General features: G+C 38.8%; 1 pseudogene; it reads right to left on the bottom strand.

Annotated features, from left to right (window-relative positions):
• Positions 1 to 28926: 28926 nt before the first annotated feature.
• LOC113928497 lies at positions 28927 to 29525 on the bottom strand (annotated as a pseudogene).
• Between the last annotated feature and the right edge of the window lie 114654 nt (positions 29526 to 144179).

Here is a 144179-nt window from a genome sequence, read left to right as displayed (position 1 = left end):
GAATTCTAAGAAGGCGACATCTGAACAGAGGCCTGAAGGAAAGAACCAACCAGCCACTTGATATGGGGACGGAGGGATGCAGACACCAGTAAGAACAGAGGTTTTATGATGGAATAGACTTATCATGATCAAGGAAGAAAAGAAAGGATGAGCTGATTGTGGCACTGCAAACGAAAGGAAGGTTGGTAGAAGGCGAGGTCAGAAAAGGAGCAGGAGTTTGATCACCAAACCTCATAGTCCCCCTGAAGATCCTGGGAAATCATAGTGGGAAGTGGTTTAAGGTGGGGAGTAACTACTCTGGCTGAGATTTTGAAAATCCCACAATGGTTGATGAGTAGAGAATGTGTTTCAGAGGAGCAAAAGTAGAACCAGTCAGGTTATAGGGGGAAAAAGTCAAGAGAAGACAGTGGCTTGGAGAAAGGAGGTTACAGTGGGGATGGAGGGATCCCATCATATGCTGTAGGTTCCACACTAACCACTGCTCAAGCAACAAGATCTCATAAAATGTCTGGATACGTACAACCCCTTCTGGAAGGACAAAGTCAAAATGGTGGATAGGTTTGGTCAATTCCATCAAAAGGGGATACATGGCTGCCTATGTTTCAAAGGCACACTTCACGGATTACTGGTTCAAGATGTTATTTAAAAAAAGATGCAGAGAGGATTGTTCTGTGGCCAAATAAGTGTGGGGAACAGACCCAGTAGATTCCCATTTAGAGATTCACAGTGCACGTTAACTTTTTCTGAGAGGTCTAGCAGTAAAGAGCTACTTCCTCTTCCCCACACTTCCTAAAATCCTTTGATCAAGAAACCCTGCTTTCTTTTCTGCCTTCCTCCCAGAACACCCACTAGTAAGCTGAGGGACACGGTTTTGAGCAAGCCAATGCAGTGGAATAGAGACATTATGCTTTACTGCGATCACTGACTTCATTTCATATGCTATTGGACCCCCCACTTTTCCTGCTGGAACCTCGGTGTCCTCATCAGTAAAAATAGGAGGTCAAAATCATTGGTCACTAACGTCACTTTCTTTTATTCAGCTGTTTTGTGTAAAGTTGTTTTTCCTGTAAATCCTCAAAGGGTAGTTGCTTTAGATAAAGCTGCCAACTCAGTTTAAATGAGCGTTTGGCTGTACTGCTTCAACCCACCCTTATCTCCCTGAGCTGATCATGACTGGCTTTCTTTATACCGTGTTGAGCATTTTTTTTTTTAATCATCTTCACTTGCAAAGAAGGCATTTAATAACTGGATCAGAACTGCTGCTAGCCCAAAGTCTGAATCTCCTAGGAGAAGAGTTACAACACTGTGAAGGTGGGTCAGACCTAATGGATTTACAGTACAGCTGGTAATAGTTAGATGTTATAGGCAACTGTGCAGGGTGGGATGGAACAGACATTGATACTCAGACTGTGTCTTGTAAGCCCATTGCTTCAAATCTCAAGGGATGCATTTCCTAGCAAAAAGAGCAGAGTATTGGGGCGCCTGGGTGGCTCAGTCGTTAAGCATCTGCCTTCGGCTCAGGTCATGATCCCAGGGTCCTGGGATCAAGCCCCGCATCGGCTCCCTGCTTGGCAGGAAGCCTGCTTCTCCCTCTCCCACTCCCCCTGCTTGTGTTCCCTCTCTTGCTGTGTCTCTCTCTGTCAAGTAAATAAATAAAATGCTAAAAAAAAAAGAGGGGGCACCTGGGTGGCTCAGTCGTTAAGCGTCTGCCTTCGGCTCAGGTCACGATCCCAGGGTCCTGTGATCGAGCCCCGCATCGGGCTCCCTGCTCCGTGGAGAGCCTGCTTCTCCCTCTCCCACTCCCCCTGCTTGTGTTTCCTCTCTCGCTGTGTCTCTGTCAAATCATTAAAAAAAAAAAAAAAAAAAAAAAAAAGTATTGAGAAAACATTCTTTTGTTCAAAAAATTTTCTGTACTCTGGAAACAAAACATAAGGCATGTTTTTGTATGTTGAAGGCTGCATTAGCTCTTTTACCAAAAGATCCATCCAGCCTTCTGTCCTTCATTTTTTTTCTTTTGTATTTAGAGGATGAGTCACCAGCCTATTTCTTGGGACCTTGAATGTCCATTAGCTGTGCCTTTGGGAACCATAAGCAAGCCTGAGAAATAAGCAGGCAGAACAGAGGAAGACTGTCAGGAGTCTGGTGGAGGGAATGGGGTTACAAAGCTATGGAATCATGGCGGTAGGAGAGAGGAAGAGAATGAGAAAGGATAAGAAAGGTTGTTGGAGAAGTACACTAGATTTGGAGAAGGAAAGACAGAGGAAGCTTTTTCAAATTGCTGTTACTTTTTTGGTTCAAAGAGACATAAGGGCAGCTAAGCCAAATCCATTGGGGTCTCTCTCCCTTTCTTTGTTATGGTAGCAATAGAATAAAACATATTAAACAATCTATCCCTAAATAGGTTTTGGTGTCAATTCTAATGTATGTGGAGTGGGGTGGGGGATGAGGTTCCCTATATCAACAAGCAATTCTTGGGACACCACCAGCCTGTCCTCCAATTCAACTCAATTCTGACACTACCCAGAGAGAGTATCAGATCCCACAGGTTAAAGATTCAGTCCCACACGATGTCACACACACACCCCCCCCAACTCCCAAACCCTCAGATTTGATTGCCAGCCTAGGGTATTACCTATGCTTCTGACTGACCTGCTACACGTTAGAGGTTCCCATGATCTCCTCCTTGGACTTCAGATGTCAATCACAAGTTGAGGTTGTTACCTGTACATCCAACTGACTATAAATCAGAGGTTTCCAAGACCCCTTCCCCAGGTTCAATTAATTTGCTAAGCTGCTCACAGAACTCAAACATTTTAGTTACTAGGTCACCGGTTGGTTATAAAAGGCTATAACTCTGAAACAGCCAGAGAAAAGAGATGGATAAGGTAGGGCATGGAGAGGGGTGCCTGGGTGGTTCAGTCGTTAAGCGTCTGCCTTCAGCTCAGGTCATGATCCCAGGGTCCTGAGATCGAGCCCCGCATCGGGCTCCCTGCTCGGCGGGAAGCCTGCTTCTCCCTCTCCCACTCCCCCTGCTCGTGTTCCTGCTCTCGCTGTCTCTCTCTCTCTCTGTCAAATAAATAAAATCTTTTTTTTTTTTTTTTTAAAGGTAGGGCATGAAGAAAGAGTGCTGAGCTTCCATGCTCTCTGCAGGCACGTCACTCTCCCAGCACCTCCACAGGTTCACCAACAAACCCTGTCCTTTGGGTTTTTATGGAGGCTTCATTATGTAGTCATAATCAATTAAACTATTGGCCGTTGGTGACTGATTCACCCTCCATCCCTGCCCCACTCCCGGAGGTGGGGGTGGGTATGAAAATTTCCACAGGGTTCGTTCTCCTGGCAGCCCGCTCCTACCTTAGTTATTTAAGGCTTTCCGAAAGTCATTCCTTAAGGTAACAGATGACACCTTTATCTTTCCTATCACAGGAAATTGCAAGGTTTTATTTTTTTCTCATTTTTAAAAAATTCAATTAACATATAATGTATTGTTGGTTTCAGAGGTAGGGGTCAGTGATTCAGTCTTTATAATACCCAGTGCTCATCACATCATGTGCCCTCCTTAATGTCCATCACCCTGTTACCCCATGCCCCCTACACCCCCCTCCCCTCCAGCAACCCTCAGTTTGTTTCCTATGGTTAAGAGTCTCTTATGGTTTGTCTCCCTCTCTGATTTCATCTTGCTTTATTTTTTCTTCTCTTCCCCCTGCTTTGTTTCTTAAATTCCACATATGAGTGAGATCATATGACAATTGCCTTTTAAGAAGCTTTTTGCCAGGAACAGAGAATTTTGTCTTTGGCAGCTCTGTGTCTGAGGTTTTCCTCAGATCCCAGTAATCTGATTTGGGAAAGGTGGTAGATGTGGCAAGAGAAGCAGACTGTGTATAGTGAATCGGGGAGAGAAAACCGACCAGGGATAGAAGAAACTAATTTGTTGGGTATGCAAGGATGGGGACAGAAGAATATAGTCATGAAGGAGCTTAATTTGGCAAGAGTTTCAGAGGTTGAGAGTGAGCTGGGTCAGAAAAGAGGCTTTGGAGTATGAATGGGTATAGGAAAAATAGAGTGTGAAGAAGGGGCAAGAAGATTTGAAGAAGGGGAAAGAAGATTTCCAGGGAATGTAAATTGGAACTCTTTGTATGATGTTATTGAGGTAACACCAGTAAAGATGGCGGTCACTTGTAATTGCCTCTGATCCCTGTCTACTGCCTATGACAGACAGATCAAGGACTAGATGACATGCAGCCATGGTTGATGCCGAGGATGGAAAGGAGGGGAAGAGCTGAGAGGGGTAAGTGGGATGATCCATACACAGAAGTAAGTGCATAACAAAGGAAGGGAAGTGTTTCCTATTTTCACCAAAGACTCAAAATTCTAAGTAAGAAAATTTAGATTAAATTGCAATGCACTTCTTGATTGTACAAGTGTACTATGAAATTTTTTTTTTTTGATATTCACATAATTTGACAAACCTGATTCCTGGCATTTTTAAGAAAATGTTGACTGTGGTATCTTTCTGGCTTACCAAGAGAACACCTCTTCTCTGAAGAAGAATACATTGAACAGATTTCCTGGTCTGAGCATTTGTGATTTGATGATTCAGTACCTCTGAAATGAATTTTAAAATAGTCAACACCAATTCTGAATGCTTATCCTAACACACTATTTTCACTGGCTTTGCCCTCTTGAGATTTATTTTCCATCAGTGTTCTTTACATCCCTTTTGGCTTACTTCCGCATTCAGAGAGGCTGGGTAGAATGAAATCACCATCCTATTTCTATTTGTGTAGATGTTCAGCAGGGTTTTGCGGTGCCAGCAATAATCACCCCAGAATTCTGTGGTGGTCAGTGTACCAGTTACACTGACAAAGTTGAGTGTTAAAAGCATTGGCATAAGGAATTGTACTGCACATGTGTTCCATAGAACATGGAGCATGCAAGATACTGTTTGGCAAAAGAGTTTCACAGTCAAATCAGTTTGCGCACTTCAAGCACTGCTGGTTTAAGATAAAAGCCATTCGGTTAAGAGGGAAGGAACTAGATATCTAGTATTAGGCGTGCACTTAACATTTTGTGTTACCTTGACAAGCCACTGAAACTCTGCAGGAGTAGAGGATGGGGGTTACACTCTCTGTCTTCCCCACGCAATAGGGTTATGACCTATCATTTAGTTGTGGTCTGTAGGCTGAAGCCTCGGCTCTATGGTCAGAGAGTTTATGTTAGAATTCTAGCTCTACTTCCTAAAGCTGTGTGATGAGGCCAAGTTACTAAATTTGCCTGAGCTTTAGTTTATCCTTAGGTGTGAATAATAGTATATTTATCTCGCAGGGCTGTTAGGCATAGGTGAGCTAGCCAATCTGGAAAAGGTAATTATCATCATCGTACCACTTAAATAATTCCTAGGCCAATCGTAATGAGTAGCAATACGATCATTAGTAACAATGATGATAATTGTGAAACTTAGTTTTTGAAAAAAGGTAGTAACAGTCCCAGGAACAGCAGTAATAACTCTTGTTGATTGAGCACTGAGGTTTTTTCTGGCACTATTCTAAGAACTTCGAGGATTTTTATGAGAAGTATAAGTTAGGTATCTAATTATACCTGTTTTTACGGAGAAGGATGCTGTGGTTCGGGAGGCTGAACCTGCTCAGTCTTGTAGTCTGTAAATGGTAGAGCCATTGTGCTCCTGTCCAGTGCCAGAAGATTTTTTTTTTTTTCTCAAGTAATCTTCACATCCAACGTGGGGCTCAGACTCCCAACCCCAAGATCAAGAGTCGCATATTCTACTGACTGAGCCAGGCAGGCGCCCCAGCGCTGGAGGATTTTCACCTAAGTTTTCTCCCAAGTTAAATGACCTTTTCACCTGCCCCTTGGTGCTGTTCGCCTCTCTGTTCTCTAGCTCTGTGAGGGCTTTAAGAGGAAAAAAGTGTGATTCTTCACTTCACAGTTCACCAGCAATCATTACGAGTGGAAATTAAAGAAGTACAGATGGGATAAGCCCTGGAGGCACTTAGATTTCCTCCTGGTTTTTCTTTCTCAATGGCAATTATTATTTAAATGTATAATTGTGATGGAAAGTGTAGTGCTGTATATTGGATATAAAAAGAGAATTTTTATATGCTGATTATTGATTTCAAAAAAATAAAAAGTGGATAGCACTGAGTTCTCAGAGGGATTATTGCACAGTGGATCCGCGAAGGCAGGAGCTGAACTCTCTGTATTGGGTTGGACCTATAGCGCTGGTTCTGGAAATGTTGGAAGAGGGGGCCTTGCAGATCTTGGAAGAAAAATGGGCAAGATTGCCATCTAGTGGACTCTGACCTAACTTCAGCTCCAAAAAAGTCAGGTGTGTTTAGTGAAACCTGTCCAAAACAAGTAACATGAATGGGTACTTGGATTGAGTATGTAATGGAGAAATGTAAACTGAGTCAGACCAGTACTCAAGCTGAATTCTGAGTTGGTCAATAGAAGACCAAAATGCATGTTAGAGGGTCAGATGCATAGGATATTAGCACTAAAGAGAACCTAAGATTAACATCTTCAACCTCTTGTTTTGCAGCCCAAGAAAGGGCAGTAACTTGCTTAGGGTCACATGAGCATGAGGACTTGTACTCAAGGCTTCATAAATCCATGTTCCGGGCTCGGACTTTTATATTGTGTAGAGAGCAGGGCACTGTCCTTCATAACATAAACAAAACGGGAATCCATCCCAAATTGAATAAATCCAGCTAGCCATCATAGATTCATATTTATAAAAGAAGACGGGTGTTATAAGCAGGAAATTGTTTGAACTCTTTTTGGAAACCTCTCTGCACACCATGGAAGCCTGACTTACGTAACATAAATGGAAAAGAACAGTATTTTACTCAGGGTTCAAAAGCATTTCTCTGTGTCTGCTATTTAGGGATTTGCTAAATACGCATAACTGAAGAGTATGTTAGTGGACTGTTATGATAAAAGTTTGTGGACTTTAATTCTATTTCCATTCAGCTACCAGCGTTTGACTTTTGTGCCCATGTTTCCCATAGAAAGAAATTAAGGCGAAAGGAAGGACCAAGAGTTTTACCACTTGTAAATGTCAGTTGAGATATTTCCGAGGGAGGAGGGGAGTAACTCCTATTCTGAGTCATGGCTGTGCCCCATCCGGCTGTGTTATCTGCAGTTTTTCTTTGTTCATCTCTGAAGTAGAGATCGTGATAATGTGCCCCTCAGCTCAGGGTCCTTGTGAGATTTAAGAGAGAGGAAGCGTAATAAAATACTCTCTAGGGATTCCTCATCTCTTTCTCCCCCTCTCTTCCTTCTTCCCTCCTCTGTGGAAAGTTGTCATATTTTTCTTCAGGTTTCCTAGCCTTTTCTCCTTAAATTCCAAACCAAACCTGCAGAAATCCTGAAAGACTAGTTCACTGGATATCCAAATATACTTCCAGTCAACTCAGCAGTTGTTAATATTTGAAAGTTACATCCATCGTGTCCTCTGCTTCTCAACTCTTCTGTATGCATCACCTAAAAACGGCATTTTCTGGTATAACCATCCTACCATGAACGCCACTAAGAAAGTTAATAATTCTGTAGTGTTCTCTAACATTCTTTTTTTGAGTTTCTTTAAATTTTATTATGTTAGTCATCATACATTACATCATTACTTTTTTAAAAATTTTATTTTATTATGTTAATCACCATACATTACATTAGTTTTTGATGTAGTGTTCCATGATTCATTGTTTGCGTATAGTACCCAGTGCTCCACGCAGAACGTGCCCTCTTTAATACCCATCACCAGGCTAACCCATCCCCCAACCCCCTCCCCTCTAGAACCCTCACTTTGTTTCTCAGAGTCCATCATCTCTAATGGTTCGTCTCCCCCTCTGATTTCCCCCTCTTCATTTTTCCCTTCCTCCTATCTTCGCTCTTTTTTTTTTTCTTTAACATATAACGTATTATTTGTTTCAGAGGTACAGGTCTGTGATTCAACAGTCTTACACAATTCACAGCGCTCACCATAGCGCATAGCCTTCCCAGTGCCCATCACCCAACTACCCTATCTCTCCCACCCCCACCACTCCAGCAAACCCTCAGTTTGTTTCCTGAGATTAAGAATTCCTCATATCAGTGAGGTCGTATGATACATGTCTTTCTCTGATTGACTTATTTCACTCAGCGTAATACCCTCTAGTTCCATCCATGTCGTTGCAAATGGTAAGATTTCGTTTTTTTGATGGCTGCATAATATTCCATTGTCTATACATCCCACATCTTCTTTATCCATTCATCTGTTGATGGACATCTTGGCTCTTCCCATAGTTTGGCGATTGTGGACATTGCTGCTATAAATATTGGGGTGCGTGTACCCCTTCGGATGCCTACATTTGTATCTTTGTGGTAAATACCCAGTAGTGCAATTGCTGAATCATAGGGTAGCTCTATTTTCAACTGCTTGAGGAACCTCCATACTGTTTTCCAGAGTGGCTGCACCAGCTTGCATTCCCACCAACAGTGTAGGAGGGTTCCCCTTTCTCCGCATCCCCGCCAACATCTGTCGTTTCCTGACTTGTTAATTTTAGCCATTCTGGCTGGTGTGAGGTGGTATCACATTGACGTTTTGATTTGGATTTCCCTGATGCCGAGTGATGTTGAGCACTTTTTCATGTGTCTGTTGGCCATTTGGATGTCTTCTTTGGAAAAATATCTGTTCATGTCTTCTGCCCATTTCTAGAGTGGATCATTTGTTCCTTGGGTGTTGAGTTTGATAACTTTTTGGAGATTTTGGATACTAGCCCTTTATCTGATATGTCATTTGGAAATATCTTCTGCCATTCTGTCAGTTGTCTTTTGGTTTTGTTGACTGTTTCCTTTGCTATGCAAAAGCTTCTTATCTTGACGAAGTCCCAATAGTTGATTTTTGGCCTTGCTTCCCTTGCCTTTGGCAATGTTTCTAGGAAGAAGCTGCTGTGGCTGAGGTTGAAGAGGTTGCTGCCTGTGCTCACCTTTAGGATTTTGATGGACTCCCGTTGCACATTGAGGTCTTTCAACCGTTTGAGTCTATTTCTGTGTGTGGTGTAAGGAAATGGTCCAGTTTCATTCTTCTGCATGTGGCTGTCCAATTTTCCCAACACCATTTGTTGGAGAGACCGTCTTTTTTTCATTGGACATTCTTTCCTGCTTTGTCAAAGATGAGTTGATTGTAGAGTTGAGGGTCCATTTCTGGGCTCTCTTTTCTGTTCCATTGATCTATGTGTCTGTTTTTGTGCCAGTACCATACTGTCTTGATGATAGCTTTGTAATAGAACTTGAAGTCCAGAATTGTGATGCCACCAGCTTTGCTTTTGTTTTTCAACATTCCTCTGGCTATTCGGGGTCTTTTCTGGTTCCATACAAATTTTAGGATTATTTGTTCCATTTCTTTGGAAAAAGTGGATGGTATTTTGATGGGGATTGCATTGAATGTGTAGATTGCTCTAGGTAGCATTGACATCTTCACAATGTTTGTTCTTCCGATCCATGAGTATGGAATGTTTTTCCATTTCTTTGTATCTTCCTCAATTTCTTTCATGAGTATTTTATAGTTTTCTCAGTAAAGATCCTTTGCCTCTTTGGTTAGATTTATTCCTAGGTATCTTATGGTTTTGGGTGCAATTGTAAATGGGATCGACTCCTTGATTTGTCTCTCTTCTGTCTTGTTGGTGTATAGGAATGCCACTGATTTCTGTGCATTGATTTTATATCCTGCCACTTTACTGAATTCCTGTATGAATTCTAGCAGTTTTGGGGTGGAGTCTTTCGGGTTTTCCACATAAAGTATCATATCATCTGCAAAGGGTGAGAGTTTGACTTCTTCTTTGCTGGTTCGGATGCCTTTTATTTCTTTTTGTTGTCTGATTGCCGTGGCTAGGACTTCTAATACTATGTTGAATAGCAATGGTGATGGTGGACATCCCTGCCATGTTCCTGACCTTGGGGGGAAAGCTTTCAGTTTTTCCCCAGTGAGAATGATATTCGCTGTGGGTTTTTCATAGATGGCTTTTATGTTATGGAGGTATGTGCCCTCTATCTCTATACTCTGAAGAATTTTGATCAAGAAAGGCTGCTGTACTTTGTCAAATGCTTTTTCTGCATCTATTGAGAGGATCATACGGTTCTTGTTCATTCTTTTATTAATGTATCACATTGATTGATTTGCGGATGTTGAACCAACCTTGCAGCCCAGGGATAAATCCCACTTGGTCATGGTGAATAATCATTTTAATGTACTATTGTATCCTATTGGCTAGTATTTTGGTGCGAATTTTTGCATCCATGTTCATCAAGGATATTGGTCTGTAATTCTCCTTTTTGATGGGGTCTTTGTCTGGTTTTGGGATCAAGGTAATGGTGGCCTCCTAAAATGAGTTTGGAAGTTTTCCTTCCATTTCTATTTTTTGGAACAGTTTCAGAAGAATAGGTATTAATTCTTCTTGAAATGTTTGGTAGAATTCCCCTGGGAAGCCATCTGGCCCTGGGCTTCTGTTTGTTGGGAGATTTTTGATGACTGCTTCAATGTCCTTGCTGGTTATAGGTCTGTTCAGGTTTTCTATTTCTTCCTGGTTCAGTTTTGGTAGTTGATACATCTCTAGGAATGCACCCATTTCTTCCAGGTTATCTAATTTGCTGGCATAGAGTTGCTCATAATATGTTCTTATAATTGTTTGTATTTCTTTGGTGTTGTTGGTGATCTCTCCTCTTTCATTCATGATTTTATTTATTTGGGTCCTTTTTCTTTTCTTTTTGATAAGTCTGGCCAGGGGTTATCAATCTTGTTAATTCTTTCAAAGAACCAGCTCCTAGTTTTGTTGATCTGTTCTACTGTTCTTTTGGTTTCTATTTCATTGATTTCTGCTCTGATCTTTATTATTTCTCTTCTCCTGTTGGGTTTAGGCTTTATTTGCTGTTCTTTCTCCAGCTCCTTTAGGTGTAGGGTTAGGTTGTGTATTTGAGACCTTTCTTGTTTCTTGAGAAAGGCTTGTATTGCTATATACTTTCCTCTTAGGACCGCCTTTGCGGCATCCTAAAGATTTTGAAAAGTTGTGTTTTCATTTTCATTTGTTTCCATGATTTTTTAAAATTCTTCTTTAATTTCCTGGTTGACCTATTCATTCTTTAGTAGGATGCTCTTTAGCCTCCATGTATTTGAGTTCTTTCTGACTTTCCTCTTCTGACTGAGTTATAGGTTTCAAAGCATTGTGGTCTGAAAATATGCAGGGAATGATCCCAATCTTTTGGTACCAGTTGCGACCTGATTTGTGTCCTAGGATGTGATCTATTCTGGAGAATGTTCCCTGGGCACTAGAGAAGAATGTGTATTCTGTTGCTTTGGGATGGAATGTTCTGAATATATCTGTGAAGTCCATTTGGTCCAGTGTGTCATTTAAAGTGTTATTTCCTTGTTGATCTTTTGCTTAGATGATCTGTCCATTTCAGTGAGGGGGGTGTTAAAGTCCCCTCCTATTATTGTATTGTTGTTGGTGTGTTTCTTTGATTTTGTTATTAACTGGCCTATATAATTGGCTGCTCCCATATTAGGGGCATAGATATTTACAATTGTTAGATCTTCTTGTTGGTTAGACCCTTTAAGTAGGATATAGTATCCTTCCTCATCTCTTATTATAGTCTTTGGTTTAAAATCTAATATGTCTGATAAAAGGATTGCCAGCTCAGCTTTCTTTTGGTGCCCATTAGCATGGTAAATGGTTTTCATCCCCTCACTTTCAATCTGGAGGTGTCTTTGGGTCTAAAATGAGTCTCTTGCAGACAGCATATCCATGGGTCTTGTTTTTTTTATCCAGTCTGATAGCCTATGTCTTTTGATTGAGGCATTTAGCCCATTTACATTCAGGGTAACTATTGAAAGATATGAATTTAGTGCCATTCTATTGCCTGCAAGGTGACTGTTACTGTATATTGTCTGTTCCTTTCTGGTTTTTGTTACTTTTAGGCTCTCTCTTTGCTTAGTGGACCCCTCTCAATATTTCTTGTAGGGCTGGTTTCGTGTTTGCAAGTTCCTTTAGTTTTTGTATGTCCTGGAAGCTTTTCATCTCTCCTTTTATTTTCAGTGACAGCCTAGCTGGATATAGTATTCTTGGCTGCATATTTTTCTCATTTAGTGCTCTAAATATATCATGCCAGTACTTTCTGGCCTGCCAGGTCTCTGTGGATAGGTCTGCTGCCAATCTAATGTTTCTACCATTGTAGCTTACAGACCTCTTGTCCTGAGCTGCTTTCAGGATTTTCTCTTTGTCTCTGAGACTCGTAAGTTTTACTATTAGATGTCGGGGTGTGACCTATTTTTATTAATTTTGAGACGGGTTCTCTGTGTCTCCTGGATTTTAATTCCTGATTCCTTCCCCAAATTAGGGAAGTTCTCTGCTATAATTTGCTCCAATATACCTTCTGCCCGCCTCTCTTTTCTTCTTCTGGGATCCCAGTTATTCTAATATTGTTTTGTCTTATGGTATCACTTATCTCTCAAATTCTGCCGTCGTGATCCAGTAGTTGTTTATGTCTCTTTTTCTCAGGTTCTTTATTCTCTATCCATCATTTGGTCTTCTATATCACTAATTCTCTCTTCTGCCTCATTTATCCTGGCAGTTAGAGCCTCCATTTTTGATTGCACCTCATTAATAGCCTTTTTGATTTTGACTTGGTTAGATTTTAGTTCTTTTATTTCTCCAGAAAGGGTTTCTCTAGTATCTTCCATACTTTTTGAAGATCAGCAAGTATCTTTATAATCGTCATTCTGAACTCTAATTCTGACATCTTACTATTGTCATATTGATTAGGTCCCTGGCAGTTGGTACTGCCTCTTGTTCTTTTTTTTTTTTTTGAGGTGAGTTTTTCCATCTTGACATTTTGTCCAGAGGAGAGCAGATGGATGAGAGAACAAAATGCTAACAGGGTAACAACGACCCCAGAAAAATATACACTAAACAAATGAGAAGAGACCTGAAACCAGGGAAAAAGAAAGGGAAAACAAGAAAAAAGAAAAAGGAAAAGAAAAAAAAAAGAATATGATCAAATATGATCAGGCTGCTGAGTAGATCAGTGCCACACACTAGATTTTGGGCGTATTTTGGTCTGTTAGAAGAAACTGCCTCCCAAAATTTTAAAGAAAAACTTATATATGTACAAAAATAAGGGCAAATATGATGAAGGGATGGAATATGACTGTAAAGATGAAAATTATAAAAGATTTTATAAAAGGAATTGATAAGTTGGTTGAAAAGAAAAAGAAGAGAAATTAAAAAACAAAAAAAGGGAGAAAATGTGATCAGACAGGACACTAGAACAAACCCAGACAGTAGAGATTTAGGGTATATTTTGGTCTGTTAGATGAAACTGTATCCCAAAATCTTAAATAGAGAACAACTTATATATATATACAAAAAATAAAGTTAGGTACAATGAAGGGATAGAATATGACTCTAAAAATGAAAAATAAAGATTTTTTTAATAAAGGGATTGATAAGATGTTGGTTGAAAAAGGGAAAAAGAAAAATTCAAAAAAGAAAAAAGAAAATTAAAAAAATTAACTTTGAAAGACTAAAGAATCATGGGAAAAAAGCCATGAATTGTATGTGCAGTATTCCCCTAGAGCTGGAGTTCTCCCGTTCTCCTTGATCGGTAAACTTGGTCTTGGCTGGCGGTTCTTGCTGATCTTCTGGGGGAGGGGCCTGTTGCTGTGGTTCCGAAATATCTTTGCCGGAGGTGGAATTGCCCCGCCCTTGCCGGTCCGGGCTAAGTAATCTGCTCGGGTTTGCTCTCGGGAGCTTTTGTTCTCTGCAAGCTCTCAGCACAGCTTTGGAGGACAAGAGTGAAAATGGGGGCCTCCCAATCTCTGCCCCGGAGGAGCCGAGAACTCGGGGCCCCGCTCCTCAGTGCGCCCCCAGAGAAAAGCAGTCAGTCACTCCCATCTCCCCAGTCTCCGGCCGCACTCTGTGCTCACCTGGCCTGTGACCGAGCGTTTCTATCTCTGGCACCCAAACCCGTGTGGAGTCTCCAAACTCAGCAGATCCCTGCGGTGCGCTCCCGCGCCGCTCCTCCCCGGGAAGGGAGGGGATTCTCCCTGGATCTGCCGCTTGTTGGGTCCCTGCTGGAGAAGCAGTGGCCCGACTGTGCCGCGGATCACGGTTTATGGCAACCCCAAGGTGAGAGCCCGCTCCTCAGCTCCGTCTCTGCAGCCGGCTTCCCCGCTCCAATACTTGGGAGCTCTGCTGCACTCAGGCACCCCCGGTCTTTCTGTGACCCCAAGGGTCCTGAGACCACACTGTCCCGCGAGGTTTTGACCCCCTGCTTAGCCACTGGAGCGACGTCCCTCAGTGGAGCTGACTTCTAAAAGGTCCGATTTTGTACTCCGCGGCTCTAGCACTTGCCAGAAGCGGCCGAAGGAGGCCCCCTCCCCCGCCGTCTATCCTCCCGAATATCACCTTGGATTCACTTCTCCGCACATCCTACCTCCCAGAAAGTGGTCTCTTTTCTATTCAGGGAGTTGCTGCTATTCTTTTCTTTGATCTCCTGTTGAGTTCGTAGGTGTTCAGAATGGTTTGATCCCTATCTAGCTGAATTCCTGGGACCAGACGAAATTTAGGTCTCTTATCCTCGGCCATCTTGCTCCACCTCTCTTGTCTAATATTCTTTATATTCAAATTTAATTGTCCTGTGCGTGTTTTTTACATCATCATTTTTCAATCCAGGATCCAGCCAAGGTTACATTTGACTGTTAGTTAGTTTCTTGTCTAGAACAGTACCCCTAAAAACTAAATGTTTTATATTTCAGGATTTTGACTTTTTGAAGATCTTAGGAAGCAGATTATAACTCTTAGTGATACCAACTGTGATCACTTGATTAAAATGGTAACTGCTAGGTATCTCTCGTAAAGGTGTATTTTTCTGTTTTTAGTAAGTATTTGGAGGATAATACTTTAGGGCTGTGTGAACATTCTGCCCCCAGATAAATTTCGACCCAAGGGTATTATGCATCCATTAGGGAACTGTAGCTGAATCATTGCTAGATTGAAAGTTTAAAAATGGTAATTTTCCTCCTATTTTTTTTGCTACAGTGATTATCTGGCAGTCTTTGAAAAAGAAGAACTTTCTTTTTTTCCCCTCTTCTTTCTCTAAGGTGCTATTATAGACCCAAGGTGGTGGTTGTTTTTTTTTAATCCATTGCCATCATTTTCCTTAAAGTTTAAGTTGTGCAAATTTGTTCAATGATAGATCGTTGGGGCCAGACCCTCTGTTCTTTCGTGTGCTTGACTATTTGCTTTCTGGTACAAGCTGTTGGAGGCTCCTCTTGTATTTTTCCTAACCCACCCCAGAATTAGGAATTAGCACTTCAAGGAACAGAGAATATTTAGAATCTGAGACCTGAATGCTAGATGAAACACTAGACAAATGTTTTTAAAACCCTGGTGTTAGTATAAAAATAAGATTTAGAGAAAAATGCACCTGGCTTTGCATATTTTGTCAAATGACCCCTCTGCTTGGTTAAATCCTCCTTCAACTTCAACTTCTCATATTTTCTGAGGAAACCATAATGTTCCAGGTCCCTCAGGATTAGGATCATTTTCCCCTAACATATCTGCCTTTGGAGCCCTAGACTTTCCTAATACTCAGCACATGTACAAATATTCAAAGTATATCTTGTCTGAAAGGGATATCTGAGAGTTCCCAGATAGCCCTCCCCTGCCCCCCGCGCCAAACATGGACAGCCTTCCTCTCCTGCTATCAACATCTGCCCCCATAGTGATACATTTGTTATAATGTGACACATTATGATTTACATATTTTTGTCACCCAGCGGTTCACTCATAGTGTCACAGATTCTGTGGGCTTTGACAAATGTATGACCTCTATTTACCGTTATAGTATACAGAATAGTTTCACTGTCCTAAGAATCCTCTGTGCTCTGCCTAGACATCCTTCCCTCTTCCGTAATCCCTGGCTGGCAACCACCAACGTTTTTTTCTGTCTCCATAATTTTATCTTTTTTGGAATGTCCTATATTGGCCATCATCCAGTGTATAGCCTTTTCAGATTGACTTCTTTCTCTCAATAATATGCATTTAATTTTCCTCCATGTTTTTTTCATTGGCTTGATTGCTTATTTCTTGCCAAATAATATTCCATTATGTGTTGTTACCACAGTTTATCACTTACCAAAGGACATCTTGGTGGCTTCCAAGCTGCTTTAAACATCCATGTGCAGGTTTTTGTGTGCATACAAATTTTCAACTCATTTGTGTGAGAACCAAGGAGCAGGGTTGCTGAAATTTATGGTGTGAGTAGGTTTAATTTTATTAAAAACAGTGGAGCATTTTTGGTTTGTATTAAATTGCATACATATGTCCTCACAGTTGCCGCCTCTGTGTCCTCTATATGGTACCACAGCTAATAGTTTGGGTGCTATTGTTACTTCTACGTCTTTTTATTGCCTTACAAATTTTCCCCACCCATTTCTCCAAGATCAGTGTAGTGATGTGGGTGCCATCTAGTGGACATAGAGAAAATGTGTTTTCATAGAACAACCACCACTGCAAAAAGATTCATGCAAAAATCAATCAATCAAAATCCCTTTTGTATTGTGCTACATAATAAAAACATTTCAATGTTTTGGACCTGGAACAAGTGTTTGGACTACAGTGGAGTCCCACACTTGTAGAAGTATGGTAGGAAATTAGCAGAATTAGGCAGCAAGTTAATACTCTCAATTTCTAAATTTATTCACCAAAATGACTCGGGATCTTCATGCATATACAGAGCTTTTGGAGAGAGGGGCATGGAGTGGAGGAGGGAATTAAAGGATAAAAAAAAATGGCCATTGTCTCTAGGTCTCCTAATCTTTTTGTAGGATAAGAGTAATTAGAAACGTACCAGATACGATGAGTCAATATTAAAATGTAAATTGCCGATGGGAGGAGAGGAAAACCCAGAGGGCAGACCGCTCAGGGTAAATGTCACTGAAAAACAATGCATGGTCACAAGTCTTGAAATATGAAGAAGCTATGGTTAGGTAACAGGAGAGCATCATGAAAAGAGGATAAATTCAGGGCAATAGAAAAAAAAAGGTTTGAATTACAGAGATCCATGCAGAATGTCTATACCTGTTTGTTCTAATTCACTGGGACTTAGGAGGCAGGGGGTAAGTGAAATAATGGAACTATCTCTAGGAGACTCTAATGAAGAGTAATGGAGATAATAAAAGATAAAGCCAACACTAAAAATGATGATTGGAAGAGCTAACGCTTGCTGATGTCTCATGTGGAATCACTGTCCTAATTACTTTTACATATATTATCTCATTTCAACTTCATAACAATCCGATGAGGTGTAGGTATTACAATCATCCTTGTTTTAATTTGAGGAAACTCAGACCCCCCAATTTTTTTTTATAACTTTGACTAAATTACAAAGCTAGAAAGTGGAGGAGCCTGGATTCAAGCCCAGAAGTAAGATTTCAGAGGCTGTATGTGATCTCTTGAATTCTGCTAAATTGAGTGAAACAAATGGGATGAACAGATTGAGGAACCTGAATTATGGACCTGTTCTCTTCTTGACATACCTTGGGCAAATCCCATTCTGTTCCTGGGCATGAGTTTCTTCACCTGTTTAGTGAGACTTTCACACCATATTACCTCTAAGGTATCTCTGGGTTCTAAAATATGTTGGTTATATTTAGGACGCTCAATGTTTTGTTCTGATGATTGAATAATACTAAAACATCTAAAGTTACAGAATTCTGCTACTTGAGACTTTGTTAAAATATAGGGGCAAGGTAATATACTCCTGATTGATCACATTGTGTTTATGTGTGTGTGTGTTGGGTGTTATTTCTCCTCTCTCATTTGTGATTTTGAGTTCTTCTTTTTTTCTTGATGAGTCTGGCTAGAGGTTTACTGACTTTTTTTTTCTTTTTCAAAGAACCAGCTCCTGGTTTCATTGATTTGTTGTATTTTTTTTTTTTTTTTAGTTTCTATATCATTTATTTCTGCTCTAATCATTATCATTTCCATCCTTCTGCTTTGTTTGAGTGTTGTTTTTCTTTTTCTAGCCACACTTCTTTTCTGACTTCAATTGCCTATTCTGGGAGTGCCTGGGTGGCTCAGTTGGTTAAGCTTCGGACTCTCTGATTTCAGCTCAGGGTTGTGAGATGAAGCCCCGCCTCCGGGCTCTGCACTGGGATTGGAGCCTGCTTAAGATTCTCTCTCTCTCTCTCTCCCCCTCAGTACCCCCCCCCCCCCCGCAATAAATAGCCTATTCTGTAAGGCAGGTGTTAAGATCGTCCAATGTGGACAACTCTATTACTATTGTCAGCATGAGGGAAATAAAACCTACTCTGGCTTAAAATACTATAGGAGAGTCAGCTCAGTGAAAAGGGAAGCAGTGGGAGACTAGTCATCCTTGACTTGCACCCCCCCAACTTGCATCTGTTGAGTCCTATTGATAGAACTCACAAAGCTCTCTTGAGTCTGTCTAAAGCTCCACTGAATTTACACAAAGTTGCTTTGAATCTTTTCAGAGCACTCATTCCCACCACCTTTATCCTAACCCAGGACATCATCATTATTCCTGAGAACTCTCTAATGGCTCCCTTATAATCTCCCTGCCTCTGGCATGGCCTTCTTCCAATCCATTTTTCACACTGTGGGTTGAGTAATCCTTCTCATGTAATTCTGCTGACACCCGTCCAGTAGCTTTTCTGTGCACTTGGGATATCTTCCCAGAATTCTCACTTCACATGGTTTAGGAGGTATTTCCTGTTTAAGATATTGCTTGCCTTCCAGCCTCCCGGCTGCATTGCTCCCTCTCTTGAATTTTTAAAGCTTAGACTTCAAGTGTCCTTGACATTCATCCTTACAGTATGGGCAGTCTTGGCATTCAGTAGTACATTAATCCTAGCACCTACTGTACCATGATGCAGTCACCTTTATTGCCTGTAGGACTGTAAGGACCATGAAGGCAAGAATCCCATCTGCCTGTTCATGCTTCTATTTCCCATTTGAGGGCAGTGCTTACATTAAAAGAGCAAATGCCTAGTGAATGAATGAATACATGAATGAACGAACACACGGAAAATCAACATTTGAATACCTAGGAGATTTACTGAAGGCCACGGTTAAATGGGGACTAAGGATCACATAACCTAAACCCCATGTAGAGCCTGCCTGCTTTTGTGTACCGTGTAAAAATGGCACTCACCATCTGCTAGTCATAGGTGAGATAAACCCCAGAGGTGTAAGAGACCTCTGTCTCTGCGCTCCACTGAGCTCTCTGACCCAGAGACTCTCCACTGTGCTGCTGAGCAACATCACCTAGACACATGAGGCCCTTCTGTTCCCCCGGACTCTGAAGTTTCCTTGATTGTCCTTCCCTCTGGTCTGTGGTCCCCTGTGTGGTAGCCTCTGGAAGGTGTCCTGCTTTGAGGGACTCCTCCCCACTCCCATCCCTGCCCCTTTCCATGCAAACTTGTTAAAGCCTTATTCAAATAAAGCTCCTTGTGTGCTGCTGCTGTCTCATGCCCATCTATCTCCTTGATCAGCTGCGAAATCCCTTGAACTCATGACAGTCGTTATAGTGATGTTGGGTTTTATCTTAAGGGTAATGGGAAGTAATTGAATGGGAAGTAGTCAGAGGGGTGACATGATCTAACATTGTAAAAGATTCAACAATTGGAGAGGACCAAGAGGGGAACACCACCAGTGAAGAGGCTGCTGTTTTAATCTGGGGGAGAGGAGATGGAGATGGGATTAGGGTAGCAGTAGTGGAGGTAGGGAGAAGGGAATGAAAGCAAATAAATGTTGCAGGTAGAGTCAGTATACTTCCTGATGGGTTAGAAGTGGGAAAATAAGGAATCAAAAGTCAATATTTGAGAAACTAGATGGATGTCAGGGCCATTTATAAAGATGCACAGAATGGGGAGGAACAGATCTGTGGATTAAAGGGGAAGTAAATTCAAAGTTCAGTTATTGATATATTAACCTTAGATAATGAATAGTGATTTTTCCCCCCTCCCTGTTTCTGGAATCTTGTGGGATCTACTTTCTATCAGCGGTGTCCTAAAATGTCATCATGTTATGATGCCTTGGAATGAGTCTATTTTCATTTTTGGTTCTGGGATTTTGATGGGTGCCCTTGATCTGTAACAACATGGCCTTTGAGTCTAAGACTTTTTTTGAAAAAATTTAATGCCTTACTTCCCTAAATGTACCGTGTTCTTTCTTTCTAGAATTTCTATTATTTGGATGTTGGAATGCATGGACTGTTGATCTAATTTTAAATCTATCTATCTTTGTCTTTTTGCTCTACTTTCTAGTTTCCCCAACTTTATTTTCTAACCCTTTTGTGAGACTTAAATTTCTGCTAAACTTTTTTTCTTTTTTTTTTTTCTCTTAAGTAGGCTCTGCACCCAATGTGGGGCTCAAACTCGTGACCCTGAGATCAAGAGTTGCATGCTCTACTAACTGAGCCAGCCAGATGCCCCATTGCTAAATTTTTTAATGTGTAAGAGCTCTGTTTGGTTTTTCAGAATCATACCCCTTTTTGCATCCTATAATGTTTTATTGATGAAATATTTGCTGTAATTTCTGAAGGTATGTTGGGATATCATTAAGATGTTATTTAAACTTTTCTTCTTGGCTGTCAGCTGTATTTTACATTTGGGGCTTGTTATTTTCTAGAATAATTTTCTAGATGTTTGGGACCTTTGTTCTTATTTAAGAGTGGGGCACTTGAAATCTAGTAGAAGCGTTGAGCATGACGTTCATTCTGGTCAACAGTGAGCTTTACTGGGGGGTAATCTGAAAGGACCCTTTTTCTGGGGTAGGAGGATTCCCTGAAATGTGAATATCTTTAGGTCTTTCCTCTAATTAGATTCCTCAGAGGAAATTCTTTTAATGTCCTGCCTGAAACGGTAGGCCAGACTGCTAGTTTTCTGAGAGCCAAAGAAGGGGCAGGGGGAAGCCAGGGCTCAACGTTCAGTAGTAACTTCACAACCTAGAGAAGAAACATCTGAAAAGGAAAGAGAAAAAGAATCTAGTGCCCCTCATTCACAACGAAAAGGTGGTCTGCCTACAACTAGATCTAATTTGGTTCCACAAAGGTAAATAAAACTCACTTTACCATAAAGATGAAAGTGTTAGTTGGAAATTGCTTGCTACTGAGTTGAGACACATTTTTGTGTCTTAAAAATTGACTGATATTTTACCTAAAGGTGACAAGAATAGTCTTGGAGTCTATAAGAATTTTCACTCAGGGACAGAGAAGGGTCACCACTTGAGCAGGATAAAAGAGGAAATGCATCTTTATGATAACTCTTCATGGTTCCCACTGACTTCAATATATAGTAATTACATATCTAATTACAAATCTAAAGTTAATCAGCATATTAAACTTCTCTATTAAAATTACAAGGACCTTAGGTCTTTGTAATTTTAGGTCTATCTCTGATCACTCCCGTTCCAGTTTACATATAATTTTTGTGTAATATTTATAGGTGTTCTTCATTTTATTGTGCTTCACAGATACTGTGCTTTATACAGATGGAAGATTTGTGGTAATCCTTGTTGAGAAAGTCTCTAGGGATCATTTTTTCAACAGCATTTCCTCACTTCATGTCTCTGGGTCACATGTTGGTAATTCTTGGAATATTTCAAAAGTTGTCATTATTATATTCATTATGGCAATCTGTGAGCAGTGATTACAACTCACTGAAAATGCAGATGATGGTTAAAATTTTTTAACAATAAAGTATTTTTGCATTATGGTCTGTACAATGCTATTGCACACTTAATAGATTACAATATAATATAAGCATAAATTTTATATGCATTGGGAAACCAAACAATCATTTGACTTGCTTTATTGCAGTGTTCTAGAACTGAACCTGCAATAGCTCCAAGGTATGCCTATACTCAATTTTTAAAGCCTACAATTTGGTATTATTTTTACATTTACCAAATTCTTTTTTTTAATCTCAGAACTTCTTTCTAGGTCATCTTTCAATTTTATGTAATCATGAAATCCTTTAAAAATTTCTTTTTTAAGGTTTTGCTGGTGGCAAGCTCTTAAAAGGTATTTGTCTGGAAACATGTTTAAGTAGTTTTATTGGGTGTTTGATATTTTGAGATTGACATTTGCTCTCTGACTTTGATTTTTGCCATTAAGAACCTGATTTCAGGTTGCTACTCGTTGCAGGGAGTCCGTCTCTTCTCTCGGGCTGATTTTAAATCCTTCTCTTTAATATTTCACAGTCAGACTACAATATGCCCAGGTGTGCATTTCTTGTTGCCTTTCACGGTCAATACACATTGGTCTATAATCTTCCTGCTTTTGAGATCTAAATGGCATATAACATTATATAAATTTCTGGTGTGTGACATAATGACTCACTATTTGTATATATTGCAAAATGACACCACAATAAGTCTACTTAACATCTGTCACCACCCAGTTAAGATCTTTTTCTTGTGATGACTTTTAAGATCTCTATTAGCAACTTTCAAATATACAATAAAGTGTTATTAACTGTAGTCACCATGGTGTACATTATATCCCATGACTTAGTTATAACTGGAAGTTTGTACCTTTGACCCCCTTCACTCATTTTGCACCCACCCCCACCCCTGCCTCTGGCAACCACCAATCTGTTTTATGTTATCTATGGGTGCAGTTTTTTTTTTTTTAAATTCTGCATTTAAGAGCGATCATATGGTATTTGTCTTTTCTCCTGTCTGATTTATTTCACTTAGCATAATGCCTTCAAGGTCCATCTTGTTGCAAAAGGCAACATTTCCTTCCTTTTTTATGGCTGAATAACATTTCTGTGTGTGTGTGTGTGTGTGTGTGTGTGTGTGTGCACGCATGCACGTGCGCATGCCACCTTTTCTTTATCCATTCTTCCATTGATATACTTAGGTTGCTTTCATATCTTGGCTATTATAGATAATGCTGCAATGAATATGGTAGTGCGTATATATTTTTGACTTAGCATTTTCATCTCCTTTGGATAAATATCCAGAAATGGAATTGCCGGATCATATGGTAGTTCTATTTTTAATTTTGTGAGGCACCTCCATGCTGCTTTCCATAGTGGCTGCACACATTTACATTCCCAACCACGGTGCACAAAGATTCCCTTCTCTCCACAACCTCACCAACACTTGCTATCTTTTTTCTTTTTATAATAGGCACTCCTACAGGTGTGAGGTGATACCTCACTGTGGTTTTGATTTGCATGTCCCTGATGGTTAGTGATACTAAACACCTTTCCACGTGTCTGTTGGCCATCTGGATGTCTTCTTTGGATGGTGCTTAGTCTTTCTGTTTGCACTGTGGTAGCACTGCTTTTAACTGTGCCTGGTGTTTATGAAACTTCTGTTTACCTTTCCAAAGAATTAGCCTTTAATTCTGTCCTAATAGGAGGAGGCAATGAACACTTGCCTGAATTTGTGGAATAAGAAAAGGGATTTAACCGCCAAAGGAAACAAGTGCTGGGGCTTGTATCCTGCCTGAGAAAGGGAACAAGGTCTAGGTGTAACTGGAGTCCCCTTTGGTAACAGTTTACAAAGGCATGCATCCTTGGATGTAAATACACAACCCTTAGTAGACATGGAAGTATGGAGTCCATTTAAAAAGGATGCTGCCCAAGAGGATAGCCTGGCAGGACAAGGAAGCCCAGCATTAAGAGGGGCATGTTTCTCAGAGTGGAAGCTGAAAGGGAGGCTGGGAGCAGCACCCCTCCCCGAGAGGAGCTGTGGTTGGAAGGGCCAGCACACGAAGGAACAACCCCAGGAAGCATCCTCCCCACCCTCAACTATATTTTCCTTATCCCCTCTCCTCCTTGTTCTTCTGGCTTGATTCACTCCGTTAAATATATTGTAAATATCATTTTAGCGAGGCTTCAGGAGGAAACAAAATCGAATGTTTTCACAGAAGTTCTTAAATGTTTTTTCTTAGTATTTAAATTGTATTTTATGTAGTATTTGGATTTTACTTAATGTAATATTTAATGTGCATTGTGGTGCATAATATAACCAAAATTCTGTGATCCTACCTCGAACCTAAGAAATGGAACCATACCCTTTGTTCTAATATTTCTGTGTGGGATCTCTTGGCATCTTCTTCCCACTCTATTCAGAGAAACTTCCTCCTAAATTTGGGTTTCCTCGTTCATTTTTATTTCACCTCTTACTTTGAAAAGTAAGCATATTAAGATTTATTTTTTCTCACTATTGATAATTCCATTATTTGAAGTTCTCTGGGGTCTATATCTGCTGACTCTTATTTGTGGCTTCCTGTTTCCTCCTGTGTTTATTTCTGTTTTTGTTTGTTCTCTTTTAATGATCTCATTTAGGGTTGAACTTGATCATGAAACACTGCAGGACCCGAGTTAGGGATGTTTTGCACCATACTCTGCTTGTGTTTGATTCTGCTGGACCCCAGGGGTGCTGCCAAGCAGAGATTCCTTTATTAAGTTTTCTCTGGCTAGACAGGTGTTATCTGTTTCAACTCCAGATGCAGGTGAGAGCAGGCTTAGATTTAAACTTCTCAAGGAATACTCTATGTGGAGACATTTGCATCCAGGATTTCTGCAAAGTTCTCTTTGATGTTGGGTAGATTTTTCCAGCATGTAGTCCGTCTTTGAGATTCCTTGTTTAATGTGGGAGTTCAATTTCAGCTCCAGTACTTTACAAGAGTTTCCCACTTCCCCTTTCTGCAGTGAACACACCAATTATAAGAAAACAAAACAGCCTTATTGCTGATAAGGAGAAAGTTTGAGTGGTCTAGACAGATCAAACCAGCTACACCATTTCCTTAAGCCATAGCCTAACCCAGAGCAGGCCCTAACTCTCTTCAATTCTATGAAGGCTGACAGAGGTGAAGAAGCTGCGGCAGTAGAGTCTGAAGCTAGTAGAGGTTGATAGATGAGGTTTAAGGGAAGAAGCTGTCTCTGTAACATCCAAGTGCAAGGTGCAGCAGCAAATGCTGTTGTGGAAGCTGCAGCAAGTCCTCCAGAAGATCTAGCTAAGATCATTAATGAGGGTGGTTACACTAAACAACAGATTGTTAATGTAGACAAAACAGCCTAGTATTGGACAAGGATGCCATCTAGGATTTTCATAGGCGAAATCAATGCCTGGCCTCAGAGTTACAAAGGATGTGCTGACACTCTTGTTATGGGCTTATGCAGCTGATGACTTCGAGTTGAGGGCAATCTCATTTATACTCTGCAAATCCCGGACCCCTTAAGAATTATGCTAAATCTACTCTGCCTGTGCTCTATAAATGAAACAAAACCTGGATAACAGCACATCTGTTTACAACATGGCTTACTGACTATTTTAAGCCAACTCTTGAGACCTATTGCTCAGAAAAAAAGATTCCTTTCAAAATATTGCTGCTCACTGACAATGTACCTGGTCACCAAGGGCTCTGATGGAGATGTACAGCGAGATGAATGTTTCTTTTTTTTAATGCCTGCTAACACAACATCCATTCTGCAGCCCATGAATCAAGGAGTCATTTTGACTTTCAAGTCTTATTATTTAAGAAATACATTTCATAAGGCTATAGCTGCCATGGATAGTGATTCCTCTGATGGATCTGGGCAAAATCAATTGAACTTTCTTGATGAATGGGAAAAGGTAAAAATATGCACATCAAACAAGGGTTTGGAACTCCTTGGTTGATTCCAACCCTCATGGATGACTTTGAGGGGTCAAGACTTCAGTGGAGAAGTGGTGGAAATAGCAAGAGAACCAGAATGAGAGGTGGAGCCTGGGGCTGTGACCGAATTGTTGCAGTCTCCTGATAAAACTGGAATGGATGAGGAATTGCTTCTTAGGGATGAGCAAAAGTTCTTTCTTGAGATGGAAACTACTCTTGGTAAAGATGCCATGAAGATTGTTGAAATGACCACAAAGGATTTGGAATATCACATAAATGGAGTTGATAAAACAGTGGAAGGGATGGACTCTAATTTTGGAAGAAGTTCTGCTGTGAGTAAAATGCTGTCAAACAGCATCACATGCTACGGAGAAGTCATTCATGAAAGGACGACTTGTTTCTTATGGCAAACTTCATGGTTGTCTTATTTTAAGAAATTGGCACAGCCACCCCAGCCTTTAGCAACGCACCCCCTCATCAGTTAGCAGCCACATGTCGAGGCAGGGCCTTCTACCAGCAAAAGGATTAGGACTCACTGGAAGTTCAGATGATGGTTAGCAATCTTTAGCAATAAAGTATTTAATTAAGGTATATACATTCTTCTTTTTCAGGTATGCTATTGCACACTTAATAGACTATACTGTAAACATAACTCTTATATGCATGGGGAAACCAAAAAGTTCACTTGACTCACTTTATTGTGATACTCAATTCATGGCAGTGGTCAGGAACCAAACCTGCAGTATCTCTGAGGTATCCTGTACTTGAAGTTTTGTAATATAAACGCTGTTAGAAGAGAGGCTTGCATTTCTCTATTATTCAGTTACATTTTGTGAGTTGTCAGTATTACTACTGCTGCTGTTTTTCCTGTTTGGCTTTTGATTTTTATTTATTGCTAGTTGTATTGCAAAGATTAGAAAATAGTCAATATTCTTCCTGCTTTATACTTTTTTAAAAAAGTTTTTCTTTGTGCCATATTAGGCAGTTTTTTTAAAGTTATATTTTGCCATATTAGGCATTTTTTTAAAAAAGTTATATTGAGAGGAGTGTGTTCTCTCTGTGATATACTTACTTTATTGTTAAGGTCCCCTAAATAACTATAATAATTATGTTTACCCACCTGAAATGTCAGCTTTCATAAGAGATTGTTACTTTCCCACCGTTTTTGTAAATTTCTCCTTCCTTGTCTTCAGATGTTACTTTATATGTGTCAGTATTTTATCTTTCAGTGCTAAAAGGTTGACTGAGAACAATCTTTTTTGTACATCGTAATCTTTATCCACACTTTAATGATGTAAATAGCATGTTCACCACTTTAATCTCAAATGTTTGTTATATTTTGGTTTAGCTTTTTAACTTCAGACTTCATTTAAATGTTATAGTTTATAATCACCATATTTTTATTCAGAATAATTTCCATCATGTAGGTTTCTGCCTTTAGGCAATACATTTAGTTTTGCACATTTTGGGATTGTATAGAAATGGAATGATATTCATTTATTCAACACCTTCTCTATGCCAGGTACTTGAGAGACTGAATATACAAGTGGACAATGGCCAGACCATATATAAATATAGAATTCTGACTCACAACCTACAGCTGTCTGCCCAGAAAATCAATCCTCTTGTCTCCGTTAACCATCCAGGAAGCCAGTCTTCTACAAGTTAAACTTGGAAGTCAGACTTCTGTCTTCTATAACATTAGTTCAAAATGGCCGGGACTTGATTAATAACTGACCATTCCCTAATATATGCCTCCTCTTCCAACTCAGAACCAACCAGTAAAAAGTCCAAAATGCTCCCCTGACCAGTCACATACATGCCCTACTTCTAGTAAGCCCACCTTTAGCTTCCCATTGACAACAGTGTCCAATTAGGACACACCTGAAGTCTTCCCTTTTTCCATTATAAAGCTTTCCCACTGCTCTGCCTGGGAAATGCAGCAGTGATGGCTGACTACCTTGCTACAGCAAGCTCACAATACATAGCCTTTGCTTGTTCTCATTGGTTTGGTTTTCATGTATTTCCATTTCCTGTTGTACCATGAGTACTAGATCAAAGAAAAAGAGAAAAGGCTGTCTTCCTGGAACTTACGTTCTAGTGGGGCAGCAATGGTAAGACACAGTAAAACATGGTAAGTTATAGAGAATATGTGAGGGTTATAGTGCCATACAAAAGAGCAGGGGAAGGGACATCGGGGCTTGGGGGCGGAGTTTGTGATTTCAAATAGAGCTGTCAGGGAAGGTTCTACTGAGAAGGTGACATTTGAGCAAAGACTGGAAGATGCTAAAGGAGTAAATCATATAGATGTAATGCCATGGGAGAAAGCCTTCCAGGCAGAAGGAACCTCAAAGCAAAGGCTCTGAGGCAAGAGTACGCATGGCAGGAAAGAAAAAAGCAGGAACTTGGGGGTGAACAAAGAGAGGGAGGGAAAGAGGAGGTGATAGGTCAGAGGCCTCAGGGGGCAGATCATGGAAAGCTTTGCAGGTCATCAGAAGGACCTTGGCTTCTATATCAAGTAAGCTGAGAAAGAGGAGTGCAGGGTCTGACTTAGGTTTTAAAGAGACACCTTGGCTGTTGTGTTGAGAAAAATTAGGGTGACCTCATAACCTGGCTTGTGCAAGACCGTCTTAGTTTATGCCTGTTGTCCTGGTGCCTTTCCCATTCAAAATGCCCTGATTGAGATGATGAAACACAGGATCACCCTGAGAGCAGACTACAAGGATGAAAGTAAAGACAGTAGAAAGCTGTCCACGGAGCCAATGGATTTCTAAATAGTCAGATGTGGCACATGGTAGACAGGGGGGTGGGGTAGGGGATTGGGGAATGAAGTCAAAGATAACTCTGTTTTTTCCAAGTAATTAGGAAATGCAGTTTCATTAACTTAGGTGGAGAAACGGGGACCTAGTTTTTAGAAGAAGATGGCAGTTTGGTTTCAGAAATTCCACTTTCCAGTGGTCTGTTAGATAATCCCATGGAGATGTAAAGCAGGCACTTGAACGAGCTTGGAGTTGAAGGGAGAAGGGCAGGGTAAGTGCACAAATGTGTATTCTCCACACGTTGGGGACAATGCTCCATCAATACAGAGTTCCCTGTCCAAACAATACAGCAGAACTCTGCCAACTGCTCGTGTAAACTGAGAAGTCTGGGCTTAGGTTACCTTTCTTCCAGTAACCACTTCTTCTGTATTCTATTTTTGTGGGTTGTTTTGTTTTGTTTTTGTTGGTACTTGTTTTATTACAAGAGGGACAATAGGAGGAGGGAGGATTTATTTGCCTTTCTGGGCCTGATTTTCCTCAGCTAGAACTCCTGCTCTCTGCCCTCTGGCACATAGCTCACCCACACTGGCCTGGCCTTGAAGCTATGCGTGCAAGAATCTTGCTCTGCTGGAACTGCTCCTCCAGAAGATGCTGATTTGGGCATTCTTTGCCTTTTTTATCCCATTTTTTCTGAATTGCCTTGGATCATTTTGTGTTTAAAATCTCTTCATCTTCAGGACTCAGTTTGGCCCCCTTGTTGCAGCCCGAGGGCAGTGCATAGTGGGACCCGAACCACTGTTGGGACAGTGTGCTTCACCAGGGGCTTAGTGGGACCCGTTGGTTATTGGATGGTTGTAGACCACCTCAGTAATCCTTGTTTTGTGTGTACAACACTTGGATCCCCTGGATAAGTCCCCGTGTCCAGCCTCAAGGCATGCTACTTCTTGTTGCTCCCCTGATACAGAGTGTGTATGTGACAGGGGCCACTTCGGGGTTGGCAACGGCGCACCCCAGCTCCTACTCCCTCTTCTCGTGCTGGGGCTGACGCTTGTGCCGGTTGTCCCGAAAGACGCCCATTACTCACTGCTGGCTGGGAAGGAGATGCTTTTAATTTTGAAGTATAATAACTCCGAATAGATTTGGGACAATATTTCTTAATTTTTCCCAGAAACCTGGAAACTCACTGGACCGTCAGATCAACTCCTGCTTCGTTTCTGAATTATTTTCTTCCAGTATATATTTGAATAATCTTTTTTTCTATTGCGATTATTTTCTCTTCAGGAAAGCAATGATTAATACAGTCGTCCTCTATGGTCTCTCTCCAGGTACTACTATACTTTAACTATTTTCATCTTAGTCAATTTTTTTTTTTTAAACTTAAGCATTGTGATTTTTTTTTTTTTTCTCAAGCCTACCCTCATGCCACCGACCCTAGTATTGTGCTTTGGGTAACTCCTAGTCCTTTCATAGAGTTCATGTGATGTTAACATTCTTTTGCTCCACTAGTTGCCTTTCTGTTGTGTGTTACAGATTTATTTCCTGTTTCAGAGCATTCATGTTTTGTTTAATTTTCTCGACAAGGAAAAGCAGTTGTAATATACTATTTTCTTCACTATCTCTTGTGTTCCATGCCCCTTCCGTTCTCTCAGAGGTTTTGTGCTGGGTTGTTTCTCTTGCTTACTCATCTTTCAAAGTGGGCAATTCTATTTGAGTCCAAGACTGTAAATTCGGTTTATTGAATGAACGGGATGGGGTAAGGCTCAAATGGAAAACTACTTTATTCTTTCTCACTGCCTCTGTCACCCTGTACAATGTGAAACCTCTTTTCTATAGCTCTGACAGTACTTTGGGTTTCATAGCTTTTGCTGTCACATTCAATAATAATAAACAGTCTCATTTTCCAGGCACAAAAATATCTGTTCAGTCTGATATCACAGCCTCAGTATTGCTTCCAGTTTTAGACTTTACACTCTGCACACCCTTCTCCCCCCCCCGCCCCCCGCACCCCGGTTTGAGCCTGACTTGGTCTCGGATGCCTCCAGTGGAGAAGTTGGGAATGGCAGGTTAGCTTGGCCACTTAATTTGCATTTCACGCTTCGTTCTCCACTTGACCGATTGCTCCTGCTCCCATCTGACCACAGATAGGGCAGTCGGAAAAGGAAAAGGACTGTAAAATCATGGCAGACAAGGCTGCTGGTCCAATGTTGATGTTCTCAGTTATGGTGGATGATCCAATGGGGGGCTTTCTTGTGTCTCCTCTTCTTTCCCCGTGGCATCCTGGGCCAGAATGTGCAGTTTGTGACTTTCTGATGCTGGTGCTTTCTCAGCTTCTGCATCCAGCAGTATGAAGCAATACATGTACAAAAATACTTGGCATGGCATATGTTAGCTATTATTGCTGCTCTTGCAAGTATGAGTGATACTACTGTTATAATTTTTTAGGAGCGTACTTTTTAACCTTTTAATTTTGGTTCATTTTGTTAAGTATTAGTGTAAAAGAGGTGGTATTTAAATGGGAGATCATAACTACTAACTTGGCACTTAAAATTTAGGGGAAATTTTATATATTGTAGATGATACTCTTTTATAGAAAGAAAAGTAGAGCTTGAGTTTAATGCCAGTATTAAAATATAGATATAAAAATATGTAAAAACATATATGTTAAAACAGTTATACAGTAACTGAGGCTCAAAGGGGGAATGAGCCTTGCCTATTCTCTAAGAGCTAATAGCAAGGACTGGAATATGAGATTTCAACTTCTATCTCTAAACTTGGGCTTTGGTACCAGGAGTCTCTCTTCCTGAAGGAGGGTGCTCCACATCTTTGTGACTTACTGAGTATAGAGGGATTTCTGCTCATCTGATCTCATGTGATTCTTCCTGTTATCTTGGTAGGTAGCCCAGTTCTGACATATGCTTTGATGGGTAATGCACTTTTCCCTTAGGGAATGAACCTGACCTGTAAGAAGCCGTGAATATTTGTGAACCTTTTTAAAAAATAGCCACCAGATGTCACTCTAGACTGCCTTTTGTCAAATGAGACTACCGTATCCATTGTTCTCAAATTTGTTTAAGGGAAAAAATGAGATCAGATACATGGCATGCATCCTAATGTTTCAAGTCAGACGGAATTTTCTAGGGCTATCTTAAGACCTACAGCCAACCATGAGACCCTTATGCAGAGGGATGCCATGGACCCTGTTCTCCTGGAATTATAATTTAGTGGGGTAGGCAGAGTCAGACATGCAAGAAATAAAGATCTGTTACCCTGACTCCTCTGCATGCAAATGGTGTTGACCCAGACAGGAGAAGACAGAGTGAGTGAAGGACAAACTGACAACTTTGTAGGGGAGAGAGTTGCAAGTCTTCAAGGATATCTTCAATTAAGGTCAATAAAGTATAGGACTTGGGAGAGGCCACCTGGTGAGTTGTGAAGTGTTGGGAGGGAAGGTGGGCTTGAAAGCATAGTAGTGTGAATGAGCCAGGCAGCTTGGCCTGTGGGGAGGACTGAGATGACAGTAAGCCATGCTGGAAGGGGTAAGTATGAGGAGAGGGGGATCCAAGGCTAGCAGGGTCTCCCGGCGTTCAGGAGTCCGGGCTCCAGAGCCAGGCTGCCTTGGTCCGCATCCTAGCTCTGGCACAAACTAGTTGTTGGCACATGGTTTAGAGCTATTTACCCTTGCTGTGCCTCAGTTACCTTATTTATTAAGTGAGCAGACAATAGAATACCTCACTCAATGGGTCGTGGAAAGATTAAATGACTGAATATTCTTCAAGCATTTAGAAGAGTAGCCAGCATGTGATAAGTGCTACATTAAGCATATGTTACATCAATAAGGTTCTGCATAGAACTAGGCCAAAGGAGTGAAAATAAGATTAGTGATTGAACACAGACCTGGGATGTTCCCAGTTCAGCACCTGTTCATTGAGCACTGCATCCCAGTCATTGGGATGGGCTCTGCATAACACTTAAAGCTGTAATAGTGTTGATGATAACTTCTATGTATTGAACTGTAACTAGGTGCTAGCAACTAACTTAAGTATTTGAAATGCGTTACTTGATTTAATCTTCCCTAAAACTTACGAGGCAGGTATTATTACTACCCTTATTTTATAGGTTAGGGAAACAAGACTGAGAAGTAATAATGTTCAAGGTCGCAGAAACAGTAAATGTCAAGCCTGGGATATAAACCCAGAGCCTGATCATTTAACCACTACTCTGAATACCTAAGAGGCGTTGAAGAATATTATCAAATCATGCTATTTTAGAGCCAAGATGGACTTTCCTGACACTGTAGTTCAACTCTCCCAACATATGGGTGAGGAAACTGAGTCCCCTAGATACTAAGGCATTTAAGGTCATTTGATTGAGGATTGACAGTATATGAACTTACATTTTCTGTTCCCAGTTCAGTTCTGATAATAAGAGGTTTTGAAAATACATAGATAAAGCATCAATCCAGTACATTATTTTTATTTTTATTCAAAGAGACTGTGTTATACAATGTCTCCTTCTGTAGGGCAACAAATGAGAATACTGTGTTTTCTTTTTGCAAAATGGCTATCTAACAGCAATTTGAAATATTTTTTTCTGTTATGGATGTAGATTAAACTGTCCCTCGAGTCAATTCACTGTTCTGGTCTCCTTGAGCACAAATAGGCTGTTCCTTGTTTAGAACACTCCTTTTTGTATGATAATCTGTTTTGTCATGTGTCTCCCCAGTTACAAGGCCTGTTGCTAACGGCAGAACCAAGGGGAGGCTCAGGGATGTCATCTTTCCACAATTTCTTTGAACCCCGCCAAATTTTGCCCTTCAACAAACTATCAATCTGGCAGTGATTTTGCTATGCACACTCAAAATCGAGGTAAGTCATTGAGCTCTCCCCAAGTCCCCATTCATCCTGTCATCCTAATTGGCTCTAATTTCTAGTGTATAGAAATTCTGTAGCTGCCATTGACAGCCCTTTGAGGCTTGTGACAGGGTCTTCTGGTTCATGTCTGTTCCTACCAAAGTGCCTGTTGTGAAGCCGACTCTCAATGCACTCCCCAAGAAGCAATCCTTTGCTACATGAAGGGAGAAAAATATCGACCTAAGGCTGTTTGTCATTGTTTTATTTGTCTGTTTTGGGCTGGCATTTTTATTTTGCTCCTGGGTTTGTGTAAACTCTGGTTACGTTACAGAGATCGCTGTTTTTTTAGGGCTTCGTTAAAGAACAGGAGCAAAGGGTAAAGAGGGAACCTGCCTGGGGAGTGTAGCATTTAATCCAAATGTGCGTTGGGGAGTGGGCACAGTTTCACAAATTGTATTCCTTGGGTTACTTGTTCAATTATGCTACTAACTGTGCACTAAGGTTTGAGGAGTAATATACAGTCATTTCTTAGTGTCAAGAGGCTCATTCACATAACAAAGGCACCAAGAAATTCGGTAGTGTAAAACAGAACAAATTAAGTATGCTTGAACTATATTTTCCAAACTTCCTGAAAGTATAGGGCACCACCTACTCCCTGACCTCTTACAGGGAAACTGCTTTAAGGAACCCTGAAAAATGATAGTTTCATCGAAAGAGCCTAAGTTTGGATATGTGGAAAAATTATTTAGCTGCAGTCAAACCTGCTTGAAATATGACCCAGGGACTGTAAGTTCCTAAACTACTTCTGACTAGAGTGTACTACATAAGGAGCTTGTACTGAATATCAGTCAATTACATCACCAAGCACTGCTGGGTTCAGCTAAGGAACCCATATGTGTGATTTCATAGTCTATTTTAAGTCTGACACTTACAGTCGTATAAGCTTGGGTGAATGTAGGTAAATCCCTTGACCCTCTTGATCTTAATTTCACTTACTCTCAAATTATTGACTGGAAAATAAACTCTGTGTCCTATAATTTTAAACCTGGTAATTTTCCCGAGCCCAGAGTTTTGGAACAAAATTGAGTACTTCTAAACCCCTGACATAATCTAGGAGAACCATAAGGATTTGAGCTGCGTATTCATTTCCAACTAGCAAGATGGAGATGTTTAAAATTCTTATTCTGTCCTAATTGAATTACCAGTAGTACTGACCTATAGTTTCTCCCCTATTGGTCTTGTTCAAAGTCCGTAGATATTCAAGAGAGATACAGAGAGATCATTAAGTTCAGCAATAATGCCTAGTATTTAAATTGTGATTGCAGTAATGGTGTATCTGTTTCTCACATGATGAACAGATTTTGTCAGAATTTTTTGGCACAGTTATAATGTGAGGTACAGAATGACGATAGCTGGAAGATTGATGAGGATTTGAAAAGCAGCATGGTACTCCAGAAGGAGTGTGCAATTTTGAGTCATGCACACCTGAGTTTAAATTCTATCCCTATTATGTATGATCTCTGTGACCTTGGACACTGTCATTAGCCTTTATGGACATTCATTTTCTTACCTACAAGCCTAAAGTAGCTGTTAGTTTCTTAGTTTTTTAAAAAAATAAGGAAAGATATGAGTGAGAAAGAGAATATAAAATTAGAACAGAAGAAGGGTTTAAGGAGAGACCAGTGAACATCATAAAAATGACAACTCCCCAAGTACTGGTTTCAATGCAAAGATAGAGCCCACCAGCATTGCTCAGATAATTCAATAGAAGATGAACAAAGCTAGAGGTTTGAGGAGTTTGGAAGCTGTGTGTATAGGCCCAGCAGAGAGTCGGCAGTGTTGTTTGGGAGGGAATAAAGAGAATGTCAGCTTCATAGGATTGAAAATGGCAACATGAACATGTTCTACTCTAGCAGAGGATCAAGACAGATCAGAGTGGGGAGCTCATTAAGAGAGGTCTAAGTGACCTGGAAGGAGGTTGGAATAATGCTCAGCAGGGTGACAAGGCTAAAGGTGTCAGGTGAGTCAGGATAATACTTCTCACCAGACTTGTCACCCTGCATGGTGAATTTGAGTTCCCTTAATCCTAAGTGAAATAGATAGACCTTTAGGGGCCTGCAATTAACAAAAGATCTCTGAATGTTATATAGTGATTTCTCCGGACTGAAAAGTCATATTTATGTAGCACTTCTCAATATCCAAGCACTTTTACATGTATTATTTCAGTGGGGCTTTCCCACAGCTAATAGGTCTCGGAGAGGCCAAATGATTAGCATAAGGATGCGTAGCTGATACTTGGAAGGAGGATTGATATAAAAATTTTTAAATCATGTAACTTAGCATTTCCCAGAATAATACAGTATCTTTCCTTGAAAGTGAAAGTTATCAATATCTATCCATCCTGCTCACTTGTACAAACTGGAAGAAAATAATGGGAGAGAAGTTTCCCTGGAAAGGTCAGTAAAGGTGTAGCTGTGGATGCTTAAGGATTATTTCTCACAATAAGCCAATTTGTTGCAATTTAGCTCTAAAATAATGGCCAAGTGCCAATACAATTAGATATTTGAGAGTATTTACACAAAGTTGTACAAGTTGAAAAATACAACTGCAGGCCTTTATTAGTTGTGGGTGGTTTAGGTCAGAGAGGATAAGTAGATTGCAATCAAGCTACCACTTTCCCTTTCCATGACAGTGATAGACATCAATAATTGATCATAATATCCTTTCCCACTGGATCCATAGGAGACTTCATAGTTCTTCTCAATTTGGTGTTCCTGGCAGGAACTGTTAATTGTTCAGAATTGGCTTATTTGCCATTCCTGCTTTAGGCACAGACCTGCCCATATGTAAAACCCTATTGTCTTTTCTAGGTAATATCCAAAAATAGCGTTTCATTCCCTTTATATGGCTGAGGTCTATTAACAAGATAGTCTGCATTATTCCAATCTGTACAAAATTAGGAAACATTCCAAAGAACAAGATATTTGTACAGGAATTGACAACTGGTACTTTGTTCTACATCTTTGAGGATATTGTCATTTCTGTTTGGTGGGAAGACAAAGTGGCCCTCCAGTATAATGATAGAGAGTGAATTTCCCTCTTTAAAAACATTATTGTTGTACACTTACCTCCTGCAGTTCTAAAATTTAATTTTATTCCAGGGACCCAGAGAAGTTAATCCTTTCTTTTAGGAAGGAGATTGTTGCTAGTTCAGAAACCAGTTCTTTGACTCATAAAGTGTAAAACAGTGCTTTAAATTGGAGCCTCACTTCTGCACCATAATTGAGCCCATGGCACTCCATGTAATAAAGCAACGTAAGAGTGTAGAGTTGTTTTGCAGCTAGGGATGCATGAGTCACTCAGAGTTTTCTCAAAGTATATTTGCTTATATTTTCACCTCTATTTCCCTTCTTACCTCTCATCTCCCAGTTTTCATTTATTATAGTTTTTGTGGGGGCAGGGGACTATTGATGGTAAATGTATCTACTAGAGAAGTTCCTCCAAGTGATTCTGAAATCTCACCCCCTTCCCCACCCCAAATGAGAACTTCTGATATAGTGAAAAGATCATCTAAATTTTGAGAGACGTTGTTAGATTTGATTCTTGGTCCTACCACTTTCCCTAAGTAGACTTGGTTATTACTCAGATCTTATTTGGTTGTAAATGACAGAAGCCCAGGTCAAACTGGCTTGAGCAAAAAGAGAGAAGTTTTTAGCTGATGTGCTTAAAATGTTCAGGGTTGATTCTGGCTGGCTTCAGGTATAGCTGAATCAGGCATCTAAGCAATATCATAAGGACCATAGATTTCTCCTTCTCTTTGGCTCTTCTTTCCTCCGTATTGGTGTTCTTAGATTCTGTGTGGTGACCCTCAGTCACTTTAGGATTACTTCACTCTGATAATTCAACAAACCTCCAAAGAGGGAGAAAATTTCTTTCCACAGTAAATTCTCCAAAGGCCTTAGCCCCACTTTTGGTTTTACTTGTCTCCTGTGATCATTTCTGAACCAGTCTGTATAGCCAGTGAGATTGGAACAACCTAAGTAGCTTACTTCTGGGCACAGAAGTTACTGCCTTGTACTTATCTTTGTAGTTGTTATGGTTGTCTGTGGCTGACATCTATTTTATGCTGTTCTAGATGTTAAATCTTTTGTATATTTTCCCTGTTCTTGGATTACAGGCTCATTATTAGAGTTGAGAATGGGTGTGCTTTCTCCTGAACCTCATAATCTGGAATTAGTAAAGTGATTGGTTCCCCGTAGGAAAGTTACACCAGAAGAAAAATAAATGAATAATCATTTTCTAGGAAATGACATCACTGTTTTAGGCTACAGTTCCCCACATGTAATATAGGAAATATAAATCATTCGATCTTACGAGCTTCCTAATTATTTTAATTTTCTGTGAAAAGGAACTATACTTAGTATCTTTTTTTAGTACCTATTAAATATTTTATATTAAACATACTTATCTCAAAATATATATGTGTATATATATATATGTCCATGTGTGCATATATTGCTCACTTTGCATATAATGGAACTGAGACGCCGAGAAGTCACAGGAGTCCCACTAACAAATGTGACAGAGCCAGTTCTATGTTTTCTAATGGACAGCTTTTTATTTTTTTACTGGACTATGCTAAAATATTCATGTCTTACCCTTGGCATATTAATGCTTTAAAAGGATTTTACAATGTATGAGAATCTCTTTAGAAATAAAAAGCTATAACTCAAAGGTGTGTGTCTCAAATGCTGGAATTTTAAGAATTATTATCAGAAGTAAGCAGGGGGATCATAACATTGAGGAGAACAAACACTGAAGCAAAGACAGGGTCTGTGCCATCACTTGAGGAGGGAATAATTAGTTTAAAAAGCCCTATATGCCTTGACTCACTTTCTGTCTGTCTTGCCACGCTCTTGTTTTTGGCATCATTTCATGAATGGCCTCTTCACCCCATACTTACCAAGATCTTCATTCTAACTTATTATCTGAATAATAAAAATGTGCCACTTTTTTAGAACATGGCCTCTGCTACCTTCCTAGCCATCGTCCTTGCAATGACAGGTTAACAGGAGTGAAAATTTAGATTGGGGTGGAGTTTCTGATCACTTTGAAACCCTACTATATCAAGTTCTGTGTATTCCACAGGAAGTTCATTTGTTGTTGTTGTTTTCAGTTCCTGGGGCTAAGACTTTCTCTTCCCAACTTGCAAAGGTTTCACAAAGATACTCTTAGCTAAGAATTTGAAATCCAAAGCATGGGCCCAACACAAGACACTATCATTCATGTGAAAATCACTTATTGGGTGCTTATTCTGTGTAAGTTTGGGTGATATATAAAGACGAATTGCTGTCCTATAGAGATAAGACCCAGGCATAAATCATTACAGTACAAGATAGATGGTAATGTGTGTCACAGGCGAGCAATAGAAGATTTGCTGTGCAAGGTGAGAGGATAAATTACTGTGGTCTGGATGGACTTAGGGGTGCTGTAGTTGGGCATCTTCTGGCTACGAGTAAATGACTTACTTTGGCTGTGCTTAGGCTCAAGTCAAAAGCATGTTCACATTTAATTCTGGGAGAAAGGAAAGGCTTCATGAAGGAGAAGAGGTTGAAGCTGAGCCCTGCAGAAGTGACTGAGATTCAGAGTTAAGACGCTTCCAAGAAATCTTGCTGAAGACTCCTATCCTCCTGGAGAAGGAACACTTTAACCCATTTGTAGCCATTAGATCCTTAGCTCAGGGGTGACAGCTAATTGTCAGAATGAAAAAAGTTGACACCTTGATATTGATGTGGCTTGAAAGGGGAAATACTAAGCATGGCCACTGCCTGAGGAGTGAAGAAAAGACCATGGGAGTTGGAGAGCACATCCTGTGTCGAATAGTTAACTAAGAACAAGGAGAGACCTATAGATCTAAAAGAGAGATCTACAGATTAAAACATTTTCTTTTTTAAAAGACAAAATTGGGAAGCCAATATGAAAGGCAATGATACCAGTGAAATATTTGGGAAATGGATGTACCCTTTTCTAAAAGTGAAATTGCCATTTCATTTTTGTAGATGAAAATAAGGATGCACAAAGGGACAAACTGGTCTGTTTCCTCACTGAAGGTAGGCTCCGTTCTGGGTGTTGAGAATACAGCAGTGAACAAGAGCAGTCCCTCTCAAGGAGCCCGTGTTTTAGTGGGGGGGCGGGGAAGGGAACAACCAACAATTACATACGTAGTGTGTTTTATGTCAACTTCCGTCTCAGGGCTGGAGTTTGAATCCTTTCCAAATAATCTACCCCAACTATCCATTCTAGTTCTTAGTCTTAATTTAAGATTTTCCTTACTAGTAGTTATTCAGTAATTCTTTTATCATTTAGTCCATTCATCTATACATTGATTCAGCAAATATTTGAGCACCTACGATGGTCCAGGCTTTGTGATGGGCACTAGAATACAACAGGGAACAAGATGGACAGTGAGTCCTGCCCTGAAGAAACTTATTTTCTAGAACAAGGTTATCTAATAGAACTTTCTGCAATGATGGCAGTGATCTGTATTTGCACTGTCCAGTATGGTACCCACTAGCTAGTGTGATCATTGAAGTGTAGCTAGTGTGACCAAAAAACTGAATTTATAATTTTAGGTACAGTTGATCCTTGAACAACACAGGTTCAGACTACACCAGTCCACTTGTATGTTGATTTTTTACAGTACAGCACTGTAAATGTATTTTCTCTTCCTTATGATTTTCTTAACAGTTTCTTTTCTCTAGCTTACTTTATTGTAAGAATACCATATATAATATATACAACATACAAAATAAGTGTTCATCAACTACTTATGTTATCAGGAAAGCTCTCAGTCAACAGTAATCTAGTAGTAATTAAATTTGGTGGGAGTCAAAAGTAATAAGTGGATTTTTGACTGTAGGGAGTTGGAGCCCCTAGCCCCCTATTGTTCAAGGGCCAACTGTAATTTTAATTTAAATATAAATAGCCACATGGAGCTAGTATCTGAGTTGCACAGCATAGATCTATTGTCTATCATCACAGAAGGAGTTAGAGAAAGCTTTTCAGGGAACAGAGGAAGGAGCCCACTAATAGGGAAATGACTTGGCATGTTTGAGGGACTGAAAAAGAATGGCTGGAGGCTGCTAAGAAGTAGTGTCTGTAAGAAAAAGTTGGAAGCGAGGCAAGAACCACATCATGGAAAAAACCAGGCAGCGTGTATGCTGATTCCATAAAGAGTACCATGTTATCTCCTGAGTGCCATAGTCCCTTCCTAATGGATCCTTTTCCATCCAGGCCATGTGCTGGAGCACCTCACAACATCTACTGATCACATTCGATCAACTGCCTGCTCTGTTCTGTGATTCACTATGAAAATGACATCGCCTGCCATGAAACAAAAACTTAAATTAGACAAGTCCATGTTTGCAAGAAGTAAAGCAAACTAAATACTAATTAAAAAAATGTTGTTTTAATAAGAGTAATCAATTATAAGTAACCAAAAGTAAGAGAACTATTTTTCCCTTTTTATTTTTTTTTTAACATTGCTGGAAGGAAGGTAACTTATGAGGTCTGAGAACACTGATTTCATGGAAGCTTTTTGAGAGAAAGCACAGGGGAGGTAAAGAAGAGAATAGAAAATTGACTGAAAATAAGTAAACTATTTTTAAAACTGTCAATCCTTGATTTGGAGTTCCTTCTCTAAATGTATAGATATTCAGACTGTAGAGATTAGTGATCTATGCATGGGAATAGTAAATATGCAGATGCAATACTTATGGTAGGGGTGCTGACAAAGAGCTATGTTTTCTAGCTGTCGCTTTTGTGAGCCTCATTGATTTTAAAAATTGTGAAGAACTCAAATTTTAGAATGTAAATTCTGGGGAAATGTTTATATACTTTCTCTGTAGAACCATGGTACAATAGTTTGGGTTCTAGAGCCCAGGAAATTACCTTTAACTGAGAGAAAAAATATAAAATGTCATCATGTGCTTTGTTCTCTAGAAACAGACCTTTCAGTAAAAGAGAGGTATGTATTCCAGATGTGCTAATTATTAATCTCTAATGACTAATACTGACTTGAATGACCATTTAAACTTCTCGTCTTTCCTAGTCCAACACCAAACATGTGCATGTATTCTGCATTGGCAGGTTGTTTTTCATAACGGAACGTGATACTAAATTGAGCATATAAGTGAGAGCATATATTTTGAGCTAATCAACATACCAGAACTATCAGGCTTGTACACTTGCCAAAATTCTTTCACACGCATCTTGTCATTTCAAGCTCTAAACAGTCTCATTGGCATAATCTGCCTCTTACTTACAGGGACCCTGAGGGACCCTCTGTCATGTCCTGGGGATTTGAATGAAATATGGACAGAACTTGAAGTCAGAACACAGGCCATTTGCCTTCTTTTTCCTTTTCTCTTGTTACCCTTCTTCCGCCCTCTCCCTCCTCCCTGATGGAGCGAAGAAGAGTACAGATTCTCCTCTATACCTTCTTCAATATTTACTGTCATATGCTGGCAAAACCATGAATTAGCTGTAACAATACTTTGGATTCAGAGGAAGAAAAGTCTGTATGTCAATTAGGAATCTTTGTATTATAAATAACCAAAATGTAACTCCTAGTGGCCTAAAAATCAAAGGAATGTATTGGCTCCCATAACTTAGAAGTCCAGAGACAGGGCTGGCTTCAGGACTTAAACAATGAAATAATGACCCATCACTCATCTCCTTGTTTTCTGGATTGGTTCCATTGTCAGATAAGCCATCTCTTCACTTAGTCACTCAACTCATATTCTCAAAAGAGCATTCCATGTTTTAAAGATTAAGTAGCACACAGCAGAAAGAGCGTAAGAGTGGCAGTCGGGAAATCTGGACTCTAGTCTCAATTCTGCCACTGTTTGTGTGAACTTCCCCTGTCAGAGTGGTGAGAGAAGTGCAGGCTAGCTCCTAGAGCTACATCTTTGCAGTAGAAATCAAGAGTGTGGGGTGTGTGTGTGTGTGTGTGTGCATGTGGCAGGGGGTGGGGTGGGGGGTGGGCAGGGGATGTTTACTAGGGAGCGCAGCTGGGAGGGAGAGCTCCTTGGCCCCTGCATCTCCAGAAAAGAGATTTCCTCTATTTGGACCCACATATTTCATATGTCCACCTCAGACTCACTTGTTGGGGCTTGAGCAATGGAGTGCCACCCGTGTGTCTGAGCCACCTAAACCATGGAGTGAGTGGAGGAGAAGACACTTGAAATAGGGGACTATTCATTACTAGAATTATGGTGAACGTGTTCTGGGTGGTTCTTTATCCAAACATTACGTTCACTGAAACTCTAAAAATCAAACTTCTAATCTCGACTTTCTCAGTATCAAGAGCCAATCTCTTTGGCTAACTGTTCATGGAACCAGAATTTATCTCTCTGCCTTGCTCTCATAAGGACTCCCTAGTCACAAGATGCCCAGAGGGGAATTGGGCTATTCCAGATGGCTCTGATCCATGCCAGTACTCTTCATTATGTAAACTTTCCTTCTGACAGCTCACGCGGAACGTGTCACATCTTGAAAGAGGAGTTTTCATTAACTTCTTTGTTGCTGCCAAATGGAATCAGTGTATTATGTGGCCCCCTGCCAGAAAGTCAGAGAGAGAGATGTGCCTCTTGTTTGCAGCACCAGCCCAGCTCTCAGCATCAAGCTGAAGCCTCCTGTTTTTCAGAGATCAGTGGATTTCCTACCTTATGTGGGGTGAGGCCTCTTGACTCCTTTAGCAAGGGAAGGTTACATAGCCAATGGCAAAACTGGGAATAGCATCCAAATTTTCTACCTGGCATTATTGTTCTTTCTACTGTATACCATTTAGCCTCTAAAATCTGAAGTGTTCTTTTTAAAATATGAATTGAGTAAAGGATATGCATTTGTTTTGAAAAGAAACTTGGCCACCATCTTTTCTTCCCTCCCTCCTCTCCACCATATGTGGCCAATCAGTACATCTACTTATTTTATCCCTTCAATGCTTCAAAATATTTTTACTTTTTTGATCTCCACTATCTAGGCCACTGTCCTCTTTCTCTTAGACTACTGTATAATATCTTCAGTGGATTCTTTGCTCACGGCAGACAGAGGACATTGTCTAAAATACAAATGTAGTCCTAGCAGTTCCCTATGTAAAACTTTTCAATGGCTCCCATTGTTTTTGCCTCAATTTTAACTCTTTAATGAGGTTCCTTCCACTATTTGTCTTGCCCAATCCCCAGGCCCATTCTCCATGACAGCACAGTGACCTTGCTTATTTCTTAGAGCCAACTCTCTTCTTTTTCACCTCAAGGCCTTGGCGTATGGTATTACCCTTACTTGGAATATTCTTCTTCTTCCTATCCTGACTCCCTTGATTGAATAACTTGTACTCATTCTTTAGGTCTCAGCTTAGAGGCATCTTATTCCGGCAACATTTCCCCAGCTCTCCGTTGGCATAGCTGCCTCTATTATTTGCTATTAGCGTCCGTAAGCATCCCACGATATTTTAGCCCTCCTCGTGAGCTTTCTGTTGTATCAGCCTCTTTGCATGCACTCCCCAGTCCCTTTATATAAACACATTGCATAGACACACACCACACAAATACACACCCTGCACTAGAAGCATGTTGTGAGTTCACTATATTTACTAAGGCTTGGAAGTTGTGAGGAAGGAGCACATTGCAGAATGGGGAGCTCTACCTCACACAGGCTCTACTTTTCACCTCCCTTTCAGGTTATTGTTGACTGAAATGAGGAGTCTTCTCTATTATAAGCCCAACATCTCCCAATGGCAATTGTATCAATCACATTTTTGTTTCTTTTATAATCAAATTTTCCTTAGCTTCCACCTAAAAAGAAAGTGATTCTCTTGGGACACGTGTAGAGCATGTCCAGCTCCCCCACCCTCCCCATCTTTATCTATGAGAACACTTAGTTTTCTTAGTTTCTTCATTCAGAGATATGTAAGTGACAGTTATTTGTAGAGTCGGGGTCCCAGAAATTCATATCTAAACCAGAATTTAATTCTTAAAAATATTTAATTCTTAAAAAAACAAAACAAAACAAAAAACCAAACTATATTCTGGTGGTAAAATTTCAAGGAGCCTCTTGAGAGCGACTCGAATGTTGAGGTGAGCAGAATCTCCCCTTGTAAATGTCCACCCAGGGTCCGAGAACCTCAGGCTTAGAAACTTTGCGGGCCTGTTTATGATCCTGTGACTGGTTCTTCTTCAAAAGTTTTTTTTTTTTTTTTTTTAATTCCAATCATTGGTGTGTGTGTGCGCGTGCGCTTGTGTGTGCATGAACCATACTGATGTTAAGTCCCTGTTAATTCTCTACTGGATCAGTAGAGGTTATTTAACCTCCTAAATATATTTGCTATTTTAACCCTTGTTCTGCTGTAGTTGATTCTCAACATAGTACCTGCAATGATATTTTAAAAAGTGAATCCTATCACTCCTCTGTTCACACCTGCAAAGGCTTCCTTAGGAATGGTGTCAAGACCTCCAGGATCTGTCGCCTGTGACTGTCCATACCTTTCTTACTACTGTGACCCTCTCACCAGTTCCACTCCAGTCACATTGTTCTCTGTGTTCCTCACACATACCAGGCCTGCTCCCACCTTTCAGTGAGTGGCTCTGCCTCAGCCAGCCACAACACCTTCTTCTACCCAATTTGCACATCGTTCATTCCTTCCTCTCCGTCAGGTCTGTGCTCACCTGCCCCTTCCTCAATGACACCAACCTTATCACCCTATTTAAATTATTACTCCCTCAGAATGCCTCTCTGATCTCCTATCATAATTCTGGTTTGTTTTCTCATAGCTCTTAACTAATCTGTATTATAACTGACCTACCTATTAGGCTTGTTATGTCTCTCCCCCAAAGAGAATGTAATCTGCAAGAAGGCAGGGTTGTTTGGCTATGTTTTTCATGGATGTTTATCTATCATCTAGAACAGGTACTCAAAATGTATTTGTTGAAAAAATTAACTGAATATTGGCAAATTTATACTTGAATCAACTTATAACTTTGTGAATGTTTATGAAACCTTTTAAGCCAAACTATAAACTGCCAGTTAGCCACAGCTAAGGATACAACGGCTATTGTTATGTTAATTCATGTTTACAATTGACATTCTATCGGTTCAAAAACATCTCAGAGACTAAGTTCTCAGGTACCTAGTAAATCTTCCTATGATTCTTTATTTGCTCTTCTACTACCCATTCCTTCTTCCCTTTATATTCTTGGTTTCCAACATAAACTTTTTTTATTTCATTAACCAGTCTCATGTTCCTACCTAGCCTTATACTGTGTTCAGCCCTGCCCTTGCAGTGTTCCTTAGGCACATTTAAGAATAGACTTCTCTCTGCTTTCTCACAGTTCTCTATTTACCTAGCAACATCAACTTTGGGAACGTAGCCATTGCTAGAAAGATGAGAAAACTAGTTTTCTGACATTAACTAGATATCACAGTACATTACTAAGTATGATATGCATGTATTTTTTTCTTAATCCCCTTCATTTTTCCACCCATCCCCCACCCACCTCCCGTCTGGTAACCATCTGCTTGTTCTGTATAGTTAAGAGTCTGTTTCTTTGGTTCATCTCTTTTTTCCCCCCTCTTTGTTTGTTTGTTTTGTTTCTTAAATTCTATATAAGAATGAAATCATATGGTATTTTTCTTTCTCTGACTTATTTTGTTTAGCTTTATACTCTCTAGATCCAACAAGATTTCTTGTTTATGACTGAATAATATTCCATGTATAAATATACAATATCTTCTTAATCCATTCATCTATTGGTGGACACTTGGGCTGCTTGCATAGTTAGGCCATTGTACATAATGCTGTAATAAGCACAGTTAGTGTTTTCATGTTCTTTGGGTAAATACCCAGTAGTGTGATTACTGAATTGTAGTTCTATTTTCAACATTTTGAGGAAACTCTGTACTGTTTTCCATAGTGGTTGCACCAGTTGGCATTCCCATCAACAGTGCATGAGGGTTCCTTTATCTCCACGTTCTTGCCAACACTTGTTGTTTCTTGAGTTTTGGGTTTTAGCCATTCTGACAAGTGTGAGGTGATATCTTATTGTAGTTTTGATTTGAATTTCCCTGATGGTGAGTGATGTTGAGCATCTTTTTGTGTATGTGTTGGCCATCTGTATGTCTTTGGAGAAATGTTTGTTCATGTCTTCTGCCAATTTTTTATTTGGAATTTTTTTGGGGGGGGCTGTTGAGTTGTATAAGTTCTTTATATGTTTTGGATATTAACCCCTTATGGGATATATCATTTGCAGATATCTTCTCTCATTCAGTAGGTTGTCTTTTAGTTTTATTGATTCTTTCCTTTGCTGTGCAGGTTTGTATTTTGATGTAGTCCCAATAGTTTATTTTTGTTTTATTTTCCTTACCTTCAGAGACCTTTCTAGAAATATGTCACTACAGTCAGTGTCAGAAAAATTATTGCCTGGGCTCTCTTCTAGGATTTTTATGATTTCAGGTTACACATTTAGGTCTTTGATCCATTTGAGTTATTTTTGTGTATGGTGTAAGAAAGTGATCCAGTTTTATTCTTTTCCATGTAGCTGTCCAGTTTTCCCAGTGCTCTTTGTTGAAGAGGCTGTCTTTTTCCCATTATATATTCTTGCCTCCTTTGTTGAAGATTAATTGACCATATGTATAATTGTGGGTTTATTTCTGGGCTTTCTGTTCTGTTCTATTGATCCATGTGTCTATTTTTGTGACAGTACCATACTGTTTTGATTACTATAGCTTTGTAATACAACCTGAAGTCTAGAGTTATGATGCCTCTGCTTTTTTCTTTTTCAAGATTGCTTTGGTTATTCAGGGTTTTCTGTGGTTCCATGCAAATTTTAGGACTGTTTGTTCTAGTTCTGTGAAAAATGCTGCTGGTATTTGGTAGGGATTTCATTAAATCTGTAGATTGCTTTAGGTAATATAGACATTTTAACAATATTTATCCTTCCAATCCATGGAATCCATGGAGAACATGGAATGTCTCTCCATTTCTTTGTGGTCCTGAATTTCCTTCATCAGTGTTTTATCATTTTCAGAGTATAGGTCTTTCACCTCCTTGGCTAAGTTTATTACTAAGTATTTTATTATTTTTGGTGCAGTTATAAATGGGATTGTTTTCTTAATTTCTCTGACTTTTACAGATAAACTTATTTTTACTGCTTTTGTATTTCTTACTTTTCTTACTTTTACCTATGATCTTTCTTTTCCCACTCAAATAATCCGTGTTTACATTTCCCACTCAAATAGTCCCTGTTTACACTCAAATAGTCCCTGTAGGGCTAGTTCAGTGGTCATGAAATCTTTTAGTTTTCGTTTTTCTGATAGACTTTCTCTCTCTTCTATCCTGAATGATAGCCTTGCTGGATAGAGTATTCTTGGCTGAATTTGTTGTTGTTGTTGTTGTTGTTGTTTTCTTTTAGCAGTTTGAATATCTCCTGCCACTCCCTTCTGGCCTGCAAAGTTTTTGCTGAAAAATCATCTGGTAGCCTTATGGGATTTTCCTTGTGTGTAACTGCTTTCTTTTCTCTTGCTATTTTTTAAAATTCTCTCTTTATCACTACATTTTGCCATCTTAGTTACTATGTGTCTTGGTGTAGATCTCCTTGGGTTGATTTTGTTGGAAGGTTTCTGTGCCTCCTGGATCTGCATATCTGTTTTCTTTCCCAGATTTCAGAAGTTTTCAGCTGTTCTTCACATAAATTTTCTGCCCCCTTTTCTCTCTCTCATTCTTCTGATATCCTTACAATGTGAATGTTATTACACCTGATGGTGTCGCTGAGTTCCTTAAGTCTATTGTCATTTTGAATCTTTTTTTTCTCTCACTTGCTCAACTTAATTACTTTCCATTACTCTCTTCCAGGTCACTAATTTACTTCTCTACTTCTTCTAGCCTGCTATTTATTCCATCTAGTGTAGTTTTACTTTCATTGATTGTGTTCATTTCTTATTGGTTCATTCTTATCTCTTTGTTAAGGGTTTTATTCTTGCCCTCCATGCTTTTTCAAGTCCAATGAATATCTTCATGTTCATTAATTTAAATTCTTTATCAAGCATATTACTTATATCCATTTTGCTTAGATCTCCTGCTGTTGTTTTGTCCTCTTCTTTTATTTGGGACATAGTCTTCTGCCTCCTCATTTTGTCTAACTCTTTGTGTCTATTTCTATGTGTTAGGACATTCAGCTATGTTTCCTGCTCTTGAAAGTAGTCGCCTTATGATGGAGAGGTCCTGTAGTTCCTGCAGTGAGGTGTCTCCTGTTCAGCAGAAACTTGCACTTCAGGGGGTGTCTCCTATGTGTGTTGCATGTGTCCCTGCTATTGTGTCATGTTGCTTTTTCCTTCAGGCCAGCTGTCTCCTAAGGCTCTCTTTGTTGTGGGCAGTGTTTGGTCTCTGACAGGGGTGGGGCATGCAGTTTTAGCAAAGTCTGCTTGCAAGATGAGAGCTGCTGCCACTGCCCCTGGGACCGAGGCCCCACAAAGCACCATGGTAGGGAGACTCAGTGTGCAAGGTTTGTGCGGTCTACTGCAAGTACCCTACCCAAGGAGGGTACTTGCAGTGCTGGGACTGAGGCAAACATGACTGGGAAGGGATGGGCCTCTGAAGCATGGGAGAGTGGGCAGGGTACAGTGTAAGCAAGTTAAGTAGTGAGTGTTGGAACTACGCTGTTTCCTGCAGGCGATTGTGTGTTTATGCTGGGCAGTGGGGAAGGAGATGGCACCTGCCAGCTCCTTTGTTCCTGGAGGACTCTCCCTGTTGAATGTGCCCATCCAGACACACCGAAATTAGTAAATTACTCTCCCTCCTGTGTGCCCATGGTGTTTTTCAAAGAGCTGCTTCTAACGCTGTAACTCCACAGGCACTCAGCTTCCTATTGCCTTCAGGGCTCTCCCAGAAGCAAGGCTGCTGAGTTTTAAAATTCCAGGCTTGAAGTTCCATTGGTTGTAAGAGCTCTGGAAATTCTGCCCCTCTTACTTTCTAAGCCAAATGTTATATCTTCCCTGTGTGGGCTTCCAGGTGTGATAGTCTGTTTCTCTCCCTCTCCATGCCCAGGGCTCCCTTAACCCCTCCCACGCCTCCCACCCAGTGGAAGGCTACAGTTTGTTTTAGCTACCTACCACATCTCTGCCTTTCCTACCCTCTTCAGTGTGGCCTCTTCTCTACCATTAGTTGTGGACTTTGTTCTGCCAGTGTTCTGGTTGTTTTCTGGATTATTTACACTTAAGTGAGTGTTATCTAGTTGTATCCATGGGATGAGGTGAGCTTAGTGTCCTCTTATTCCATCATCTCTAAATATGATATATTTAATTTATAGAGTGATCTAAATGCATCTTCAGAGCTTTTTTTATTCCATTATATATGATTTCAAAATATTTTTTACTACCCCAAAACTTATTGGCTTAAACCAACTATTTTTTTCCACGAATCTGAGTTTTACTGGGCTCCATTGGGTGGATCTACTTCATGTGAGCTGAGGCCATGCAAACGGCCACCTTCTCCTGGGATCTGGAATGTGGTTGTAGTGCCCATGGAGACCCCCAGGATCTCTCTGTCCTCGTAGCCTCTCATTATTCCACAGTCTGTTCTCAGTTTCTTTATAGCATGGAGGCTGGCATCCTAGGACAAAAGTGAAGCTGTCAGTCCTTGCTAAGGGTTAGGTCCAGAGCTAGCATAGCATAACCTCTGGAGAATTCTGCTGGTCAAAGCAAGTCATAGGGCTGACTCAGATTCAAACAGATATGCCTACTGATGGATGGGAGGAATTGTAGGTAGCCACAGGTGCAGATAAACTACCATACTGTTTTCTCAGAACTTAGAAGATATAGAAGTACAATTCAGAATGTGGGGCTAAAGGCAGATACTCAAACAGTTGCAGAGATTTTGCCCAATTAGTGTATGTGTTGATGTGAGCATGTGTGTAGGTGGGTGGTGGTAGTGGAAAACATGTAAATATATAAAAGGTTCAGGATTTCCCAAAGTATTGCACTTAGTGGTATGTTTAAAGTGAGGCAAAAAGCCTGGGGCAGGGGTCCGCAAGAAGATTAATGTGTCATGGCATTGCATAGTCATTTAATTACCTGACTCAAGTTATCAAGAAGGAGGTTTATCTAGTTAAATGTATATTCTGTTCAAGTAGATAAGGAAATGTTTAATTTGTTGTAGAAATTTTACAGCGAAAAGGGCTACTTTAAGTTTCAGGACTCAAAAAGATAAATTTTAATTAAGTGAAATTTACTTATGGATGATACTCTTATTTTCCATCCACATCAGGAAAAAAAGAGTCTTCTCTGTAATTTTTAAAGTTAATTCTTTAAGCACAGGCCAGCAGATATAGTAGGTGCTTGGTAGATGATTGCTGAGATTAAAATCAGGCCACAAGCAGAAGCTAGAGGGATGTGGATATTACTGTTCCATCCAAAGGCAAATTTCCTATTGAATAAAAGTTCCTTACAGCTTCTAAAAATATGAACAATAGACTTTTCCACGGTAGTAATGGTACCTGGATGGACTAATTATCTCTTTGTTCCCATTAACTTGTGGCAAATATGCAAGGCCCATAGCATAGAGCCAGGAAAGGGAAATTAGTCCTGGTTTTGTTGCAGACCATGGGAAAGAAAATTGGGTTAATGAGAGGGCATGGGGATTGAGCACCATAGCCCATGAGGGAGCACATCAAATAACGAGAATTAGATAATGAGTAATAGGGTGAGGAGGAACAAAATGCATATTCTGAAAAATCAAAAGGTAAATGAGCAATTTCCATTACAGGAGACAGAAAATAAATTCTCAAAGGAAGAAAAAGACTGTCTTCATATTTTAGAACACGACTCACCTCTGACTGCTGCTTTGCTCAGCCATTAAAGGAATACCCGGAACTAAGGTTGAGCTGGCATTAAAACCCCTGATTGCGTCTGTAGAATCTACATTCTCGAAGAATGAGCCTTAGAAGTCTCCATAGTCTGGCTCCAACCTCATATAAACATTTCACACTCAATGTTCTTGACACTCATTTTTCCAGCCTCTGCTTGGACATGTCCAGTGAAAGGAAACTCATTCTTACATTATAGGGTTTGGTTGGTTAAAGATGCAGTTTCTGAAATTAGAAAGGCTTACCTGAATCCTGGATTTATAATTTATCAAGTGCTTTCCTTGAGAAAGTGACTTAACAGCTGTAAACTTTGGGCTGAAAATGCTGAATGTGGGAGGGAGGGATAGTGTTTCCATCACAAGGTGGATATGAGGGTTAAATGAGGTAATGCAAGGAAGGGACTTATCAGAGTACCATGGCCCATATTCAGTCCTCTGTAAAAATTATTTTTCAATTCAGTCCTACAAAGGCTCAACATTATCTTTCCACTGAAATCGTACACTTGGAAGTATTTTGCATCCTTATCTCTTTAGATGTTTGCAGTAGTTCTGTGTAGGAATCATTGTTTTCCTTAGTCTTCTGATGAGAAGACCAAGACCCAAACTCTGTGCTAGTGTCTCTTTGTGAATTCTCTTTGTTTTGCAAACAAGAAATACAATTTTATCTTCGTAGAAAGTCTTGCTAGGCAGAACTGGTCTTGGACAAAAAAGTGCGCGATCACCCTTTTCCTTGTCCCACCCGACCCCTAGGTGTTAAGTAATTACATGGTATTTCTTAGCATTTTCACCTGCTTAAAGGAAAGACTCTTGACATCAGTCATCTGCACTTTGGAAGATGATCCCTTTTCTGGGGGTTTTATACTTGAAGTTTGACTCTGAGGGACATTAGGGCTTTTCTCACCAAAATGAATTCTGGTTATCAGGGAGCAGGTACAAGTAGACTTCAGGATCATTAAATTTCACAACATGGAAACAGCTAATAGGTTCTACCTCCATAGACTGATGTTCCTTTTCTTAGGTATCTGGAGGCCAGGGGAAAATTCTGGCCACTCAGTAGCTACAATTTTATTTGGGAAGAAGCCTGGAATATTGAGACATGAATAGATTTTCATGGAAAGTGGAAACGTCATAGTCTAGTTACTATTAACACTGGAAGAGAATCACTTTGTTTTAATCTCATTCTCTCAGAAGGGATGGGATAGGGATTTAATCTGAGGTTCAGAGGTAAAATCCACTGTGCTCAAAATCACAAAGACTGTAGAACCTTCACTAGGATCCAGAATTCCTAGCCCAGGAATCAGGGATTCCAGACCTGCAATTCAACATCACTGCTTAAAGACCCTAACTTCTCTCAGGAATGGTTTAAATTCCCTGAGCCTGTGAATGACATGCTGGTCTCATCTTTTAAAACAACTTCCTAATACTTAGGTATCATTTTCTCCAAAGGTGGTCCTGCGTGTGCATACAAGTTGAGTGGTTTTGTTTTATAAAGAGCACTGAAAGTGCACTGAGACTCCCTAACTCTGCTCAGCACCAAGAGGTTGCTTGGGCTGGATCCTGACCAAGGATGTGTCATTCTCTATGTTTGCATGTTTAGGTCACTCTGCCTTCTGCAAAAAAGCAGAAGACAGCGGAAATTGTGGCTGCATTTGGAGATTCCTTTCACATAATCAAAACAAGGGCTGGAGTCAACAACCTGAATATAATTACTGTCCTGACAGCTGGGAGGCAATTAATCCTTTGCTCACTCCTCCTTCCTCTGCCCCAGCTTCAAAGTGTCACCCCCCCCTTCCCTCTCATACTAATTAGAAACATGTTGCAGGGTGAAAGGTGACCAGTGGGAAGCTAGCACAGTGTCACCAAAGTCCCTTTGATAGCAGAGTTATGGTTGGAGGAGGCTGATCTCCAACATGGGAGCATCTTCTTCTGGGGCAGGGAAGAAGGGTTGGCTGTGGAGCTGGCCCCAAGGTCTGATGCTGTCTCGGCCACCCACCCCCTCCATGATTTGAGCAAGTCACTTGATATCTCTGTGTATGTCTCCACACCAGGACGTCAAGAACTGTTCATGTCTTCTGCCCATTTTTTGACTTGATTATTTGTTTTTGGAGTGTTGAGTTTGAGAAGTTCTTTATAGATCTTAGAAATCAGCGCTTTGTCTGTAGTGTCATTTGCAAATATCTTCTCCCATTCTGTGGGTTGCCTCTTTGTTTTGTTGACCATTTCCTTTGCTGTGCAGAAGCTTTTTATCTTGATGAAGTCCCAAAAGTTCATTTTTGCTTTTGTTTCACTAGCCTTTGGAGATATATCTTGAAAGAAGTTGCTGTGGCCGATGCCGAAGAGGTTACTGCCTATGTTCTCCTCTAGGATTTTGATGGATTCCTGTCTCATATTGAGGTCTTTCATCCATTTTGAGTTTATCTTTGTGTATGGTATTAGAGAATGGTTGAGTTTCATTCTTCTGTATGTGGCTGTCCAATTTTCCCAGCACCATTTATTGAAGAGTCTGTCTTTTTTTCCATTGGATATTTTTTCCTGCCTTGTCGAAGATTATTTGACCATAGAGTTGAGGGTCCATATCTGGGCTCTCTATTCTGTTCCATTGGTCTATATGTCTGTTTTTGTGCCAGTACCATACTGTCTTGGTGATCACTGTTTTGTAATATAGCTTGAAATCGGGCAACATGATGCCCCCAACTTTGTTTTTCTTTTTCAACATTTCCTTGGTGATTCAGGGTCTTTTCTGATTCCCTGCGAATTTTAGGATTGTTTGTTCCAGCACTTTGAAATTGATATTTTGATCGGGGTGGCATTGAAGGTATAGATTGCTCTGGATAGCATAGACATTTTAACAATGTTTATTCTTCTGATCCATGAGCATGGAATGTTTTTCCATCTTTTTGTGTCTTCTTCAATTTCTTTCATGAGTGTTCTGTAGTTCCTAGAGTATAGATCCTTTACCTTTTTGCTTAGGTTTATTCTGAGGTATCGTATGGTTTTTGGTGCTATTGTAAATGGAGTCATTTCTCTAATTTCTCTTTCTACAGTTGCACTGTTAGTGTATAAGAAAGCAACTGATTTCTGTGCATTGATTCTGTATCCTGCCACATTACTGAATTGCTGTATGAGCTCTAGTAATTTGGGGGTGGAGTCTTTTGGGTTTTCCACATAAAGTATCATGTCATCTGCGAAGAGAGAGAGTTTGACTTCTTCTCTGCCAATTTGAATACATTTTATTTCTTTTTGTTGTCTGATTGCTGTTGCTAGGACTTCTAGTACTATGTTGAACAATAGTGGTGAGAGGGGGCATCCTTGACATAAGAACTCCCAACTTTTCTATTGCCCAGTGTGTAAGAGAGCATAAAATGAACGTGCATGTGCATGGAACTGTAAAGCATCACTTCAGTAGATGAGATGGAGATTTGGTGTCTTTGCCAGCTTGGCTGCTACTAAAACTTCCGTGGACTGGGGGACTTAAACAACAGACATTTATTTATCACCGTTCCGAAGGCTGGGAAGTCCAAGATCAAGGTGCTGGCTGCTTTCTCTCTGTGTCTTCACATAGCCTTTTCTCTGGGTGTGCACGTGTCAGGGAAGAGAGAGATTTCCCTCCCTTCTTAGAAAGCTACCAGACCTCTCTAATGGATTAGGACCCCACCCTTGTAACCTCATTTAACCTTAATTACTTCCTAAAAGCTTTATTCCAAATACAACCACACTGGGGGCCAGGGCTTTCAAGATATGAATTTGGGGGAATATAATTCAGTCTGTAGCCCCTGAAAAAGAGCTTCCTTTCAGTAAATCCATGAACCATACTTGAAGACCTAGGACCCAGAAATTTAGAGGATTCAGACTTTTTAAATAATGTATTTAAGTCTGGAGTTAAGTTTTATGCAATGTTCTCTTTCAGCAAATTGTCCCCTTCATTTCACAACATTTTCCTGGTAGCAATGGCAGGCTCAGCTTTAGCCTTGGGCCCAGGATCTTGACAGCAGTGAAGAGAGAAATTGCAGTACCCAAGGTCAAGGGCAACAGGCCCAGGGTTACCTCCTTCATGGATCCCTCCAGGGCGGCACTGAGCTCTCTGTTGTTTGTCCCAGGTGCCAGATTGCTAGATATTTGTTTTAATCATTAAAAAAAAAAGTTGAACAGTTTTGGAATTGAGGGAGATTAATCACCCCAGGGGAGCTGTAGAGGTAAAGTGACTTTTCCAAGTCACTGGGTACTTACATCTCAAAATGGGGCTGTAACAAAAACTTTCTAAGTCCCAGTAGGAATTTTAGATTGGTAATTAAGTTCCCCCATAATTCCTTTCTCCTATTTAAAGATGATTATGGCCCCAAATCTCATTACGTTAACTGGATAACTCATTCCAGATGTCAACTGCTTGTAGAAGCACAAAAATAATAATAATTCAGCTAAAATACATCCTTTTTTTTTTTTTTTCTCCAAGTACTTTCAATCCATCTGGGCTACATTTCTTACCCAAACCAGCATGCTGTTTTTCATTTTTGTGTTTCTTTCCTGTAAACCATAGGGACCAACCATGGATGAGAAGTCTTCTGCTTGTATCATTGTAGTTGAGACTTTTGCCAAATGCCAGATGTAGCAAGATATATGTGAGAGAAAAGATAATGCATAAGAGATAAATCATCAGTACCCTTATAATTTGAGGTACAGATTAGGCTGTTGTATGCCTCTGTCTTGACTGTTGACTAACCCTGTGTCCTTTGAAGAATCCCTTCCCCATTCTAGACTTCAGATTCCTCCCTTTAAAATATTCTCCTTAAAAATTCAGAGTGGCAAATGAGAGGTCTATGGGCTCAGCACTCCTTTTCCACCTGCTTTGTTTGACCTGTACCGTGTTTTGAAAAATTGGGAAATAATATATAAATCCTAGAGTTCTCAGAATATCTGCAGATCTGGCAAGAGTGGTCCACATTCTTGCATTAAAACACTTGGCCAGTTCTGGGTTGTGGCTGTGCTCTCAAGATGGAACATTCATCACTCCTTGGTTGATCAAGGTCCTCACCACTATGCCAATTCACTTATGTGTGCTCTCTGCCTGGCCCATAAAAGAATGGCCCTTGGGCTACATGATCCTCAAGCTCCTTTCAACTCTGATTCTATGGTTTGGTGATTTGCCTTTCCATAAAAGTTCCCACCTTAAAGGCCACCAAGGAGTATGAGACTAACTGCACATCTGTGGTGGCCCTGATTCTGCTGTTCATTGTGACCTGGCCGTTTTTACTTCTTTTGTGTCCTCCATATGGCATCAGTTTCTCAGGCGGCAGTGTTCAAAATGATCTGGACATGACATGCTTTGAATGAAACTCTTAGATTTGGGCTGATGTTTGTTGCCTGAGGGCCGTTTTAGGCAGATCTACTCAAAGTAGTAGCAGTGTAGTACTGATTATTATTATCATTAATTATTAATAATGACAACTATGGTCTATAATATTCTTAAAGCATGATTTTTTTTAACATTTACTGAATCTAATTATGAGTCTATCACCTTAAGTACAGCATCAGTATCAAGATGGCAGGTATCTTTGAGTGCTCTTCCCTAATGACCTGGCATAACATGCTCCCAAGATGTGGGAAAGGAATAGAAAAATGTGATCATTTGGAATGTGCCAAACCTTTTGAAAGAGCACAAAAATACAATGTGAAACAAAAGTCACAGTTCTATTTGTTCTGCAAAAGTGTGAAAATCAGATTTTTTTCCTCTAGATAAAAAAAAAAATGAGAAACAGAAATACAAGGAGCAGTAGTTTATGGAACAACTCTCTGTTGCCCTCTCTGAATGATTGCCAGCCCCCTCCCCGCGCCTACCTGAAATACCCCTTCCAGTTGCTTGACTGGGCACTTGACATTTTCGTCCTTATAATTTCACTACAACACTACAACTTAATTTCGTGATCTCTATAAAAACAGGGAGAGTATGGAAATTCAGAAAGGTGGATACTGACCCTGGAACCCAAAGTCCATGCTCTTGATCACAACCCTATTGGGCCACCCCTGCAAATGCGAGAGTTTGCTTTATGGTCTTTTGGAACCCTTCCAACAGAGGCTGTCTGTTTTAGAATGGCAGAATGGTATAGTGGTAAGACAATGCCTTCTGCCTTCTTTTCTACATCTGGAGGGAGGATTTAATATGAACCTGGCACTTCTCTTCACATTCAGTATACTTAGGCGATGATCGTTATTAATGTGTATATCCCCAGCACTCAAAATAACAGGCACTACAAGAGCAAGGATTATCTCTGTTTTCCCCATCGATATACCCAATATCCAGAAAGAAATTGTTTGCTATTAGTAGGCAATCAGTCAGTATTTGTTGAAGAAATCTGCAATGAACCAACGGAAGATTGAGTAACACGGAAAAGACTATCCATGTCTAAAAGGAGCCAAGCACACTTTTGAGATTGTCGCTTTGTTAAGCTTACTACTGCAAGTTACTGCAATTGCCATATGAGCAGGGACAAAAGCGGCTTTATAAATCAGCACCGTCAATCACGCCAAATGGCTTGTTTTGGACCCCATTTCTAAGGCTGCCTGAGCATTGCTCCTGTTGTGTACTCTGGCCTTGGCTCCTTGTGACCACGAGAGGGCAGTGCATGTTCACTCAAGCAGGAAGCTGAATTTGTTTTGAACAATTCTAACAGTTTTTGTGGGGTTTTATTCCTTGGTGATGTTTTCATGGTGCTTACAAATATGAGACAAGATTGCTTTCTAACTCCCTGCACTGCAAACAAATTGTGTTGTTGTTTAATATTTAAATAGTGAGGGTAAGAAGTAGGTTCAGTACTTTGGTAGGGCTGACACAGACCTAACACCATGGGGGTAGGAAGGTGGTAAATGACATGTCTTACCAATTTTACAACTTTAGATTTTACTGGGATGAAACCTATCTGTGCGTGAGAAGCTGGCTCAGACTTTATTCCATGGCTAGCACACAGGTAGCACAGAATTTGGAGGCTTATGATTTTTATTGTTTTTCAAATACAAAACAGAAGGGTAGAATTGCAGGGTGTGAAGGAACATTAGTGCGTGTTGTCTTGGCCCTGTGGAAGCTCTTCTAGCAGCAGTTCTCAAAAAGCTTAGCTGTGGTTTCTGTGTTCTTCCATGACTTACTTCATGGCTTTCAAGGCATAACAGATGAAGAGCATCCTCCCTTTCTGGTAAAGGGTTTGGAATTTACATTCAGTCACCTTGGGATTATTTCCATATTTTTAGGGAAAAAAATTCATTAGTGGGACCAAGGTGTTTGGGGGAATTTACTTTCACAGGAAAGATTTTAAAGTGATGCTCAGTATTAAACTTGGGATGGTGCTTACAAATATGAGACAAGATTGCTTTCTAACTCCCTGCCCTGGCCTAAGATCATTAGGCCTGGTAGGCCAAGACTTCACTTACAGGTGCTGGTGCTTATGACAAATCGCTGTCTTTGGCTGCTTGAGCCCAAAGAAATCTTTGTGTGTTTCTGCATTTTTCTTATTTTCCTATAAATATTTTTACTTTTGTTCCAGTCTTGTTCTGGTGTACTGAACCAAGATATATGGGAGTCAGTTAGGGTTGCCAGATTGTAACCGGGCACACCATTCATATTGACTTTGATGTAAATGCCATCCCTTGAAGCACAGCTGCAGCTGGAGGTAACTGGACTCTAGAGATGGTCTGAATATGAGGGCCTGGTTCAGATGTTACCTTGCAAGATCTAGCCAAATGCATCTCAAACTGGGGCCCAGAAAATGTTCATTACAACACGCTTTCCAGATCATTCTGATGCAAGGGATCAATGAACCACTATTCGGAAAATATTGTCTTTTCCAGAACATCCCTTTCAATAAAACAAGAGAATGAAAATAGGAGACTGAACAGAAGTACACAAGTAATTATGTAGTACCAATTCAGCCTCAGGTATTGAACTAAGCTTCTGTGGTCCTGTTAGTTTAATTTGATTGAATTTTATCCAGTGTTTCTCTATTCAACTTAAAGGAAAAGAACCAGAACCCCATTGACTAAAACATAACTCTTCCATAATCCAGTGGCCTCAAAGCTCAAAATGCCTGTACTAACAGTCAGGTACCAAAACTGTAGCTGGCCATCTGGGGATGCTATCACTCGCTAGAGAATATATCCGCATGCATGGGACTCAACTCCAGCTGACTTTCGGCTTATATATAACTGTTTGTTGTCTGTTTGGAATTTTCAAAGGAAGCCAGAACAATATTTTTTTAATGTGAAATTTCCTGGGTTTTAAAAAATATTGGCTACAAGTTCAAATTTATAAACTGTACATTGTGGTACAGTCAAAATCTGTCCATGGGCCAGATCCAGATAATGGGTTGCTAGCCTGCAATCCTGGTCTAATCTTTGATAGCCATTGTTGGTTTTGGGATGAAAGAGTCCTCTGATTATGTTAGATTAGTGGAAAGGAGGATACAAACTATATTCAGGGGACATGATTTTAGCTTCAGTTCTCTAGAATATTAGCTATGAGCTCTTGAGTAGTTCACTTCATCTCTCTGAGTGTCAGTTTTTTTCTCTGAAGGGAGAAATGGGATTAATAGTGTCCTAACAGGATTTTTGCAAAGGTAGAGTGAAATACTGTGTGTCAGCATTTTTCAAACTTGAGTAACTCACAACCTTCATAATTTTTGCTACATCTAAGTAACACCTCTACTGTTAATTACTTAATATTTTTTTGATTTACTTTGAAAAAATCTAAAGTATCTACATGGCTTACAAAGCAATAATATGGCTTCACTCATCTGTGGAACATGAGGAATAGCACGGAGGACATTAGGAGAAGGAAGGGAAAAATGAAGGGGGGGGAGATCGGAGGGGGAGACGAACCATGAGAGACTATGGACTCTGGGAAACAAACTGAGGGTTCTAGAGGGGAGGGCGGTGGGGGATGGGTTAGCCCACTGATGGGTATTAAGGAGGGCACGTACTGCACGGAGCACTGGGTGTTTTCTGAAAACAATGAATCGTGGATCACTACATCAAAAACTAATGATGTACTGTATGGTGACTAACGTAACATAATAAAATAAAATAAAATTAAAAAAATAAAAAAAACCCCAAAGCAATAATATCTGTTGAAACATGAGTTCAAGCCACATCCCCCCCCATCATATCATTAATTAAATATGAAACAATTTTGATATTTTGGCTATATACTACTTTACACTTCTACAATCTTCAGTGCTTTCATAAGGCCAACACATTTGTAAAATCAATAAAAATAGCAGATAAGTGAGTATAATAGCTCCAGCAATAATTCTATAATAAATATTGACCATTATTTTTAATGAGGTAAAACTAGATTATATATTTATGAAGTAGCTATTTAAAGTTTGAACTCCTGGTTTTATTTATTTTTTCATCTTCAACTTGGGGCTTGCAATTCCTCTTCTACCTTTAGTAAAAAGCAATATACGGTCTGTAAGATCCAAAAACCTATGATGTATTTAATATTATGGCTTTCATTCAGTATCGATTTGTACACTAATAAACATTTCAAATTTTCAGCATCTCATTTTAATGTTAAGTCAATGAACAGCAATATCTTGAAATGGATTTTTGTATTACACGGTTGGTGCGTCTTTAGGACTCTGAAGTTGAAGTTAAACAGTGAAGGGAGATAGTTACTACATTTCAATTCCTAAGGCTTACTCTGGTAGTATTTATTCAACATATATAATGGGCACTGGATTTCAGCAGCAAACAAAGCAAAGTGTTAGTCCTTATGAAGCTTTAATCTGGTAGGTGGAAACAAGCAATTGAAAATATGTTTATTCTATCAGATGGTAATAAATGCTATGAAATCAAAAGCAGATTGGGAAGAAAAGATTATAATAAGGATTTGTTACTCTTTCAGAGGTGTTAATCTGGGAAGGACTCTTACTACATACAATACCTGAATAAGGGGAGTCATAAGCCATGATGTTGCCAAAAGAAGAGTGGTTCAGCAAAAGAGAGAGATGTAAAGGCCTTGAGGAGGGTTCTTGGTATGTTTGTGGAAAAGCAAAGAACCCAGGATACCTGGAGAAGACTGAGCAAGAAAGAGAGGGTTTAGGTAATGGGGTCAGATCAAATAAGCTTTTAAAAAAACTGAGGAGGGCGCCTGGGTGGCTCAGTTGGTTAAGCGACTGCCTTCGGCTCAGGTCATGATCCTGGAGTCCCGGGATCGAGTCCCACATCGGGCTCCCTGCTCAGCAGTGAGTCAGCTTCTCCCTCGGACCCTCCCCCCTCTCATGCTCTCTCTCTCTATCTCATTCTCTCTCTCAAATAAATAAATAAAATCTTTAAAAAAAAAAATAAATAAATAAAAAAAAATAAATAAAAAAACTGAGGAAATGGGAAGCCTTTGGGGGTTCTGAGCAGAGGATCAACATGATCTGATATGATTTTGAACCATCTGTCTAGCTATTGTGTGGAAAAGAGACTGTAGGGGGATAAGAGTGGAAAAGAGAACAATTCAGACCATTGTCATAGTCCAGTGAGAGATTATAGTGGCTTGGAATGAAGTGAGAGCACTGAAGGTTAAAAAAAGAAGAAAAAAAGTGATCAGATTCTAGACACATTTTAAAAGTAGAGTATTTTCTGGTGAAATGGATGTAGGATAGGAGAAAGTAAAGGGTCAAGGTTTTCAGGAAGGGGAAGAGCATCAGGAGTAATAAAAATACTAATTTTTTCTATACGAAGGACTTCTTCCATCAGGCACCCTGATATAATTTTCTACCCTAGGTGTCAAAGACCACTTAAAATTCATGCCTTCTTTTGGAAATGCATATGCTTTTGGGCAGTAACTGATTTTTGTTGCAATGAGGAAATAATCAAGTAAAGAGCTCAAAATAAGCAGGGTATGATACTTGCTTTTCACCATTATTCTCTACTTGGTCTTTAGCTGTGATGATATACAACTGTGTCCACAAGAAGGGACATTTCCCAAAAAGGCTGAATATCAAGTAAAATAATTCAACTCAAATTGAGTTATTTCTCTCTTTCTTACAGACTTTTTACTCCCATAACCTTAATCCACTATTTTCTCACACAATTCCTGGACATCAGTTAGGACTCTGCACTCTTTCTCTTAATTTAAATACTTTCACACGTTAGATATTATTAACAAGCTTACTAATATGTTCCCATTAGCCCTAAGTTGGTTGTACTACCCCCTTTCACAACTGAGAAAACTGAAGTTTAGAGACCTTAACTGAATTAAATTGAGCTCACAAATCTCAAAACCGATGATGCTGAGATTTGAAGCTGGTAGTGCTGGACTCCTAGTACCAGCTCTTAAAAGCTTCACTGTTTTCTGCTTTTGCTATATCACATTAGCAATAATCACTTTCTTCCCATTTTACTGTTTCCATTAAGATGTTATCTTAAAAAGTAGTATTTGATATTTCTGGAGTGGGACAACTGCCTCCACTGTTCAGCCTTCCTTGAATGCCTCAGCATTTCTAGGAGTCTAATTTTTTTTTTCTGAAATACTGAAAGTCAAATATTATCACTGGCTTACCTAAAATATCACTTCCTTTGTGAAGGCTTCCATGACTACCCCATCAGAATTTCTCTGTCCTTCCTTTTTCCTCCTATAGTACTTAGCCATTTCTGTGATTGTACTGATCAGGGTCTGCCTCTGTTAGCAGAAGCACTGTAGTATTATGGTGCTGTAGCATTGTAGTTTGTTGTAAGTGTTTTCTTTCCTATTAGATGTGAGCTTCTTGAGGCTGGGACCATCTTTTCTATTCTTCAGAGCTCAGCCTTGGTACTTAATATGTCTTTGAACATAAGAATATGGTCTGTTTCTTATATGTGCTTCCCAGTGCCTAGCATGTCTGAATACAAAGTGGGCGTTAAATATATCTTGAATGGACAAAGGGAAAGAAGAGAGTTGCTATTTTCCACATTTCCTTCTAAAAAAAATAGATGGTCAGCTCCTCTGGCCTTTACAGCATCATGAATTTCCCTTCATACAGACGGTTTATTTTTTTGTCAAATGAGTTTCTCTAGGATGTACACAAGGCTTGCTGAGGTTCAGCTTTCTCTTTCATGCAGTAAAGGCCAAGTCAGCAGGGAAACTTGCTACCCACCCCCAGCCTACTCCAAACATCATGCAATTTTTATTTGCCTGCTTTTGGCTAGCCAACTCAGTCTTGAGCTTACATAAAAATTCAACCCTCTGGCATTTGATGAATAAAATAACTCCTTGGCCAGAATCTACTTTTGGCAGAGGGAGGACTCAAAAGATATCCAGCTGTCCCTGTACTCAGATTTCCTTGGTGGGAAACCATTCCATTTCAGTGCCCATCAGTAATTAGCCCTGTGCCATTTGCCTACCTGGTGGATCTTTGCAATGGGAGGCAGTGAAGTAGGATAATGAGAATACCAGTCTTGCAATCAGGAGATTTGGTCTCATATTTATGAACTTTGCAACCTCTCAGAATAGATCTACCTCTGCAAAATGGGAATAATAACTTCAATAATTAACCCCTAGGTTGTTTCTAGAATCAAATAAAAGGGCACGGAAAGTATTCTCTAATTATGATTTTTTTCACAAAAGAATTCTGAAATGATCTCTCTTTGCAAGATGATTGTAAGTGAAAAAATGGAGGAGAGGGGCAGAGGTAAGGATATGGAGGACATGATACGTACAAAACACTTAGCACAGTCTCCACCCAGTACATGGCAAATGCTCAGTGCAGCTGAAATAGTTGCTGCTATTACTGTTTTGGTTGCTGTTACCTTCTTTCTTGACTTTACCCTTACCATGCAGATGATCTTATTATAGTTAATAATTAACACTTTCCTCTTTCTTCTGTTCCTCCTATTATTATTATTGTCATCATCATCATTATCAGCATCGTTTTACAAATGAGTGAATTTATGTATTTTGATAGAGTAATAGAGGTTACAGGTAACCTGCTTAAAGTACCATAGCTTTATAAGTAATGGAGCTGAGTTTGGAACTTAGTCTAACTCCAGAGCCCCTACACTTCTTGGCTATGAAATGCTATTGACGAACGTAACTCTGACAAAAGAAAATACAGTGGAGTTGTCTAGCTGAAATCACTCTGGAATTTTATGTCAGTAATCTGCCTTTCATATATGAGGTAGAAAAGATGTATTTATCATCTTCATAAAAAAGGAAACTGAGGTTTAGAGGCCTAAAATGACTTGATCAAAGAAATGTGCTATTTTGTAGAATTCTAAAATTCATGGTGCGCATCTTGTTTAAACCTGTCATTTTAAAGAGGAGATTTTTGCAGGGAGAAGGTACCATTTATTCAGTGTTATATATTGATCTAGTAATAGCATCCAGGCTAAAAATAAACTGAACATAATAATAAAAAAAAATTCTCTTTTAATTGCATTCATGAACAAATTGACCAGGTACGGGGACATTAGTTATAGTTATATATTGGATGATATTAACTTATGTGCACAATTTTAGAATGACTAGTAGAACTTTGAGACCACCTTCTTGATTATATGCAAATGTAATGGTAGGTCAGTTAGTGGAAGAAATCCATGCTGCTATTTCCACGGTGGGGAACTATAGATTGAATTAAAGGAAGACCTTTGAGGATTTACTGAGATTCTTCATGAACACTTTGAATGAGAAGTACACTACAAATGGACCCCTTTGAAAGGATACTTAAAATATATATACTTTTTTCATTCATGGCCTGAAGGAAGATTGATTCCCTTCTTAAACTAGAGACACTAGAGGGGGATAGAGTCTCATTGACCTATTGGGTCCTACTTTCTTGGGAGTGACTTAGAGTGCTAAGTCTTTGTGATCTGACAATGAGATGCCAACTTTGTATCTGTAACTATGGTTTCTGGGATTGTTTTTCTCCCTATTGAAATAAATCAGTCATCAGCAGAACACTTATTTTCACTAAAACCTTAACAACAGTTCTTTTCTCATCTAAAATCTTAAGGCTTGCCAATGGTAGTTTTGAGGTCTGTTTTTTTTTCTTTCTTTCTTTTCTTTGCCTCTATCAGATGACACCCTAATAATAATGAGGATGCCTCTTAAAAAAAAGACAGCAATAATGACTCATAAAAATATTACACAAAAAAGGATGCCAAGTTTGAGATTTTCTTGATTTGGCAGAAATTATTTTTTTGTCATTGACTTATGTGCTTCGTCAAAGAACTTTCTATAATAGCTTGGTGATCACTCAGAAGTCTAATGCCCATGAAATGTGGATGCAGCATCTGAAAATGTCGCTGTAACTCTTAGTAAAAGAGAAAAAACATGTACTTGGTATTGTGAAAAATGCTGGACAAAGGATGCATAATAACACTTGTGGGAAGGACTTGTACACAGGCCATAGTAGATGAATAAGTGGAGCTGTCCACGGTACTGGACAAAACCCAAAATCTCTGTAAAGCCCTCTGGAATATTTAAGCCTTCCCAATGGGGGCAATCAGACTTCCTTTAAGAGAACTGATTGCTAGACTTGTTAAGAGGGAGGAGTTAGTGATCAGTGTGTTTAATCACAGCCTGATAACAGGTCCTAGTAAATAAGGACTTAAGAAAGGAAAGCATTTTAGAAATGAATCAGAGTTCTATGGTGTTTGAAAAATTTTGTGTCTTGCTTCCTCCTTAATCTCCCAGTGCAGGCAGTCTTTTTCTTTTCTATCCAACATCTGCCTTTTCTTCATAGTAAAATCCTATGTGTAAAGAATAGTTAAATCTGTAAGACACAAAGATGTTTACTTCATGGAAATGTGTGAGTGGGAATCTATAATAGTAAAGGAGACTGTGGTTAGTGCTTATATTTGGGTAAGAATAGATAGTCACTTATGCATGGTTATTTTATTTCAATGAATAAAAGTCCATTTTTAGCAGTTTCTTCTTTGGGGCTGATTTAGAGATATTTCAGACAGAGTTCTAAATTATGTTAAAGAGCATAATGCACAATCAATCCCTGGTGTCAGATTATAAAATAAGATTTAACAAGTGCCATATTACCTAATACATGTTTAGTACAGGGTGGAATAAGTTAACCCCTTTACTCAGAAGTAAAGAAAATGCAATAGGACTATAAGCCAAAGAAAGAGATTATATATTTTGATAGGAAAAAAACAAGATTAAATGTAAAAATGGCATTTGAGAGGATCTTTAGTAGACAATACTTAAATATCAGTAATGATTCATGGTGAAGCATCATTTAACTTATGTAGTCATCTTCTATTTTAACTATGAAAGAGAGGATAGGGGCTTAACTTGACAGTGACTATGGTATGAAGTACTCAAGAATTAAACCAGGGAATGCAAACTGATGGCTTCAAACTTTTACAACTAGTACAGGTATTTTTATTTGAGAATTTTATTACATATACCATTATGTAAGTTTTTAAAGATAATGTAACTAAATAGTGTTTTGCTTGGTTGCAGGACAAGCTGCTTAGTACACATTTTTGTATACCTAAACAAGCCTTATGATAACTTTATTAACCTGCAGGGATTTGAATTTGTGACCGCTGGCCTAAATAGTAATGAGTTTATTCAACTTACTTCTTCTGGAGACAGGGTGAATGTAAGCAGAATGGGGGAATTGAATGCTTTGTGGAAAACAGGGAGGGAGCATTAAAAGAAAGCAAATGGTTGCAGAAAAAAAGACTATGAGGCCCCTTTCTATAGCTGTTCTTAGTTCCTCTTATTTTATAGAGAGAAAACTGAGGCCTATGTCTAATTATAGTTGTATAGTCAGCTCATAGCTAAACCTTGTGCTTGGTCAATAGATTCTCCACCTGTTGTGTTTCTTATATGCTGATAGAAGCAGAATTCAAAGACAAGTGCTTTCTAAATTTAAATGTTTCCTAGAGTTAATCCTGACAACATTGGTTTATAGGGAAGTCTCAGATTCAGGGACAGAGCTGATATTTTATGGTGATGATGATGGTGATAACTTGAACCAAGCAAACCGTCTTTCAGAAAAATAGGTTCTGAATCAGTGAAAGAAGATACCAATTAAGACAGTAACAAGTTCACTGTTTTCTAATTGTTTAGTTGAGTGAGGTACTGGGCAATCTATTTCAATTATTTAATTGGATGATATCTCATGTTGATATATTTACACATAAATATATCTTTATTATTTTGTACTGAGAGAGAAAAGTGTTCTCCCTACCTCCTTGTAAATTGTGCTTTGTCCTCTGACTAGCAAAGTCCATTGTTTATCCTTTTTGCAGCAGGGATTTACAATGCTTAAGAGCATTTGGGGTATAGGGGAAAATGTTGACATTAGAGATGATTCATTGAGTAAATTGACACAAATTTATTGTGACTTTGGGTCAGTGTGCTGACATCAATTCTTGCAAGCAAATTTGCTTCATCAAAATACAAATCAGTGAAGAAAATCTCCCTATTTTTTTTTCTCTTGAAGAAATCATTCCTGGTCCTTCTCATATAGAGTGCTGAATATTTCTGAAAGTAATTATTCCTCTAGGAAAAATCAGCTTTCGATAGCTTCATGACTTGCAAAAAACAAAATGCCAATGAAGAATATCTGATTTTCTGGCTACCAGTAAGACATTGTCCCTTCATATGAGATTGTAATGTTGAGAGTGGACTGAGGCTTGCAGTTTGAGTTTAATAGCACTTGACTATATTAGTATAATATTTTATGTCAGTGGTTCTCAAGCTTTAGCATGCATAAAAATAACAAGGAGGGCTTGTTAATGCACACTGCTGGCCATCACCCTCAACCTTTCTGATTCAGTAAGTCTGGGGCAGGTTGTGAGAATTTGCATTTCTAATAAGTTCCCAGGTTTTGCTAATGTTGCTAACCCAAGGACCATACTTTGAGAAAATGCTTTACATTACACTTTAAAAATTCCTTTTGCATTATTATCAGTTCAAATTTCAGATAAAATTCGCAAAATAGGAAAGGCTAGCATAATTTCTGTATGTTATGTATGGTATGGTATGATGCTGAAGTTAATTTGCCAAAGACCACACAATAAATCAGTGATAAAGTGAATAGTGGAATCCATCTTCTAACACTTATTATTGGCCTTAATGATGTAAAACCTGCTTTAAATAAGATCCATATAATAAGGCCAAGGAATAGGACATGAGATGCTTTTTCTTACCAGGTAGATAGGATATAAGTAAAGTACAAACTCCTTTGTCTGGCAATCAAGGTTTTTATGACCTGTCCTCAGTCTAACTTTGCCAGATGAACTCTCCAGGTAATCTCCAAATTAACTTTATTCCAGGTTCCAAACACACTGAAACCTCCTCAAATGAGGCAGGTTATTTTCTGCCTTCAAACAAGGACATGTCCAGTTATTTTTCCTTCATCTCTTCTTACTAAAATTCTATTTCTCAGTATTTAGTGACTAGGCCACCTTTTCCATGGAACTTTACATGTTCTTTCTAGCTTTTCTCCAGCCAGAAGTGAATGCTCTTTCCTCTTCACATTGTAAGTGCTACATGAGTGTTCACACAAACATAACATAAATGAACACAAACATAAATGAACAAAAGCCCAGCATTGTGAAGGAAAGAATGTGTAGGTTTTCATTTTGGGGAGAGGAAATCAGATAAGTGGGAGAAGCTAGTGGTAGGTTTTCATATTTGATATGCTTTGCTTGTCTTTTGTTTTCTTTGTGTTTCAGTTTAATTTTTAAATTAATTTACAGTAAAATGGACTTTTTTGTCTGTAAATAGTTCTATAAATCCATGCATAGATTCATGTAGCCACTGCCAAAATTAGGATATAGAAAAATTCTATTAGCCCATAAAACTCCCTCATATTATTCCTTGGTATTCAGAGTTTTCTCACACCCTTAATCCCTAGCAACCATTGATCTGTTCCCTATCACTATAGTTTTGTCTTTATGAGAATGGAATGGACTCAGGTGGAATGTAAGTTTTTGAGACTGGCCTCTTTTACTCAGCATAATGCCTTTGAAATTCACCAACATTGTTAAGTATATCAGTTTTTTTGGGGTCGAATAGTAGTAGCCCTCTATTCAATTACTGCAGGACATTTAGGTTGTTTGCATTCTGTGATTGTGAATAGATTTGCTACAAACATTTGTGTATAAGTTTTTTTTTAATTTTATTTTATTATGTTGTGCTAGTCACCATACAATACATCATTAGTTTTTGATGTGGTGATCCATGATCCATTGTTTTCGTATAATACCCAGTGCTCCAGGCAGTACGTGCCCTCCTTAATACCCATCACCAGGCTAACCCATCCCCCCATCCTCCTCCCCTCTAAAACCCTCAGTTTGTTTCTCAGAGTCCATAGTCTCTCATGGTATGAGTTTTTATATGAGTGTCAGTTTTCCTGTCTTTAAGGTAAATACTCAGAACTTGGATTTCTGGGGCATATGATAAGTATATGGGTAACTTAATAAGAAACTGCAAAATGGATTTGCATTTCTGTGATGGCCAAAAGGCCTTTCCTGTGAGTATTTGCCACTGTACATCTTCTTTGATGAAGTATCTGTTCAAATCTTTTGCCCATTTTTAAAATTGTGTTGTTTGTTACTGTTGAGTTTAGAAGGGTCTCTATATATTCTGTATTCAAGCTCGTTGTTAGAACTATAATTTACAAATATTTTCTCCCAATCTTTTCATTCTTTCCATAGGGTCTGTCCTATGTAAAGCATCAGTTTTTAATTTCGAGGAATTCCAGTTTGTCCATGTTTTCTCTCATGGGCCATGTTTTTAGAGTTGTGTAAGAATTCTGTCTAAGAAAGATTAGTGAATGCTTAAGGCTGGAAGGTGGCAGGAATGGGGAGAGACTGTGAATAGGTACAAGATTTCTTTTTAGAGTGATGAATAAGTACTAAAATTAGATTATGGTGATAATCTCACAACTCTGTGAATATACTAAAAGCCACTGCATTTGTATATTTTGGGTGAATTTTATGTTAGATAAATTATACATCATAAATTTATGTCTTATAGTATCTTATGTATCTCAAATACACTATTTAGATTAATTATATTAATTTATATAATTATGCCAGTAGTAAGCTATACTTGATTAGATTAAAATAAATTGATTCATCAAAGTGACTCAAATAACACTATTTTAAAAGTAACTCTTTGCCTAACCCAAGGTCATGAGGATTCTATCTTAGGTTTTCTTCTGAAAAATACATAGTTTTATATTATACTTTTAGATCTATAATGTACTTTGGGTTATTTTCTATATAAAATGTGAGATTTAAGTTGAGGTAATTTTTTTGTTGTTAATAGATGGCTGTCTAGTTGTTGTAGCACCATTTGTTGAAAAGACTATCCTTCCTCCGTTGAGTTGTCCCTGCACCTTTGTCAAAAATCTTTTAGCCACATCTGTGCTGGTACATTTCTGGACTCTTTTCTCTTGGTTTATACTATTGTCAATTCCACGCTGTCTTGATTACTGTAATTCCATAGTAAGTTTAAAATTTAGTATTGTGGGTAGAAAATGGATGGAGGGAAAAGATGGTGGGGGGTTAGGGGACCCTATTCCAACTGGTCCCCAGAATTGAGCTGGATATCTACCAGACCACTCTGAACACCCATGAAATCAGCCTGAGATGTAAGAAGATAGATCTGGATCTCTACGAACAGAATATTGCAGGCAGTTGGTTTTGAGGTACAAAGTAGGGAGCCATGATTCTGCAGGCAGATACCAGAGGATAAACGGAAGGGAGAGGGAGCCGAGCCATCGGGATCCTACACCGCCGGTGAGTGATGGCCTCCCGCGCTGGGGACAGGGCACAGACTCACAGACCAGTAGCGACAGGGAAAGGACTTTAGGCAGCCCCCCAGACAGAAGCCCGGAGTGGCAGGGCCACATGTGGGAACTGTGGGCTACTGGCGGTTTTAGAAGCACAAAGGGCAGAGATGTGCCAGACCTGGAGGCGAGGTCTGGGAGTGCTGCTGAGGGGCCCATAACCCGGGATGCTGCAGTTCATAGCAGCACAGACAGAAACGGAGATAGTGTGGCACAGACAGAAATGGAGATAGTGTGGCCTGGAGAGCTCACTGAAGAACAGACTGCGATCTCTCTGCTCTGAGGCAGAGCGTTGGAAACTATCTCTTCTGCTATGACTCTTGGAAGAGATGCAGAAAGCCGCCAGGGAAAGCCACCAGGGAACAAAAGCCCCAAACAACCAGTTTTCACTGAGCCCATCACCCCCCACAAGGGGCAGGGCAACTCTGCCCAAACAGGGTTGCTTGAGTAACAGCATGGCAGGCCCCTCCCCCAGAAGACAGGCTGGGAAAGCAAGAGGCCAGCAAACCTAAGGTCCCCATAAAATAGGTGCATCTTGCTTGGGTTGTGGTCAATAATTTGCACTCTATACATTCCCTCAACCACCCATCAACAGAATGACTAGGAGGAGGAATCCCCAAAATAGGAAAGACTCAGAGACTATGACTTATGCCACAGATTTACAACTGGATAGAGATATAACAAAGATGTTGGAGATGGAATTCAGAGTAGCAATTGTGAAGACAATAGCTAGAATGGAGAAATTGATTAATGGCAACATAGAATCCCTAAGAGCAGAAATGAAAGCTGAATTGGCAGAATTTAAAAATGCTATCAATAAGATCCAATCTAATCCAGATAATCTAACAGCTAGGGTAACTGAGGCAGAAGAATGAATTAGTGATCTAGAAGACCAATTAATAGACAAGAAAGGAAAAGAGGAGTCCAGGGAAAAACAACTCAAAATCCATGAAAATAGAATCAGAGAAATAAGTGACACCATAAAACGTTCCAATGTCAGAATTATTGGGATCCCTGAGGGGGTAGAGAGAGAGAGAGGACTACAAGATAATATTTGAGCAAATCATAGCTGAGAACTTCCCTAATCTAGAGAATGAAAGAAACATTTGCATCCTAGAGGCAGAGAGGACCCCTCCCAAGATCAAGGAAAACAGGCCAACACCCCGGCATATAATAGTTAAACTAGGAAATCTTAGAACCAAGAAAACCATCTTTAGGGCAGTTAGGGGGAAGAGATTCCTTACATACAGAGGAAGGAACATCAGAATAATATCAGACCTATCCACAGAGACCTGGCAAGCCAGACAAGCCTGGAAAGACGTATTCAGGGTACTAAACAAGAAGAACATGAAGCCAAGAATACTTTATCTGGCAAGGCTGTCATTTAGAATGGATGGAGAGATGCAGAGCTTCTAAGACCGGCAGAAACTGAAAGAATATGTGACCACTAAGCTGGCCCTGCAAGAAATATTAAGGGGGGTTGTATAAAAGGAGAAAGACCCCCAAGAGTGATATAGAACAGAAATTTACACAAACTATAAAAACAAGCTCTTCACAGGCAACATGATAACAATAAATTCATATTTTTCAATAATCACTCTCAATATGAACGGCCTAAATGCTCCCATAAAACAGCACAGGGTTGAAGATTGGATAAAAAGACAGGACCCATCCATATGATGTCTACAAGAGACTCATTTTGAACCTAAAGATACATCCAGACTGAAAGTGAAGGGATGGAGATCCATCTTCCATGCCAGCGGACCTCGAAAGAAAGCTGGGGTAGCAATTCTTATATCAGACAAATTAGATTTTAAACTAAAGACTAGTTAGAGACACAGAAGGACACTGTATCATTCTTAAAGGGTCTATCCAACAATAAGATCTAACAATTGTAAATATCTATGTCCCCAACATGGGAGCAGCCATCTTCATAAGCCAATTGTTAACCAAAATAAAGATTCATATTGATAACAATATGTTAATTGTAGGACACCTCAATACTCCACTCTCAGCAGTAGACAGATCATCTAAGCAGAAAATCAACAAAGAAACAAGAGCTTTGAATGACACACTGGACCAGATGGACCTCATAGATAGATACAGAACATTCCACCCTAAAACAACAGAATTCTAATTCTTCTCAAGCACACATGGAACTTTCTCCAGAATAGACCACATACTGGGTCATAAATCAGGTTTCAACTGATACCAAAAGATTGAGATTATTCCCTGCATATTCTCAGATCATAATGCTTTAAAATGAATTCAATCACAAGAAAAAATTTGACAGAAATTCAAACCCTTGGAAGCTAAAGACCACTCTGCTCAAGAATGTTTGGATCAAAGAACTTAATTCATAGAAACCAATGAGAATGAAAATACATTGGTCTAAAACCTATGGGATACTGCCAACAACTATATGCCAATAAATTGAGCAACCTGGAAGAAATGGATGCCTTCCTGGAAACCTATAAACTCCCAAGACTGAAACAGGAAGAAATTGACATCCTGAATAGGCCAATAACCAGGAACGAGATTGAAGCAGTGATCAAAAACCTCCCAAAAAACGAGAGTCCAGGGCCTGATGGATTCCCTGGGGAATTCTACCAAACATTCAAAGAAGAAATAATACCTATTCTCCTGAAGCTGTTTCAAAAAATAGAAACAGAAGGAAAGCTTCCAGACTCATTCTTTGAGGCTAGGATTACCTTAATCCCAAACCAGGGAAAGACTCCATCAAAAAGGAGAATTTCAGACCAGTATCCCTGATGACTATGGATTCAAAAATTCTCAACAAAATCCTAGCTAATAGGGTCCAACCGTACACTAAAAGGATCATCCACCATGACCAAGTGGGATTTATTCCTGGGATGCAAGGTGGTTCAACATTTGCAAATCAATCAATATGACAGAACACATTAATAAGAGGAGAGAGAAAAACCATATAGTCCTCTCAGTTTATGAAGAAAAAGCATTTGACAAAATACAGCATCCATTCCTGATTAAAATTCTTCAGAGTATAGGGATAGAGGGAACATTCCTCAAGTTCATAAAATCCATCAATGAAAAACCCACAGTGAATATCATCCTCAATGGGGAAAAGCTGAGAGCCTTTCCCTTAAGATCAGGAACATGACAAGGATGCTCACTCTCACCACTATTGTTCAACATAGTACTAGACGTCCTAGCAACAGCTATCAGACAACAAAAGGAAATAAAAGGTATTCAAATTGGCAAAGAAGAAGTCAAACTCTCTCTCTTCACAGATGACATGATACTTTATGTGGAAAACCCAAAAGACTCCACCCCCAAATTACTAGAACTCATACAGCAATTCAGTAATGTGGCAGGATACAGAATCAATACACAGTTATACACTAACAATGCAACTGTAGAAAGAGAAATTAGAGAAATGATTCCATTTACAATAGCACCAAAAACCATAAGATACCTCGGAATAAACCTCAGCAAAGAGGTAAAGGACCTATACTCTAGGAACTACGGAACACTCATGAAAGAAACTGAAGACACAAAAAGATGGAAAAACATTCCATGCTCATGGATCGGAAGAATAAACATTGTTAAAATGCCTATGCTAGGGCGCCTGGGTGGCTCAGTCGTTAAGCGTCTGCCTTCGTCTCAGGTCATGATCCCAGGGTCCTGGGATTGAGTCCCACATCGGGCTCCCTGCTTGGCAGGAAGCCTGCTTCTCCCTCTCCCACTCTCCCTGCTTCTGTTCCTGCTCTCACTATCTCTCTCTGTCAAATAAATAAATAAAATCTTTAAAAAAAAAAGTCTATGCTACCCAGAGCAAGCTATACTTTCAATGTCATCCTGATCAAAATTAGGATTATTTCTTTTTTTAAAGTTTTGATTTAAATTTCAGTTAACATACAGTGTAATATTAGTTTCAGGTGTACAATATAGTGATTCAACAATTCCATACAACACCCAATGCTCATCACAGCAAGTGCACTCCTTAGTCCCCATCACCTATTTAACCCATTCCCCTACCCACCTCCCTTCTGGTAACCATCAGTTCATTCTCTTTAGTTAAGAGTCTGTTTCTTGACTTGTCTCCCTCCTCTCTCTTTTTTCCTTGAGTTTTGTTGTTGTTTCTTAAATTCCACATAGGAGTGAAATCATATGGTATTTGTCTTTCTCTGACTTATTTCACTAAGTATAATACCTTCTAGCTCCATCCATATCATTGCAAATTCTTTTTTATGTTTGAATAATATTCCATTGTGTATATGTACCACATCTTCTTTATCCATTTATCAGTCAACAGACACTTGGGCTATTTCCATAGTTTGGCTATTGTAGATAATGCTGCTATAAACATCGAGGTTCATGTATCCCTTTGAATCTGTATTTTTACATTTCTTTGGGTAAATATCTGGTAGTGCAATTGCTGGATCATAGGATAGTTCTATTTTTAACTTTTTGAGGAACCTCCGTACTGTTTTTCAGAGTGGCTGCACCAGTTTGCATTCCCACCAAGAGTGCAAGAGGGTTCCCCTTTATGTACATCCTTGCCAACACCTGTCATTTCTTGTGTTTTTGATTTCAGCCATTCTGACAGGTGTGAGGTGACATCTTATTGTAGTTTTGATTTGCATTTCCCTGAGGTTCAGTGATGTTGAACATCATTTCATGTGCCTGTTGGGCATAGGATTGTTATTTCTTTTTGATGATTTGATCCTGTTACTGTGTAATGCCCCTTTTCTTTATTAATCTTGTTTTGATGTGTATTTTGTCTTATATTGATGTAGCTATCCTAACCTGCTTTTGGTTAATGTTTATATGACATCTCTCTTTATTCTTTTGATTTTTAACCTACTTCTATCATTACATTTGAAATAAGTTTCTCATAGATAAAATTGATGCTTTTATATACATCCTGACAATCTTTGATTTTCAACTGTTGTGCTTAGACCATTTAAATTTACTGTAATATTGACATTTTTAGATTTAGGTCTATGATTTTCCTGTTTGTTTTCTGTTCTTTCTGTTTCTGGTTTCTCTGTTCTCTCTTCTGTGTTCTTTTTTCCTGGTGTTATTTAAACCAGAATAAAGATGGTTACTACTTTACATTATTTACTGTGTTTTTTAACTTTATCTCATCCCATATTTTGGTAATGGTTTCTCTGGGGGTTATAATACAAATAATTAACTTTTCTGTAGAACCAGTGTTTTACATTTCACAAGCAAAATGTTCACACCTTCCTACCCACATAGAATTATCTTCCCACTCTCTTTATGTCACAGTTTTCTTACACATTATATACACATCCCTTGAAAACCCCTCTAGCCACTGTTAAATTTGTAACTTTTACCAGTCAAATATATATTTAATAAGTAAATAGAAACATAGTATTATTTATTTATCATATATAAATTTACTATTTTTGTTGCTCTTTATTCATTCCTGATATTCCAGGTTTTCCTTTTGTATAATTTTCCTTCTGCCTGAAAATCTTGCATTAGCAACTGTTTTAAAGCAATAGTTTTTCTTAGTTTTCTTTCAACTGAGAATACTTTCTTTCATGGAGAGAGAGAAAAAGAAAGTACTTGTTAGAAGGTACTTAATGTTCCCTAAAAATAATATTAAAAATTGATTTCCTAAGGAGAAACTGCTAAAATGCCTACATAGGACCCTTCTGTCATTAGAATTGCATTAAATGTTTCAACCTCATAATCTGATCTTGAATAAGTCCTATTGGTAGATGACTAATTAATGGAATTGGCTGAGAAACTTCAGAACTACTTTTATTTATTTGGTACATTTATTTAAGAAACATCAAACTTTTGTACTACACAGTAGTTTTGTAAGGTGATGGGATAGAAGAGTGAATAAGAAACAGTTAATTTCCTCCAAGATAGAGGTTGACAGACTTTTTTCTGCAAAGGGCCAGATAGTTAATATTTTAGACTTTTCAGGCCATATGGTCTCTGTCACAACCACTCAACTCTGCCATTGTAGTATAGAAGCACATAGACAATATGTATATGAATGGACATGGCTGTCTTCCAACAAAACTTTATTTATGGAAACAGGTGGCAGACTGAACTTGGGGTATAGTTTCACTGTTCTTCTCTAAAACTTGGATTGTAGTGGAGGGGAAAAAGATAAAATATTATAATACAAATTATAATGTGTCAAAGCATTGATGAAATCATGTAGTGGGTACTATGGGAGAACAGAATATGAGTCATTTAACCTAGTCTATCAATAAATAATGCTTACCAAAGTCTTCCAAAGGAGGTGATGTCTGAAATAAGTTGTAAAATGAAAGTGAAGTTAGGTGAAGAATTATCATAGAGAAAAGGGGAGAGTTAAGGAACATTTAATTAAGGGGAAATAACATGAACAGAAGTATGTAGGCAAATACAGAGAATTATACATAGGTTTGGATTTTTTCCAGCTTAAAAGAGAAGGCCAAGAGTGAGTTTTTCGAAGCAGGTATAGTGCTCACATGGGAGATGGGCTTGGAAAAGCAGGTCAGTAGGTATCCAGTGAAGGGTTTTAGGTAAAGCATCAGTGTGTTCAGATTTTCATTTTATATAAATAGCTCTGGGCACAAGGTAGAAACAGGATTAAAAGGAAAAAAAAAAAAAAAACCGTTATAGTCCATCACATCACTAGAAGGCTGTCCAGAGGAGAAATAATATCCAGAAATAAAGAAGATCAGTTTCAAGAACTATTTAGAAGCCAAAATCAGTAGGATTCCTAATGATTGAGTAGATAAATGATTATATTGCTTGTGAAGGTGAGAGAAAGAATGAAAGTTAGAGATGACCCTCAGGTTTACAGCTTTGTGCTACCAACAAGTGACATCAAGAATACTCATAGGAAAAAATAATGTGGGGAAGATGGGGGTTTAGACAATTTGTATTTCAGACAGCTATGGAAGATCCAGATGAAGTCATTCAGCCTACACTTGAATATATGTAACCAGAGAGGTGAAAAGGGAATGTGAATGTAAGAGCAGCTTCTGGAGGGAATACCACAGTATGTTATTTTTAAAGACTGGAGTAATAAAGGTGAAGATTGGTATAGATATAGGTGAATTAAAGGTTGGGGTAGAGTAGGAAGTTGATGCAAATCACATTTGGTGGCCTCATTTGTTTTATGAAATAGGAGATACGGCCATCTAAGAGAGAGAGGTGAAGGCCGAGTTTTGGGCTTAAAGAGAGTAATGGAGACTTGGAAAATCCCCAAAAAGGATGGGGAAGTGAGGTGACCAAAAAAAAAGACATAAAGCTTGTACTTAGGTCCAGCTCATGAAGGTGTAGAGGTGCCAGTTTACCCAGTGAAATGAATTTCTCCAGCAATGCTGGGCCACCTGATCAGATGAGAAGAGAGAGAAGATTGTAGAATTGATCCAAGATCATGGGCTTTCTAAGTCTGTTTGGAGCCCAGGTGAAGAGGAAAACCTGAGCAGAAAGCAAGAAAAGAATGTGCCACAATCTCTGAGCGCTTCTTCATTTCTCCTGTGAATTCTTGGAATTTTCCTGCTTTAGTATCTTGTCTACAATGATAATGGACTTTATCCTGTGACTTAAGACAACCTTCAAATGATTCTTTCCTTTTTCCCCTTTGTGATTCTGAGGCAAAGCACAGCTCTGATACTATCTGATGATAAATTTGTTTTCCAACCTTGATTGAGTACTAATTGACAAATATAGTTGTATATATTTAAAGTATACAATGTGATAATTTTATATATACACCCACACATACATTGTGGAATGATTGCCAAGATCAAGATAATTAACACATCCATCACCTCACATAGTTAATTCTGTGTGTGTGTGTGTGGTGAGATGCTTAATATTGACTCTTGCTAATGTTCAAGTGTAAAATACTGTACTTTTAACTATAGTCACCATGCTGTGCATTAGATCCTCAGAACTTAATCTTATAACTGTAAATTTGTAGCCTTTGACTTACATCTCTGCACTTCTCCCTTTCCCCCAGCCCCTGGAAACCATCATTCTATTCTCTGTTTCTATGAAATCATTTTTTTTTTTAGATTCCACATGTAATTGATACCATATAATTATCTTTCTTTAGCTTATTTCACTTAGCATAATGTCTTCTAGGTTCATCCAAGTTGTTGGAAATGACAAGATTTCCTTCTTTTTTATGGCTGAATAATATTCCTGTGTGTGTGTTCATGCATGTATATATGTGTATATATGTATGTATATATCTCACATATATTGCACTGTATGTAATACATATTATATATGTATATACCTACACACACACACACACACATATTTAAATACATACATATCTCATGTATTTTTTCATTCATTGTGGAAAGACATTTAGATTATTTTCAGATATTGGCTTTCATGAATAATGCTATAATAAACATAGATGTGCAGATATCTCTTCAAAATACTGATTTCACTTCCTTCAGATATATACCTAGGAGTAAGATTTATGGATCATGAGATAGTTCTATTTTTAATTTTTTAAGGAACTACCATACTGATTTCCATAATGGCTATACCAATTTGCAATCCCATCAATGGTGTGTAAGGGTTCCCTTTTCTCCACATCCTCACCAAAATTTGTTATATCTTTTCTTTGTGATCATAGCCATTCTAACAGGTGTTAAGGTGATAACTCATTATGGTTTTGATTTGCATTTCCCTAATGGTCTATGATGCTGAGAACATTTTCATAAACCCATTGGCCATTTAAATGCTTTGGAAAAATGTTCAGGTTCTTTGCCCATTTTTAAATTGGATTGCTTGGGGTTTTGCTATTGAATTCTATGAGTTCTTTCTTTAGTTTGGATATTAACCACTTATTAGATATATGGTTTGAAAATATTTTCTCTCATTTTGTGGGTTGCCTTTCAATAAAAAACAATTTATTGTTTCCTTTGCTGCACAGAGGCTTTTTAGTTTACGGTAGTCCTACTTATTTTGGCTCTTGTTGCCTGTGCTTTTGGTGACTTAACCAAGAAATCATTGCCAAGGCCAATGTCAAGGAACTTTCTTGTTTTCTTCTAGGAGTTTTTATGCTTTCAGGTGTTATATTTAAGTCATTGATTTTTTTTTGAGTTAATTTTTGTGAGTGGCATAGATAAATGTACAGTTGTATTCTTTTACATGTGGCTGTCCAGTTTTCTTAAAACCATTTATTGAAGAGACTATCCTTTCCCCCTTGTACATTCTTGGCACCACTGTCAAAGACCATTAGTTGACTGTATATGTGTAGGTTTATGTCTGAACTCTTTAAAGTGATCCACTAGCCTATGTTCCCATTTTTTTATGCCAGTACCATATTGCTTGGATTGCAACAGCTTTGTAATATAGTTTAAAATCAGGAAGTGTCTACATTGAAACATGTATCCTCATAAATAGAGATGACATTTTTAAATGTAGACTTCAAGTAATTTTATTGTCATCTGCCTGAAAATTACCATAATATCTCAACAAATACATAGTAATTAGGAATGTAAGGATGTCTTCTAATGTTTCTGAAACTGAAAATGTACACAACATTAAGCAATGGTCCTGTCAAAATAAATAACATGATCTTCCCTCCACATAAAATAAAACATAAAGGAGAAAAACCAAACTCCTGATTTAGTTATACTACTATCTTCCAATTTATTGACTAATTTTTTCCTACTCTGTCCTCTCTAATTCTTAATCCAGAAGACAAGCATCTCTGGAATGAATAGATGTAATCCTTTCTGTTCATTATACTTCACTTTAGGGTAGATCTCAGTTTCCAAATGTCAATGGGGACTGTTTCTACATAGCTAATACATTTCATTCTAAGGAAGCCATACTTAGTCACAAACTATCACACTGACAAACCAGATATAAAATGGGAATCCATTTCCCCTCCAAATGTTCTTGCTTAAGAGACAAATCTATGTCTATATATATATATATATATATATATATATATATATATATATATATATATAAATTTTATGTTAGTCACCATACATTACATCATTAGTTTTTGATGTAGTGTTCCATGATTCATTGTTTGCATATAACACCCAGTGTTCCATGCAATACGTGTCCTCCTTAATACCCATCACTGGACTAACCCATCCACCCACCCCCCTCCCCTCTAAAACCCTCAGTTTGTTTCTCAGAGTCCATAGTCTCTCATGGTTCGAAGAGACAAATTCATTTGGACTTTCAGGAAAATCCCATAATTAGCAGTCATTTTCCTGGAGTCATCCTAAATGATGTGTGAGTTTTAGGGTTGTTGGATCTGGGTTTAAATCCAAACTCTTAAACTTAACTGCACATAATGTCTAAGTAGAGATATTGAGATGTTTAAGTTCACTTTCCTTTTCCTTATATGTGGATAAGGTCACATGAAATAAAACTCAAATAATTATTGTCAAGATCAAATAAAATTTTGTAGGTGTTACTAGCTCTCTGCACGAATGAAGAAACAAAGGTTTAAGAAACTTAAATATGCTGAACAGTTATGTTCTATAATAACAAGTAATATTTTTGCACTCAGAAAATGTTAGTGTCATATGTTTTTTTTTTAATTTTTTTATTGTTATGTTAATCACCATATATTACATCATTAGTTTTTGTGCAGTGTTCCATGATTCATTGTTTGTTCATAACACCCAGTGCTCCATGCAGAACATGCCCTCCTCAATACTCATCACCAGGCTAACCCATCCCCCTAACCCCTCCCCTCTAGAACCCTCAGTTTGTTTTTCAGAGTCCATCATCTCTCATGGTTCGTCTCCCCCTCTGACATACTCCCCTTTTCTTCCTCTCCTGTTATCTTCTTCTTTTTCTTTTTTCTTAAAATATGTTGCGTTATTTGTTTCAGAAGTACAGAACTGTGATTCAACAGTCTTGCACAATTCACAGCGCTCACCGTAGCACATACCCTCCCCAATGTCTATCACCCAGCCACCCCATCCCTCCCACCCCCAACCACTCCAGTAACACTCACTTTGTTTCCTGAGATTAAGAATTCCTCATATCAGTGAGGTCATGTGATACATGTCTTTCTCTGATTGACTTATTTCACTCAGCATAACACCCTCCAGTTCCATCCACGTCGTTGCAAATGGCAAGATCTCATTCCTTTTGATGGCTGCATAATATTCCATTGTGTATATATACCACCTCTTCTTTATCCATTCATCTGTCGATGGGCATCTTGGCTCTTTCCACAGTTTGGCTATGGTGGACATTGCTGCTATAAACATTGGGGTACACGTACCCCTTCGGGTCCCTACATTTGTATCTTTGTGGTAAATACCCAGTAGTGCAATTGCTGGATCGAACGGTAGCTCTAATTTCAACTGTTTGAGGAACCTCCATACTGTTTTCCAGAGGGGTTGCACCAGCTTGCATTCCCACCAACAGTGTAGGAGGGTTCCCCTTTCTCCACATCCCCGCCAACATCTGTCGTTCCCTGACTTGTTAATTTTAGCCATTCTGACGGGTGTGAGGTGGTATCTCATTGAGGTTTTGATTTGGATTTCCCTGATGCCGAGCGATGTTGAGCACTTTTTCATGTGCCTGTTGGCCATTTGGATGTCTTCTTTGGAGAAATGTCTGTTCATGTCTTCTGCCCATTTCTTGATTGGATTATTTGTTCTTTGGGTGTTGAATTTGATAAGTTCTTTATAGATTTTGGATACTAGCCCTTTATCTGACATGTCATTTGCAAATATTTTCTCCCATTCTGTCGGTTGTCTTTTGGTTTTGTGGACTGTTTCTTTTGCTGTGCAAAAGCTTTTTATCTTGATGAAATCCCAATAGTTCATTTTTGCCCTGGCTTCCTGTGCCTTTGGTGATGTTTCTAGGAAGAACTTGCTGCGGCTGAGGTCAAAGAGGTTGCTACCTGTGTTCTCCTCCAGGATTTTGATGGACTCCTGTCTCACGTTTAGGTCTTTCAACCATTTGGAGTCTATTTTTGTGTGTGGTGTAAGGAAATGGTCCAGTTTCATTCTTCTGCATGTGGCTGTCCAATTTTCCCAACACCATTTGTTGAAGAGACTGTCTCTTTTCCATTGGACATTCTTTCCTGCTTTGTCAAAGATAAGTTGACCATAGAGTTGAGGGTCCATTTCTGGGCTCTCGATTCTGTTCCATTGATCGATGTGTCTGTTTTTGTGCCAGTACCATACTGTCTTGATGATGACAGCTTTGTAATAGAGCTGGAAGTCCGGAATTGTGATGCCGCCAGCTTTGCTTTTCTTTTTCAGTATTCCTCTGGCTATTCTGGGTCTCTTCTGGTTCCATACAAATTTTAGGATTATTTGTTCCATTTCTTTGAAAAAAGTGGATGGTATTTTGATGGGGATTGCATTGAATGTGTAGATTGCTCTAGGTAGCATTGACATCTTCACAATGTTGATTCTCCCAATCCATGAGCATGGAACGTTTTTCCATTTCTTTGTGTCTTCTTCAATTTCTTTCATGAGTATTTTATAGTTTTCTGAGTACAGATCCTTTGCCTCTTTGGTTAGATTTATTCCTAGGTATCTAATGGTTTTGGGTGCAATTGTAAATGGGATCGACTCCTTGATTTGTCTCTCTTCTGTCTTGTTGGTGGTGGATAGGAATGCCACTGATTTCTGTGCATTGATTTTATATCCTGCTACTTTACTGAATTCCTGTATGAGTTCTAGCAGTTTTGGGGTGGAGTCTTTTGGGTTTTCCACATACAGTATCATATCATCTGCAAAGAGTGAGAGTTTGACTTCCTCTTTGCCGATTTGGATGCCTTTGATTTCTTTTTGTTTTCTAATTGCTGTGGCTAGGACTTCTAATACGATGTTGAATAGCAGTGGTGAGAGTGGACATCCCTGCAGCGTTCCTGACCTTAGGGGAAAAGCTCTCAGCCTTTCCCCATTGAGAATGATATTCGCTGTAGGTTTTTCATAGATGGCTTTTATGATATTGAGGTATGTACCCTCTATCCCTATACTCTGAAGAATTTTGATCAAGAAAGGATGCTGTACTTTGTCAAATGCTTTTTCTGCATCTATTGAGAGGATCATATGATTCTTGTTCTTTCTTTTGTTAATGTATTGTATCACGTTGATTGATTTGCGGATGTTGAACCAGCCTTGCAGCCCAGGGATAAATCCCACTTGGTCGTGGTGAATAATCCTTTTAATGTACTGTTGGATCCTATTGGCTAGTATTTTGGTGAGAATTTTTGCATCCATGTTCATCAAGGATATTGGTCTGTAATTCTCTTTTTTGATGGGGTCTTTGTCTGGTTTTGGGATCAAGGTAATGGTGGCCTCCTAAAATGAGTTTGGAAGTTTTCCTTCCATTTCTATTTTTTGGAACAGTTTCAGGAGAATAGGTATTAATTCTTCTTGAAATGTCTGATAGAATTCCCCTGGGAAGCCATCTGGCCCTGGGCTTTTGTTTCTTGGGAGATTTTTGATGACTGTTTCAATTTCCTTAGTGGTTATAGGTCTGTTCAGGTTTTCTATTTCTTCCTGGTTCAATTTTGGTAGTTGATACATCTCTAGGAATGCACCCATTTCTTCCAGGTTATCTAATTTGCTGGCATAGAGTTGCTCATAATATGTTCTTAGAATTGTTTGTATTTCCTTGGTGTTGGTTGTGATCTCTCCTCTTTCATTCATGATTTTGTTGATTTGGGTCATTTCTCTTTTCTTTTTGATCAGTCTGGCCAGGGGTTTATCAATCTTGTTAATTCTTTCAAAGAACCAGCTCCTAGTTTCGTTGATCTGTTCTACTGTTCTTTTGGTTTCTAGTTCATTCATTTCTGCTCTGATCTTTATGATTTCTCTTCTCCTGCTGCGTTTAGGCTTTATTTGCTGTTCTTTCTCCAGCTCCTTTAGGTGTAGGGTTAGGTTGTGTATTTGAGACCTTTCTTGTTTCTTGAGAAAGGCTTGTATTGCTATATACTTTCCTCTCAGGACTGCCTTTGCTGTATCCCAAAGATTTTGAACAGTTGTGTTTTCATTTTCATTGGTTTCCATGAATTTTTTTTAATTCTTCTTTAATTTCTTGGTTGACCCATTCATTCTTTAGTAGGATGCTCTTTAGCTTCCATGTATTTGAGTTCTTTCCGACTTTCCTCTTGTGGTTGAGTTCTAGTTTCAAAGCATTGTGGTCTGAAAATATTCAGGGAATGATCCCAACCTTTTGGTACTGAGTGAGACCTGATTTGTGACCTAGGATGTGATCAATTCTGGAGAATGTTCCATGGGCACTAGAGAAGAATGTGTATTCCTTTGCTTTGGGATGGAATGTTCTGAATATGTCTGTGAAGTCCATTTGGTCCAGGGTGTCATTTAAAGTCTTTATTTCCTTGTTGATCTTTTGCTTAGATGATCTGTCCATTTCAGTCAGGGGGGTGTTAAAGTCCCCCACTATTATTGTATTGTTGTCAATGTGTTTCTTTGCTTTTGTTATTAATTGCCTTATATAATTGGCTGCTCCCATGTTCGGGGCATAGATATTTACAATTGTTAGATCTTCTTGTTGGATAGACCCTTTAAGTAGGATATAGTGTCCTTCCTCATCTCTTATTACAGTCTTTGTTTTAAAATCTAGTTTGTCTGATAGAAGGATTGCCACCCCAGCTTTCTTTTGGTGTCCATTAGCATGGTAAATGGTTTTCCACCCCCTCACTTTCAATCTGGGGGTGTCTTTGGGTCTAAAATGAGTCTCTTGCAGACAGCATATGGATGGGTCTTGTTTTTTAATCCAATCTGATAGCCTGTGTCTTTTGATTGGGGCATTTAGCCCATTTACATTCAGGGTAACTATTGAAAGGTATGAATTTAGTGCCATTGTATTACCTGTAAGGTGACTGTTAACTGTCTGTTGTCTGTGTTCGTTTCTGCTCTTTGCTGCTTTTAGGTTCTCTCTTTGCTTAGAGGACCCCTCTCAATATTTCTTGGAGGGCTGGTTTCGTGTTTGCAAATTCCTTTAGTTTTTGTTTGTTCTGGAAGCTTTTGATCTCTCCTTCTATTTTCAATGATAGCCTAGCTGGATATAGTATTCTTGGCTGCATATTTTTCTCGTTTAGTGCTCTGAAGATATCTTGCCAGTCCTTTCTGGCCTGCCAGGTCTCTGTGGATAGGTCTGTTGCCAATCTAATGTTTCTACCATTGTAGGTTACATATCTCTTCTCCCGAGCTGCTTTCAGGATTGTCTCTTTGTCTCTGAGACTCGTAAGTTTTACTATTAGATGTCGGGGTGTTGACCTATTTTTATTGATTTTGAGAGGGGTTCTCTGTGCCTCCTGGATGTTGATGCCTGTTTCCTTCCTCACATTAGGGAAGTTCTCTGCTATAATTTGCTCCAATATACCTTCTGCCCCTCTCTCTCTCTCTTCTTCTTCTGGGATCCCAATTATTCTAATGTTGTTTCGTCTTATCATCTCACTTATCTCTCGAATTCTGCCCCCGTGATCCTGTAGTTGTTTCTCTATCTTTTTCTCAGCCTCTTTATTTTCCATCATTTGGTCTTCTATATCGCTGATTCTCTCTTCTGCCTCATTTATCCCTGCAGTTAGTGCCCCCATTTTTGATTGCACCTCATCAATAGCCTTTTTGATTTCGATTTGGTTAGATTTTAGTTCTTTTATTTCTCCAGAAAGGGTTTCTCTAATAACTTCCACGCTTTTTTCAAGCCCAGCTAGTATCTTTAAAGTCATGATTCTGAACTCTAGGTCCGACATCGTACTAATGTCCGTATTGAGTAGGTCCCTGGCTGACGGTACTACCTCTTGTTCTTTTTGGTGAGGTGATTTCTTTCGTCTTGTCATTTTGTCCAGAGGAGAATAGATGAATGAGAGAACAAAATGCTAACAGGTTTACAACGTCCCCAGCAAATATACTGTATACAAATCAGAAAAGACCTGAAACCAGGGGAAAAGAAAGGGAAAGAAAGAAAAAAGAAAGAGAAAAAGAAAAAAAAAGATAAAAACAAAAACAAAACAATACAAAAAAGGCAGAATATGATCAAATATGATCAGGCTAGTGCATAGATCAGTGCCACACACTAGATTTTGGGCGTATGTTGGTCTGTTAGAAAAAAGTGCCTCCTAAAATTTTAAAGGAAGAAAGACATATATGTACAAAATAAGGGTTGATACAATGAAGGGATGGAAGATGACTGTAAAGATGAAAATTATAAAAGATTTTATAAAAGGACTTGGTAAGATAAGTTGTTTAAAAAAGAAAGAAGATTTAAGAAAAAAAAAAAGGAAAAAGGGAGAGAATGTGATCAGGCAGGAGACTAGAACAAAGCCATACACTAGGGATTTAGGGTATATTTTGATGTTAGAAGAAACTGTACCTCAAAATTTTTAAAGAGAGAACAACTTATATATATATGCCAAAAATAAGGGTAACTACTATGAAGGGATAAAATATGACTCTAAAAATGAAAAATAAAAAATGTTTTTTTTTTTTTAAAAAAAGGGATTTATAAGATGTTGGTTGAAAAAGGGAAAAAGAAAAATAAAAAAAAACAGTCAACAAAAATTAACTTTGATGAAATAATGAATCATGGTAAAAAAAAAAAAAAAAAAGCCATGCATCTATGTGCAGTATTCCCCTAGTGCTGGAGTTCTCCTATTCTCCTTGATTGATCAACTTGGTCTTGGCTTGCTGGCTGTTTGTGCTGATCTTCTGGGGGAGGGGCCTGTTGCTGTGGTTTCCAAATGTCTTTGCCGGAGGCGGAATTGCCCCGCCCTTGTCGGTCCGGGCTAAGGAAGCTGCTCCGGTTTGCTCTCAGGAGCTTTTGTTCCCTGCAAGCTCTCGGTACAGCTTTGGAGGACCAGGGCAGAAATGGTGGCCTCCCAATCTCCACTCGGAGGAGCTGAGAACTCGGGGCCCCGCTCCTCAGTGTGCCCCCAGAGAAAAGCAGTCACTTCCGTGTCCCCGGTCTCCGGCCGCACTCCGTGCTCACCCGACCTGTGATGGAGCGTTGCTATCTCTGGCACCCGACCCCGCGCAGAGTCTCCAAACCCAGCAGATCCCTGCAGTGTGTTCCCGCACCGCTCCTCCCCGGGAAGGAAGGGGAGTCTCCCCAGATCTGCTGCTTGTTGGGTCCCTGCTGGGGGAGCCGTGCCCCGACTGGGCCGCAGATCAGTTTATGGCAACCCCGAGCTGAGAGCCCGCGACTCTGCTCCGTCTCTGCAGCCGGCTTCCCTGCTCTGATACCTGGGAGCTCTGGCGCACTCAGGCACCCCCGGTCTCTCTGTGACCCCAAGGGTCCTGAGACCACACTGTCCCGGGAGGATTCCACCCCCTGCTTAGCCACTGCAGCGACGTCCCTCCGCCGAGCCAACTTCTAAAAGGTCCGATTTTGTGCTCCGCGGCTCTATCACTTGCCAGAAGCGGCTGGCGGAGGCCCCTCCCCCGCCGTCTATCCTCCCGAATATCGCCTCGGATTCACTTCTCCGCACGCCCTACCTTCCAGTAAGTGGTCGCTTCTCTGTTCGGAGAGTTGTTGCTACTCTCTTCTTCAATCTCCTGTTGAGTTCGTAGGTGTTCAGAATGGTTTGATCCCTATTCAGCTGAATTCCTGAGACCAGACGAAATCTAGGTCTCCTACTCCTCCGCCATCTTGCTCCGCCCTCAGTGTCATATGTTTTTTGATAGACTTTGTGCCTAGAGTTGATATGTAGGTAATTTAAAAATTGTTCATCTACCTAAACTGTTGAGTCAGGTCAACAGAATTTGAATGGGGTGAGGTTAGCATATTATCTGCCCTATAGGAACTTTTATTTGAATATATCACCTAGTCTTGAATTTGGGAGGTATAAACTCATGCTAATGTCTGTGAGTACTCACATACTTAGCAGAGATGACCAATCCAGTAAGAAACCAGGGGAAATCCCAAGACTCTACTCAGTGCCACTTCTAAATTCAGTTGTTCTGAGATGACTTAGATCCATCTCTCTTCTTCTGGGCAGAGTCTCTGTAGACACATGGTAGCTATAAGTCTGTGGCTCCGTTTGGTATAAAACTACTTTCTAATGAAAGGCCTAGGGCCAAAGACATGATTCCATTTCCCCCAAGGCTTCACAGATGGAAGTTAGGATTTCTATTTCAAAAAGCAAAAGGGCATGCTATTGGAACTATAGTCTCTCCTTCTCTACTCAGTAAAGCAAATTCAAAATCTAATGTCCCCTGTTGCTGACCTTGTTACAGTGGCTGTGTTTTTTCATTGTGGTTGTGTCTCCCTTTGGCTGTGTTTAACTCACTGCAGGGCCAGACACTTGCTTGTATGGGAATGATGCTGCACAAATCCTAGTTTTGTTGAATGCCATAAGAGAAAAGGAATCTACAGAGGTGCTGGGAGAGATGTATGGCTGCCAGAGTAAGGATTTACAGACTACTATTGACCATTCTGGATATTCCTTTTATGCACTATACAGAAATGGCCACTAGAACTTTGTAGATCTACCTTTTTTCTTTATATGTGAGGAATCTGAGGCCCATCAGATAACATGCTTAATTTTATACAGTAACTGGCAGAGGTAGAAACAAAACCTAGATTTCACCCAAAAGTCTTGTTACAGCCTCAGTTATATTTTTTATTTACTCATATAATCACACATTTGGTTATGGATCAGTGTTTTTTCAGATCCGAGTTTCTCCAACTATGATCCCTAAGAAATCTGCATCAGGATCTCCTTGTGTGCCTGTTGGCAGACTCCTGAGTCTTGCTCCAGGACTATCATTTCCGTATCTCTGAAATTGGAGAAGTTTGCATTTGCAACATGCACTTGATGTGATTTCTGTGGAATATAGTGTTTTTTTCTTTTTATCTTGAAATAATTTTAGACTTAGAGAAAAGATGCTAAGATAGTACAGAGAGTACCCATGGACCCTTCATTCACCTTGCCTTAATGTTAACATCCTATCTAACCATATAGTACAGCTATCAAAACCAAGAAATTAACCTTGAAACAATACTATTAGCTAACCACACATTTTATTCATATTGCATCAGTTTTTTTATTACATTTTTTAAAAAAATTGTAACTGTATGACTCCTCTATCACTCTTAATTATTAAATAGTTGTATGGATTTTTTTAATTCAATTATCCAACATATAGTACATCATTAGTTTCAGATGTAGAGTTCAGTTATTCATCAGTTGCATATAATACCCAGTGCTCATCACATCACATGCCCTCCTTAATGCCCATCACCCAGTTAGCCCATTCCCCCTCCCACCTCCCCTCCAGCAACCCTCAGTTTGTTTCCTATAGTTAACTCTTCCATGATTTGTCTTCCTCTCTGATTTTTTCCCATTCCATTTTCCCTTCCTTCCCCTCTGATCCTCTGCACTGTTTCTTATATTCCACATATTAATGAAACCATATGATAATTGTCTTTCTCTGATTGACTTATTTTGCTCAGCATAATACCCTCCAGTTCCATCCACATCAATGCAAATGGTAAGATTTCATCCTTTCTGAAGGCTGAGTAATATTCCATTGTATATATAAACCACATCTTCTTTATCCATTCATCTATTGAAGGACATCTGGGTTCTTTCCAGTGTTTGGCTATCGTGGACATTGCTGCTATAAACATTGGGGTGCAGGTGCCCTTTCGGATCACTATGTTTGTATCTTTGGGGTAAATCCCTGGTAATGCAATTGCTAGGTAATGGGGTATCTTTGTTTGTAACTTCTTGAGGAGCATCAATACCATTTTCCAGAGCGGCTGTACCAGCTTGCATTCCTACCAACAGTGCAAGAGGGTTCCCCTTTCTCCACGTCATTGCCAGCATTTGTTGTTTCCTGACTTGTTCATTTTAGCTGTTCTGACTGATGTGAGGTGGTATCTCATTGCAATTATGATTTGTATTTCCCTGATGCCAAGTGATGTTGGGCATTTTTTTCATGTGTCGGTTGGCCATTTGTATGTCTTTTTTTGAGAAATGTCTGTTCATGTCTTCTGCCTATTTCTCAACTGGATTATTTGTTTTTTGGGTGTTGAGTTTGAAAAGTTCTTTATAGACCTTAGATACTAGCCCTTTATTTGATAGGTCATTTGCAAATACCTTTTCCCATTACGTTAGCTGCCTTTTAGTTTTGTTGACTGTTTCCTTTCCTGTGCAGTACATGAAAAGGATTATTCACCACAACCAAGTGAGACTTATTCCTGGGCTCCAAGCATGGTTCAGCATCCATGAATCAATCAATGTGATACATCACATTAATAAAAGAAAGGACAAGAACCATATGATCCTCTCAATTGATGCAGAGAAAGCATTTTACAAAATACTACATCCTTTCTTGATTGAAACTCTCTACAGTACATGGATAGAGGGAATATACCTCCATCATAAAAGCCATATACGAAAAGCCCACAGCAAATGTCATTCTCAATGGGGAAAAACTGAGAGCTTTTCCCCCAAGGTCAGGAACATGGCAGGGATGTCCATTCTCACCACTGTTGTTCAACACAGTACTAGAAGTCCTAGCCTCAGCAATGAAAAGTAATAAAAGGTATTTAAGTTGGCAAAGAAGAAATCAAGCTCTCACTCTTTGCAGATGACATGATACTTTATGTGGAAAACCCAAAAGACTCCACCCCAAAATTGATAGAACTCATACAGGAATTCAGCAACATAGGATATAAAATCAATGCACATAAATCATTGTGCATAGTTGCATTTCTATACACTAACAATGAGACAAAAGAAAGAGAAATTAAGGAATCTATCCCATTTACAATTGCACCAGAAACCATAAGATACCTAGGAATAAACCTGACCAAAGAGGTAAAGGATCTATACTCTAGAAACTACAGAACACTTATGAAAGAAATTGAGGAAGACACAAAGAAATGGAAAAATATTCCATGCTCATGGATTGGAAGAATAAATATTCTTAAAATGTCTACGCTACCCAGAGCCATCTACACATTCAATGCAATCTCTGTTGAAATACCATCAAGTTTTTTCACAGAAATGGAACAAATAATCCTAAAATTTGTATGGAACAAGAAAAGACTATGAATAGCCAGAAGAATATTGAAAAAGAAAACAAAAGCTGGTGGCATCACAATGCTGGACTTTAAGCTCTATTGCAAAGCTGTAATCCTCAAGACAGTATGGTACTGGCACAAAAACAGACACATAGATCAGTGGAACAGAAGAGAGAGCCTAGAAATGGACCCTCAACTCTATGGTCAACTAATGTTTGACAAAGCAGGAAAGAATATCCAATGGAAAAAGGACAGTCTCTTCAACAAATGGTGTTGGGAAAATTGGACAGCCACATGTAGAAGAATGAAAATGGACCATTTTCTTACACCATATGCAGAGATAAACTCAAAATGGATGAAAGACCTAAATGTGAGATAGGAATCCATCAAAATCTTAGAGGAGAACACAGACAGGAACCTCTTCAATCTCAGCCGCAGCAACTTCTTGCTAGACATGTTTCCAAAGGCAAGGGAAGCAAGGGCAAAATGAACTACTGGGACTTCATCAAGATACGAAGCTTTTGCACAGCAAGGGAAACTACATTTTATTATTGTTCTAGGACCCAATTCGGGATTTTATGTCGCTTTTACTTATTATGTATGCCAAATTATTTTGGTTGAGATTATAATCATATCTTTCACACTAGAGTAGCTGAATCCTGGCTCTGAAGGTATCTGAAGTGTTAATTCAAATACTGATATGACTATACAAAAACTCAGGCAGCAATTAAGTACTGCTTAATAATGCTGCAGACTCAATCAGCCAGAAATCAAACTGGAGACATAAAAGATTCAGTCTTGATCCTGCATTTTACTGATGGAGACACTGCATACCAGAGAAGAAACACAAACATGTTAGTGAAAAATTGGAACTGGGTGCATATTACTTGGCTCAAAGTTTTCGTGTAATTTCTTCAAATACATGTCTTTGATTATATTTATTTCTTTTATTCTTTTTTATTTCTTTTTTTATTGTTATGTTAATCACCATACATCATTAGTTTTTGATGTAGTGTTCCATGATTCACTGTTTGTGCATAACACCCAGTGCTCCACGCAGAACGTGCCCTCTTTAATACCCATCACCGGGCTAACCCATCCCCCCACCCCCCTCCCCTCTAGAACCCTCAGTTTGTTTTTCAGAGTCCATCGTCTCTCATGGTTCGTCTCCCCCTCCGACTTACTCCCCCTCAATCTTCCCCTCCTGCTAACTTTTTTTTTTCTTAACATATATTGCACTATTTGTTTCAGAAGTACTGATCTGTGATTCAACAGTCTTGCACAATTCACAGCGCTCATCATAGCACATACCCTCCCCAATGTCTATCACCCAGCCACCTCATCCCTCCCAACCCCCACCACTCCAGCAACCCTCAGTTTGTTTCCTGAGATTAAGAATTCCTCATATCAGTGAGGTCATATGATACATGTCTTTCTCTGACTGACTTATTTCACTCAGCATAACACCCTCCAGTTCCACCCACGTCATTGCAAATGGCAAGATCTCATTCCTTTTGATGGCTGCATAATATTCCAGTGTGTATATATACCACATCTTCTTTATCCATTCATCTGTCGATGGACATCTTGGCTCTTTCCACAGTTTGGCTATTGTGGACATTGCTGCTATAAACATTAGGGTGCACGTACCCCTTCGGATCCCTACATTTGTATCTTTGGAGTAAATACCCAGTAGTGCAATTGCTGGATCGGATGGTAGCTCTATTTTCAACTGTTTGAGGAACCTCCATACTGTTTTCCAGAGTGGCTACACCAGCTTGCATTCCCACCAACAGTGTAGGAGGGTTCCCCTTTCTCCGCATCCCCGCCAACATCTGTCGTTTCCTGACTTGTTCATTTTAGCCATTCTGACTGGTGTGAGGGGGTATCTCCCTGAGGTTTGGATTTGGATTTCCCTGATGCCGAGGGATGTTGAGCACTTTTTCATGTGTCTGTTGGCCATTTGGATATCTTCTTTGGAAAAATGTCTGTTCATGTCTTCTGTCTATTTCTTGATTGGATTATTTGTTTTTTGGGTGTTGAGTTTGATAAGTTCTTTATAGATTTTGGATACTAGCCCTTTATCTGACATGTCATTTGCAAATATTTTCTCCCATTCTGTCAGTTGTCTTTTGGTTTTGTGGACTGTTTCTTTTGCTGTGCAAAAGCTTTTTATCTTGATGAAATCCCAATAGTTCATTTTTGCCCTTGCTTCCCTTGCCTTTGGCGATGTTTCTAGGAAGAAGTTGCTGCGGCTGAGGTCGAAGAGGTTGCTGCCTGTGTTCTCCTTTAGGATTTTGATGGACTCCTGTCTCACGTTTAGGTCTTTCAACCATTTGGAGTCTATTTTTGTGTGTGGTGTAAGGAAATGGTCCAGTTTCATTCTTCTGCATGTGGCTGTCCAATTTTCCCAACACCATTTGTTGAAGAGACTATCTTTTTGCCATTGGACATTCTTTCCTGCGTTGTCAAAGATAAGTTGCCCATAGAGTTGAGGGTCCATTTCTGGGCTCTCGATTCTGTTCCATTGATCGATGTGTCTGTTTTTGTGCCAGTACCATACTGTCTTGATGATGACAACTTTGTAATAGAGCTGGAAGTCTGGAATTGTGATGTCGCCAGCTTTGCTTTTCTTTTTCGATATTCCTCTGGCTATTCGGGGTCTCTTCTGGTTCCATACAAATTTTAGGATTATTTGGTCCATTTCTTCGAATAAAGTCGATGGTATTTTGATGGGGATTGCATTGAATGTGTAAATTGCTCTAGGTAGCGTTGACATCTTCACAGTGTTTGTTCTCCCAATCCATGAGCATGGAACGTTTTTCCATTTCTTTGTGTCTTCTTCAATTTCTTTCATGAGTATTTTATAGCTTTCTGAGTACAGATCCTTTGCCTCTTTGGTTAGATTTATTTCTAGGTATCTTATGGTTTTGGGTACAATTGTAAATGGGATCGACTCCTTGATTTGTCTCTCTTCTGTCTTGTTGTTGTTGTATAGGAATGCCACTGATTTCTGTGCATTGATTTTATTTATTTATTTATTTATTTATTTATTTATTATTTTTAAAGATTTATTTATTTGAGAGAGAGAGAATGAGAGAGAGAGAGAGCACGAGAGGGAAGAGGGTCAGAGGGAGAAGCAGACTCCCCGCTGAGCAGGGAGCCCGATGTGGGACTCGATCCTGGGACTCCAGGATCATGACCTGAGCCGAAGGCAGTCGCTTAAACAACTGAGCCACCCAGATGCCCCCTGTGCATTGATTTTATGTCCTGCTACTTTACTGAATTCCTGTATGAGTTCTAGCAGTTTTGGGGTGGAGTCTTTTGGGTTTTCCACATAAAGTATCATATCATCTGCAAAGAGAGTTTGACTTCCTCTTTGCCGATTTGGATGCCTTTGATTTCTTTTTGTTGTCTGATTGCTGTGGCTAGGACTTCTAATACTGTGTTGAATAGCAGTGGTGATAGTGGACATCCCTGCCACGTTCCTGACCTTAGGGGGAAAGCTCTCAGCCTTTCCCCATTGAGAATGATATTCGTTGTAGGTTTTTCATAGATGGCTTTTATGATATTGAGGTATGTACCCTCGATCCCTATACTCTGAAGAGTTTTGATCAAGAAAGGATGCTGTACTTTGTCAAGTGCTTTTTCTTCATCTATTGAGAGGATCATATGTTCTTGTTCTTTCTTTTGTTAATGTATTGTATCACGTTGATTGATTTGCGGATGTTGAACCAACCTTGCAGTCCAGGGATAAATCCCACTTGGTCGTGGTGAATAATCCTTTTAATGTACTGTTGGATCCTATTGGCTAGTATTTTGGTGAGAATTTTTGCATCCATGTTCATCAAGGATATTGGTCTGTAATTCTCCTTTTTAATGGGGTCTTTGTCTGGTTTGGGGATCAAGGTAATGGTGGCCTCATAAAATGAGTTTGGAAGTTTTCCTTCCATTTCTGTTTTCTGGAACAGTTTCAGGAGAATAGGTGTTAATTCTTCTTTAAATGTCCGGTAGAATTCCCTTGGGAAGCCATCTGGCCCTGGGCTTTTGTTTGTTGGGAGAATTTTGATGACTGCTTCAATTTCCTTAGTGGTTATAGGTCTGTTCAGGTTTTCTATTTCTTCCTGGTTCAGTTTTGGTAGTTGATACATCTCTAGGAATGCACCCATTTCTTCCAGGTTATCTAATTTGCTGGCATAGAGTTGCTCATAATATGTTCTTAGAATTGTTTGTATTTCTTTGGTGTTGGTGGTGATCTCTCCTCTTTCATTCATGATTTTGTTGATTTGGGTCATTTCTCTTTTCTTTTTGATCAGTCTGGCCAGGGGTTTATCAATCTTGTTAATTCTTTCAAAGAACCAGCTCCTAGTTTCATTGATCTGTTCTACTGTTCTTTTGGTTTCTATTTCATTGATTTCTGCTCTGATCTTTATTATTTCTCTTCCCCTGCTGGGTTTAGGCTTTATTTGCTCTTTTTTCTCTAGCTCCTTTAGGTGTAGGGTTAGGTTGTGTATTTGAGACCTTTCTTGTTTCTTGAGAAAGGCTTGTATTGCTATATACTTTCCTCTCAGGACTGCCTTTGCTGTATCCCAAAGATTTTGAACAGTTGTGTTTTCATTTTCATTGGTTTCCATGAATTTTTTAAAATTCTTCTTTAATTTCCTGGTTGACCCATTCATTCTTTAGTAAGATGCTCTTTAGCCTCTATGTATTTGAGTGCTTTCTGACTTTCCTCTTGTGATTGAGTTCTAGTTTCAAAGCACTGTGGTCTGAAAATATACAGGGAATAATCCCAATCTTTTGGTACAGGTTGAGACCTGATTTGTGACGTAGGACGTGATCAATTCTGGAGAATGTTCCATGGGCACTGGAGAAGAATGTGTATTCCGTTGCCTTGGGATGGAATGTTCTGAATATGTCTGTGAAGTCCATTTGGTTCAGTGTTTCATTAAAGTCTTTATTTCCTTGTTGATCTTTTGCTTAGATGATCTGTCCATTTCAGTAAGGGGGGTGTTAAAGTCCCCCACTATTATTGTATTGTTGTCAATGTGTTTCTTTGCTTTTGTTATTAATTGCCTTATATAATTGCCTGTTCCCATGTTAGGGGCATAGATAGTTACAATTGTTAGATCTTCTTGTTGGATAGACCCTTTAAGTAGGATATAGTGTCCTTCTTCATCTCTCATTACAATCTTTGTTTTAAAATCTAATTTGTCTGATAGAAGGATTGCCACCCAAGCTTTCTTTTGGTGTCCATTAGCATGGTAAATGGTTTTCCACCCCCTCACTTTCAATCTGGGGGTGTCTTTGGGTCTAAAATGAGTCTCTTGCAGACAGCATATGGATGGGTCTTGTTTTTTAATCCAATCTGATAGCCTGTGTCTTTTGATTGGGGCATTTAGCCCATTTACATTCAGGATAACTATTGAAAGGTATGAATTTAGTGCCATTGTAGTGCCTGTAAGGTGACTGTTTACTGTACATTGTCTGTGTTCCTTTCTGATCTATGCTGCTTTTAGGCTCTCTCTTTGCTTAGAGGACCCTTTTCAATATTTCTTGTAGGACTGGTTTCGTGTTTGCAAATTCCTTTAGTTTTTGTTTGTCCTGGAAGCTTTTTATGTCTCCTATTTTCAATGACAGCCTAGCTGGATATAGTATTCTTGGCTGCATATTTTTCTCGTTTAGTGCTCTGAATATATCATGCCAGTCCTTTCTGGCCTGCCAGGTCTCTGTGGATAGGTCTGTTGCCAATCTAATGATTCTACCATTGTAGGTTACATATCTCTTCTCCCGAGCTGCTTTCAGGATTGTCTCTTTGTCTCTGAGACTCGTAAGTTTTACTATTAGATGTCGGGGTGTTGACCTATTTTTATTGATTTTGAGAGGGGTTCTCTGTGCCTCCTGGATGTTGATGCCCGTTTCCTTCCCCACGTTAGGGAAGTTCTCTGCTATAATTTGCTCCAATATACCTTCTGCCCCCCTCTCTCTTTCTTCTTCTTCTGGGATTCCAATTATTCTAATGTTGTTTCATCTCTTTGTATCGCTTATCTCTCGAATTCTGCCCTTGTGGTCCTGTAGTTGTTTATCTCTCTTTTTCTCAGCCTCTTTATTTTCCATCATTTGGTCTTCTATATCGCTGATTCTCTCTTCTGCCTCATTTATCCTAGCAGTTAGTGCCCCCATTTTTGTTTGCACCTCATCAATAGCCTTTTTGATTTCGACTTGGTTAGATTTTAGTTCTTTTATTTCTCCAGAAAGGGTTTCTCTAATAACTTCCACGCTTTTTTCAAGCCCAGCTAGTATCTTTAAAGTCATGATTCTGAACTCTAGGTCTGATATCGTACTAATGTCCATATTGAGTAGGTCCCTGGCAGACAGTACTACCTCTTGTTCTTTTTGCCGAGGTGATTTTTTTCGTCTTATCATTTTGTCCAGAGGAGAATAGATGAATGAGAGAACAAAATGCTAACAGGTTAACAACGTCCCCAGCAAATATACTCTATACAAATCAGAAAAGACCTGAAACCAGGGGAAAGGAAACGGAAAGAAAGAAAAGAGAACGAGAAAAAAAAAGAAAGGAAAAAATTTAAAAACAAACAAAAACAGAACAAAACAAAAAAAAAAGAATATGATCAAATATGATCAGGCTAGTGCATAGATCAGTGCCACACACTAGATTTTGTGTGTATTTTGGTCTGTAGAAGAAAGTGCCTCCTAGAATTTTAAAGGAAGAAAGACTCATATATGTACAAAATAAGGGTTGATACAATGAAGGGATGGAAGATGACTGTAAAGATTTAAATTATAAAAGATTTTATAAAAGGAATTGATAAGAAGTTGTTTGAAAAAAGAAAGAAGTTTTAAAAAAAAAGAAAAAAAGGGAGAGAATGTGATCAGGCAGGAGACTAGAACAAAGCCATATACTAGTGATTTAGGGTATATTTTGATCTGTTAGAAGAAACTGTATCTCAAAATTTTAAAGAGAGAGCAACTTATATATATATGCCAAAAATAAGGGTAACTACTATGAAGGGATAAAATATGACTCTAAAAATGAAAAATAAAAATGTTTTTTTAAAAAAAGGGATTGAGAAGATGTTGGTTGAAAAAGGGAAAAAGAAAAATTAAAAAAAATTAGTTAAAAAATTAACTTTGAAAAACTAGTGAATCATGGTAAAAAAGCTGTGAATTCTATGTGCAGTATTCCCCTAGCGCTGGAGTTCTCCCGTTCTCCTTGATTGGTAAACTTGGTCTTGGCTTGCTGGCTGTTCGTGCTGATCTTCTGGGGGAGGGGCCTGTTGCCGTGGTTCCCAAATGTCTTTGCTGGAGGCGGAATTGCCCCGCCCTTGTGGGTCTGGGGTAAGCAAGTTGCTCGGGTTTGCTCTCAGGAGCTTTTGTTCCCTGCAAGCTCTCGGTACAGCTTTGGAGGACCAGGGTGAAAATGGTGGCCCCCCACTCTCCGCCCATAGGAGCTGAGAACTCGGGGCCCCGTTCCTCAGTGTGCCCCCAGAGAAAAGCAGTCAGTCACTCCCATCTCCCTGGTCTCCGGCCGCACTCCCTGTCACCCGGCCTGTGACTGAGCGTTTGTATGTCTGGCACCCGACCCCGTGTGGAGTCTCCAAACCCAGCAGATCCCAGCGGTGCGCTCCCGCGCTGCTCCTCTCAGGGGAGGAAGGGGAGTCTCCCCAGCTCTGCTGCCTGTTGGGTCCCTGCTGGAGGATCAGTGGCCCCACTGGGCTGCGGAGCACAGTTTATGGCCACCCCGAGCTGAGAGCCCGCACCTCGGCTCCCTCTGCCGCTGGCTTCCTTGCTCCAATACCTGAGCTCTGCCGCACTCAGGCACCCCTGGTCTTTCTGTGACCCTGAGGGTCCTGAGACCACACTGTCCCGCAAGGTTTCCACCCCCCCGCTTAGCCACTGGAGCGACGTCCCTCAGCGGAGTCGCCTTCTAAAAGTTCCGATTTTGTGCTCCGCGGCTCTATTACTTGCCAGAAGCGGCCGACGGAGGCCCCCTCCCCCGCCGTCTATCCTCCCGAATATTGCCTCGGATTCACTTCTCTGCACGTCCTACCTTCCAGAAAGTGGTCGCTTCTCTGTTCGGAGAGTTGTTGCTACTCTCTTCTTCAATCTCCTGTTGAGTTCGTAGGTGTTCAGAATGGTTTGATCCCTATTCAGCTGAATTCCTGAGACCAGACGAAATCCAGGTCTCCTACTCCTCTGCCATCTTGCTCCGCCCAATGCCTTCTTTATTCTTAAAGTGAGGATTGTAACCATTTTTTTAGTGTGTCCACAGTCTCATATGAGTTTCCCATCCATGAGAGGAATATGAAAAGTCTCATTTCCCCCAGCTTCAGGATCAGGAAACATCATCAGAAAAGGAAACCAATGTGTCCAATCAAGGTCTTATAATGAACATACAGCTGAACCATATCCACACCTCCACAAGCTGACTCCTGAATCAGTGCTATTCTCCAATACACCACACGCCTCCATCCCTGAATTTATGCATCTGTGCTGAAATGGATATTTTGTGTATTCAAATAGAACATTTGGAGGAGTGAATATTTATACACAGATTCAAATAGGGCACCCAAATGGGGAGACGTTGTGAACCTGGCATATTTACTGATTATAAATGGGAGACATAGTTGTGGGAAGGGAATGGACATGAATTAGTGTGAAATTCTGCACTTGGCAGAAAGGACTAGATAATTCCAAGGTTTTTTGTTTTGTTTTGTTTTTTAATTTAAGCACTTAAGTCCTTGTCTGTCCTGAGAATGAGTTGAGTAACTCTTAGGAATTTTGTTACTGCTTACAGCTTGACATGGTTCTGGAAAAAAGAATTGTTCATGGGAGAATGAGTATAATTTAAGACCCTGTCATAAACAAAGCCACCAGCTAAGTTGTATACAAGAAAGATCAAGTTTTTGGGGGAGGAAAACTTTCTTCCTTTCTAGGTTCTTTGGCTAGTCTAATAATTAAATTGGCCTAAGATAGATTAACAGGAGAAAATCAAACAAATTTAATTTTGTATGTATGAGAACCTCAAAGATATGAGGCTCAAAGAGAGTCAGGCAGTTGAGGTTTATATGCCATCCTGAGCAAAAGGGAACGGGTTATGGGTCTGGGGCTTTAAAGGGAAGGAAGACAATAGGAAGATGGGAAGAGCAAATATTTGGTAAACAAATGTTTGTCATACCATCATGCCTTGCAGCAACAGTGGAACAAACAGGCCCCACTGGGGCTCCCCCCACCAGCCTATCACACCCACGCCATATTCTTTGTACTTGTCTCTGGTGATAGCTCTCTTTCTGAACCAGGTCACCTATCTAAATTCTTTTAGGCACTAAAGGGACAGGTAAAAAGCTCTTCCTGAGTCTTTTGGGCCTTGGTTATCTTCAGCTTAAAATAATCCATATGTCAAAATGGCTCATTCTAGAGCAGCCTGTCCTGAACCCTATCAGGTTCTATTCTTGTTTTAACCACTAGAACTAGTTTTTTGTCCATAAGCAAATAGTTTTTTCTTGATACCATGCGTCAGTCACCCCAAATGTGAATGGGGGAGTTAGAATAGGTGATTTCTTGGGCAAAGCCATGGGTAGGATTAACTGTGGGAGATGACTGTGGAAGGAGCTGGTGAATCGAGCCCTGTCTGTACTGTTGGTTGATGGAGGTGTATTGACGTGAAAAGGTTACCACACTTTTCCTGTATTTTCTATGATTCCCAAGGTCTGGCTTTATCACCGTTTCCTCCGATATCTTTTCATCAGAATCTTAACAAAAGTCATTTCCATGATTATTTTTATTCATTTATATAAAAGCATAACTGGTATAGAAAGTGCCCCCTGCTCCCCTTCCAGCTCTGTCTCTGCTCTAGGATTTCCTTCTGAATTCCTGTGCTTCCTAGGTTTCCAGGACTGGGTATCTCTCAGTAAATAGAATGAAGAGGCTTCATGTTCTATGAGGTTCAAGAAGACAAAAATTTGGCAGAGTGGGCAGCCTCTTGGGCAAAGCCATATGAAATACTCATTTATCTCATCTAGAGGCCTAAGTGTAAAAGGCTACATTGGCAAATTATGGAATAAGGGAAATGGGGCTTTCATGCCCAGCAACTAACTTTGTATTTCTATACCTCACCCACTGAATAACAAACACAGGTTTAAGAGGTTGCCCTGCCAATAGAATTTGCCTTTTCATAGGGGAAGAGACCCATTAGCTCAGAAGAATACATATTTAAAGGTAAAATTTCTAAAGGGTATCTGGGGTTGTGCAAGGTATTGTTAATTGACCTGGACATACCCTAAATCCAACCACATGGGCCTTTATTTTTCACCATATGTTTAAGGTAGCCCCAGGAGTTATCTTGGAAATTTTAATTATACTTGAAATACATGACAAATACAAATGGGCTATTGCTCTCCTGTATTACCTTCCATCTTTTCAAACCAGACCATGGTTGCAAATATTGGTAGCACTAGAATTTCCCTCCTGGAGAGTCTTAGATGGGTTAAAAAACTTGTTTTGATATTGACATACTGTTTTGACTTAAATACTTATTTGGAGTAGCTGGAGTAGGAAATTGCCTTGCCAAGGATGGAGACAACCATATATATCACTTCTTTTGAACTTTCTTTAAAGTGATAAGGATAAGTTCAAGGATGAAGTTAAAAATGAACCTTAAAATTTCATTTTTGCTTTTGTTTCACTTGCCTTTGGGGATGTGTCTTGAAAGAAGTTGCTGTGGCTGCTGCTAATGGTCTGCGAGTTTGTGTCTGGTCCCCCCCAAGAGAGACTTTTGTGCTCTAGTGGTGCAGGATCCCAGAGCCTCCCTCCCTCTTCTGTTTATCTTCCGATATCTGCCCGCAGAATCAGGGCACCCTGCTTCATACCTCAAAACCAACTGCCAGTGATATTCTCTTTGTAAAGATCCAGATATGTCTTCTTACATCTCAGGCTGATTTCATGGGTGTTCAGAGTGGTCTGGTAGATATCCAGCTCAGTTAAGGGGACTGGTTGGAATAGGGTCCCCTACTCCTCTGCCATCTTTCCCATCACCCTCGGATTTGCCTTTTTCTCCTTGGGAAATTAGATTGGTTGAGAGGTATACTAAAGAGATAGTATTGTAAGACTCAAAGAATACATGTTACATGCATTCAAAGAAGGGAGAAATTCATCAGGGTGGGTGAGGATATAGGGCAATCTTCAAATAGTTAACTAGATTTTGTGAGTTTATCTAGAGAGGAGAATGGGTAATTTGTAGTGTTACAGGAGGAGGGGACACGGGATGTAATGGGTACAGGTATAAGGATGCTATTACATTAGACTAACCTATCATGGGTATGGTGTGGAAGACATCAAAGTCAGCTGAGCAAACCACTGTGGGGCCAGCGTGGCTGTGTTTCTACTTCATTGGTATTTATCCCCACAACTCTAAAACAAAAAAAATGTACAGCTTCCAATGACCATTAAAAATATTTCACTAATAGACTGTCCCTGTTAGTAAATACATATGAGAATGTTTTCTTACTGACCTCCAACCATTAGTTCTGAAACCACAAGAAGGAAATCTGCCACTTCTTGGGATACGCTTGCCTTTGAAGATAGGTTCCATGTGTGCTTTCCTTCTCATATCTCAGGTTTGTTTGTTCTCTTGTGAACTACCATACTATTCCATAATTCTGCAATTTGAAAGCAGGTGGAAACAGTTTTTTAGATTCTTTTGCAAGTTCTATAAACCATGTAATTGTTCTTAAGGTAAAAAATCCTCCTTTCTGACCACCAAATTTCTTCACCGGTCAAGGCAGAATTTTGGTAGTCACTAAAGTGGAGCTTTATAGTCCTCAGACAATCTGTGAAGGTGTTCAAAATTCATTTAGCTATTATTTCTCATGGCATACACAATAGAACATATATGTTGCCTTAGATTGCATTCTACAAGATTGGTTGGTTATGTCTGTTTGTTCAAAGATATTTCAGGGCTAAATCTTATATGACCTCTGTATCTCCCACTTAAAATACCTAACAGAGAGCTAGGCATATAATTTTTTTTTTTTTTTGCATTGCTTGAAATTTTGATGGTCAATTTATTCATGTTTCTTAGTTGATCAGATATCTGACAAATATTAAGCTGTAAGTAAATATGAACTGAAAAATGATTGAGGTTAGTCAGATGACATGAAGGGGCTCAGCATGTCATGACCTCAGATATCTTCACCTTGGGCTACGGGAAAACAGAGACTATTTTTGGCAATGCACATTGTGTCTGCTCTGAAATGAAACACTCTACATTTGAATCCCAACTTCACTCCTTAGTACCTGTGATGTTGAGTGTATTAAAATGTGGGCAATAATGGTACCTACATCATGGGCTTGTGAGGCTTAAATGAAACAATGTGTATAAAGTAATATGCAGAGTATTAGAATATTATCAGCACCCATTAAATGTTAATTCCCATTATCTTCAAGAGTCTCATTTCTGGAATTACTTTATTTTTAATGCCTAATTTGGTAGGGGGATTTTCCAATCCATTATTTTTATAAGGAATCATCAATTCATAAAGGTCCAATGCAAACATTTCCCCTAAAGATTATTACAGTGAAGAACATGGCCTCTCTGGTTTTTAACTATTACCTGATCAGCCTACTTCAGCTAAATTAGAGCACTGGATGGAAATCACTGAAGGTTCTCAATACCATGCGTGACATTAACAACGGACAGGAAATGGCCTGGAATTCCATGCCTTTGGGCAGCTGTTTCCTCCTTACCAATTAAAGACTTAATGGCTCCTTGCTTATTGTGGAGTGAATCAAGAGCTCTCTCTTTTTGTGAATTCCAAGATCTCATGAATATTTGCTGAACCAGGAGGTCAACCACCCGTCCCTTGGGTCCTGCGTCTGAGTTGGTTCCTTTCCTTCAAGTTGTACTTTATCAATGAGGAAGTCTCAAGACTTCCCACATGAAAATCTTTAGAATAATCATTTTGAAGAAAAGTTGTCTTTTTTTTTTTTTTTAATTTCAAGAACAAGAAGTATCTGATTGAAATAGGTTTGAGACCAGCAACTGGACAGGAAAGGAAAATAGTCTCTATATTCAAGGGGTCCCTTTGATAGCAGCTGTATTCGCTTGGGGAGTTGGTGGTTATTTGTTCACCAAGGGTTATTACAGGCATCCAGTCACTCAGAAATCCTATCCAAATATAGTACTTTCTTTCACACCATGGGAACTCTACCTGAAAATTTATCCTGAATCCTGCCCCTTGTTTCCATCTGGATAGTCACCTCATCCAGGCCACCATTTTCTCTTGCCTTAATATACTGCACCCATCTCTTCCCCAATTGCCCCCAAACAGTGCATTCTGTACACAGTAACCAGAATGATCCATGATGAAAAAAATAAAACTAAAAATAATAAAAATAATTAAAAAGAGATAGTAATGGCTATCACTAATATAGTATTTACTGTGTACCAGATTCTATTTAAGAAACTGCTTTATTGTGATATAATTCACATATCACAAAATTCACTTTAAAGTATAGAAGTCATTGGATTTTAGTATATGCACAGAGTGTAATCATCACTGCTAATTTTACAGCATATTTATCATCCAATAAAGAAAGCCTCATATTCTTTAGTATTTGTCTACTACCTCTCAATGTCTGACAACCACACATCTTTATGCATTTGCCTAGATTTTTGCTGGATATAGAATTCTTGATTGATATTCTTTTTCTTTGAGCATTTTTAATATGTCACAACTCTGCGTTCTGGCCTCCAAGATTTCTGATGCAAAGTATGCTCTTAATCTTATTGAGACTGCTTTGTATGTGAAGAATAGTTTTTCTCTTGCAGTTTTTCAGATTATATTTTTGTCTTTGATTTTCAATAGTTTGAATGTGATATGTCTGGATGTAGAACTATTTGGGTTATCCTCCTTAGAGTTAATTAATATTCTTAGATGCATAGATAAATATTTTTCATCAAATTTGAGAAGTTTTTGGCCATTATTTCCTGAAATACTCTTTATTTTCCTTTCATTTTAGCTATATATCAGGGAGAAATGAAAACATATGTCCACACAAAAGCTTTTACACAAGTGCCCCTAGCAGCATTATTCATAATAGTCAAAAAGTGAAACAACACAAATGTCCCTCAACTAATGAATGGAGAAACAGAATGTGATATATCCATAAAGTGAAATGTGAAATGTTACTCTGCTTTAATAAGGAATGAAATACTAGTATAAGCTATAATGTGGATGGATCTTGAAAATATTATGTTCAGTTGAAAGAAGCCAAACAGAAAGGCCCATAGTACAATTCCAAATCTATATATAAAATGAAGTTCAGTATAATCTTTAACATCTAACAGCAATTATCCCTTTTCAAAGGAGCTCATCATAGAAGGAGAATAAACAACCATTGCGCTGAATCACTCGTCCTTTACCATGTGACTGATGCTGATAGAGGTATCAGTCACACATCACAGGAACATGTGAAATGCATAGATAGCATGCCCATCAGTGAAATGTATGGAGAGAGACTAACACATAATAAGGAGCATATGAAAAGATCCAATGGTATAAGGTATTGGTAATTAGGCACAGTTCAAATCCTGACTCCATTCCTTACAAAATTGCTGATCTTGGCTAGAAAGTTAACCAATCTATGACATTTTATTTTTCATTTTTAAGATGAGTATAATTACAAAATGCTGGAAAATGACCAGGATAATTGAGATAGCTCATGTACCCTTCTTGACACATAACACATACTCAATGCAAGTTCATGGAGGAATTTCAGTGCTAGGAGAGACAACATCATAGTAGGAATTCTCAGAAATGGCTTGCTGAAGGAGCCTGAAAGTCCAGCTAATTATTATTGTAAAAGATAGTACATGTTAAATGTCAGATGAATGGCACAGATGATATGTATTATTGTAAAGACCATGAAATTGACATAATTAGCATCAGACTAGGGTTTGAATGCTCCAGGTCTACCACTTAATAACTATGAGATTTCAACCAATTTTTTTTTCTAATCTGGGAAAAAGGAAATTAAGCTCCCTCTCTCTTAGTGTTATTGAAATTACACCAGTAAGAACACCTGAAAAGCACCTACCAAAATGCCTTGTACCCAATAAATTCATTACAGGGATTTATTGGAGAAAAAGGAATATTTCAGATACAAATAGCCAGAAAAGGAATATTTAGATGATAGAACTGTTGTAACCCCTGAACTACAGTTGAACAGTTAGATTTTCGTAAGTACAGGGCACTCAAGATCTGACAACTTATTAAAGGTCCCATACTTGCTGCTCCTCACCTCAGCGCTAGAATTGCTCTGTCACTGGTTGTTGTCTGATTCTGGGTTGATTCCCAGTGGAGGCAGAGTGAAATAGAGTGTGGAGACAGAGGTCATTCAGTGATGGTTTTGATCAGAGGTTTTCAAAGTGGAATGCCTGCATACCGAGTGGCAACACAAGGGCTTGGGTCAGGGGGAAAGTTAGAACTTATGTTCATATCTACTGTAATATATTGATTTAAATACTTAAAATTTTTGCATATATTTATAATATACATAATATGGAGTCTGCATAGATTCAGAAATAAATATACTGAGAGTGCACATTCAAATATCTTACTAAGGAAAGTGTGCAACCAAACTTTGGGAACTCTAGTCTAGATATCAGCCTGATAACTCTCCTGGTAATTCATGTTTTTGCTGCCATCCCACTGATGGTAATGGAGGAGGTACATCAATACGGAAGGAAGGGGAAGCAAACCCTCTCTCCTAGTTTTATGGAGAGGTAAGCAAGATTCTGAAAACCAGAAAGACTGATCAACTAAAGGAAGGAACGAAACAAGGAGCCAGAGTCTTGTTTTCCTTCGGGGTGGGGGTGGGAGGGTAAGAGTATGTACCTTGCTGTGGTCACAGGAGCTGGAAAGGTCATAACTAGTTTTTTGTTTGTATCTTTTTCTATGAAATAACCCGGCAGAACTTAATTATACAAAGGCTCTCTAAACCTTGTCTGAAAAGCTAGTGCTAAGAAAATTCATTACCTCTTCTCCTGCCAGGGTTCTTTCTCATGACTCTTGATGTTTCTCAGTTGATTGTTTCAAAAATGTAATTTCCTTGAGTGACAAATGATGAGCCCACTCAGTTCATGTGGCCCTGGGTGCCTGAAGGGAGTGGAGTTTTCTTTGTGGAATCACCTTGGGAATCACTGAAGCATCTGTGAAATCATTCTTGCCAAGCAATGTTTCTTTTCCTTCTGCAAAGGAAGGAGAGGCTGGAGGTGTGGCTGGGGAATCTGTCCCCAGTGAGAATTCTCTGCATTTTAAGCAAACAATCCCAGGAGTCGCTCAGTCTATTAACTTTCATGGAGACACTTAGATGGCTTAGATCAGTCATTCATTGAAGACACAGTCTTGATTTTATGCTTAAAAGTTATACAGATACTAACACCTTTGGGCAGCAGAAATGTCGTTATTTATTGATGTTAAGGAAAAGGATTTAAAAAAAGAGAAAAAGGAGTAGTGTGTTTCACAGATTCAATTATTAGGAGAAAGTATTGCCCCTAAGCAAATGTTGTATTCATTTAAAATGTAAATGAACTTCCACCATTATTCACTCTGCGTCCTCTCAGCCTCCCTTATGTAAAATCAAATGGATTTTTATACTGAGAAGCTGTTCAGCTCACAGCAGGCTATCCTTTTTCCACACACTGACGGTTGTCCTGCTTCCGAATCCTCTTGGGATTCCTGTCAAAAAGGAGGCCTATTCTGCATGGTGTATCCAGGGCCAGCTCAGTAGGATGGGCACATTTGTACCCGCAAGAGTCACATCAGCATCCCATCAGTTAATGAGACCCTTCCAGTGCCTCTCTCTGAGGGAACCAAGCATGCAGAGGGTGAAAAGTTCAGCAAAGAGAGTGCTTTAATGAGGGACAGATAGTTTCAAAGCAATGGCTGCTGGGACCATCGCTTCAGAGAAACTGGCAAGTGATTCAAATGAGAAGCAACGGATTAGACCTAACAGTGATAGAAATGTGAGGGAGAAGGTAGCATAGTGAAGAAGAGCAGCAAATTGCAAATCTGGAAGTTTGGTACCAACCTAGATTCAGCATTAGCCATCTGTGGAAATTTGTTCAACTCATTCTATGCTTTGCTTCTTGGTTTTCCTGTCTGTAACATAGGTGGTTTGGATTAGCTGACTTCGTAGGCTTCTTCTGGCTTCAATACTGTTCTGGGCAGGAAAGCCTATGCATTCCACTTTCCATTTGGCTATGTGTCTATGGTATTGTCGAAGGCCTTCTATTCTAGGTTTCCATATACCTTGTATTTACATAAAGATTTCTGTCTTTGAAACAACCTTAATATATCTCAGTGCCCTTATTTATAATCTGTGGCCTATAAAACAGATACGTGTAAGGTAGACAGAGCAGTTATTACCTGAGATCTGGATGTCCATGAATTTACACAGGGCTTCAAGGCAAGAGATTAAGCAAGAAGTACTGTCATGGGAAAAGGAAGTGATTATCGAGATATCTGATCTTGGGAGTATCCTTCAAGCCCCTTGAAATATACAGACTGGTGGTGATGCTTGTCCTGCCTGAAAGCAGAGGGCACAGCTAGGTTATTATTTTAGAGTGTCTTCAATACCAATTTCCATATTGTAGAATGCATGTACTGCTAGTTTCTGTGGAGAATTTAACTCCCTGGATGCCTGTTGCTTTCACTGAGCCATTCCCACAGTTGTCTCTCCAGCCAACTTTTCAACATAATGCAATGATGGAGTCTAAATCCCATTTTGAATCTTGGCTATGTCACCTGCCAGCTCTTTAACCTTGCACTGCTCTGAGCCTCTGTTTCTATACTTCTAGAATAGAAATCATAATAATAGCAAATGCATAGGGTTTCATAAAGAGAAATAGAAATCATACATGAAAATTACCTATTTCAGGACCTGATACATAGTAAGAACATAATAAAAAATAGTTATTATTCTCATATATTTCTGAACCAACCTCAGGTGCCACCTTCTCAATTAAGGCACTTTTTATTACTTTGACCCGTAGAGATCTATTTAGTCTCAAATGATAGCAGTTAATATTTTTACAGCCTAATTTAGCTCTTGCCTACGCACTGTCTTGGAATAGTCTCTAATGGCAAAACTTTCCAATCATATAATATGTTCTCTAGTGACAGAGGAGGGGCCTGAGACAAGTTAAGTATCTTAGTCAAAGTGAAGTAGTTAATAAATGGCTCAGTTCTTACTTTCTGGCTCCAAGGCCACTCTCTCCCTCACTGTGTCTCAGAACACTCCTCCACTGTTTGAAATGAGGTCTGGTTGAATTTTCTCGTAGGTGGCACTAAGAAGAGAACACTTTCCTGGGAACTGGTAATCCAGGCTTGAGGGATGTCACCACCAGACTTCTTAACTCACTTCTTGTGGAAATAGGGTCTGGCATTTTCCCTCTCAGAGCCTCCATTTCCCCAGCTTTAAAATGAGATGGTAGTGGTGGTAGTTAATAGAGCTTGGGTGGTTGGGCTGGAACTGGCCACATCCTGATGCTGTCACCAGCTGTGCAGCACTGAGGAAAGTTATTTACCCTCTGTAAAGCTGAACTGTGGGGGCTAAGTGAAATAGTGCATCTAAAGTGTGTGGCACAATATAGACTGTGGTTGTGTGTTTTGTTGCTGGTGTTGTTACCTGTAATAAAAATATCATCTTCTCTATTAGCTTTTATAGCACAGTGGGAAAGAACATAGGCTCTACTTGAATTTTAAAATCAACTCCATTTCTTACTGCCTATGTGATCTTGGTAAGTGAGTTTGTCCTTCTGATTCTTAGCTTATTCATTTGTAGAATGGGGATAATGATAGTGCTTACCTTAAAGCGTTCATGTGAGGATTAAATGAGGTATTATTAAGTATTTTGTACATTGTCTAGCATGTAACTATTCAAATATTAGCTGACATCCGTAGTAATGATAATATATGTTCAGCTGTAACTTCTGTGAATCCCTAGTTATGAGCTGAAACTTGGGAAAGAAATCAAACTTATGCTGTGAAACTTGGTAAAGACATCTGTGGGTAGGCGTGGAGTAAATATCCTCATATGTAGCCTTCCAGACATCTGTCTACAGCCAGTGCAGTGGCCTTTGAAAGAAAACAAATGGGATGTGGCAAGCTTTTGGACTTCTTTCCTAGGACCTGTATCTTGGCACTGATGCGTGAATTTCCACAGATCAACTGGCTGTTAGCAAATGGAGGAAAACACAAGAGGGTATTCTAGAGGAGGTGTGATGAAGCCGGAGATCCTGTAGTCAGTAATGAAATGCAACACTGATGAAGATGTTCTGTAGGGAGTAAGGGAAACAGGACAGTAATGTTCAGTAGGAAAGAGTGTTCTTTGCAGAAGTACTTTCTTTTCATTAAAGGAGACCTCTGATTAAATGTGAATCTCATCACAGAATCCTAAACTTAGGGGAAGGAGAATGTGGGGGCAGCTCCACTGGGTCAAAGGACATGCTCTTTTTATAAACTATGTCATGGACTTAAGAGTCAGGCATACCTGGGTTCAAATCTCAGTTCTGCCACTAATTAACTGTCTGATTTGCGACAAATGATTTCTGTTCTCCGTTTTTCTCATCTATAAATGGGACTTTGGGTTGTTTCTACCTTATTGTTGGTGAGAGAGTTTTAAAAGTTGATGGTAAAACACTTATTTCAATGTATGACACTTACTAATCACTCAAATATTAAATAAAGGTGAGGTTATCCCTTTTTTATAACCCTCTCTTTGTGACTGCAAGGCTAAAAAAAGTCCTCTTTATATTTCCTGAATCTTAGTTTCCAAGTACATACAATAAGAAATCTAGACACAAATCAGCAGTATCTTCCAAAGATCACCACATAAGGAGTCTGCTTCAAGCAATAACCCAAGAGACAGGGATGGAAGAAACTGGCTGTTCTCTGAAATCTTAGTTTCAAAGGTTAGGGACATGATGAAAATATCATATTCTTCTTTGATGATATGTTAGTTTTTCTAAATCTGCATTTTAATTCTGTTCTGCATAGATCTTTGGAAGTAATACATTTACCAGACCTAGAAAAAGGACATTGAAATAGGAGATGCCTCTGCAGTTTTATGACATCAAGTAGTCATGTGACCTGGGACAGATGTTCATTTTCCCCACTGGTAAAACAGAGGACTTTAATTAGATGAATAGTAAGTTCCTCATGAGGTTTGAAGTTTTCAGTGTAGGATTCTAAACTTTATTTCCTATCATTTGTTCTGAATTTACCCGATTAGAGCCTTAGAGTTGTATTAGCTTGGGCTTCCATAACAAAATACCATAGACTAGGTGGCTTAAACACTGGGATTTATTTCTCACAGTTCTGCAAGCTGGGAAGTCTGCTGATTGAGCTTCTGGTGAGGGCCCTCTTCCTGGCTTGCACGTGGCTGCCTTTATGCTGTGTCTTCCTCCTGGCAAAGAGACAGCCAGAGCAAGCTCTCTGGTGCCTCATCTAAGGGCACGAATCCCATCGTTAGGGTCCCACTCTAATGACCGCCTTTAAACTGAGTTACCTCCCAAAGGCCCCATCTCCAACTGAGGATTTATGAATTGAGGGGTGGGCACAGTTTGGCCCATAGCACAGTGAATGGGGGAAGATTGCTTTTGAAATATTCCTGGGTTTATTAATGTAATACAGAGTTATGAGCACTTACCAAATGGCAGATACTGTTTGAGTCACTGGGAATATAATACTGAACAAAACAGGCATACTTTATACTCTCATGATGGAGTTGATATTCTAGTTAGTTTGATGTGTAAGCTATATGTTCATCTTTTCTATAAACATTCTGATATAATTCACAGGGAATTGAATGGTGCATTCCCAAGGAGCATGGTAGTAGTCTAAGCATTTCTTTCCACTTTATTAAATCAGAGAATTTTAATTCCTAGGGGTGCTGGGTTGTTCTTTCTTTGGAGGGGCCAATATCCCTAATTTATACTTGAGTTTCAGGGATATTCATGAACATGATATTAATATGTATTATAAGCATTAGATTTACAGGCAGAAAATTTAGGTCAGAAAAATTTTTATTCAGAAAATGTGGCTTTGTTGTTTACTAGTAGATGATCTTGGTCAAGTCACTTTAATTTCTGTGGTTTTAGGTTTCTCTGGTTTAATTTTAATTTTAAAAGCTGTGAGTTTAGATCACTGATCTTTATTAGAAGAGTCTGCTATAGTAATTCATAAATGAAAATGTTTACTATGCTTTTTATATATGTCAAATATATTATTGGATATGAAAGCATTTTAAAAATGGTTTTATTTATCTGATTACTAATCAAAATGAAAATGTTGCAGGTAGACCCTCCTTTTACCATTGTGGTTATCTAATAGTGCAAAATAAAATACCCCAAAACTCAGTGTTGCAATACAATTGTTTGCTATGTTCATAAATTCTGTGGGTCAGGAATTTAGACATGGTACATCAAACATGGCTTGTCTCTGCTGCCTTGCTGTCTGGAGACTCCGAGGGAAGACTTGAAGGCTAGGAACTGTGATCATTTGTAGATTTGTTCTCTCATATGTTCTGGTGGTGATGCTAGCTGTTGGCTGGGTATCAAAGTTCCCTTCCACGTGGACCACTTTGCATGGGCTGGCTTGGGCTTCTTCAAGGGATGGTGGCTAGATTCTCCAGGGCCAATATTCTAAATAGAGAGAGCATGTGGAAACTGCCTTTTATAAGGATCTAGTCTCAGAAATTATATAGAATCACTGTCAGCCCCAAAGATACAGATGCAGTGAAAAGAAGGGGCACCTGCTCCCCAGTGTTCATAGCAGCAATGTCCACAATAGCCAAAATGTGGAAGGAGCTGAGATGTCCTTCAACAGATGCATGGATAAAGAACATGTGGTTCATATATACAATGGAATATGACTCAGCCATCAGAAGGGATGAATACCTACCATTTACATCGACATGGATGGAACTGGAGGGTATTATGCTAAGTGAAATAAGTCAGTCAGAGAAAGACAATTATCATATGGTTTTACTCATATGTGGAATATAAGAAATAGCACAGAGGATCATAGAGGAAGGGAGGGAAAACTGAATAGGAAGAAATCAGAGAGACAAACCATGAGAGACTCTTGACTCCGGGAAACAAACTGAGGGTTGCTGGAGGGGAGGTGGGTGGGGGGGATGGGGTAACTGGGTGATGGGCATTAAGGAGGGCACATGATGTGATGGGCACTGGTTGTTATATGCAACTGATGAATCATTGAACACTACGTCAGAAACTAATGCTGTACTATATGTTGACTAATTGCATTTAAATAAATAAAAAAAGAATCACGGTCAGCATATTTTGTTGGCTAGAGTAGTCACAAGAGAGTTAAGGTCCAAGGGGAGGAGAAATATACTCTATAATCTGGTGGGTAAAATCAAGGTTATAGATGAACATATGGTATCTGAAATACTTCTATGACTATTATTGAAAAATATAATTAGACTCAGTCAACCCTTTGACCACAGTAATTCATATATTCCCCACATATGTGCAAAATACATTAACCTTTCTGTCAGTACTCTCACCAAATCTCATACCATTCAGTTTAATATCCTCATCTGAAACAAGTACAAGACTAGGTGAAGTTCCTTGGATGCAAGCCGTCAGTACTGCTTCTAAGGACAGTTTCTCTTAATTCAAAGAAGTGTGGTCTATAGAGACAGTTTTATTCCCCACAATACCCAACATACCATGGTGAAACTGGCATAGATTAACAACTGCAGACACTTTGATTTAAAAATGAGAAGATAGAAGGCACAAATCAGTCACTGGTCAATAGAATTTCTGTCATCTAGTGAGGCATATTTTGCTGGTTCTTTGGTTCTCAGGATTACTGTCTGTGAATGATTCTCTATGGCTCATGGATCTGCCCTTTCAGTGAGTCATCTTTTCATTTCCATAAGAAATGTCTAGCAGTATTTCTCTCAAAACAATGATCTCATAAGTGTTATAGATTTGCTACTGATCTTACTGGGATTAACTCCATCAAACAAAAACCATCACCACAAACATTGTTGAGATAAGTCCTTATCTACCTGAGACTTCTCGTTAGGCTACAAATGGAAAATGCCTTAAAATTATTAGAAATCCCACATTTAAACAGAGAGGATCTCTGCAGTATACCCTTAAGATCTTTATTTTTTTTTTAAGATTTTATTTATTTTTTGACAGAGAGACAGCGAGAGAGGGAACACAAGCAGGTGGGAGTGGGAGAGGGAGAAGCAGGCCTCCCGCCGAGCAGGGAGCCTGATGTGGGGCTCGAACCCAGGACCCTGGGATCATGACCTGAGCCAAAGGCAGACGCTTAACGACTGAGCCACCCAGGTGCCCCACCCTTAAGATCTTTGAATGGACTTTTTAAAATTTAGGTAAAATTGATGTATAACATTACATACATTTAAGGATTACAATATCATATTTGACATATATATTCATTGCAAAGTGATCACCTCCAAAAGTCTTATTAACATTCATCACCATACGTTTGACCCCTATTGTCAGTTTCACCCCCCAGTCCCCCTTCCTTATGGTAACCAGCAATCTGTTCTTTCTGTCTATGAGTTTCTTGTGTTGCTTTGCTGAGATTTTTTTAGATTCCACATAGGAGTGAAGTCCTGCTATTTTTGTCTTTCTCTTCTGGCTTATTTTACTTAACATAATGCCCTCAGTGTCCATCCATGTTGTCATAAGTGGCAACACTTCGCTCTTTTTTATGCCTAGTATTCTGTTGTGTATATATGCCACATCATCTTTATCCCTTCATCTATTGATGGATACTTAGGTTGTTTCCACATCTTGGCTATTGTAAATAATGTTGCTGTGAATATCAGGGTGTAGACATCTTTTCAAATTAGAATTTTTGTATTCTTCAGATAAATACCTAGAAGTGGAATAGTTGTATCATGTGGTAGTTCTATTTTTAACTTTTTTAGGAATCTCCATACCGTTTCCCATAGTAGCTATACCAATTTACATTCCTACCAGCTGTGTATAGTGTTCTCTTTTATCTACATCCTCTCCAATGCTGTTATTTCTTGTCTTTTTGGTAATAGCCAGTCTAACTGGTGTGAGGTGATATCCTATTGTGGTTTTGATTTGCATTTCCCTGATAACTTATGATGTTGAATACCTTTCCATGTGCCTGTTGGCTATCTGTATGTCTTTTTTACTTTTTTTAAGTCTATTCAGATCCTCTGCCCAGTTTTTAATTAGGTTGTTTGTTTTTGTCATTAAGTTGTATGAGTTTTCATGTATTTTGGATATTAACTCCTTGCTGGATATGTGATTTGCAAATATCTGCTCACATTCAGTAGGTTACCTTTTATTTGGGCAGTGATTTTCTTTGCTGTATAGAAGCTTTTCAGTTTCATGTAGTGCCATTTGTTTTTGCTTGGTTTCCTTGTCTTTGGGGTCAAATCTACAAAAACATAACTAAACCAATGCCAAAAACTTACCACCTATGTTTTCTTCCAGGAATTTTATGGTTTCAGGTCATACATTCAAGTCTTTAATCCATTTTGAGTTAATTCTTGTGTATGGTGTAAGATAGTGGTCTAGTTTCATTTTTTGCATGTGGCTGTCTAGTTTTTGTAATACCATATATTGAAGAAACTGTCTTTTCTCCATTGTATATTCCTGGCTCCTTTGTCATAAATTAAGTATATATGTGTGCATTTATTTTTTGGCTGTCAATTCTGTTCCACTGATCTTTGTGTCCATTTTTATGCCAGTACCATACTGTTTTGATTACTATAGCTTTGGTGTATAGCTGGAGGTTACAGAGCATGATACCTCCAGACTTGTTCTTCTTTCTCAAGATCACTGTAGCTATTTACTATCTTTTTTGTTTTCATACACATTTTTGAATCATTTGTTCTAGTTTTGTGATAAATGCCATTGAAATTTTGATAGAGATTGCATTGAGTTTGTAGATTGCTTTGGGTCAACAATATTGATTCTTCCAGTTGATAAGTATGGAATATCTTCCCATTTATTAGTGTCATCTTCAGTTTCCTTCATCCATGTCTTAATGTTGTCAGTGTAGAGATCTTTCACATCCATGTCTTAATGTTGTCAGTGTAGAGATCTTGGTTAAATTCATTCCTAGGTATTTTATTGTTTCTGATGCAATTGTAAGTGAGATTGTTATAATTTCTCTATTAGTTTGTTGTTAGTATATAGAAATGCCATTATTTCTATAGGTTTATTTTGTATCCTGCAACTTTACAGAAATCATTTATTCTGTTTTTTAGTGGAGTCTTTAGGGTTTTCTACATAAAGTATCATGCCATCTTCAAATAGTGACCATTTTACTTTCTTCTGATTTAGATACCTTTTATTTCTTTTTCTTGCCTAGTTGGTGTGGCTAGGACTTTAAATACCATGTTAAAAAGAAGTAGCAAGAGTGGGCATTCTTGTCTTCCTGATCTTGGAGAAAAACCTTGCAGCTTTTCACCATTGAGTATGATGTCAGCTTCAGGTATGTCATATATAGCCTTTATTATGTTGATATACTTTTCCTCTATTCCCACTTTGTTGAGAGTTTTTATCATAAAGGGATGTTGAATTTTGGGAAATAATTTTTCTGCATCTATTGAGATGATATGATTTTTATCTTTGATTTTGTTAATGTGGTACATCATATTGATTGATTTGTAGATGTTGAATCATCCTTGGATCACTTGAATAAATCCCACTTGATCATGGTGTATGATCCTTTTAATGTATAGTTGAATTTGGTTTGCTAGTATTTTGTTGAGTATTTTTGCATCTATGTTCTTCAGGGATTTGATCTATAGTTATCTTTTCTTGCAATATTGTCTGGTTTTAGTATCAGGGTAATGCCGGCCTTTTAAAATGAGTTTTTGGAAGAATTCCCTTCAATTTTTTTGAAGAGTCTGAGAATAGGTATTAAATCATCTTTGAATATTTGATAGATTTCACCAGTGAAGCTGTCTGGTCCTGAACTTTTGTTTGGAGGTTTTTGATTACTGATTTTTTCTCCTTATGAGTAATCAGTCTACTCAGATATTCTATTTATTTATGATTCAGTCATGGAAGATTGTATGTTTCTAGGAATTTGTCCATTTCTATTAGTTTATCTAAATTATTGGCGTCTATTGTTTGTGGTATTCTGTTATGATCCTTTGTATTTATGTGGTATTAATTGTAGTTTCTCTTTCAATTCTGATTTTGAGCCCTCTCTCCTTTTTTCTTGGCTAGCCTGCTAAGCATTTGTAAATTTTGTTTACCTTTTCAAAGAACCAGCTTTCAGTTGCATTGATCTTTTAAAAAATTTTTTTTAGTTTGTATTTCATTTCCTCCCTGATCTTTATTATTTCCTTCCTTCAACTAACTTTAAGGTCCATTTGTTCTTCTGAGTTTCTTTAGGTATAAAGTGTTCTATTGTTTATTTGAGATTTTTGTTGTTCCTTGAGGTAGGTGTATATTGCTATGAACTTTCCTCTTAGAACTACTTTTGCTGCATTACATATATTTTGGGATGACATATTACTGTTTTCATTTGTCTCTTGTATTTTTTGGTCTCTTACTTGGTTTCTTTGGTGACCCATTGGTTGTCTAGTAGCATATTGTTTAATCTCGACATTTTTGTTTTTTCCTGTTTTTTTTGTAACTGATTTCTAGTTTCATACCATTGTGGTCAGAAAAGATGCTTAATAGGATTTCAGTCTTCTTAAATTCATTGAAACTAGTTTTGTGGCCTAAGATGACATCTATCCTGGAGAATGTTCCATATACACATGTGAATGAATTATAAAGTTCATCTGGTCTGATGTGTTGTTTAAGGTTGGTGTTTCCTTACTGATATTCTGTCTGATTGATCTATTCATTGACATATGAGGAATATTAAAGTCCCCTACTATTACTGTATTGCTGTCAGTGACTCCCTTTAGGTTAATTCATAGTTGCTTTATATATTTTCATGCTTCTATATTGGGTGAGTACATACTTATAAATGTTAGAGCTTTTTGATGATCAACTCCTTTATCATTATGTGATGTCCTTCTTTGTCTTTTATTATGGTCTTCATTTTAAAGTCTATTTTGTCTGATAGAACTATGCCAGATTTCATTTATGCTTATGGAATATCTTTTCTCATCCCTCTACTTTCAATCTGTGTTTGTTCTTACTTCTGAAGTGAGTCTCTTACAGGCAGCATATAGATGGATCTTGGTTTTTTAATCCACTAAGCCACTCTGTTTTTGCTTGGAGAATTTAGTCTATTTACATTTAAAGTAATTGTTTTTATGAGGCCAGCATTACCTTGATCCCCAAACCAGACAAAGACCCCACCAAAAAGGAGGATTACAGACCAATATCCCTGATGAACATGGATGCAAAAATTCTCACCAAAATTCTAGCCAATAGGATCCAACAGTACATTAAAAGGATTATTCACCACGACCAAGTGGGATTTATTCCTGGGCTGCAAGGTTGGTTCAAAATCCGCAAATCAATCAATGTGATACACTACATTAATGAAAGAATAAGAAACTTATGATCCCCTCAGTAGATGCAGAAAAAGCATTTGACAAAGTACAGCAGCCTTTCTTGATTAAAACTCTTCACAGTGTAGGGATAGAGGGTTCATACCTCAATATCATAAAAGCCATCTATGAAAAACCTACAGAGAATATCATTCTCAATGGGGAAAAACTGAGAGCTTTTCCCCTAAGGTCAGGAACACGGCAGGGGTGTCCACTATCACCACTGCTGTTCAACATAGTATAGAAGTCCTAGCCTCAGCAATCAGACAACAAAAAGAAATAAAAGACATCTGAATCAGCAAAGAAGTCAAACTCTCACTTTTTGCAGATGATATAATACTTTATGTGGAAAACCCAAAAGACTCCACCCCAAAACTGCTAGAACTCATACAGGAATTCAGTAAAGTGGCAGGATATAAAATCATTGCACAGATATCAGTTGCATTTCTATACACCAACAACGAGACAGAAGAAAGAGAAATTAAGGAGTCCATCCCATTTACAATTGCATCCCAAAACCATAAGATACCTAAGAATAAATTTAACCAAAGAGGCAAAGGATCTGTACTCAGAAAGCTATAGAATACTCATGAAAGAAATTGAGGAAGACACAAAGAAATGGAAAAATGTTCCATGCTCATGGATTGGAAGAATAAATATTGTGAAAATGCTTATGCTACCTAGAGCAATCTACACATTCAATGCAGTCCCTATCAAAATACCATCAACTTTTTTTCACAGAGCTGGAACAAACAGTTCTAAAATTTGTATAGAAGAAGAAAAGCCCAAATAGCCAAACGAATGTTGGGGGGGAAAAAAAAGCAAAGCTGGTGGCATCACAATGCTGGACTTCAAGCTCCATTACAAAGGTGTAATCATCAAGACAGTATGGTACTGGCACAAAAACAGACACATAGATCAATGAAATAGAATAGAGAACCCAGAAATTGACCCTCAACTCTATGTTCAATTAATCTTCAACAAAGCAGGAATGGATATCCGATGGAAAAAGAACAGTCACTTCAACAAATTGTGTTGGGAAAATTAGACAGCCACATGCAGAAGAATGAAACTGGACCATTTCCTTACACCACACACAAAAATAGGCCCCAAATGGATGAAAGACCTAAACGTGAGACAGGAATCCATCAAAATCCTTGAGGGGAACACAGGCAGCCACCTCTTCAACATCAGCCACAGCAACTACTTCTTAGACATATCACCAAAGGCAAGGGAAGCAAGGGCAAAAATGAACTATTGCGACTTAATCAAGATAAAAAGCTTTTGCACAGCAAAGGAAACAGTCAACAAAACCAAAAGACAACTGACAGAATGGGAGCAGATATTTGCATATGACATATCAGATAAAGGGCTAGTATCCAAAATATATAAAGAACTTATCAAACTCAACGCCCATGGAACAAATAATCCAATCAAGAAATGGGCAGAAGACATGAACAGACATTTCTGAAAAGAAGACATACAAGTGGCTAACAGACACATGAAAAAGTGCTCAACATTACTTGGCATCAGGGAAATCCAAATCAAAACCTCAATGAGATACCACCTCACACCAGCCAGAATGGCTAAAATTAACAAGTCAGGAAATGACAGATGTTGGCAAGGATGTGGAGAATGGGGAACCCTCCTACACTGTTGGTGGGAATGCAAGCTGGTACAGCCACTCTGGAAAGGTTCTTCAAGAAGTTGAAATATAGCAACCCTACAACCCTACAACCCATCAATTGCACTACTGGGTATCCCGAAGATAGAGAGGTAGTGAAAAGAAGAGGCATCTGCACCCCAATGTTCATAGCAGCAATGCCCACAATAGCCAAACTATGGAAAGAGCCCAGATGTCCATCCACGGATGAATGGATAAAGAAGATGTGGGATACACACACACACACACACACACACACACACACACACACACACACTGGAATATTATGCAGCCATAAAAAATGAAATCTTTCCATTTGCAATGAAATGGATGGAACTCTAGAGGGTATTATGCTAAGCAAAATAAGTCAATCAGATAAAGACAATTATCATATGATCTCACTGATATGTGGAATTTGAGAAGCAAGGCAAAGGATCATAGGGAAAGAGAGGAAAAAATGAAAGAAGACGAAACCAGAGAGGGAGACAAACCATAAGAAACTCTTAATCTCAGGAAACAAACTAAGGGTTGCTGGAGGGGAGGGGGGGTAGGAGGGGTGGGGTGGCTGGGTGATGTACATTGGGGAGGGTATGTGCTATGGTGAGTGCTATGAATTGTGTAAGACAGATGAATCATAGACCTGTACCCCTGAAACAAATAATACATTATATGTTAATAATAAAAAAAGAAAAAAGAAAGTAATTATTATTATTGTTATTATATTTAGTAGGATACTATTTATGTTCTTTTTTAAATTTTTAAAATTATTTAAATTCAATTTACTTAACATATACTTAATTATTGATAAATATATAGCTATTGCTATTTCGTTAATAGTTTCCTGGCCGTTTCCATGGTTCCTCTCTGTTACTTTCTTCTCTTTCTCTCTTCCCTGTGGTTTGGTAGCTTTCTTTAGTGTTGTGTTTAGATTCTTTTCTCATTTTTGTTTATTTACTATGAGTTTTTGCTTTGTGGTTACCATGAGGTTCACATATAGCACTCTATGTGTATAAGTCTGTTAAGCTGAGAACAACTTAAATTTGAACATATCCAAAACCTTACATTTTTATTTACCCATACATGTTTTATATTTTTGATGTTTTTGATGTTACAACTTTTTATTTTATGTATACCTCTTAACTAATTAGTGTAGTTTTTGTTGATTTTATTACTTAATGTGGTTGATTTATAAGTGGTTGATCTACCACCTTAACTGATATTTACCTTTTCTAGTGAGATTTTTACTTTTGTATGTTTATTATTAGTTTATTATTATTATTCTTTCAGCTCAAAGAAGTCTCTTCAAGATTTCTTGTAAGGCTAGTTTAATGTTGATGAACTCTTTCAGCTTTTGCTTACCTGATCTCTCCTTCGATTCTGAATGATAACTTTGACAAGTAGGGAATTCTTGATTGGGAGGTTTCTTTCTTTTTCTTTTTTCCCCCTCCTTTTAGCACTTTGAATATGTCATGCCACTCTCTTCTGATCTGTAGTTTCTGCTGAGAAATCGGCTGATAGCTTTATGGAATTTTTCTTGTGAGTAAGAAGTTGTTTTTCTCTAGCTGCTTTTAAGATGCTCTCTTTATCGATGAGCACTGGGTGTTATATGCAACTGATAAGTTATTGAACACTACATCTGAAACTAATGTACTTACTATATGTTGGCTAATTGAATTTAGATAAAAAAATGAGATGCCCTCTTTATCTTTAACTTTTGACATTTTAATTATGATTTGTCTTGGTGTGGATTTCTTTGGGTTCATTTTATTTAGGACTCTCTCTGCTTCCCAGACCTGAATGTCTGTTTCCTTCCCCAAAATTATGGAAATTTTTAGCCATTATTTCTTCAGATAAGTTTTCTGGTCCTTTTTCTCTCCCTTCTTCTGGCATATGCGAATGTTATTCAGCTTTATGTTGACCAAAAGGTCCCTTAAGGAATCTTCACTTTGTCTCATTTAATTCTTTTCTTTTTGTTGCTCTGTCTGGGTGATTTCCATTGCTTTGTCTTCCAGCTTGCTAATCTGTTCTTCTTCATCTAGTATGCTGTTGGACCCCTCTAGTGTATTTTTCAGTTTAATTGTTGTATTCTTCCGCTGTATAACTGCTGTTTGAAACTTTATTATATTTTCTATATCTTTCTTGAAGATCTCATTGTGTTCATTGATTCTTTTCCTATGTTAATGAGCATTTTTCTTGACCATTACTTTGAACTGTCAATGAGGTAGATTGCTTATCTCCAATTCATTAGTGGCTTTTTGAGGTTTTGTCTTGTTCTTTGTTTTGGAACATGTTCCTCTGTCTCCTCATTTTTCCTGACTCTTTTTGTATCTATGTATTACATGAAGCATCTGTCTCTCCCAATTTTGAAGAAATTGCCACTGGAAGGTGATGAGTCTGTTTGTCCAGTGTCCTCAGTATGGTAACTTGCCAAATCCTGTCACTCCTAGTGTTTTAGTTTTATGGGGCCCAGACATGCAAGCCCCCCTAGATGGGCATTCACAGATATCCCTGTGTGGATGTGCACACCATCTCATGTGGCAGAGTAGGGGCCATGATGGAGGGGTGCCAGCCCAGGGCACACCTTGGCACTGGGTCTGGCAGGGAAGGGGCCATGGTAGGTAAGTACTAGGATGGTGAGCCCCCATGTTGGGTCTTGAGAGGCAGGGTCTGTGGTACTGGATTGGATTGTTGGACAGGGTTGCAGGGGAATATGGGAGAGGGTGAGTGGCACTAGTAAGGAAAATTGAGAGAACCAAAAATGGCACCTGTCCACACCAGGCTAGCAAGGAAGGAGGAAGGAGAGTTCAAACCAAAACAAAAAACCAAAAAACAAAACCCCTCCCAAAAAACAACAAAACAACAACACAAAAACAAACAATCCTCTCCCCCAGCCCCCCCAAGCCCCCCAAACAGCATCTATCAGCTCCTCTGTTCCTAGGGAGATCTCCAAAAGACCCTCTGGCCCTCTGGTATACCCCATAAGACTAGTCAATGAATCTTCTTCACAAACCACCCAGGCACTTCTCAAGCTACTGCCCCCACTGTAGGGATTCATAGTGAGTGAGTGAGTCTGTGCACAAGCCCTTTAAGAGAGGACTGTTGATTTTCTATAGCCCTCCTGCTCCCCAGATGTTAGCCTCACTGGATTTCAAAGTCAGGCAGGAGGGGGGGGGGTCCTTTCCAGTGCAGGTTCCATGGGCTATGGTGTCCATTATGGTCCTCGAACCTCTCCTCAGTGTGGAGCTGCCCACTTGTGATATCCTTTCCTCTTATGTGTTGTGGGATAGGTGGCAGGGGTTCAGGAAAGACCATTTGTCTGCCCCTTTTACCTGTCTGGATTTGGCCTTTTTTCTTTTTTTTTCTTCTTTCTTTGTTCTTCCTTTCTTCCTTCCTTCCTTGTGGAGGAGCCACTCTGCTAGTCTTCAGGTCTTTTTTAGAGAAGATTGTTTTATGTATATAAATCTGAGGAGGTGAGCTCAGATTCTTCTACACTGCCATCTTCCTTAAGTGGGCTTTTATCTGTTTGAGATACCACCTTATTTTATTATTATTATTATTAATTATTATTATTATTATTTTGAGATCTTAGAGTTTTAAAGTCACACACTTGACTTTATCTTTAGATCATGTTTTCCTGACAATACCCCAGATATGATTTCTGCAACAATTTTAGCCTCTTTTACCACCTGGAGAGGCTGGGACTGAGAAACGCTGTTAAACCCAGAAAACCCCAGCTCCTTTATATTCACTCGTCCTTCCTTTAGCATTTCTCCCTTTTCTTACATTGACTCTAGGCTGCTGTAGCAGCCTATAGTACCAAGCGGCACGTTCAGCAATCTACCCGGAAATCTCCATGGCTCAATTATCCAAACCATTGAATACATTTCTATTTCCATGTTGTCATAGGAGATAGTGTTTCCAAACTTCCCACCACTACATAACAAGTGTCTTCTTTCTTCCAGCTTGCAGTAACACTTTTCTCCCTTTCCTTTGATCTCCTACTTAGAATCTTCCTGAGGGCTGTCAAGGTTTTGCTGATAGACTTATTAAGAGCCTTTAAGTTTTCACTAATGCTCTCCTATGTGTTTTTGCTAGTCTCTGCCCACCACCAAATCCCAAAGTCACCCTGCTGGTTTTAGGTACTTTTGTGATGGTAGTGACCTACTTTCCAGGTATGAAAATTTATTCCAGCTATTTAATGCTACATAACAAAGTACTATGAAACTTAGGATAAATATATCTATTTATTTTATTCATGGATTCTCCAAGTTAAGAATTTAGACAGGTATAACAGGATGGTTTGTCTTCCCTCCATGATGTCTGGGTTTCATTTAGAAGATTCATTCTGAGGATTGGAATTATGTGAAGACTGGTTAACCCACAGGTATGGTGGTTAATGAAGGCTGTGGACTAACGCCTCAGTTACTTTGTACATAGCCCTCTCCATGGGATCTTTTTGTGCAGATAAATGTGGGTCTCTTCACAGCATGGCATTTGGTTTCTCAGAAAAAGCATCCCCCAAAAGAGGGATCCAGGTAGAAGCTGAATCCTTTTTAAGACCTAGCCCTGAAAATCACATAGCATCACTTCACTCTGTTGGATAAAAAATTCACAAATCTTCTCAGGTTTAAGGGGAAGGAAAATAGTCTCCAATTCTTGATGGAAAATCGTAAGGTCCTGGAGAGACATTTGGAACCGAAAATATTACTGTGGCCTTTTTTAGAAATTAAAATTTTCCATACTATGTTTTATTAACCTTATTTAAACATTACTTGTTTTAAGAAGAAAAAGAAAAACTTACACACACGTGGCAAAATTAAAATAAGACAAAAAAAACCCAGTGTGAAAAATTAAAAGGCCCTTCTTCTTTTTCCTAATCAGAGTATGCACTTCTGTTTATTATATAGTGAGTAAATTTAGTCATTGTGTAATTTTTCAAAAATATTTTCTGCATATGCCAACATATGCATATAGTCTTGTATTCTATTAAGTCTGCGTATATTTGAGTTATAAAATCCTCTCTCATTTATCTATAGTGGCAAGGTTAGAAATAAAATGGGGGTTTTTCTCTTGAAAGTTTTATGAATCTTTTTCTTCAAAACATCTGTTAAAAAGAATGGTTTGCTTAAGCTAAAATATATCTGTATTGCCAATCACAGTGATGACAGGAGATAGAACAGAGGTTGACCTCATGCTAGGATCTAGAATGCCCATTTATGAGGAAAACAGTTGGTCCTTGATGGCCAAAGTCAGTTTGATTTTGTTTTCTCATGTTTCATGTTCTTAAGAGCTTGGTAGGGCAGAAAACAAACTAATATGGGGATTTTTGCTTGTTAGGTATAATAATCTCAGAACATTTCAAGATTTGATGACTACAGAATGAAGAGAAAATGCTTTTTGGGTTTCTGATGTATGGCATGTAGTCGACAGGACCCTGAGTTAGGATTTTAGAGGTTTTGTATCTGGTCCTGATCTTCCTACTGCAAAGCTTTGTGACTTTGAATAAGTTTCCTTTTCTTGTCTTTCTTTTGATTTCTTCATTTATAACATGAAGAGATTGAAATTGAACTTTTCTACTCAAAGTGTAGTCCATGAAACAGCAACATCCATATCACCTGGGAGCTTTCTATAATTGTGGACCTCTTTCCAGAACTACTGCATCAGATTCTGCATTTTAACAAAATCCTCAGGTGTTTCACATTAAATTTTGGACAGCATTGGACTAATCTCTAAGGTACTTTTCTATTTGAACTTTTTAGGACTAAAAGGACTTAAGAGAGAAAAATGAACAACAACAAAAGAGCTTCAGTGATATTGATATTTTATTCTTTCTGTGAAAAAAGAAGTATGACCCATATATGGGATATATACATATCGACTGATACAGTCAAAAGATTCTTTTTTGTTAGTTGAAAATTATAGAGGCAGAAATGCCAAGGGATACAAGATTGCTTATTGTATTTAGTGATCTTATAGCTTGTTATAGTTTCTAGCCATATCCTTTTATGCTTCCCTGGCTCTTCTCATTAGTCACCTTCTCAAGGTTACTTTCAAGAATTCTTTTAGAAACAAGCTAGGAAAAGTAAAGTGACCTACCAAAGGTCATGCTGCAAAGCATTGCTGAAAATGCCAGTAATAATGGATGACAACAGTACTCCAGAAAGAGCCCCAAAAGAAGTAAGGATTTAGTTAAATGAAGCCTAGAACAATAAGTGGTGTTCCGGGTGATTTATTACATTGTTGAATAAATAAGGGAAAGAGAGTTACTTTTTTATATTGTTGCAACATTTCTCCTTCAGTGTAGCCCAGTGCTTGGACACAGCAGAGTCCTAATAGTAGTGTTTTATTCTTTTTTATCTTTCCAGCAAATATTTGTCGCACACCTATTAGGTATCAGGCATTGTGCTGTGAAGAAGAATAGGAACTTCATTCTTTTTTTTTTTAATAGCTTTACTGAGATATAAGTCACATAATATATAAATTCATACATTTAAGGTGTACAATTCAATGGTTTTGAGTATATTTGCCAATATTTGCAACTATCACCAAAATCAATTTTATAATATTTTTATCACCTCAAAAAATCCCCTACCAGTTAGATATTGTCCCCTGTCTCCTCCCCTTCCTAGAGCCCTAAGCAATCACTCATCTACTTTCTATTTAGCAGATTTTTCTACTCTGGACATTTCATATGAATAGAATCATATTATGAGTCTTTTGTGATCAACTGCTTTTACTTAGCATAATGTTTTCAAGGTCCAGCTATGTTATAGTGTGTATCAATACTTCATTTCTTTTCATGGTCCAAAATATTCAGTTATTTGGATATATCACATTTCACTTAACCCATTCCTCAGTTGATGGACATTTGGGTTGTTGCCACCTTTTGACTACTATGAATAATACTGCTATAAACATGTGCATACAAGTTTTTGTGTGGACATAGGTTTTCATTTCTCTTAGGTACATAACTAGTTGTAGAATTGCTAGGTCATATAGTGACTATGCTTAATCATTTAAAGAACTATCAGACTGTTTTCCAAAGTGGTGGCATGAAACTTAACTCTTGGTGAATGTAAAGAAATAGTCAAGTTAGAGCAGGCAATGTGTGGGATGTTTGACACTGTGTAGTCTGTTTCTCATCACTCCATCCATTTCATTCTTCCCACCTCCATCTGGATAGGCTCCTTAGAACATCTCTTTCAAAATGTTATTTCCCTGCTCAAGAATCTACCATGAAAACCCACTGACTGGTAAGTATTAAACCCTCAAGGCTGTGATAGTCAAGAAGTCCATATTATAACATAAGCAAAGCACAGTGGTTTGAATATAGAGTTTAACATTATAAAGACTTAGGTTTTAATTCAACTTTGGGACTTTATTAGCTTTATGTCCTTGTCTATATAATTAATTTATCTCTGCCACAGTTGCCTTGTCTCTTAATTAATAGATTGTTGTAAAGATTTTCATAGAGGATGTTTAGTATAGTTTCTGGCACATTATAATTACTCAGTAGGTAGTGATTGATATATCAATATAAAATAATAAGTTACATTTCCATAACTAGCTGCAAACATTTGGAAAATGAAATTTAAATATAAAATTTGTATTTTATATTTATTTAAATATAAATTTGTTGTATTTATATTTATATATATTATAAAAAGCATAAAAGATACCCATAAAATTTAGGGATAAATTTAACAAAAAGATATGAGACGTCTCTACTAAAAACTTTAAAATATTCCTTAGAGGTTTAAAGAAGACCTAAATCGATAGAGATACCATGTTAATGAACTGGAAAGTTGAATACTGTTTTGATTAAACACAATGTCAAGCAAAATTTCAACTTTTTTTATGGAAACAATTTTTAAAAATTTATATGAAAATGCTCATTGGTTTCTTAAATTTCACATATGAGTGAAATCATAGGGTATCTTTGGCTGACTGATTTCACTTGGATTATACTCTAGCTCCATCCACATCATTGCAAATGGCAAGATTTCATTCTTTTTTATGGCTGAATAATAGTAACAAACGAACATGGTGGGGGGTGGAGAGGAAAACCAAGAAACAGACTCAACTGTAGAGAACAAACGGATGGTCACCAGAGGGGAGGTGGGTGAGGGGATGTTTGAATAGGTGATGGGGACTAAGGAGGGCGCTTGTGAGGAGCACCAGGTGTTGTATGGCAGTGTTGAATCACTAGATTGTACACCCAAAATTAATATTACACTGTATGTTAACTAACTGGAATTTAAATAAAAATATGAAAAAAGTTATATGAAAATGCCAAGAGTTTACAACATTCAAGGCCATCTTGAAAAAGAACCAAGTCAGATGAGTTATAATCCTTGATATCAAGACTTCCTATAAACCATAATAATCAAGACAGTATTAGCATAAGGATATAAAAGTTGATCAATAAGACAAAGTAGAGTTCAGAAATAGATCCATACACCTATAGTCAATTTCAACAAAAGCTCAAAGGCAATTCAATGAGAAAAGGCAAGTCTTTTTAACAAATAGTGCTAGAATAACTGGATAAACACTTGGAAGAAATGAGTCTCAACTGCAACTAATTATTTTAGATAAATTATAGATCTCATCATAAAAACTAAAACTAAGACTTTTGGGGGGCACGTGGCAGGCTCAGTACAACATGCAACTCTTGATCTTGGGGTTGTGGGTTCAAGCTCCACATTAGGTGTAGAGATAATGTAAAAATAATTTTTTTAAACTAAAGCTTTTAAAAATAAACATAGAATATATTAATGCTCTTGGGGTAGGCAATATTTCTTAGGAAAGGAAAGCACTAAACCACAAAAGTCACCAAAACAACCAAACAAAACCATACTTCTTTTCACTGAAAGAAAAAAAAGTTTACTTATAATATGGGAGAAAATATTTACAATACATATTTGACAAAGAACGTGATCCAGAATAAATAAAGAACAAACCAATAATAAAAGGAGAAACAGGTTTTTTGTTTGTTTTACCATACAAAGGTTTGGATACTTTCTTACAAGAAAGGATATGTGAGTAGTGAATGTGAACTTAAGAAAGTAGTTAACGTTATTAGTTATTAGAGAAATGCAAATTGAAACCACAATGGAATACCACTTCAACAACAAATGTTGAGGATGTGGAGTAACTGGAACTCTTTGTTCAGGGAAAGATGTGTATAATAGAGCAGCCACTTGAGAAAACAGTTTGGTAGTTTCTCATAAAGTTAAACATGCCACTATGTCTATTGACCCAGGAATTCCACCTCTAAGTATTTACCCAAGAGAAATAAAAATATATTTCTACAAAAAAGGCTTGAACTAGATTGTTTATAGCTAAACTTTACTAATAAATGGTCAAAAAGCTTTACTACCAATAGCAAAATGACCAGCATCAGGACAACAGGTGAACAAATTGTGGTATAACCATATAATGGAATATTCCTCAGCTACATAAACAGCAAACTACTGATAGGTGGAACAATATGGATGAATCTCAAAAAGTCTGTTGAGCAGACCAGTAAGAACCAAATGAGAACACACTGTAAGATTTGATTTATATGAAGTTCTAGTTCATTGTGATAGAAATGAGAGCCATATGGAGGGTGGAATGACTGGAAGGGGACATGAGAGAATTTTCTGGGGTAATGGGAATGTCCTATGTCTTAATTGCAGTGTTGGTTACATGGGTGTATACATTTGCCAAACTCATGGAATCCTAAGCTTAAATCTGCACATTTCCTTCAAATGTAAATTTTACCTCAAACAGATTTAAATCTGTCTTTGGAAATTTATTACCTTTGTGTACTTGGCAAACCTAACTTGTCTCCCTGTACGTCAGTGTCTTCAATGGATTGTTACAGCATTTAAAGAGAGAAGTGTATGTTAAATATTTAGTTATTTGGGGCATGTTATAGGCACTAAAGAAGGTATATCATATCATTAATATAGCTAAGTCCCTAACTAGTTAAAAATTTGCTAGAATCAAATAATAATATTAACTTTTGCACATTACCCTTGTATTACTTCCGCTCTGTATTCGCCTCTGGGCATCTTCTGGCTTGGAACCTAAGAAGTTATTCATTGATAATTAAGCAGCTCTTGCTGCCTACCAAGTGCTAATTAATATGGTCTTGAACAAACCCCTTTACTTTTTTCAGCTTTAGTTTTCTCATCTTGTTTCTCATGTTTAGCTGTACATGAGAATCACCTGGTGTGATTTTAAAATCGCACTGATGGTTGTTCCCACCTACAGAGATGCTTATCTAACTGACCCAGTATGGGACTTAGGCATAAATTTTTTTTTTTTTAAAGTTGTCCAGGGATTTGAATATGGTGTCAGAATTGAATACCACTCAATCTGGTGGTTTCCAGCTCAAATGGGAATCTACAAGCTGGGAACCTTCAAGTATTTGGTTAAGCCACATTTTGTTGTTGTTGATGGTTAGTCAGGGCACAGAATTTCCAGCTGCATGCCAACACTATACTTTCTATTGCTTTGTAACCAGTCTTTTTACATATTTGCCTCATCTGCCTGGGCCTTTAAAATATTAGACTTTTTATTTATGGTCTTATTTGTAGTCTTTGGTTCTAAATATATTTAACAGCTACTATAAGGAAAGCATTTTTATTTTTCTATTATAGGCATTGTTATTTTTATTGTCCTCTTCTATGAATGGGAGTCAGATCTCACTCATCTGGAAAGACAGACAGAACTGTGATAGTGAATTTTGAATACAGTCTCTCATCCTGCACTGCTCAGTTCCAGCAAGTTGGCTAGAAAATTGCCCCATACAGCTATTGTGTCTACTGCTGTATCAGCAAAGCAAGGTAAAGAAAATCTGATATAACTCCTCCTGGAGATGCAGAGAGATTTATTTTTTTTAAAACTGGAAATTGCAGAACAGATGAAAAAATACTTCCATTCTTTTCTTTCGATGTATAATAAGATATTCAACTGGGGTGGGACGGTGATATAACTGCATTACAAATAGCTTGATCAGGTTGGCTGATTCTTGCAAGGATAATGACTTAGTAGAATTCATAAAGAGAGAAAAGAATGGGATATTGGGATTGCTCCTGGAGCCCCTTTCAGTTGAAAGGAGCAGGCCTAATGCTACCCACCAGAGATAAATGATTTGCTATTGTCCAATTTTCCTGAATGGCTGCCTGTATAATCTATAGCTCAGAAGCTTAGAAGTCTGTATGCATGGGACATTTTTTGCTCTTATGTGGGGAAAATAAAATCATAAATCCTATGATGATGAAAGTGAATGATATCTCACCACAGACATCTTAGTCCATTCAATAATGTGACATGCTTCCTCTCTACTTAATTTTGATAAACATTCTGAGGCTTTTTATAGAAAAACCCTCACTCTTCTTCCTAGCCCAAGTTACTTCTTGTGTTTAGCAAATAAAACATACCAAATCTTTCACACCAGTGTCTAGTAAAGATGAAAAGATATCTTAGAATGTATATGACTCTGAGTTGGTTTTAAAAGTCCATTCCAGCCACCTGACATTAAGCATTTGTAAAGATGTTTATAAATGTGCTTCTAGTTGAATAGCTCTAATATTAGTGGCAATCACTACTTCATAGGTATCGTTTTTCATTTTTGGACAGGTTTTAGAACTTCCACTTATCAGTCTTACTCAGTTCTCTAAAACAGCATGAAAAAGTACAAACACTCTTGAATATGACAGACCTTTTAAGTATTAGTTAAAATGTAACTGTTTTCAAAGTCTTTCTGTTAGAGTGTTAGAGTACTAACAGTTTACTGTTAGAGTAAATACTCTCAGTTTCTTCAGGCACCACCACATGCCAAGATTTTGTGCCCCATCATCATCCTGGTCACCCTAAATAGATGAGTTCCAGTTTCTCAGAAGACCTTGTGAGGTAATTTTTTATGGAATTTAGGACTCACTTCAATAAACCAAAAGTGGGGTGAGATTTTCATCTACTTGCTTCTGGACACTATTGTTTATTGCCCCATTAAATCTTTCTTGAAGGAGGGTAGGGAAAAAATAAATGGCTGTTGTTCTATTTAACACAGCCTTAGATTGCTTTAACTTTTTTTTTTTTTTTGGCAGCCTCATATTTCCTGTTCAGTGAACTCCATCTCTGTGGCTGGTTAATTCTGTCACTTGAGAGTGTGATTCAAAGGAAGCCAGACTGAGTGCCAGGCTGTCCCACAGTCACAGCCCATAGCCCTCTTCCCTGCAGTCACCAGCCCATAGACTCTCGGTTATAAGAGATCGAGACATGCTTTCACCCATTCCCCGAATGGCAAACTTGAGGCGATAGAAAAAAAGTAAACTGGTTTTGGAAGTTCTGGTAGTAGTTCTAGAACTGCTCAGAATGGCTGGGTAAACTTGGATAACTTTCCAAACAGAGCTTCCAAAGTTGTAAAGATTAAATTGAGAGTGTTCTTACCCATATCAATATTCAGTATTAAGCATAATATTCTTTAAGAAAGACGAGCATTTTAATATGTTTTTGGACTGGTAGTACTGTTAAGCCTTTTGAGTGGTGTTTAAGTGTTAGAATTTCAACTACCCTTTACTTTTCTTCTGCATTGAACTTAACTTAAGTATGCAAAGTTACTTTCTTTGCCTGTCATATGACTTGTGATGTGCATTTAAATCCTCACTATTATAAGCACATGGAAGAACCTTCTTTGCTGATTGAATTTTGTTATTTTTAATAACAGATGTGGAGATGGGTGGAGTTTAAGAAGCACAGGTTGTAGTTGTGAAATCATATTCTAAACTAGAAAATAATGATCTAGGATCTCAGAATGTTAGGCTGTTCTAGCCATCTGTCACTGTGCAAAGAGGTCCTCATGGTGTTCAAACCCATAACAATGTTGCTAAGCTTGTGATACTGCCTTTGATTTCTTCACTTTTCACCTGACATTTTGGGCAGGGTCACATATATAGTTAGTGGTTGCTCATCCGCTGGAGCCCAGATCAGTGTTGCAAATACTCACTATGCATACTCTACTCATCTTTCTACCCATGGCACATTTCATCCACTAACTCTAGCACTCCTGGCACGTATTGGGTGGAGCACTGGGTGTTGTACACAAACAATGAATCATGGAACACTACATCAAAAACTAACGATGTGCTGTATGGTGACTAACCTAACATAATAATAATAAAAAAAAACAAAACTATAGCACTCCTTTACAAGCCCAGATACAGTTAAAAGTACTCCATGTGGCATTATAGGCAGTTACTACTAGTTGGCATGGGAATGGGTTCACATTCAACTCTTCCGCTTTTTCAGCATAATTCCTCTGTGCCTCGGTTTCCTCATTCACGAAATGGAGATAATGGTACCTACTCCAGGGGTGCCTGGGTGGCTCAGTCAATTAAGTGTCTGATCCCAGCGTCCTGGGATGGAGCTGCATGTTGGGCTCGGGTCATGATCCCAGCGTCCTGGGATGGAGCTGCATGTTGGGCTCCCTGCTCAGCGGGGAGTCTGCTTTCCCTCTCCTTTTGCCCCTCCACTCATGCACTCACTCTCTCTCTCTCAAAAAATAAGTAAAATCTTTAAAATAAATAAATAAAAGCTTACTTAACAACCCAAAGCTGCATATGGGCATTTGGAGTGATATATTTGATAATTAAAGATGTTCAAGTATGTATGTATATATTTGTGTCTCAATTAATTCCTATGTGCATTTGGGTATATGGATCAAGAAGTATAGTGATTTATGTTTTTATAACTTTGTAATTTAGTTAGAATTTGAGTAGGACCGTTTAGTAAACACGTCACTAAAATATTCTTTCCAAAATGGACACCAATCTGGCTAATGATAGTACTCAGCCATTAACCTGAATTTCTACCATCTTTAATTCTATTTACAGAAATACAGAAAAAGTACCAACTGCTTTAAGGAAGCAGGAGTTGTTCATGCTGACCTTTCTGTTGGCATTTTGTTAGGTCTTCCTGTTTTTCTGATTGACTCTTGATCAGACAGCTTCTGTCCCTATATCTTTCTTTAATATATTTGTGTGCCTCATTTCTGCATTTGTTTCAGACAGCTTTGCCGAAATGCTGTTGATACTCTCCTGGATGAGAGGAAATATGCAAGATGGGGGGAGTGTGTGTGTGTGTGTGTGTGAGTGTGTGTGATTTGTGGGAGTATATTTATGTGTTCATGGACACATGATTTGTACATAATGAGGAATATGAGGAGATTGTGTATATATGTGATGTCTGTGCGTGGAGGAAATATATAACTATGTGTCTCTGTATCTGCAAGTGTGCATATGTGCACCCTTGAGAGTATAAAGAAAAGCCTCTCCTCCTATTGAAATATTTTTTTTGCCTGCCTTGAACTCTGCCTGAATGTTATCTTTTGTTTTCTTTCACCCATTAGCTCCCCCTTTCCTAGTCTCTGTCCATTTTCCTTCATCTCAAGTTTTACCCTCTCAGATGGCATCACCACTCAATAATCTATACCTTTCCATCTTTCTCTTAGAAGTGAGAATCTCCTTGTATTTTTACCTATAAAGAGTGTCACATGATGGATCTTGTTTCTCAATGGTTCTATGCAGGATGGCTCATGTGTTTACCCAGGACATGTATCACTTCAGACTTTCTTAGGTGAACCAAGCCTGAAACCTGTCTGTCAACTCTTCTCTGCTGCTTATTGACGAAATATTCCCTCTCTGTCAGCTCCAGTTATGCAGGGCAGATGTTTTAATTATGCCCCTCTCCCCCGTAATGGTAAGGAATTTGAAACCCATAAGTTACAGAGTCAGAATTGAAACCTAATGCTTTTTTCATCAAGTCATTTCTATAGAGAGTTGAGGAGGAAAGAATATCCAGATCAGCATATGTGGAGGGGTCTATGAATAAAAACATCAAAATAGTATTTCACATCCTAGCCTTTTTCTAACCCCCAACATTGTTGAATCTTGACCCATCACAGGCCTTAGTGAAGATCTGTTGATGGATTGACTGTTATCTCAAAGCTTGAGTGAGATGTATGTTCTGTTTTTTTTTCGTGGCATTTCTTGGAGAATTCAGTCTTCCTTGCCTCATACTTAGTACCCATGCTGACAACCTGCCTGGGCAAAATTAATAGTAATATTAATAATCATGGCAAGTCATGAACAAAACCTGTCAGTATTACTAAAAATTCATACTTTCTGCACCCCTTATATTCTGTTTACATTTCTAATAATTAAGCATCTCAGGGCTCCATTAGAGGAATAACAACTGAGTTTATTAATGATAACAACTACGAATATTAATTTATACAAGGTACTATTTACATAATGCAAAAAAAAGGAATTAATTACAAACCTAGAGACGGAGAGGGTTCTGACTTGTCAGTGAACTCTAAGCCCACAACATTCATATGAAGAAAGTTTTTTCTTTTTTTCTGGCAATGACAATGACCTACCAGGTATCTGTAGAAAGAGGACTACAACTTGAGAATCTGGAGTATATAGGCTTAAATATAATTGTTTTGCATCTGACTCACAGGGTCACTCATATTTAAAGGTAATGCCTGACAGATGTAAAGCCCTTTGAAGTCCACATGTTTCCCCCCTGTACATAATATCCTTTAAGACTTAAAACCACAAAAGGGGAGAGAAGTTGGATTTTACTTTTGAGGGAATACAGTGAACACGTGAATGGACCCCTTTGAAAATATCTCAACCTCACAAACAGTTCCTCTGCAATGGGGATGAATCCACCTTCTATTGAGTCAGAGAAATGGATCTCAGGAATGTTATCTAAAATTGATATCTACTCTTTTCATGCTTTTGAGCCTGAAGAAGATACCTGACACTAGCTGGGCCAGTCAGATCTTAGGCGGGAATCAGACATGGAAAAGAGAATGAGAATTGAGAATTAGTCTTTCCTAGTGGATAGACTGATACCATGAAAACATGGGTTATTTTGTCTTCCATCAGAAAACAGGGGGGAGAAGTGGAGAAATATTGACAGAGAAGATAGAGAAGCAAATTCACAGAAAACAGCAATAATGAAAGAAGAACTGTGAGGTCCCTTCCTAGATCTGCAGTGCTTCTGAGACCCTGTGGTGTTCCTGCCCTTGGCTTCCATGAAATACCTGTGGATCCTGAGATAAACTAATTGTTTTATTGCCCTTGCTTAAAGTAGCTTGCAGTTAAGACAAATAGTTTGCCTAAGTCACAAAGCTAGATAGTGGCACAGAGTGAGTGAGAGAACTCCAGCTTTGTAATCACTCCTCTGCAGTTTTCCCTGTAGCTCTGCAGCTGTGGCAAATATTCCCGAGTCCTCATCCTCTATTCAGGACCCATCCATCCCTGTCATGAGGGTGGAGCCAACTGGAGGGTTTTCAGATCTCAGAGTTCAGGAGAAGATTCTGCTTTGCTTCTAGCATGTACAGATGTACTCTATCAGGATGCTCCTTGATTCATTAAAATTCTACAAGAAGGAAATGCAGCCAGCTGCCATTCTCCTTGCTCATCATCTTTCCTGGTGTCAGTTGCACCTCATTGCATTTGGCAACGCTCTTGACATGAATGACATTAGCCAGAGCACAAATCAGGTAGCATCTGCTGAGGAGTGGGAAAAAAATTACAAACACATTTATTAAAGGGAAAACAAAATCAGGGTGACATCCAGGTTGTCTTTTTTTATAGTCTGCTTTTGGGTTTGTGTTTAAGATAGATGGTTCCCTTTTTTTTGGTGTTCTAATTTAACTGTTTCAAAGGCTGTCTCTAACCTTCATCTGAGGGGACTCAAAACATTGAGTAGATTAACAGACATTATAACTAGAATAAACACGAGGTCTAATTTGTCCGGGATCATCTCAATTTATAGCTATTGTTGGAAAAGAACCCCTTTCCCTCTCAAACATACCCTGATTTGGGTGGTAAATTATTTGATCATCCTGGTGAGAGTCTCCATTTGATAAATCAGTGATATTTACTGAGCACCTATTGTGCCTGATCAGAGTGGTGTGAATGTGTGTGTATGTGTAAATGTAAGTATTTCATGGTCTCTGCCCTTAATGAACTTCCTTACAGTTTAGGAGTACAATAATAGCAAAATAGAACTAAGAAGATGAAATCCTCTTAATAGTGGAACCAGAGAGTGCAAGCCAATTTTTTCTTAGTTTACTGTTCTCGCGGGAGGCATTGTATGGGTCAAGGACAGAGAATCTAGAGACAGAGAACTTGGATTCATATTTTAACTCTGCCATTTACTAGCTGTATGAGTATGAGAAGATAAACCCTCCCACATCTCTAGCTTCTCAGCATGAGAGTGGATGATACCAGCATCTTCCTTCTTGTTGGGGTGTTGAGGATTGTGTTATGTGTGGAAGGTGGTTAACAGTGCCTAGTGGAAACTAAGAACTTAGTAAATATGAGCTAAGGTAGGATCCGTAGCAACAGGTCCTTACTGGGTTGGAAATCTTTGGAATCAGCCCTTGTCTCTTTCATTCAAACTGTGTGATGTATTAAGTAGGGCTAAATCATAGAATCTCAGTATTTTATCCAGCCCCAAATCCCTACCACTCAACGGTGGATGGTGGGTAGGTAAACAACATTCCTCAGAATCATTCATCACATTTCTTCTCGACATTTTCAAATAGAGTTGTGACAGCAAGGCAAACTGTGTTGTGGGCTTAGGGGAACAGATGGTGTCAGAAAAATCTAGCATGTGATGGAAAAACATGGTGTATTCCTATCCAGCATAGGGAGGAGCAGGAACAATGTGTACTGAATAATTCCTCCTTCCAGGTGGTGGAGGTGGGAAGAGAAGGGAGATAATAGTTTACCAACAGCAAACTCCTTCATGAAAAAGGTCTAGCCTGCTGCTTCTCTAGAATTCCTCCCCAGATCTAGAAAGGTACTAAATTTTGTTAAATGCAATTTGAATATGTTTCTTGGAAATGTACTAGGAACTCTTTCCATGTGTTGATTGAAAAGTTTGAGACATTTTTGGCCTTGATGAAAGAATGTGGACCCCTCAAAAAAAATTACTCAGTATAAAGCCAAATATTTATTTATTTAAATTATTATTTATTATAATTTAAACTGACTAACATTTATTGAGCCCTTTATGCCAGAACTGAGCTGAAAGCTTTACATGCTGCATCTTACTAAATGTCTACCACTGCGCTGACATAGGTGCTCTAATTCCCATTTTGCTTATAAGGAACTGGTTCAAAGATGCCTAAGGATCACAAAGCCACTAGGAGAATAGGCCTTTTACCTAGGTCATTCTGAGTCCAGATTTTATACTTTTGATTACTATACTGTATGTGCTATGATAAACTTGCCTTAAAAATAATGGATTATAGAACTAGGTAAGCACAACATCTTGGACAATCATTATGTTAAAAGATGGAATAATAATGAGTGGAAGAAGAGGAGTTAAAATACTGAGGGCAAGAAGGGCAATTCTGATTTGCTTGAATCTTCCTGTTTTCTATCTAAATTATGTAAGCTCTGGACTTAGAGTTGGATGTCTAGTCTTGTTTTAAAGGAAAGATCTTTCGTTTTTTCCTGTGGAAAACATTGCAAGATTTGAGCAATACTAAAATGCAAGAAAGATCTTCCTCATTGTGAACCTAAGGTCTAACTGGATGATATAAGGTAGGAATTGGAACATAAGATTTTTCTGCTGTAATGGGTGACATACTGGTTCCTTATTTTTTTCTTTATTCTTTAGTTCTATAAATATTTAAGGTATGACTTCTATCTGCCAGGCTCTGTGCAGGCATATAGAAGACAGAAAGGCAAGGAAGACAGACACAATGGCTATGATCATTAAGTTTATTATCTTGTTTTTTTCCTAGGAAACAAAGGTTACGAAATCATGCACTATTCAATGGTGTAGTGTATTAATTGCATTTGGCCAGTCATCTATCTATATGTAAAACTTAGTTGCTTTCATATCTTTATAAATGCATTCACAGGCTATCTCAGAATAAAGCAATGGAGACATCAGTAATATAGGGTTTAATGGCTGATTGCCTTGATTCAGAAAGATGAGAGGGTCACAGTTTTGCTGAATAACACAGAATAGGTTGTTAAATTTCTCCAAGCTTATTTACTAATTTAGAAAATGACCCTTTGCCCTCCTTTCACCACAGGTAGCTACACATATAAAATCATTTTTCATATGAAGATGTATCTGTCACAGAGCTGAACAAGTACCTGGAGCCAGAGGACTCTGAAGAACTGGTTTTAAAGAGTAATCTTTGTCTCCTTCTCACTATCTACCTTTGGGTGAGTCACCACATCTTCAGTTAAGTGAGAATACCACTCTGTGTTATTTTGATCATGGCCTAATGTTAGGATCCAGTGAGATGGACTGGAAAGTACTCTATGAATTCAAAGGCTTCTAGGTAAATGGAGTTTATATCTGAGACATTTACCAGATAGGAATGAAATAATTTCAAACTGTGTGGTTGTGTATACTTCGCAATATCAGATGATTTGTCTCTGGCTGGTATGGGTCAAGAAGATGGTGACATGACTGGTTCTCTCAATTCAGATTCCACTTGGACAAAATGCCTTCTATAATATAATTTCCAGTGAGTGACCAAGGAGAAATGCATGCATAGTCATCTATCAATGCATAAAATAGTCCATGCAGTCAAACGTGTTGGCCCTCAAACTTCTATTCCCCTCCCTACTTAGGAGAGATGTCCACAGCTCCTGGCACCATGTCCCTAATTTTGCCTCCAGATTACAGAGTATGTTCAGCAGGGAGTTGTTCCCTTGTCAACAATGAGCATTAGTACAGCAGTTGAACTGGAAGGAAAAGCCTTTGTCTATTAGGAAGCCTGCAGAGCTTGGTTGCTAGGCAACCCAGTCTGGAGGCAGCAACCAGTGTGTACCATGAGGGAATCCAGGGAGGTGGGCCTGGAAAATAGGGGGAAGCAATTCTTTTCTCAGAGAGACGGGAGAAGAAAAGGCACTGCCTACTACCCAGGTAAGGAGGTGGTGTGTACAATGAATTAAGTTCTGCGTTTAAGCATCGAAGTGCTAGGTGTCAACACTTACTGATAACTATATTGTCATCTGGAAAACTGTGTGACCTTGAGTAGTGACTTTCTCCAGCCTCAGGTTGTCTGGCAAAAGCAGAAAGCCAGGGAGCCAGATATTGCTAACTTCTCCCCATCCTTACCACTACAGATACCACACACACACACACACACACACACACACACACACACACACACCTCCTTAAATCAGAGAAACAGGATTCTGATCTCTTATGTACTGTATTTGCATGACAGGATGGGGAGAAAAGGATATATTACTAAAAATCCTGGAATAAATGGTGTTTGGGTTTCTTTAAGCTTAAGGTTCTAAATGAAATGACTGTTTCCCACTCTTAAACATAACTAAATATTTACACAGGGCAGAATATGCCAGAATACAGATATGGGGGAAGTTCTCTTTCATATAGCCAAGCTCTTAGAGCTCCTCTATCCCAAAATACATTTCTCACTAGGCTGCCAGCAGATTTGAAAGATGCAAGATTAGATACTTTAGGGGGAGTTAAGGCATGAACTATTCCTGAGTCACTTGGGAGATGTGACATATCAACTAAACATTCTGAGCTTAAGCATGACAGTGATTTGAACTCAAAACATGAGGCACCTCCCAGTGCAGGGATATCCAGGGTTGAGAATTGGACTGATGCTGGCATATGCAGGCTCATAAGGGTTGAGGCATCACAGAGAAAAGGCAGTAGGTTTTAAGATTTGCAGATATGCAGATAGAGATCTGAAGCAGGACTGCTTCACTTATTTTAGCTGTTAAATCTTTGACATGTTACCTAAATTTTTTTGAGGGACAGTTTACTCACCAGTACATCAGAACTAGAATAGTATTTACTTCTAAGAGATGTTGTGAATGTTAAATGAAAGAATGCATAAAAACCACTTAGCAGAGGGCCTGATGTAATGTAAATAATGAATAGAGGCTGGTAAGTTTGTCCAGGTAGTTTCTTGGATCAGTGTCACAGAGTAAATCTGGGTGATACTGTGGTTTAAAAAAACAACAACAACACAGTTCAGGGCAGGATGTCGGCATGGGAAAGTGCTGTAGTAGGAGTTGGGAGACCAGCCTTCTGTGGGGGTCTAAGTCACCACCAAGCATTTAGAGTCCAGATGTACAATTGTGACAGCCCAGAGGTGTCACAGAAGGAGTAGTGATACGGCCAAGAGTACCTTCTCAAGCACCATAGAGCTCTACTCCAGACAGAGTTTAAGAGCCCCCATGCTTTCAGTCTGAAATCATTTTTTGGAGATAACACTTTCAGTATTTACAGGGCTTTTTGTATTCTTGGATCTGGGATTCCTAATCTATGAGTGGTTTTCTTTTCAGCAGATCCAATTTACAGATTCTTTCCTATTGTTTAGGACTTGCTCTAACCTTTTCTTCTCGGGGCTACCATTTCCTCACTACTAACAAGAACAATGGGCTTGGATGATCTTCCAATCTGCTCTAGCTTGCCTTTTAGACATTTTCCCAAAACTTTTCTTAAGTCTTGCAGTTCTTTAGTCATTCATTAAACACATTTTACTGAGTGCCTACGAGGTGGCAGTCTCTGTCATAGGCACTGAAGGCTCATACAGTGGTAAACAATCCGGAAAAATTTCTGTTTTCATGGAGTTTACAATGGCAGGAGATAGACTCTAATCAGGGAGACAGGAATGTCTGATTCTTTCAGGTGGTGATAAATGCTGTGAAGTACACGAAAATGAAGAGGAACTGTATCATTATCAATTACAGTGTAAAAAACCACTGAAAATGTACTATCTTATTGCAACAATGACTTGCTGACACTCATGAATCTGTGTGTTGACTGGACTCAACCAAGTTATTCTCTTCTTCCATGTGCTACAGCCAAAGTCACTTATGCAGCCACACTCACCTGGGAGGTCACTGGGGGCTGGAACATCCAAGATGACCTTTCATTCTCCAGGGTTTCTTTACCTCATCATTTTTTTTGCATTCCTCCCAAACTTTTTTATAGAAATGATAGCTGGATATTAAGTGCACAAACCCCAATGTGCAAGTGTTCCTCAAACATATGTGGCTGTCATGTTTTCAGTGTCCCACTGGCCAAATCAAGTCTGATGGGCAAGCCCAGACTTTGTGTGGGAGGAAATTACACAAGTGCATGAAAACAGGACCATGGTTCATTGTAGTCATCAAAGATAGGGGAAGATGACTACTTTATATTGGAAAACAGGTGACGCCTCTCAGAAGCAGTGTTATTAGAACTGAAACATGAAAGCTGTAAGATCAGAGAGAAGAGGGCAGTTACAAAGGTGCTGAGGTTGGAAAAGCTTGGAGTTTTTGAGGATCTGAGATTAGGCCTGTATGGCTGGTATTTTGTGAGTAAGAGGAAGGAATGGTTAGAAGACCAAGCCAGTGAGGTTGGGCAGAGGCAGATCATCAGGCTTTTAGGCAATAGGAATTTTGGATTTCATTCTACATGCAGTGAGAAGTCATTAATATGTTTAAGAAAGAGAGTCAACTGATCTGATTTACATTTACAAGAAGTCAGACTTCTCAAAAAAAAAGAAAGATATTAAGAAAATTGGTCTGGTCTTTTCAATAAGTCAGAAACATAAAAAAAGGACTATGCTATATTAAGAGTGTAATTAAAGTGTGATCCCGGAATAGGGAAAAATAGCTGTAAAAACATTTCAGGATTATTAGAGAAATTTTTTAAATTATTGAAATATAGAGGTAGTATTATCATCAGAAACAAGTTAAAAATAGGCACACTATGTTCTCGTTTTGGTTAAAAAACAAAACATACATGTATACATACATGAATAGTAAAAGATCCACAGACACATATATACTAAGGTGTGTTAACTTTGGTAGTGATCCCTGAATGCAAGATTATAATGGTTTTATTTGTCTAAAAGTAATGGAA

The sequence above is a fragment of the Zalophus californianus genome, chromosome 5 (assembly GCF_009762305.2).
Source record: "Zalophus californianus isolate mZalCal1 chromosome 5, mZalCal1.pri.v2, whole genome shotgun sequence".
NCBI classification, from domain to species: Eukaryota; Metazoa; Chordata; class Mammalia; order Carnivora; family Otariidae; genus Zalophus; species Zalophus californianus.
The sequence above is the reverse complement of the archived record's forward strand: the minus strand, read 5'-3'. Positions and strand labels throughout refer to the sequence as shown.